This window comes from Scomber scombrus, chromosome 2 (assembly GCF_963691925.1).
Source record: "Scomber scombrus chromosome 2, fScoSco1.1, whole genome shotgun sequence".
Taxonomy (NCBI): Eukaryota; Metazoa; Chordata; class Actinopteri; order Scombriformes; family Scombridae; genus Scomber; species Scomber scombrus.
In genome coordinates, this window is record NC_084971.1 from 23,960,050 (window position 1) to 24,104,228 (window position 144,179).

A 144,179-nucleotide genomic window follows, 5' to 3' on the forward strand; every position below is an offset into this window, starting at 1 on the left:
GGATGTGACCAGCACACCCTGCTGGATTGAGATTCACCTGCATGGTCCCCTGCAGTGGTTGGATAAGGTGCTAACCCAGATGGGTTCCCCCCACAACCCTATATCCTCTGTGTCCTAGGCTTCACTGTCCTCAGCCCTGTGGCTGTCCATACCCCAGCATTTTGGTCTAAGTAGCAAGAATAGGGGCTAGTTGGTCCCAGACTGGTTTGTGTTTTAGCCAATCTGCTTTTTTTTCTTGTACCTGATGAGGTTTTGACTGAAACACAAACTGATCTCGGACCTGTAAGGCTGGGCGGGTTGTTAAACGGATTGACATGTTCTCTACTTGAAGGACGTCTGAATTGGGCACATTTACAGACTGGGAGAGGAGTAAGCAAAGTGAGCGTGATGCAACTGGAAGATACTTGATCTTTGTGACCAACTGTAATAATTAGACCATCACACTCATCATAACAGAAGTATCCTCCCTGATCTTGCTCCCACAACTTCTCTTTTTCATTGTTCTATTATTCTGACTCATGGTGACTAGTTTGCATCTAAATATTCCCTCAGAAATCCAGATATACATGTGTAGTTACAATAATTATGGGACATTCCAGGTCACCAAAATTGCAGTCGGCCTCTCTTTACTGTCTGACTGCAATGAAGTTGGCATGAAATGTACTTATGACATGTACAAAATTAGCAGGGACGTGAGGATGACCAGTATGACTGAAAATGTAATCATCCCCAGATACTTATATAAGTATGCTGTTTCCTCAAAGTGTTCTTTTTTTTAAGGTAGAGCTAAATGAATTAAAGCAGTGCAAAGTTACTATGACATCAAAATGAAATCCCATATTTACAGATCATGAGAAAATAATACGAGGGAAAAAATTAGGGGGAGTTTGAGAGTTGAGGGTGGGGTTTAGTGTGGGGCATGGCACTAAAAGGGCATTTCAGACAAAAAAAGACTAATGTTTAAATGTCGCTCATCTTGTTTTACACTCGTGTTTCAAATGAATTTTAAGAAAAAAAGACTAGTATTTAGATATATTCACTCCTAGAATATGTGCTGTGCAGTCTGGTTTTGCAAAGCATAGTTTGGTTAGTGTAGTGCTACACATTTAAGACTGGTATCTGAACACCAAGCAGAGGCAAGTACAAGTGCAGCTTTATTAGCCCCTTACTGTATCCACTACAGCAAAATCTAATGTGTCAAGTACAGAGTCACACTGAGGACATAAATATTTCAGTGACTGTGCTTCGTTCTCTTACTACATTGACTGAGCAAAACTTGTTAAATGACTGTTATGGGAAAATGTTGAGCATTCAAATTTTAATTGTCGACTGAGAAATCCGTTACTGATGTCCCAATATGATTTTTTTTTTTTTTTAATGCAGATTTTGCCATTCAGTTCTTTTATGCTTTGAGCAATCTTACTTGCTATTAAACTGTTATACTCTTTACATTCTTTTTGTATTTTTGAACTTGTTTTCTGTTTTGTTTGTCTGCACTTTCACACATTGCATCTTTGTTTTGTTTTGTTTTGGGTTTTTTTCTCCTTTTTTTCCTGTTTTTGCTCAGTAAAACTCCCAGAAAAGCAGTTTTATTCCATGAATATCAAGTCTCTACTGGAAGATTCAAATAAATTTGTTTCATTACTTGCAACATGTCCGTCTCTTTTATGAACAGTTAGAGCATGTTCGTGTGTGTGTGTGTGTGTGTGTGTGTGTGTGTGTGTGTGTGTGTGCATGTTAGTGTGTCATTGTGTGTCTGTTTAGTTACAGGCCACCCATGCTAAGGAAATATGCATCATGGTATTGTCAGGGATTTTCAAAAACATGAACCAAACTCTTTGTGTGTGTGTGTGTGTGTGTCTGGAGGTAGACCTTCAATTATAGAGGCACAATGATTAAAAGTGCATCTGAAAGCCAATTTCACTAATGTTAAGTGTAATTGCATTTTCCAGTAAATTGCATGAAAACGCACAAAATAATGTGTTTTCTCTTGTTTTATGGGACAAATTGTGACAGTCCTGGCAGTTAGAACCAGCTTCCAGGAAGCTCCCCTGGAAATTACTAATTTAAGTGTGTGTGTTTGTGCGTGCAGGGGTTTCATTTGACTGTACATGACTTGGGTGGCATGGTTGCATGGAGGTTAGTCCTGCGGCCTCCTAAGAGTTTGCATGTTTCTCCCAAATTACACACACAGGCACATCAGGTGGACTGGAAATTCAGGATGTCTTTGACTTAAAATGTCTCCAAGTGTACCTCGAGTGTCTGTCAAAGCTGCCTCACTGCCCTATGTCCTATATATTGTAGATGTGGTTTAATCTTTTTGTTCTGTATCTATTTAACTGAACAGCAGTAAGTGGATGGAGAACATGGATGATATACTTAAAATGAACACTGCCAGTCTAAGTGGTATATAATCAAAGGATCTCTTTCCAAATTTCCTCCAGCCTTAGTGGTGCCCTTTAAGGATGGGTTTATAATTTTTCAATTATGTCATAAAACAACAGCCAGGTGCCCAAATGAATACTGAAATAGGGTTAGCATTCTTCCTGTTCACAATGACCACAAACAGATATCTTCCTAATGTATTTACTATGTAAGTGATGAAGGGAAAAAATCCACAGACGACCTTCTGTGCAAAAATGCATTTAAAAGTTCATTTGAACTTTTTAATGTAGCTGTCCAATTTTAGTCAAACCAAGTGGACATTTTACGAAACCCCCCTCCGAGCTCAACAGGGAACCACAAAGAGGGAGTTGTATATTAAAAAGACTATAGCTTTTGATATCTGCTAGACTAACTCTGTGTAATTGTTAACATAGTTTTGACTATGACAGGCCTCTCTAAGAAAGGCTTCAGGTATTCAAAGAATATAACCAAACATTCATTAATGTTACAAGAATCAATTCTGGATTACCAACTGGGCAAAGCACACCAGATCCCCGAAAAGTCCCAAAAGGTAGAATTAATGTGTGGCAATTCCATTGTGGTAATTTGATCGACTGTAATTTTTTGAGAAAACAGAAATATGAACCACTAAAGCACAATGTCCACTGACACATTAATGACCTTGATAACTGGGTCTTATTTTATTACCCCATCTCTTGACCCTTTGTCAAAATATAGCTTTATGACCTTAATTATTTAAAATGGTTTTGCATGGTGCACATTCCTAAATTAATTTGTGTTTCACACAAACTCCCACACAGACAACCTGGGGCTTTTTAATATTACAACATCAGTATGTGGGGGTTAACAGGGGCCCAGCTGCTCATTTTTGGACAAAAAGTCAGTGAAAATGATCAGTGAGGTTTATGGGCATAAAACAAGCACACATTGGTTACCCGCAAATAGGCTACAATTTAACAATTTGAGAAACACAACAAAACATCATAAAAGTTATTTCAGATGTCATGCTAAAAATTGAGCTCTGCTGCCACCTGCTGACTGAAGCTGTCCATTGTCATCACTTTGTTTTCATTTTTCATTTTTTTTATAATAAGGAATACGATATAATATACATATAAAGATAATAAAAAAGATAACTGAAATAAACGTAAATAATAAATAAATAATAAAATAAAAACAGGTAGGGGATTTAGTCAGACGTTTCAGAGAACAGCGTTTCATAGGGGTTTATTAATTTATTGCTTTTAAAAATATATATATATATTTACAGGCTTGAGTGATTTTAATGAAGAGTCCAACTTTATGAGGAAAGGTGCAAATTTAGGTGATGTATATGAATTTTAAAATATGCATAAAGAATGACAAAATGAATCAAATATTCTGCAGTCATGGTAGCAGATGATATCTTTGAGGTTAAGGAAAAGAATATGCAGTTGTGAGTTGAGAGCTTCAGAAAGGTGAGACTCCAGATCAGTCCAATTCCTTTTTCTTTTTTTTCAAAGAACAGATGTGAGATCATTTCTGTATCATGTTTACAAAAGGTGAGAAACGTCAATGTTCATGAATTTACCGATCAGATAATTAGGTTGGGAAGGTCACCTTGTAAACTTAATAGGTTACAGATTACTAGTTAATTTTTGATTACTTTTCTAATTTTTAAAATGTTTTCAACTGTTGGGGTAAGTGTACCCATTAAACCTTCCAAAATCTAAGATCAGGTGTTTTTCATGGATACTGACATGATGTATAAGGGAAATCATTTCTTAATAAGGAAGATTTATCTCTCATTTGAAAATGTTTTCATTAGTAGCTACATAAAAAAATAAAAAGATATTTTATGATAAAAGTAAAAAGTCTAGCATGGGTTTATTGGTACTATGACACCATTTAAACCCATGTGTTCTCCAAATAAGCCCATGTCATGATATCTTTACTAAAAATGTTTTCAGAATTAAAAACAGCAATATATGTATTAAGTAACATGTTCAATATTAAACAATGAGAAACACTTTTGTAATCAACATTTTCATAAGTAACTGTAACGGATTACATTTACATGTATTCTGTAATTTTTGTAAAACGAGTTACTCCCCAGTACTGGATTATTAGTGGGGTACATTTTATTTTGGAGAAATACTTTTATTTTTATAAATCAAATGACGGAACTGTTAGTGGGGGGCGGTGCTGACGTCAGCGGAAACAGGAAGAGAATGAATGAGACGCCTCTGGATATGTAACCTGTAACCTGTAACTTCTCCGTGCAGCTGCTGAGAGGTCAGTTGTTGTTGTTTCAAACTATTATTAACATTTTTGTCTAAACTCTTTATTCGCTTTATTTATGACAACTGTATACAGTTGCAGTACGGACTAGCGTTGCGTTGACATAAGTTTTGTGACTGCTGTTAGTGTATGTTATAGCTTAAAAGACAGCTAAATTTAGGGTTCAGAAGAGGCTGTCTTCCTTTTTGTTCGTTACCTAAATCCTAAAACATTGTAGCTAGTGTTAATGACTCTTTTTTTAAAGAATCACAACTGCCTCACTGTTTTTCTCTGTTTCTCCTCCTAGATGCCCCATATGTACCACAAGATGGGGCGGTTTAGCTTCCCCCTCCTCCGCCACATCGCCTCCCTTTCCTCTTCACTCACTGTCCTATCAGCCACCAGGACATGCTGCCTCCATCGAGGGGTCTTCACCAGTTCCCACCCCTGTCACCAGACCACAGGCCGGGATCACAGCTCCCAGCACAGGAGGGGTGTGAGCACAGCCCTCAGCCATGAAATACAGGACCTGAGCGGGCCTGAGCAGAGGCTGCTGAATAAACTGTATGAGGGGCTGATCGGAGGACAGCGGGCGTCTCTGGCCGAGTCCATCACTCTGGTGGAAACCCAGCATCCCAGGAAGAAAGAACTGGCTCAGGTGCTGCTGCAGAGGGTGCTGGCCTACAGGAGGGAGCAGGAGAGTCGTAATGGGGGGAAGCCGATGGCCTTTAGAGTCGGTGCGTGGTCTGAGTTTCTGTATTCATCTGGGGATAAGAGAGAAGACAAGGCAATGGGAACTATACTGCATTATGTGTGTCTTTTATGTATTAAGACACACACAAATACTCTGCTTGTGTGATATTAAGTATAATTGCCACTTTAAAATCCTTAAAATGGCATTTATTCCTTCTCTCTCATTAAAAATTCAAGAATCTCTGAATACCCAAATATATTTCACTTCAAAGATTTAACTAATGGACACGAGATGTCTCCAACTTAACTGAAAAGTCAATTCTTGGTGTATATGAGGCTTCAAATTTCCACATCACACTTTGTAAGTGGAATTTCGGACCAGAATTGGCGTTAAAGGACTAGTGTGCAAGATTTAGTGGCATTTAGCAGTGAGGTTGCAGATCGTAACTAACTCTATACCCCCCACCAATGACTCTGTATGAATATTGACGTCACAACAGCTCCCCAAAGGTGAAACCAAAATATCTTGACCGCTCCCCAGTAGCTAGCTGCATTATAGTATAGTGTATAGATCATAAGACTCGACCCCTCCATTTTAGTGGATGGGACATGGGCCAATCTAAACAATCAAAAATGTTTTCTGTTATTTAGGTAGTTCTTTTCAGTTTGTTATAGTGCTCATTTTCCTGATAAGTTTGTTTTTAATTAGGTGTTTGGCAGTATAAAATGGATGTGTGATGTCATGATTGACGGCTGTGAGAGCCACACTCAAACCTCTTTCAGACAGTGTGACGACTGAGGCCCCACCTGACGTTACACAAGCAAGACTGAAGCTCCCAGAAAGGAGATATTTTGGCTTCACTTTTGCATAGTAGTAGGAAGTGAAGATGCGTCTTCCATACTTATTATATCAAGTGAGGAGAACGTGCGGTGGCTGTGAAAAACGTGAAAGGCCCTCTCTAGAGCCTGTGTGGAAGGTCCACTCCCTTTGTACATATATAGGGGCCATTCAAAGGTAACGAAAACACAATGATGACTAATTTCAGGGGATTATACACTAATTAAAACATACTTATTAATATTACATTTCTGCCAAGTCTGCTCCAGTAGCTGCCACTAAATTTTACACACTGCACCTTTAAGTGTTGGCAGAGATACTACAGAAACCCACCAAAAGCTTATATGTGGTCATGGTGCTGTTGGCACACATGGTATTTGATTTATTTGCCACGCAGGGCTGTCAGCTCAAGTCAGTTCTGATTTTAAATGGAGTAAAAATCCCCCCAAACCAACACAAGCTGGCACTTTGCTATTTGGATTTTGGATCATACCCACTAATAACCTTCATTATGAGCTGGCTTAGAGACATAGTAGCTTTACAGTATATTCTTTAAAAAAAAAATGTAATTCTCTTTTTATTATGATTTTACATGGTTCACATGTTCATTAACATTACAATTACACACAGCAGTATATTTGCGATTCCATAAATAATACAGGGATAAATGATTGGTCCTTCCACCATAATATAAGAGATGAATTCTATAAAATACAGAATAACAACTAAACTCCCTAGAACAGGAATGCTGGGGTGCACCTTTTTACAGTATATTATTTGATGATATCAGGAATATACTTTGGCCCCAGGTTGTAGGGTTATTTATAAAATGGAAACAATTCTGTACTTAACTATCAGTTTAATAACAGCTTGCTCTTAATATTTGTTGAATGATAACCTTATAAGATCATACTGTACGATCACAATTTGATTTTTGCTGAAAGTAAGTATGATAATGTTGAATTATTGTACAGCCCTATGTGAAAAAGCAAAACAAAAAAGTTGTTTTTTGCTGATTTGATTTTCTGTTTTCTCAGGTCTGTCCGGTCCTCCAGGAGCAGGGAAGTCATCCTTCATTGAGGTTGTGGGGAAGATGTTGACAGGACGAGGACATAAATTATCAGTGCTGGCTGTTGACCCGTCCTCCTGCACTACAGGAGGTAACATCTGTGATGCAGATCATCAACATATGATACTGATACTGACGGTTGTTATTGGGATAATGGTGTTTCACAACGTGCAATGGAACTATGTGGGAAATTCTGTTTATGTTCTGATTACAAATGTCATTTTATCTCTGCTACAAAGTGGAACATCCCTCTTGTTGCAGGGTCTCTGATGGGTGACAAGACTCGTATGACTGAACTCTCCAGGGACATGAATGCTTTCATCAGGCCATCGCCGGCCTCTGGGACACTTGGTGGAGTCACCAGAACAACCAACGAGGCCATTGTTCTCTGTGAAGGGGCAGGATATGACATTGTCCTTGTAGAGACTGTGGGTAAGACATGTTTGACTGATTTCCTTATGCATCTCAAAATTAACTTTCACTACTGTTACACTTACTCAGCAGGCTCAAATGTTACTTTTAATAGGCAGTTTTCTTTAGTTGCAATCAGTTTTGGCTATCAGCTGATTTTATTTAATGTAATATATATACAAAATATATGATACAAATGTTTTAACAGTGTAGTGGTTGACCGATTAACCAGATATCGTGTTGAAATCTGACATTTTGAGATAATGGGATAATGTTCAAGAGGTCAATAACCTGGTGAGCGATGGTGATCATAGTTGTGAATTTTTATAGTCGATAAAAAGGTCTTCATTTGACTGTGAGAACTCTCGCCAGTGCTGAGCAGTGTGCAGAGATGATTGCTGTGTTTGTTCACCAGGTTTTCATAATATAATCATACAAGCCACCACCTCGGGTCATACCGGACAACAAAGCAATCCTGTCCACCCAGAGAGCGGTTAGCCCAGCCAGCTGGATAGCCTAGACGGAGATACTTTCATGCAGCCATGTCTCGGTTAAGAGGGTGCAGCAGTTTGTCATTTTTCTGTGGAGGTCAGAAGCAGTCTTAGGTACTCTAGCTTATTGTCGATGGAGTGGATGTTGGCATGGAGAATTGACAGGAGGCCCAGGCATTGAGGATATGAAAGCAATACTTATTTGATGCCTTATCTTTTCCAAGTATAAATGTAAAAAAATGTTTTCTACAACCATCCAACTTTTTTGTATTAATCAAAATAAGCCAAAACGAAAATTCCTATCAGCGTTCTCCTAACACTGCCTTACAAGAAGAAAGAAAAACATTCACAAAATTGCGTTTTAAATGAGGAAATATTTGATCAAAGAATTAAGAAATTAAAAGTAAGAATCTCAGCAAGTATGTGTAGTAACTCTTGGTAGTCAGTTTTTGACACTTGATGCTACAGACACAATTAAGTGTTGAGTTTTGATACTCAGCCTCACTCAGACACTTTGATGAGTCCCAGAGGTTAGGTTCTTGCCTTCATTTTTTTGAGGAAGCTCATGATTATTCAAAACCATTTCTAAACAACTTTTATTTTTCTCCTGTTAAACTGATCAATCAGATGTGCCCTACACAGGGGAACCTGCACTGTAACTCTCCAAGATATGACATTTAAAGTAGTGATGGTGCATTTATCACAGTTTGAAGGTTTTTGGGTGGTCATTTAGTATAATTTGTCACATCACATGTTATCATATTGCTGGATAGCAGTAGTATTTAAATCTGTCATTTGTTTACAGGTGTGGGCCAGTCAGAGTTTGCAGTGGCTGACATGGTTGACATGTTTGTGTTGCTGATTCCACCAGCAGGGGGCGATGAACTGCAGGTCAGTGACAAACAGCAGCAGCACCAAGGAACCCATCCGCTCCAGATCTTGTTGCATCTGTTTGGAACTTGAAGGAAGAGATTATTAAACAAGCTTTATTTTAATATCTCATACTTATCTGGCAGGTTAGAATGGTTTTTGTCTTTAGTATATCCTGTAATTAGGTCTTGGCATATGAGAGCAGTACATTATGCAAACTTCAGGTTTGTTTATTCCTGCTCAATATAGTTGTTAGTTTGTGTTGATGAAGTAAAAACTAATTTTGCTTTTTGCTTCTACTTTCTTACACTACAGATTCACTGAGAGTAAATTAATGCCCTAATCTTCATATTTAACTGCATACATTTCTATTTACTTAGAAGAAACTGATTTCTAGAAATACAAGCAGTGTTCATGCATGAGAACATAAGTATGTTGGAAAAACATATGAGCTAATTGATGAATTAATTAGTTAAATGAATCACCTAATTAGCCTAACTCATTAAGATTAATATTATGATGATTTATTGTGGGACATTAGGCAGCTCAAGTGTTATTTGTTTCAATTATTTTGATTAAATCTTAAATGAAACACATTGCCATAGACACATTAAAATGAATCATACTAATAAACAAACAGTAAACCTTTTGTTATACAGATTGCAAATACAGTATTCCCAACAACACCCACAATTAAACTAGTTTAAACTATATCCTGCAAGTCAGAAAACTGTCTGACATACAGATGTCCAGTTGCACTGAGATATGACATATTGCATGACTCAAGTGTGCAAAAACAAAGCACAAACAGTATTGAGAGCCATAGATGTTCTGTATAGCTGTTTTACTGGATACAACAAAAAATGAACTGCGACTACATTTCAACAGGTGAAAGGAACTTTTTAGAGTAGTTTATTTACTTTGTTTTGCGTCAGACCAAAGCTGATGTCAATGAGGGATGGGTACAAAGTAACAATAAAATACTATATTGGTTTCTGGCTCATAGTAAACTGGCAGCAGCTGCCAACCATCACCCCATCCATCCATCCATCAGTCTCTCTGTATGCAGATCACTCAGCAGATTAGACGTCTAGACATCAGATTTATTTACAGCGTTTTGAGAAGTTAATGAGCCCCCCTCTCTAATGCCAAAATCTCTCTCCAGGGTATCAAGAGAGGCATCATCGAGAGGGCCGACTTGGTGGTGGTGACAAAATCAGATGGAGACCTGGTGGTGCCGGCCAGGAGGATCCAGACTGAATACACGAGCGCACTCAAGCTGCTCAGGAGAAGCTCCAAGTCCTGGAACCCAAAGGTGTGTGTATGTGTGTAAAATAATGACTCTGTGTGCGTGTGTGTGTAGATAGTTTGATGAGAGAAGAGGTCAGAAATAGAATGATTAGGACTTTTAAAAAAGGATAATTGACAAGTGTTCAACATTTGACCTACTGGGCAGCCGCAGCACAAGTATTACTGCTTCATAGACCCAACAAGACATCCTGCAGAGAGGTCAGCTAACCTGGGAGTGAGGAGGGGGGAGGAGGATGATAATGTTGATGATGTTGATGATGTCATAGTGTTATGGGTCCAGTACTGCAGTGTCTCACCCCTCCCAGCACATCCAAGCTCACCCGCCTGCCTGCCTGCCTGCCTGGCCTTGTCCCTTTGTTTTCGCAGCCCAATGCAGCATCTGCCCACTGGGCAATCTGCCAGGCAACACCCCCATCTCCACCTCCCCATCGCCACCTCCCCCCTCAATGCTGCTCTGAATACTCGGCTGCTGTGTCATGCATTTCGCTTATTAGAAGCCCGCACACTCACATTAAAGCTGATAGGCTGCTCTCGTAGTCTCGCTCTCTGTATTTATCCTTACCTTTGCTATCTTGCCCTTTTTTGTTGCTCTCTGTTTGGCATTCTGTAACATAATCTATGCATGAAAACTTAAACAACACTTTTACTAATAATCTGCTGATCATTTTCTCAATTAACAGATTGATCATTTGATGAAATGTCATAAATGTCTTGAAATATCTGTTAAAAGTTCCTCTTCAAATGCTGTTTTATTCAAGCAACAGCAGAAACCCCAAAGACATTAATTTTACAATGACTTAAAACATAAAAAAAAGCCTCATCATCACATTTGATGCACCGAATGCTTCTCATCCTAAATTCCCAATCCTCAGTGTCATTTGCCAGTCACCAATCATCAAAGTTAAGCTTGAGTATGAACAATATTCTCTCTTCATGTCTTGGTTTTAAAGTGGCAATCCATCAATTTTACATGTCAAAGTGTATTTACTAGTCAAGGGTAATCCTGCTGAGCTTTTGAAAACAGTTGAATAGTATCCATGATACTGAAGGTACTTTGTCAGTTCTGAGAAAATTACTCAGGTGATATCACTTCTACTCAATTAAAATCTCATATAAAGACTGATTTGATTTATTCTCAAAGGGATGTTATGATAATTTCTTGCCTGATTTATTATTACTCTAACAATTTAGCTCATCTTCAGTGTGCATTTTTATTCAGTTGTCTTGAACTTTGTAACTCTGTTACTGAACAGTGCCATACATCTGTATCTCAGTCTGAGTTTAAAGAAACCAAGTTTTAACAAAAACTCTGTGTGGAGAGACATCTGAAAGGCGTCTATGAGGCAGTGAGAGTCTAACAAAAACTATTGAATTAGATTGCAGAAAGTGTTTTTGGAGCTTAATCTGCCTCTTGTGAGTCCCCTAACTTTAAGGAAGTACAATACTGAATTGCTAGAGTTTCCCCCCTGTGGGGCAGTTAACCCAAATGACAAAAAAACATTGTCTTACCTATAGTGGCATTTATGTCCAAAGTTTTGATTGAGAAACTGTTCACACTGTTCCCTGGAAAACATTTTAAATGTCATTTTTAACACCACAACAAAATTCTGTTTACTTTTATCGTATTGGGGTGGAAGGAGAAATCTCGGAGACAGATATCTTAAAACATGGACATTAAACCAAAACTATATCTGTATGGTATCAGAGGGGACAAGTAATGCAGCACATTGTTTTTTTTGTTTTAAATTGCCCTTTAAAAGAAGATAATTAGTGAACATGCAGTTCAGTTAGTCTCACAAAGTTCTTTTCCTGTTTTTGCATCAGATTTGAATCCAGTCCTTGTAAAATGATTAACTTCATGATGTAATTAGAGGATTCATAATTGGCTGTTGATCACAGGCCTCCAATATTTACCAGGCTGTCAAATTCAACTTTGGCAGTTGCCAGTTGATGCAAATTATCTCCTAATGATACGTGTAATTTCATTACACTGCCTGGAGATTGTGAAGGATCTGTGAGATTTATTTTACATCAACACTGTTGTCTCTGTCCTATCCTTGTGATTCCTCTGATTTCCCATTTCTTCTCTTTATTCACAGTCTGTAATGAAGTGATACATAACAGAAGGTTAACTGTTGTATAAGCATTTTCATGAGTTCTAAATGCACATCTGACTGACCTGACTTTTTCATTTTCCTTTTAATCTGAGGCTCTTTCACTTTTGTGTCTGCCTTGAGTTTGATCGTTACCCTGAATTTCATCATGTGCTCTTGAATCTGTAGCAAGCTCAGAAAAGAGACATGAAGTCACTTATTGAAGTACTAAAGACATAAAATGACATTTAACCTCAGGATGACTGTGTGAACAAGGTGTTATACCAATGCTGTTTGTGCAGTGACATGACAGCTTCTTTCAGGACTGAGGTGCACTGCAAATAATTCTCAAATATATAAAAAATCCCATAGAAAGGAAAAGCAACTCCAGAATTAAGTGACACAGTTTACATTAAAATAAATGTTTTGTTTATAATTTTAAAAAGTAGTTTAAGTGGTCTCAATCAATCATTGAAGCATTTGGTCGATACAGTGCCACCAAATGGCAAAACATTCCCATCACGAGTCCAAAGTGATGTTGTCAAATGTGTAGGTTTGTCCAAACAACAGTTAGATATTAAATTTACTATCAAACTATCACATGAAGAAAATCAACAACAGTCACATTGCCATTTGCCAGGAATGAAAGAACAACAAGCACATTTTTGAGTGTAGGGGGCTTTCAAGGATAATTAAACCATTAATGAATTTACTGGCAATTAATTGTTTCAGGTCCAGTTTATTTGTTTATTTATAGAAGACAATGTGCATCAATTAACATAGACATTAAAAATATGATTGTGAGCGTGCCAGGTTTGCTCATCTGCTAATTTGTACCCGTGTTCCTTACACAATTAAAAACATTTAACATAGTGAAGTCAGAATGAAAATAAAAGAATACAAAATGTATTGCAGCACTTTGTTCTCGCTAGCTATAACAAAAAATACAGTTGAACAATTATAAAGCACCAGATCACTCATGAGTAAATCTTCATTTTTAAGATTTTTGTTGCATTTTTTCCTTGGACAACTGACAGTACAGACAGGAAAAAAGGAGAAGAAAAAAAAGATGAGATGACATGAAACAAAGGTCATCAGCTGGAATTGAGCAGTGACGCTGTGGTTATCTATTATGTGTTCAGTTACCAGGACAATTTTAACCACATCTTAAGATGAAGTGGCTCAAAGGAGAATTTCCCATTTCACACAAAAATACATCAACCATTTAAAACTCTCCATGATCCTAACCCTAAGTTCGGCAGAGAGAACGTCTCACTGTGTCTTTGGTGACATCCTCAAGTCAAATAGTTGTCTAGTCTAGAGCATACATACTCACGCATACATCCTGCACCCCTCCCCTCTAACTCCCTCCTCAGGTGGTGCGCGCCTCCTCTCACACAGGTGAGGGCATTCCAGAGGTCTGGGCCAAGATGGAGTCATACCGGGAAGCCATGTTGGCCAGTGGTGAACTGCAGGGCCGGCGGAAGGCCCAGCAGAAGGTTTGGATGTGGAGTCTGATCCAGGAGAACATCCTCTCCCATTTCCAGAATCACCCCAGTGTCAGAGGGGCTCTACCACACCTCGAGCAGAAGGTGACAAGTGGAGCCATCTCCCCTGGACTGGCCTCTGATCTGCTTCTCAAAGCCTTTGTATCATCATCATCATCATAGTTATCACTGGTACTGCTCTTTTAGAGGAGGATGGATAGTACCTCGTTGCTGATCAGGGCCACTCAGTGCCAAATAAGCAGGACAGAGTGAAAAACTGTGACCTTGATTCTGCGGTTTTTGCAAAAAGGAAGCAGCCCTGCTCTTTTTACACTGAATCTGAAATTTAAATTACCTGAGATAGAAGTCACCCCTCGACAGAAGCTCCAGCCTGCTTTTATCCACATCAGGGGAGGGCAATTGTCACTTCTCGCCCACAGCTTAAGGGCACATTCACATTTGGACTATAGATGTCAAAATTGAACATTTCACTTGTGAGGAAATGTTCAAACATTGCTGTGAGATTTGAAATGTTTTGCTGCCATTCTAAAACAGATATTGGGACTGTTTTGGTGGACAAGAACACCAAAGACAATCATGAACATTTTTAGGACGATAAGCTCAACACATCGGGAGGATTGTAAAGGCCACATTGATGCACTTGGGAAATAGTTTGCACAATACCCATCGCCTTTACTAACAGGGTCATTCGAGGGTGAAACTGTGACTTGTTCACGCCATAAATACTGACATGACACATACTGTAGTTGATCTATGATGAGCAGTTTTCGCAGGCACTTCTGCACATCCCTCACACAGGTAGATCATTAATACACACTACTTGTAACCAAAAGGAAAAGTGTTAATGGGAGGAATAAGTTCAGAGGAGTGGGATTTATATGGTCTCTTGTTCTTGTTTCTCTTGTTAAACTGCCACGGACATTGCTCTAATAACAAACACAAATTTTCCTTGGAAAAGCAAATGGACTTTGAAAGTGTGTTTTATCTGCTACTTTTGTGTGAGTGGAATAATTAAAATATAAAAGAATATAAATCATAAATGTAAGTAGATAAGTGAATAACATTAAATCTGTCAGTACAGTTGGCTGGGATTTTCTCTCGCTTTGTGTTTGCCCATGATATGAAAAAAGGGGAGTGATTAATGTAACCTCTACGAATATTAGTCTAGAGATTTGTCAAAGATCTAATGAAATTTTTTTTCTCATTCTGGAGCCAGAAATGTCAGTGCTACGAATCCTCAGACTGAGTCAGCAGCACAGTTGCTTCTAATTCAGGCAAAATATTAAAATAATATCTTCAGAATTTACTTCATAATGCACTGCACTCCCGGACACCACCAGAAATCAAAAGACAAAGAGAAGCCACACACTCATAACCGCTGTGCAGCTACTTTATTAATTTAAACGGAGAGGCCGCTGTCTTTGGGTTAAAGAGGGAGAGTCCACTGTCATTGACTGTGCTTGTATAATCTACAGGAGAGATGATCACAGAAGGTGTTTCCCAATCACAGACATCACATTTATTATGAGAATATCCTGCTTAAAATGTCAGCAATTAGGATTTAATGTGTCAAATAGTTTTTCAATAAATCAGCTTATCATTCAGTCTATAAAATGTCAAGAAATGCCCTACGTTGATATCTAAAAATTGTTTGTTTTTGTCAGAACAGTCCAAAACCCAGATATTCAGTTTACATTATTATAAAACTGAGAAAAGCAGCAAATCTTCATATTTGTGCAATATTTAGCAAGACCCACACATATTAATATATTATAATAAATATACTATGGAAAATTGTTGTTTTTCTGTAGATTGAGTAGACAACTCATCATCACCATTTGTGAATGTAGGCCTTTGTTTGTCATATTCAGTTGTTAATAATACAAGTTTGTGAATCACTCTTTGTAGATGTAGATTTACAATGATTAACAAATGAAAAAAATGCACAAAAACATTGAAACAATACAAAGCAGATAAAGAACAAGATCAAAAGGACAATACTTGTTAAAACAAGCACCGTATAGCAGTGTATGGACTGTAGAGCTATAACTGATTAAAAAGCCTTTTTATAAGAATGCATTTCATATATAAAAAAAGACTGATCTAAGCTCTTATGGCAGACTATTGCAGAGCTTTGGGGCTCTGATGACAAACATCCAATCTCCTGGGTCAGGAGCTCAGCAATCTAATCAGGTGCTAGTCCTTGGAGGGCCTTAAAAATTATTAGTAAAATCATATAAATTAATTCTGACAGAGTAGTTGAATAAAGATGAGAGTGAACAACCCTCTCAAATCAAACAAACCCTCTCTAATCAAAGAGTATAGTGCATATACACTAAATAGGTACAGTATATACTGAAGTATTAATGTCTACCCCCTGTAAGGTGTGATTTTGTGCTTACTTTAGCCACTAGAGGTCTCCCTTATTCCACTCAGCTGTGGTTTCATTATCCTAATGACTGGGACCTCAGTGCCAACCACCCTCCCCTTCATAACGCCCCCGCCTCCTGCCCTCCATCCATTCTTCATTGAGGTTGCCTAGGGTGCCAGGTCACTCAGAGGTGAGGACATCAGCAGCTGCCACTCTCCTGGAGCACAGGCTGTACTGTAGTCCTCACCCTCGGTGACAAACCCTCCTTGGCTATTCTCAGTCTTCGTTGAAAAACAGAAAGGAGCAGTGCTTCTTAGTATAGGTCAGGAGTGTTGAGTGTGCCACTGTACAGCTTTCAGCCTCAACCGTCTCTGAAAATTTTATGGGGTTAAAACATTTTTTGGTGTATTCTGCACTAATCCATGCTTGTCCTTGCTGGTTTGCTTTTGGAAATACCGATTCTGAGCCCCCCAACCGCTGGATGGGTTCCCAGGTCGCTGCTCGTTTGCTCCCGCCTGCGTACGAGAGGAAGAATGCCCCTTGAATGCAGATGGATTCATTAGGTCTGAATAAAACCCTTCTCCTCCATCATGCTGACACAAACACATACACACTGTAACTGCTCTGGCTATGCAAAAGGGAACAGTGAGTCCTGCAGCTCTGGACACTACACACACACACACACACACACACACACACACACATGCACACACAGTTGTCTCCAGTGTAAACAACACCATGCGGTTTCACTAAGGAAGATTAACTCAAATGCTGCCGGATCGTGTTCAGCCATTTTAGCCTAAACACAGGGCCCATCCACATGTGTTTAGCATTTCGCTGGATCTCTTGAATGTAAGCAGAGGACAGAGACTGGCTCTTTGATGAGGTTTTTTCATGTTTAATGGAGGGGGTTACATTGACAGCCTTTCTTTGTGTCAGCAGTCTGAAGTCAAAATGCTTTCCTGGCTCAGGACAAAACAAAACGATGCCCTCATACTGTTGTAATTGCAATCCAAAAACTCAGCTTTTCCCCTTCAAAACCTCAAAAGTCTGGAATGAACGCTGAACAATGGGCCGCTACAAATGTCAGTAAACAAGGCAAGCATATTGTAGCACGGATAAACGTTTGTTTTTTTCTTGTTGGTAGCGTCAGTATTATATTTTGGTTGTTTGCTGGCCAGATCAGTGCGTGAGGATAAGCTTGACACTGAGGGAAATGTCAGACTGGCCCTCCTACCAGGCTGATTTGGGAGCTCGTGTATGTGTGTGTGTGTGTAGTGTGACAACTGGTCATGGGCTGCTGATCCACAAAGCCTCAACCCGTCACTGCTATGTTTGCTCTGCTCCTCACACATAAGCACATACCACCACACTCACCCACCCTCCCCTTTCCTTTTTTTTTTTTACACACACATGAACACCGTTCTGCTCACCTCCTACACATCTTGTACATACATACAAGCCATCCATCCCCTTGTCACACACACACACACACACACACACACACACACACACACACACTGCCTGCCTTGTTGCCCACCCGGTCCGACTCGGCTGGCTGCACTGCTGTCTCTCTGTAGTGACAGATGAGTGTGTGAGAAGCATTTCCTCCAGGCTCGGGGCTCACTTTCATGACGGCTGCAAAACGATACAAGGAGCCACACGCTAATGGGGTTGGAGAGTTGCAGCAAAGCTCTGAGTCTGTATGTGTGCTTGTAGATGTAACACCCCACTCATTATGCTCCTCTGATGGGTCACTGTGCAGCCTCTTTATAAGGAGACCCTTATGGCAACATGTCTTATTATATCAACTGCTGAGATGGATGTTAATACCAGGCTGCGCTGTGTATGCTGTGTGCTCTCTAGCCTGTAGAGTGATGAGATGTGGTTGGTATTCGAAGAGCGTCTCATTGCATGGGCTAATTCTACTTAACCTGGTGAAGCCTGCTAGATGGTACGGTCAGAATGCCCCAGGGAGACCAGTATGTACCTCTGCTTTATTACCCACCTGAGGAGGCTGACTCTCCCACACATGCACACTCCAGTGTTTGCTATGTGTAATTTACTGGGCAGCCTGTGGGCCAGGCCTTCATCTGCAGGAAGGCGCGAATAGAGCCTTGGCGCCAGTAATTGGACTTTAGAACTGATTGGGGAACTTGATTGACCCCCGGTAATGGATTTGAGTGAATAATTATTTGTAGTTATGGTTGGAAGATGATATCAGGGAGAGAGAGACCAATCCCACCAGTGTGACTCACCCCTGCCGCCAGAGCAGAACGCTGCCAGCACTCAATTAATGAAATCCAGCTGCTCAGACTCCCCACGTGTAGTGGCTGATCAAAAAAACACACAGGGGTCTGGTCAGAAAAAGGGTTATCTTCATCCAACCTTTCCCTTTCACACAACTGGCAGCCTGTGGCCCATCACAATAGTGATTATAAAATCTTCTCCGCTCCAGGTACAAGACATTAAGGTTGATAATGTCTCCATTATTTTTTAACTGCCTGTGGCACTGCTCAGCACAGCCCACGGCAGCCATGTTAATGAGACCTCTCAAGATGGCAGGCAGCGCCTCCTCAGGACACAAAATGCAATCACTCTTAATCCAGCACTTTAATTGCTGGCCAAGCCTGCCTAAGTGAATTCAGCTGTTCCATCTCTGCAGGCTCTGCAGTGGTTACATCTCAAGAATTCTCCAACATCATACTCACAAGGATAAACTGTGCTTCAAAACAAATGTAAAGTGATGCGAGGTGGTCTGTCTTGTTAAAAATTAAGCTTATTTTTCTGGTTAGAGGGTGTCAGACAGAGACAGAGAACACAGACAGCACGAGTCAGATTTCCTCTTCTCTTTCCCTCACTGCCTTTAGCATAATTTTTAGCTCTCTTCAGAGGCTTGAGGAGGTAATATGCAGGTAGAACAGCAGCCACCTTCCTTACGTTCCCTCTCTTTTATCTTCTTTCTTTGCTTCTTGATTGACCCACTTGCTCCCACATCATTATCCTCACTGCTCTCCTCTCTACAATAAATTTCTCTTCCCTCTCTTCTTCTCACTCTCTTGCCTTCATCCTTCCACCAGTCCTCCTGTCATATGTCCCTGTCCCCTCCGCCCCTCCTATTTCTCCTCCTCTCTCCCTCCGTGTGACCCCTCATTGCCCTCTTGCCAGTCTCTATTATTTCTGGCTGCCCAGTGGCCTGGTCAGGCTGGTGCTCCGGGGCTCCAGACAGCCCGTGTTATGACAGGTAACACTGGGCCACACACTCTCTCTGGTAACATGTGGAGGTCAGCCTGTCATACCTGTCCACAGCTCCACTGTGTGCACACATGCACATTTGTGCACAGACTCAAACGCCATGATTTGCTGTGTATGGATAACTGCCAGACAGCCCCGGCCGTAACCTTAGATTCAGCATAAGTAAGCGATGAGGCGCAGTGGAGAAGACATATACCTTTCCCCATTCTGTTCTTTTGTGCTTGCAAAACAATGTCTTTTTTTCCCCAAAAGGTCTTACATGATGTATTGCTTTTACAGCCTGGGCAACCAGTGGGAATGCCATAGTTGTTCCTGTTTAGCCGAGAGGAGGAGGATTTAACTGGGTAGTGGCTGTTTAACTACCACTCTCTCTCCTGGCATGGCCTGCTCCCCGTGTTAATGACCACTCACAGTTGCTGCCCTAAGAGGGCTGCAGGAAAGAGTCAGCCAACATCAGCCCCTCACAGCACCTCCAAGACCATCCACTCAAACAGCAGAAAATATGTTCCGCATGTTATTCGTCTTCTGCGTCCATTGTCTTTGGCTTGTAAGAAGAGATGCCAAGTTACAATTTGTTTCATTCATAACAGTTTTAATGGGATAGGATTGCTTCTGTGTGGGGTCCAAGCATGTTCCCCTAATGCATTTCCTGCTGGTGATGTCTCATTTCTATCCAGCTGCCCTCTATCAACTAGTGAATAGCCAAGTTTTGTAAGGTTCAGGGCCAGTAATGAGAACAGTCATCCTCTACCCCACCGAACAAGCTCTGTCCGCCCAGGACAAGATGGTAGCGCCACGGTAGTCGATCAGTGATTGTTGTTACCATGGCATGTTCCTGGCTCCCCGTCTGATCCAGGGCAGCTCCCCACACTACCAGGCCTACGAGGGCCAAGGGGCCGGCATGGGTTTGTCACGCCAGGTTGACATTTCAGGGAGCTTTGCCAGGACACCATAGCACATTTCGTCCTCCTGGACAAGTGGTATGGGAGCAAACATGTCAACTCGGGCAGATGGGCAGGCGTCAGTGCCAACCGCACTGGACCATACCGGACCGCTGGCCTGGCAACTGTCGACCAGCCAGCCAGACATAGCACTTCCTGGCACGTAGTAGAGAGGCAGGTGTCTCCCTCTAGCAGCAAGCTCTTTGTGTATGCATACGGTTTACTGTATGTACTTCTGTATTTGTATCTGTTTTTTTGTATCTGTGAGTGTGAAAATACAGACAAATAGTTATTTACACACAAAATATCCATGTAGAACAAAATGTAATTCATTTTGATGGTATGGAAGTCTTGGGTTGCCAATACTAAAATACAATCAGGTGAAAAATAAGCAACTCTCGACAGAGAAAAAATCTCTCTGCACATCTGATTGTGTAACAGATGTGCCGAAGTGCAACTTTTACAATTTCATTACAATCAAAAATAGAGCACCGCAACAAAATCCATATAACAGCCCCCAGTTTTTTTCCTGTTTACTGCTGTTAGGGTTTGTGTATGTTACGGTCCACTTGGCCTTTATTTGGACAAGCAACACTTCCTAATATACATAGAGATCCTGTGTAAAGAGGACCACAAACATGGGTGTGATGTTTTATATATCCATACAGCACTACACTGTCAAAAGGTGAGAAAAAAGAAAAGGTGAATAAATGCAAGTGCCATCCTAAATCGTAATATTACAGTTTTTTCATACATAAATTAAGCACTACAACAATAATCATTTGACAATACCGACTAAAATTAATACACCAGACAGTGCAGCAACCCCAAATTTGATTATAGCAGGCAGAGCAACTGTGGCCAGAAACCAGAGTAGTGGAATTGTGTTTTGAATTTTGTGGATATTCTTCCCAGTGGTTTTGATAATTGCCTTTAGCCACATTTCACAAAAGAGATCATTAAGAATCCTGGCAATAGCAAAACATTTTCTTTTCATTTTGATTACAAATAACCTAATCTTAGGATATAATTCATACTAAATGGTAAAATGTGTAGCTTCCTTTTTAAAGTGTGTGTCTGAATAATGGTTGCTGTGTTATGCTTTTGAATACACTAAAAGGTATTTGTAAATGGAGTTTTAAATTTGATGGTCAAACAGGCAGTAGTTATAGCATTTTCAAAAGTGAAAATAATAATCTGAAAGTTTTGAGTTTTAATATTATTTTGTACATTTTGTGCACACAAATCAAAAATACATTTCAATTTGATTAGGTGCTTTTATTTTAATCTTGGCAACAATGGACCTCCAAAGATGGTGCCCATATTTACTAAATGTCCACTGTAATCTTCCTTAAAGCTAATGTATGTCTGGGGCAGTTGGAAGGAAAACAGGCTAAAGCTTTTGTTAGATCAAGCGCAGTCAAATATGATTTGTGAGTATATGTATATGTGTTTGGATGTGTGCATACATCTCATTCAATTTCATTATCTGTGTTAGCATACACCTGTGCTTCTGTAGCAGTAAGTCTGTGATCTGCTGCACATCTCAGCCAGGCCTGCTAGGAGGGAGGGCCATTAATCTTAGCTAAATCAAATAAATCAAGTGCACTTTAGAAAAGAACTGTCAGTGTAATTGTTGTGATAGCCATTCCCCAGCTACTCCAGGGGGAGCTCTATTGAAAATTGTGCCAGGGAATGCACACTCACCGCCAGTCCAAAAATGCAAGGGCTCTGAGAAAAGATCTAGCCGACGCTGCCCTCTGAATGAAGACATCTGAAACCACCCAGTAACATGATGAACACTGCTGAGTGATGAGATTGAAGTTTGCAGCCATGTGTTAACCACAGAGTCCATCATTGTGGGATGCTCAGACAAGGCCGCTGCAGTCCAGTAGGCCTGTCTTTGTGTTTGATTTTCCCCAATGTAAAATGTGACCAAAACACCCCTAATGCTCTGCGCTGCAGTTGGCATTGCCGTTAAACGATTTTGCTCAAGAGAAAGCCACTGCAGTGATAAAAACATCAAACCTAATCTTCAGCACCATCCTGTGCATCTGCGCAGAAAGAGCACAGTCTGGTATTTACATTTAAAAGAATGCTAAACCCTTTCAAGGAAGCCATACTGGTGGTTGCGGGGATGAGACAGAGGAGATAATGGGGATGGAAAGAGCAGCATGTGAAAAGGCTGCGCTGGCCTCAGCTTCCCTCTCAACCAATGACGGTTAAATGACTATCTGGGCACCTTGGCAACCATTTCTGTGCTTCTTCTTCTTTCTCTAATTTGGCTGTGAACTGGCTGAACAGGCTGCATTCATCAGTCAAACATGCCTTTGCTCTTCTGTCAAAAATAACAAATCTGCTATTAAGGAGAATTTGCTTGTGTTCATTTGATCTTGCTGGAGCAATTTGCGGATTTTGTTTCAGACTTTTCATTGGTCCGTGTTTACTTTATTACAAATATCCTCTCAAGCCTAATATTTCTCTTACATATTTCTCAAGGTTCCAGCAGATGGTGCCAAACTATGTGTGTGTGTGTGTGTGTGTGTGTGTGTGTGTGTGTGTGTGTGTGTGTGTGTGTGTGTGTGTGTGTGTGTGTGTGTGTGTGTGTGTGTGCGTGTGTGCGTGTGTTTGTGTGTGTGGTATGACTTAAGTCACTTTTGGGGACACACACACTAGACTTAAGACCAGCTGACAGGGGACGGCTTGAGCAATTGGGGACAAAACCAGCGTCTCCAGTAGATACGAACGCTGATTTTTGGATCAGTGGTTAAGGTTAGGGTTATAACAGGTTAATGTAAGTGTTAAGGTTTGGTTATGATAAGGGTAAGTCTGCAGTATATTAATGTAAATGCCCCCAAAGTGACTTAAGTAAACCTGTGTCTTTGTGTGTTGATGTGTAAAAGTGTGTGCCTCTGTGCAAGAGCATTCTTGAGAGATGAAGAGAGCCACTGTCACTCACCTTAACATTAGGTATCACAATAACCAACGGAGAGGAGCAGGACAAAAGAGGTTTTAGATACAAGTCTATACTGTATTTATTCAAGGTTTTCAACTGAATATATTTTAATGACAAGCGCAGCAGTCATCGGTGTGGATGAAAGGTCAGGGTCAGGCCCATGCTTTGCAGTAGACCCACATCGTGCTTATTCCTTTTGTTCCTCTCTGTAATAAATAGTAATAATGAAATATTTGACTCTAACTTTGACCTTCTTGGAAGAAAATAGTCAAAGCACAAAACCTGAGGACACATGAGCCGATGAATCCGGCCTCCACTCCAAACCCTCAAAACACTCAAGAGTTGCAAAGTAAAACTAACAGGAAAGGTTATAAAATGTGAAAAAATATGAAAAGACATGGATGGATGCGATCTCTGTTAATTTGTTTGACCCACTCTCTTCTCAAATGAGAATGGATGGAGGGATTCCCGATGTCTTGATTGGAAGATGGATGAGTATGCAGCTATGGCTTTAATTGATTGAAGACAGGAATTCAGTTAGGCATAATTGAATCATGGAAATCATTAAAAGCTCAAGTGCATGAGATAATTAGGAGAGCTAACCAGGTTGTAATCAACCCTCAGTCAAATCATCTTTAGGATGCAGACAAAAGGGAGCTTATTATCTCGGAAGATTTGAGGTTTTATGACAGTTGGTGTAAAACATCAAACTCTTCTTGTCACATAAAGGCACATTTAGCTGCTTTGAAGCTGCTTTTTTTGGGTGACCCAGATTATATTTATTAATAAATGACTGCTCTGTTTTACTGTTTCCGTTTACTTTTGTCTAATTGGTCTCTAGGCCAGTTTTCCCTGCTACAGATTCCCAGGGTCAGCTGGGGGTCAGCGTTCTACTTCATTACTCCATCCAGGGAAATGAGGAGCCTGATTAGTTTGGGCTTGACCTTGAGCTATTCTGTTAAGCTCTCTCTAACTAAATCTCCTCACTTCAGATCTCAGTGGACCTGAATCATTGAAATCACTGCGTCTCACAAGCAAAACGGTAAAAAAAAAAAAAAGCATCAAAGAGTGTGTGTGGATATTTCAAATCAAGCACCGCATTGTGTTTGAGCAGGGAGACTTTACTTATAAGCTGCGGAGAATTGGTGGGCGATATCTTTAGGTTCGGTGTCACAGGAGATGTGAATGAAGTGCAGCGCCAACTGTTACCCATAGAAACCAACTAACCTAATGCTGGTGACTGTCATAGAATGCCATGGTAACAGCAGAGCGTAACAACAGGGGAGTTGGCTGGCTTGTGCCCTATCTATTTCAAAGACATGATCATTGTTAAGTCCCGTTGCTGCTCTCCCTCTGCCCATTACCATCCTCCTCCTCCTCCTCCTCTTCCTCAATTCTATAATGTGTTTGTCATCCAGTTGGAGTGGCCAAGCAGTAGCTTTATATTTGAGGCAGCAACCAGCAGGGGGGTACGATCTGTCCCCCCCTGCTGATTCAGGCTGCCCTAAGTTTGGATATGCCAGGCACAGAGCCTTGTGGGTAATCCCCCCACCCCACCCCAAAACACCCCCTGCAGGGCTTCCTGAATCAGATTGCTGCTGACCCCCGCCGAGTGATGTCTCACCCCAGAGGATGGGGAACAGGCGCAGCAGGGGGTTGGGCAGGCAGTGATGCTATGCCCCTGGGCTTGGCACCAAACATGCATGTAAATACATGTCCCACCATGCGTGTCCAACCCAAGTCCGACTGCCGAGTGAGTGATACGCTGCACAAGCACGACGATCATCTCTCCCAGGTGCAGCTCAGGTGTGAATTGTCTATTTTACACACACACTTGAACGTGACATCTTTGTTTTCAGGCTTGCGCTTTGCATAAAATATGTATTTTTGAGCAGCCGACATAGACTTTCACGGCTTCTACACACTGAATAAATACGGAATTTTATTTTTAACATTTCATTTCAGTGCCTAATTTTTGAGTGGATTTGCGAATCAACAAGCAGGCCTCAGTGGAGCCTTATTCTGCACAGTTTTAGCTCTTGCTTCAACCCATGCCAAATCGATTCCAGAGGTCATTTTCTTCCTTCATTTTCTCTTTCCTGTGCACCAGTGGTCCTGCACTGAAGGCTGTCTATGGCAGGGCCTCTGTGTTAGGACTTTGTGTGTTTATTTTTTCTGGTGGAGCAAAAAAAAAAAAAGGAAAAGGAGATCTGTCTCCACTTAGAAAGCCTTTGCTCCTTCGCAGGGTAAAAATCCAGCGGTGAGGAGAAGTCTTGGAGGTATTGATCCTGAATGAAGCATGCATGGAGTTTACTATAGCCTAAAAGAGAGAGAAAATGAAAAAGGGGGAAATTGGGATGGTAAACAGGAGGAGGAGAGAAAGAGGGTATTGAGGGAGGGGCAAAAGGAGAGATTCCATGGGATAGAAAGATATATATGGAGACACAAACAGGGGGAAAAAAATACGAGTGAGGTAGAGGTAGTGAGCAAAACAGAGAGAAAAAGAGAGACAGAGAGCGAGGCCAGGCAGCTGGGAGCTCCCACAGACACGCACTTCTGTCTAAGCAGCTTTCCTCTCAGGGCAGGGTCACGGCGGGTCACAGCGGGATTACACTTTTGGCAAACAAGAGGGAGCTCCTCTCTCACAAAGCCGTGCACGACTCCCCCATGACTCTCAGCAGCTGTAATAAAGCCAAGGCAGCCTGAACCTACAAACAAAAAGCTAACACGCTATCGATCGACAGCGGCCAACTTTCGCGAGTTGGTGTCAAAAGGTCGACATTGTGCAGACAGCTCGGGCCGGGGTGAAGGGCTATTATTGGGATGAGGGAAAACTCCGGCGTTTGGTCTTATCACAGAAAATTCCTCACTTAGTTGACAATACCACCAAACTGTCAGCGCAGGAATGGAGTTATTGTTATTCGCCAAATGAAGAAAAACAGCCCCCTTGTACTGCGTGATATTCCAATCACAAAATCCAAATGAGCTTTTCTATCCTTTTAATCAATAGCCATCCCCTGCAGTGCCTGCATGTCTCTTCACTTCCTAATCAACACTTCCACTCATAGGGAGGTCAGTTGAGCAGGCGCACAGTGCCCCGAGCGCTGCTTTGAACTTAATTAAGCAGCTTTAAATACAGCCGAAAAGATTCATTAATACACAGGCGAGATGAGCAGCTAGATGAGAACATGGCCCCTCAACAGAAGAGATTCAGCTTCGGATGGCTGTTGAACTCATATGGGTCAACATCGAGGGCACGGTGATGGAGGTCCCACAAGGACTGCCAAATCCTCTACATTTGATAAAGGTTCCACTAAAACTAAAAAAAAAAAAATCTTTCTTTATTTCTCCTGTGAAAACTTCACTCTTAACTAGTATGAAAGACAAAGTGTATGGCGTTTTAGTGGCGACGTAAACAGTGGATTATCTGTGAACACAATGCAAAGAGTGAAAGAGAGAGAGAGAGAGAGAGAGAGAGGTGTAAAGATGGAGGTGTGTTCATGTGGCTGGAAGGCTGCAGCGAGCCACCAGGGTGCTGTGAGGCAGGGCCTGTTAAAGAAGCGCTCCAGACCAAGGTGTTCTATAGCTCGGGGGCTAACGGTGATAAATGAGTCCCTTAATGTCGGCAAACACTTTATCTCTGCTTCATCTGTTTTCATTAGGCAGGGCCAACCTTTGGCTGGGTGAGAACGTGCTGTAACTTTCATTACTACAACACAGAAAGGAGAGGGAGAGAGACCTCCCATCGGTCTAATAAAAACACCAGCTAGACACCATGACAGATCCTATTCCTTATTATTATGATGGCACGCCACCATTATAAATTAGGGAATGCTATGTCCCTCAAAGATGATCAGTGCTTTTCCTAACTCTCACTCGCTGTCTCCACTGAATTATATCTACTCTTTTCTGCTTTTTTATATTGGTCTAAAATACTTGCATCTCTCTCTGACAGAAATACTGAATGGGCACCAAGGCATTTGTGTTCCCTGTTAGGTTGTGATTTAGGAATTAATTAATTTCTTTATTGCTGTGGAGAGAAAACAATCTCACCACCAGGCCTATTCAGTATCTGTCCTGAAGCTTTTGAACATATCACGTGGCCTTCATCATCAGATTTAGTTATCCAATTTGTCACAAAATTGTAGATTTTTAAATTTAAATTTTTTTTCAGCAAAACATGAACTTCTCGTCCATGTTGGATTAGTAACTGAGGATCAAAGTTCATTGTTTGAGTTGATAAGAATGAAACACTGTCAACTTTCAGTGTGATTGTATCACATTGATACTGTATGGTTATTATTTTAATTTAATTACATTAAATTTAAAAAAAAAATTGTGTCACATAATACTTGTGTGTGATATAATAAATTAGGTTAATGAGCAGGTAATTGTATTGAACATCAAATTGATAATGTCATGCGATTTTGTATTTGGTGTATTGTGAGATAAATGTCAGTCATTTCTTTTATTTCAACAAAATAATAAATGTGAAGAAATTAGACATAAAACTGCATGATAATTCGATTTTTAGCAAAGGTTTGGAATATCTACGCGAATGAGATAAAATGCAACTGTTCCTTTGAGTTAAGGACATTATTCTGTATTATATAGTTATTGACTATTGACGTATCGTTGTGTATGAAATGTGAAAAGAAACAGTGAAGAAAGCCATGGTGACGTCTTCTGATATCTTGTTTTGTCAGAGAGAAGCAGCCATTTAAAAATAGCAGAAAAACAACATATTTGTGATTTTCGCTCAATTAAACAACTGTAGATAACTGAAAAGTGTTGCCAAGTAATTTTCTGTTGATTAAATAATCATTGTCTTTTTTCACCTTTACTCTGACTTTGTTTCGAATATATGCGGCTGAAGCAATGAGCATCTCAGTCAGTTCACTAAAGAAATGAACTGTTATACATTATATTTAGCAACGTGGAAGAGTGATGAGTGTTTGAAGTAGTGGAAAATCAAATAAAAAATTTGACAGAGAAAAGACAAACGACCAACATAATATCTGATGTAAGCTTTACTTTCAAATCCTGTTACATTTAGATCTGGCAAGTTGAACATAAAATAATGCCAAACAAAGAAAACAAATACAAAACCAAAAAAGTACAAATGATCTATTTACCAGTTATCGTCACAACCCTGTACAGCCTTAACAATGGTGTAATAAAAAAAAGCTTTGTACAGCACATACCAATCTTTACCGAGTGCCAAAAGATAAGATAGTTGAGCCTTTTCTAATCATAAAATACAGCCAAACTTAAAGCTAACTGATTGTAGACAGTGCAGTGTGATGCTAACTAAATGCAACCAAGGGAGTTAGTTTTAAACACAATTAAGTGCTAAGAACTAGAGAGGGCAATGTCATGCATACTCTGAAGTGCTGAAAAGGTAGTCAAGCTTTTTTTTCTTTTTTAAAAAGGTCACTGTGCTGCTTATAAATTGGGCAAAAAATAAAATAAAATAAAATAAACAGAATAAGTGCTTAACAATACTGGTTTTCAAAAGGATAGAGCCCTGTTGCCTTTTTAAATATTACACTCAAACTATGGGGACTTAAAGAAGTGCAGCCATTCATGATTACGCTGTATTCAAAGGCAGACAAAAAGGTGTGGACACATTCTTTTTTTTATTTATCTTTATCTTTTTTTTTTTCCTTTTGGACCCTGACAATTAGTTTGACTCATTCTCAGAAGTCTCAGGTGGTTTCCTTCCACCAAGTGGCACTAGAGTATAAAAGATAACGTAGATAGTACAGGGAGAGTGTGTGTGCATGTGTGTGTGTGTGTGCGTGCGTGTATGTATGTGTGTGTGTGTTGGAGGGATGCTCCTTTCACTCCAGAGACAGCATGCCAGATATTGACAGAGCAAAAAGGAACAAACAAACAGCAGTGTAGAGGGGGAGACAATCGAGGCTTCACTCCAGAACAGGACATGACGGATTTAATCCTAACATCACATCCTGCGGCGAGTTACATTTTGGTCTTGGCAATTTATGTTCTCTGTCCAATCAACATTTTCTGACATGAGTTAAGTAGAAAAAAAAAAGAAAAAGCAATGATTCACTGTAAGAAAATGCATGATCATAATAGACAAAAGGAAAATAAAAAAACAATCCCTTTACAAATAAGGGATTTTTGCTTGAAGACCACAAGCGCTAACAAATAATGGGTAAAGCTTTTTCAACAAAAAAAAAGAAAAAGTGTGTACTATTCTGCCCTATCTTTCAAATATACGTCCTTTTGAGCATGTTCAGATAAATACATATTCTCATAATCAAAAAGTGCAGCACTGTGCAAAATTGGCTATCACAATTTAGCCTGGGACCTTTAGTTCCCAGGGAGAGCTTGACCTCTACTGTCTAATTCATGCAATTTGTATTAATTTAACTTTCTCCGATTTCACAGTGGCAGACCCTTTGCACTGCCAGAAATGTCTACATGTAAAACTAAGGGGTGTTGATTGAGTCATTTCCAGCAAGCACTTTCAAGCTACTGTCTACTTCACATTATAGTAACTTGATGGATCCAAGTTTGCACTTTCAAAAAAAAAAGAAAAAAAGGAAATAAAGGTTTTAAGTGCTTTTGGCTTGAAGTGTAACTACATTAAGTGCAATTAAAACTCAAAAGGTTGACAGGAGGGGGTGGGGTGAGGGAGAGGGGGGGTACCATGTCTGCCGGCCTAACAGAAGCCAGTGCCATCGAACACAATGCTGTACAAGTGAATGGCTTTGCTTCATCATTGCACCTACAGGAGCTTTTTCCTCACAATGGGTTCTCTATGAATGTTAGTAGAAAAAGTTTTATTATGATGTAAAAGGCTCAGTAAAAAAAGTAAAAAAAAAAAAAAAAAAGAGACAAAAAAAACATAAACAAAACAAAACAAAAAAAGACACAGAAGGCCACCAAACACACTAACTTTCCCCGTCTTTACAAGCACAGAAGACGTTCTCTGTTCACACTTCTGTATCACTTCTTTTTCATGTACATAAACAAAAATACATTCATTCAAGTCATTTTGGAACAGTTTTTTTCTTTTTTTTTGTACACAAAAATTACAAAAAGCTCCAAAAAGCACCATTGAATCGGCCTGTGGTGACCCTTGCTTGTGGGTTAGCTCGCTAACCCAGAGCTGGTCACCTCCACAAAACAGTTATCTCATATATCTCTTCTAAGTATAGGTGCTTGATACATAGTTCTGCATACGATGCTGCACTGATACCCACCTGGTCTCAGAAATAATGAATGAATTTTTACGTCTTGTTATTCGTAGGATTTCGCTGCTTATTTGCCTGGGAGTGCAAAAACATTACGTAACATTTTACATCTATATTCAAATCAGGTAATTGATATTAATAAATGTATGTTTATTGTCATGGTTGGTCAGATTAAATACTGTCCATATTTACATGATGACAGCTTATTTTCTGTTTGCTTCTGTGAGTTTAAAAAAGAGAAAAAAAGATTCAAATTAGCTAGTAACCCATTAAAATAACATTTACAGTATTCTGAGACAGAAGTGGCATCAGGCAGCAGCTATGCATAATATGGTTTCACCATTATACAAAAAAAACAACAGAAATCAAAAAAGATGGGAAGGGGAAGGGCTAGAAAACTATGTACAAGATTGATAAATAAGTAAGTGCGTGGTTTGAGGCGTTGCTTTGGAAACGAGCCTTTATCAATGAAAAGCGTTCCGTTTCATTGGTTCTGTCCACGTCGCACCGCTAACACTTCAGGATATTTCGAATTTAGCTTCCTAATGACGTCAAAGCTAGTTGAAACACAGAAACAGGCATGCTATTTCGATGCATAATAGCAATAGACAAAAATGCACTAAAATATAGCACTTGCAAGTTTTGTTTCGTCTTTTTCAACTTTTTATCTTGTCAAACGACTAAAGAAAAATATCTATAAAACTGAGATACGTTAGTTTCCTCAGATAATGCAACTGGGTCCAGGTCATTCAGACGTTTACAAACAGAAAACAAAAAAGGTAATAGAGTAGTAGTTGAAGTAGTAATAATTCAATTGATAGAACTGATAAGAAAAGCAGCTTTTTGATATAAATGCAATTTTTAGCATGTACAGCCTTTTTCTCTTATAAATGTTTTTTTCTTTCTTTTCTGCAATATGTTTGTCTGGTCCAGCTTATTCTGCTGGTCTGATTGGAAAAGATGTTGCTCCAACTGCAGTGGTCAAGTGTCATTCACACCACTGTCCGAGGAGTGAGGGGAGGGGAGGGGAGGGGAGGGGAGGAGGTGGGCGAGGTCAAACAGTCTTGGCCCTCTCCATCAGTCCCAGGTAGGCCAGGAAGGAGTGTTTGTGGGAGGCGGGTGAGGGAGGAGAAAGGGAGGGGGACACCGGGTTGGAGGAGAAGAGGAGAGGAGATGTGGCGGGCCGCCATCTGGAGTGGAGGTGCGAGTGGAATGTGAAGCGGCTGTTGTGGGTGAACAGGGTGGTGAGGGGAATCAGGTGCGCCCGGTCGCAGTTCCTGTACTGCTCGAAGACGTGGCGGGAGGAGGGGAGGAAGAGGGAGGGGCTGCCGCTGCTCAGACCGCCGGGGTTTCTGGTGGTGACGTTGCCGTTAGTGCTGACCAAGCGGCGCAGAGCGCTGGTGGCGTCCAGCTGGTGGGACTTGCCCAGTTTGAGTGACAGAGCGACAGACTGCAGCGCCTGCGATGCTGTTAGACTCATGAGGGGGCTGTTGCTCCCGCTCCCTCCACTGCTCCCTCCTCCTCCTCCTCCGCTGAAGAGGAAGTTGTCCTGGCTCCTCCGCGCTGACAAGCCCTCTGGTGATGTTCCCTCAAGTTGCAGCTCCTCCTCTCCTGCCTCCTCATCTTCCTCCTCCTCTTCTCCTCCTCCACCTCTGTCCAGTCCCCCTGCTCCTCCACTCTGGTGTTTCTTGAGGTGGCGGCTGAAGACGAAGGGGTGTGTGGTGGTGAAAGGGCACTCTTGGCAGCCGAAAGTCTGGCGCGGCGCGTGCTTCAGCTTCTTGTGCAGGTTGAGGTTGTCCTTGCGCTTGCAGCTATAAGAGCAGCGGTCGCAATGGAAGGGCCGCTCGCCCGTGTGCACACGCACATGCTCGATCAGCTTATTGGCCGTCTTGGACAAGTAGCCACACTGCTCACACTTGTAGTGGTTTCCCAGGCGGTGCCCGCGCATGTGGGCCTCCAATGAGGCCTGGTCGGGCCACAGTCCCTGGCAGATGCGGCAGCGGTACTCCATCTTACAGTGCGTCTTAAGGTGGCACTCCATGGCCGCTGGACGATTGGTGGAGTAGATGCAGAAAGGGCACCTGGGTAGTGCAACAAAAGGGAAGCAGGGAGGGAGGAGAACACACGGAAGCAAAAGACAGTTGAAGGGGGAGTGTACGTAAAGAACCACGTAACACACCTTGAAATTTAACAACACAAAAGTGATGAAGAGGAGAAAGACAGGTAAAGGAAAGTGTGTGTCATGTATAATTCTGTGTGCTCATGGTGGTATGTGTGGCACTTTAATGGTGGGAGAATTGAGGTGATCAGGTATGTGTGTGTGTGTGTGTGGGAGGGAGGGGGTGTGACAGGTTGGAGAAAAGTTTGGAGCAGTAGGACATGAAGGGAAATGAAGGAATGGAGTGGCACTTACATTTAAATAGCACCTTTCATCTGCTCTGGGCCCCAAAGCGCTTCACAAACCCTGCAGAACAGAATCACCTCAGAAAAACCTCGAAATGGTCAAGGCCCTCTCTCCCTTTCTACACACTCCTACACATACAGAAAGACTTCACATTGCTCAAGTGTATACACGTGTACACACTGGTCTGGAGAAACAAAAAAACCTTGATCTGAACTTAGAGGGCAGAAATTGTAAGCCATCTGAGTTTATCGAAAACCTCAAATTATAAATGCGGTTTACAGGAATTAAGCGACTGTGTAAACCTGGAAGAATAAAAAATAAAACCCACATGTGCAGATAGAAACAGTACAGGCAAATATTTTAAAGTTCTGATAAATTTAAAATATCAGTTTAATATCAACTGCTTCCACATCTTTTTCCTCCCTTGAATATAAACTATCTAAAATATCCAGCACCTGTTTCTTTCCCTTTTTGAATGCTAGCTTGAGTAAACCAATCTGGCTTCAAAAACATTTACACCAGACAGAACATAACATTTAAAACTGTTGTAAAAAAATCCCCAAAAACTCCTTGTATTCATGAATTCACTCACACACTACAGCTAACAAGTCCTCGCGTTAGAAAAGATGCTGTGTGAAGATTTTTGGAGCTATGAATATCTACAGGATTTTTGTATATAATGCAGGCAAATGTGACTGTTGGCAGCTTACTAGTTTACATTTAGTGAAATGCTACTATTTCCAGACATTTAAAAGTGTTGAGCACATCCTAACTCCACTGATGGCTGCACACAAAGAAGAGTAGAAAAAAGATCTTTGTTTATGACAAGATGAGGCGATAATCATCATGATATTCAATGGTTCTGCGCATGCACAGACTGGAGTTATGAGAACAACTTAAAAACAACACAAAAAAAACATGGCGACTTGAGTTATTGGAAATGAAACTTCACACAATGTTTGCGATTCGTTTACTACTTGGCAATCATAGAAGCTTTTTTTTCTGCTTGATTTAAAATGCTACCCTGGAGCTGAGTATGTGTGAGATGTTTGTCTGAGTTTAATACATTATTGTGACTAGCCCAAAATCAAATATTAACATCATCATCAGTGTGCAGTGTGCATGTTTAAGTCAACAGATGGGCTTCATGTTAGCTAGACAGGCCTGAAATGGGACATAAATATGTCACAGTACAACAAAGGCTCCTGTGGGACTGGAGTATGGAGATGGAAAGGGAAGCATGTGAAGAGATTAGAGCTACATAAACAGTCAGTATTACAACAATTAGGCTGCCTTAATCAAGAAAAATAAGAACTATACGTTTGGAGTATTTGTTTGTATATTTGTGCATGTATAAGTGTGAAGTGTTCACGATGCAAATTAGCCCGTGAATTAGTTGTTTTCATTAGAATGAATCTTTCTACAAAATGCATGCATCAGATCTGCGAGCATATAAGCTTGACAGCATGCGTTAGTTCAGGTTGAGATATATTTAGATTGACTTGTGTCTGTGTCCAGTGTGACAGAGGTAAGTGATCTGACATTTGTGCCTATCCTATAGTGCACTTCCTTGTTAGTGATCATTCTAGGGGTGTGCCAAGAAATGTTACCTACCATACATAGAGTATAATGACTGTAGCGGCCTGTAAACTTTCTGGATTGCAGGTTTCATCTGATCGTTTCGTTCTTTGGCATGGCTGCTAGCTGTAGGCAGTGGAACAACAGACCCTGAGGGGACGCCCATTTCCACTCTCCCTTCTGTTCAGAGCAGCCACTGCAGACCCAGAGACCACTGTCTAATAACTTCTACTTGCCAAGAGAGTCTGTCAAGCAAAAACTACAGCTTGTATGATTTCATTTGCTGGCTACAGATAACGGGGGGTTAACAGATTACGGACATGTGGCTAGAATCATCTTTAAATAAGTCATTAATTTGTTTCTCAGACACGTCTCATTGGTTGAAACTTACAGTGTCGCTGTTACACAACAACCTCACATAACTTATTTAATAGCACCACAATTTGTGTCAGCCAGCTTCATGTATTTACTGATGCATATTTTTGTATGTATGCATTGTAAAATAAGTTAAATGATCCATGTAAAAAGGCACAATCTAGCTTTTCAATTCTCCAAGTTTATCGACATGAAACCTAAATATCTCCTAATTGGCACATCTCTATCGTTGATCTATGAATGTGTGTATGTGTGTGGCTTTTTTTTTGGGTGAGGGGTGAGTGAGGGAGGGGGGAGGACGGGCGGAGTTAGGAACCTCTGTCTGTACTTGCTTTCCTTACTTGAGCCCTCCGGAAGGGACGGTGTGGCACTTCTTGTGCTCCAGCAGCTGCTCGGGCGTCTTGAGGAACTTGTGGCAGACGTCGCACTCAAACATCCGTGTGATGAGGTGGATCTGGAGGTGCCTCTCATACATGCTACGCGTCTTGCACACAAAATTGCAGAAGACACACTCGAAGCCTGGAGAGAGCAGAAAGAGGAGGAGGAGGAGGAGGAGAGGGAGAGGGGGAGTTAGGACTACAGTGTTTCCCCAAGGCTGACTGCTTTGGGGGTTGCAGGGGGGGAGGTGCGCAAAACTTAGGAGAGACTCAGCAGCTAAAAAAAGCTGGTCCACCTTTAGTGAGCCTGGTCAGGTTAGGCTAACCCATTGTTGCCAACTTTGGTGCTAACCCTCTTCACTTTTCTAGCAGTTGGGAAACAACAGATGAGACTTTTCTTGGTCTTGAGAGACTGCAGCATTTAAGTGACACACTGTAGCCTGTACTGTACATTTACTGCCAGACTGATAACTTACTGCTAACCTTTTCCTCTGCTCCGCTCACATTCACCATCACTTTTCTGCTGCTCACTCTAGCTCGAGTTTCCCAGCCAACGACAGAGGTTGACTCACATTTTGGATCAGCACTGCACAGGAGCTCCCAAACACTATTGATGTCAGTATGAACAGATATTTGGCGTCATTTTTTGCTTTAAAAAAGCCTGGTAGGGGTTCTTGTTTGCCTGGTGGGTTGCCAGGCCTGTACAATAATGGAGGAAACACTGGACTGGATGATTTTGAAATTGATCCTAAACCTGACTCCACAACTGGGTCATCTTCAAATACTGTACTTCATTCTGTGAGGTCAAGTCTGGTCATGCTCCTGTGGTCTGACTGCACCGCTGTGGGCTGGGACGAACAGCATTTCTTTTTTAAATGTATGCAAGTACACAAGAAAATGACAATAAACTTAATCGTAAATCTTGAAGGAGAGCAAGAATGCAAACAACCAAGGCCAGATTACCAGTCGGGAAAAGACCAGAGCATTGCTAATCTAAACTGCCAAGTTTCTCTGTGATTAAAGGATCTGAATCTAACACACAGAAAAAAACAACTAGCTTTACAATATAATGCAAGAGCAGGGATGTAATGTGACCGTTATAATTCATAAGGCCAAATATAGTGCTGTGTAATCAGACAGAACAGTATGGAAGAGGAAGAGACCACCAGACCGGAGCGACATTACAGCCACAGCTTGACTTCAGCTGCTGAGTTTCTCCATGATCCTAACACTAACACAAACAAACAACTAGCTTTACAGTATATGTTGAAGCTGAGATGTGGCGCCACTGTTTACAACTTCTGAGGCCGCATATAGGCGCTGCAGCTGGGGAGGCTGCTGCAGTAATGAAGGTAGACAACAAAACATTCTTGTAAAGCTGTCACTTAAGAACTCATTTGCATTGTTCCTCAAGTATTCAGGATGAATGTGTAAAGAAATCCTGTCTTGTTTTTCTAATAATCTTTTATCTGTCACTCTCAGCGAACAGCTTCCTAACTAAAAGGCAGCAGCCGCACAAGACGTGGGTAATTATAGTGTAGGCCTACAAGATGGTTTTTAACTGATAAAGTGTGTGACATCAAGTGTGACGTTTCAAAACTCTACCACAGATCACAGGTAGAGTATCTGGTTGCAGTGGCTCCCACAAGTCCTTGCCTTTGTCAGACTTGTCCTCAGTTCCTGATCCCGAGTGGCTTCCGGAGCTGGACTGGCTGCCTGCGGAGGAGGGCAGGGCTAGCAGGCTCTTGAGTTCTTCGTTACCGTGGGTGAGGTCTCCGCCCTCAGAGCTGTTGAGTGAATCGCTGAGGGCCGAGAGGGACGAGGAGGTGCTCTTGGTCTCGCTGAGGGGACTCCTTGAGTTCAGACCTAAGTGCAAGAGGAGAGCAGGCAAGAAAGTAAGATTAAGTATCATAAAGACACACATTTCTAGAGATAAATCAGAGACAAAGACATTAACTAACTGAAAACCTGTAGGAAATGTGGGGTATGCTTGATGCAGAAAAATCACACACACACACACACAAGAACACACACACACACACACCCCAACACACACACATATTACAAACAGCTCCCTCTCCTGCATAGTCCTGTGTTCCAACTGAGGCCCTACTGCCAGTCCAATCAAGATGCAGTGTGCTTTTATTGATCCCCCTCTCTAAGTCTGCAATTCACTGGGAAGAGAGAGGGAATTAGAAGGGGAGGAGGCGAGAGGGAGGGGTGAGGAGCGCAGGTCATGGCCGAAGGAGCTAAGATGGCGAGAGCATCTCAGGGCACAGCTCAACAAAGGGCATTCACTCAGGAGGGAGTGAAAGGAGAGAGAAAAGGCTGCGCGGATCCTGAAATGGTTGACCTATCTTTTTAATACAGGCGCGCACACACGACTGAGTCTAAAACACACAAGCATGCAGAAACGCAGTACACACACACACAAGGATTCATAGAGTATCCGAAGAAGTGATTAAGTGCCTTCAATCAAATCTAAATACACCAGGGTCATTTACAGCAGTCTTAGCCACATTTTCAATGCAGTATTGAACAAGCTTGAGGACGCTTTTTCTTTTTTTTGCTGCAGTATTTAACATCTACTTGCCTTCTCAATATCCTAAAGGCTAATGCTACAGAATGTTTAAAAAAAAGAAGAGGAAAAAGACGCTTCTCTGGGCCGATGGGCCTCGACCTTGAAACACACCTTGACTGAGAAATAATTCATTTTTTCTCTTTTATGGAATAGTATCGTCTGTGAATGTCCAGCAATGTTTGTGATATGGAAACTGAAATAAAGAAGTAGAGTCTGCCTGCCAAAGTATTACAGGCCAGATATGAAGGAATACTGAGAGATAATTCACCACCTTTCCCCTTATTGAGAAAGGAACCCAACCAACCCTTTTCCTGTGCAGAGTCCAAGCTTCACAGGAGGTCAGCTTGACCTACGACACCTGCTGAGCTCAGCCAACTCTTTGCCTGGGTGTGTCCACACAGTTGACCAGATAACTACCTTTCACAGTCTCTCAGGATTCCCTCTAAGTGGTGCTCTATCCGCCTTAGCCTCTTAAATGCAGACACTTTACCAAACAGGGCAGGACCTCTGCAAATTATTAAAATCTCCACAAATAGAAGACAGGATGTGTGGTTTTTGTAAAGTGTGAGGTGACATAAGGCCTTTAAGCCACTCTCCTGTACATTTGTGTGTTTGGTTGTGATGTCCATCTTGTATGAGACTGAGATAAATGCCAAGCCAGGCTGAGAGACTTAAAAGATGGCCACAGTGGCATCGTAAACCCAGCTCGTCTCCAAAGGACCCAAGGCCTATTGATTTTTCCCCCTCAGGCACGATAAGGGCCAACCTTCTCAGATAAACAAGGCCACTGTGGCCTCTGAAAGACCCCCTCAGCTGTCTAGGCTGGACAATCCCACCCACCCACACATACACACACAAAAAGCGCACACACACACTTACAGGAACAGTGGAAGAGCAAAAACATCAGTAATAAACTGGACAAAGCTGTTTTCAACAAAAACACTAGTATTTACCACCAGAGGTTCTGACGAGCAGCTTTAAAAGTCCAAAGAAGGTCGACTGGAGGAGGCTGTCCGACTCTTGTTTGTGAAACATAATTCTACTGCTCATCTGTCCCTGTGTCCTCTGAACTGATGCAGAACTGTATGTGTCACGTTTAAATTACTATTACGTTACAATGTATTGTGTTAAAACGGTCTTTTACCTTTCATTTGAAGGTGCCCGACTACTCATACACTGTTACTGCAGTGGTACCGATCACTACCTGAGCACTTTTAAAAAATTGTGCTGCAGCTACAATATTGAACACTTGTGCAATAGTATTCCACCGATGTAGCATTACACTCCTACATAAGGCTGCCAACTAACTGCTGAGTATTTTCTCAATTAATCTATTGGTTGTTTTATAAAATGTCAGAAAATGGTGAAACATTTGAAGCCCAAGATGCAACCCAAAATGTCTTGTTTTGTCCTGACTAACTGTCCACAACCCAAAGATATTCCGTTTACTATCATAGAGGAATAAAGGAACCAGAAAATATTCATATTTAAGAGGCTGGCACCAAAAAATGTTGTCTTTTTTTCTTGAAAAATGACTCAAAACGAAAATGGTAAATCAGTTAATCAATTAATTGTTGCAGCTCTACCCCTATAAGATGAATAGTTAAATATTTTTTTGAATAAATACAGAGGGCTGAGAAATATCACATTTATGATTCATTACACTCTTCTTTGTTGTCAAAATCTGGCAAACCGTACACTACCCACAATGCAACTCAATCGTCGACAGCTCCACTGAAAATTCGCATGTGTTACGCTAGTAGCGGCTGATTGTCGTCTCCTGTTCTCGACCAGTGTTATCAGATTTTGCACGGTTCCATCTGGAACCACTAAATGATTTATACAAATTTTTCACATATGCAGTAGCACTCCTCAAGACCTGTAAACTGACTTTGATGTGTAAAAAAAAAAAGGAAATAGATGGAATTTCACTTTAAAGCTGTAAGTCATCTCCTTAACCACAGTTATCGTTTAAAATGAAACCCAATGTGCTGGATGGAACGCACAGCCAAAACAATAGAAAATGTGTCACTGTCCAAATACTGCATGGATTCCTATTCTGAGCTGTGAACAAGAGCCACAATGTGTAAGCTACCACCCACTCTAACATGTGAGAGTAATTTTGAAAATAACTCCATAAATCATTTTCCTAGGGTATCAGTCTTGTATTTTGCTACAGTTCAGTAGATGTTTGAAGTGGGCCACAAGAACAGCAAACAAAAGACACAGGGACATTTCACCACAGCTGAAAGGATGATAAAATGAATCAATTAGTTCATCTATTCTATTTTTAATCCATCTTAACGGTTTTGATGATCGATTCATTGCAAAATATTCAACAACAAAAACAAATAGTTCCATATCAATTGTGAATTTGCTCCTCTTCCTATGTTTTTTAACTGTAAATTAAATATCTTAAGGTTTTGGAATGTTGGGATGCACAAATAAACACAAATTAAACACTATTTCATTAAAGCCTCTTCTGGGATGTAACTCGTGTATCACCCCACATTATCATCAGAGACTCTGTACCTGCATGTCCAGTACTAATGTGGTTCTTCATGTCGTTCTCCTCCATGCAGACGTAGTCACAGACGTTGCAGCACAGTGAGAACATCCACTGCTCCTTGTCCACATGGAGCGACATGTGGCCGACAAACTGGGCATTCAGCTCCGTCTGGAAACCACACACATGGCAGCTGGACAGAGAACAGAGCGGGAAAAGGAAGGAAGACAGCGGAGGAAAAAAAGAGGAGACAGTCAGATTTAGTGTTATATTATGCCCACATAAATTGGTAAGTGGTACAGCGTCGCCACGCTTCTTGTACTCCAAAGTATTTGCACTCTTTCAGACATAGTGAGATTCAATTCTGCAAATTATTAACCATATAATAAAAATATTAAAGCATAATTTGACATTTTGTGAAATATGCTTTTTTAAATTTTCTTGGCTGGAGATAGATGAAAAGATCGATACCAGTCTTTAATCTGTCCATTAAATATGAAGCTGCTTAGCTTAACTTAACTTAGCTTAGTACAAAGACTGAAAAACTAGTAACAAGCTAGTCTGGCTCTGTTCTAAGGTAACAACATTTGCAAAAGAAGACTAAATAACTAAACTCAACAAAACGATTAAACTAACAAAATATAATATGTTAAATAGTGAGTGGTGCTAGTAGGTGGATTTTATTTTTAAACTTTGAAACTGAGCCAGGGGGGAAGCTGATATCTCCTGGCTGTAGTTTCACATGTAGCAAATCAGGATTTAATTGCGCATCAGGCAGCAGATTAGGATCAATAAAAAAATCTGGTGAAATTACAATTTCTGTTATTGGCTCGAGGCATGCTGAAGAGAAATGAATGTTATGTTGTGGTCTGTTCTTTCTACCTGTAGTAGTAGGGGCAGGTCTTGCGCTCGGCTGAGTCGGCTGTAACAGCGCTGACGATCTGGTCGGCGTCTGTGTTAACCAGCTTGACAGAGTGGATGGTCAGGTGCTGATTGAGGTTAGCCCTGCACTTGGCTGCGTAAGGACACAGGTGACACTTGTACTTCCTCTCTTCTGCAACGAAATACACACAAACACAAGATATCCAGGTTACAGTAAATATTACATCAGATAATATTTCATGAAGTTGCGCTCAGCCTCTGAGTCTTTAAAGCAAGCTTAAACCTAATTACTTAAAGCCCAACCCTGTCTCACCTTCGCCTGACCCCAACTGTAACTCTGATCCTGGGAAGAGGAGGGAAAAAAAACAACCTTGTGATGTCTGACAAAAATCAACTTTTCTGGGTAGAAGCCAGATCTGCTTCAAGATAATAATTTGAGAAACATGAGCACTATAAACTCTATGTAAATAACACATCCTTCCATTTTATCCCAAAACAAATCAACATAACAACACATCCTCTCCCCTCTAGCTCCCCCTCAAACACACACACACACACACTCTCTCACACACTCCCATTTGCCCCAAGGACATGAAGCCAGGCAACCTTTATGTCGCCGGGGAAACCAAAAAGACCATCACACTGACATATGCCCCTGCTTCTGTTCTCTGTGGTGTGGCCAAGCTGTTCACAGCCAGCACTCTCAGATGGTGTGTGCGTGTGTGTGTGTGTCGTGTGTGCACGCAAAAAATGTGAGAGCATGTCCAATTGTGTGGGGGGCATTTTGTACACGAGTCTCCATTTGTGCGCGCTGCGATTTTAGTCTGCCATCCCGAGTAGGTTACATCAATTTCTAATCCAGTGTTAATTTGCTTTGAATAAAATTGTATAAATGGGATATTCTTTCTTTTTTTTTCCTTATAATGAGCGGGGGGGGGGGGGGGGGGGGGGGGGGGGGGGGGGGGGGGGTTGTGGAAGACGGTGATGGAGTAGGATGGATCAATTGGTAGCAGAGTAGGGCCAAGTTTGAAAAAACAGTGTAATCAGGGCACAGGGGAGTGTATGTCTTCATCCTGAGGAAGTCTCCCGTGTCTGCGAGAGTGTGAGAGAGACAGTGAACGAATAGTAGCCACATCAGAATCACTGGTGTGTGTGTGTGTGTGTGTGTGTGTGTGTGTGTGTGTGTGTGTGTGTGTGTGTGTGTGTGCACCTACGCTGCGAGCCATCCTTCTAGCTGGGTAATTAGACGGGCAGTTTTCCCAGTGAGACTAATCATGGTAGTAATCTCTTTAAAGGAAGGGTAATCTAGTCTAGTCAACCTTATTTACTTACTGTGGACAGCACAAGCACGAGCACATGTGCACAAACAACAGCGCACATCTACAGTATACATTAACAAATAGATGCAAATGTACAATCTGCTGCGTGCCAACGATGTCCCTGTGTGAGTGCGTGCGTGTCTGTCACAGGTCACTTTCAGGGACAAATTTCAGACAGAAGACCAGTTTATTGGGAACGGCTTGTCCAATTGGAAACTAAAGCCATGTCCCTAATTTGGAAAAAGGTTAGTTTTGGGTCAGTGGTTAAAGTTAGTGTTAGGCAAGTGGTGGTAATGGGGAGGGTAAGTCTCCAGGAAATTAATGTAGGTCTATGTAATGTCTCTCAAAGTGACCCTGAGCTGATATATGTGTGTGTGTGTGTGTGTGTGTGTGTGTGTGTGTGTGTGTGTGTGTGTGTGTGTGTGTGTGTGCTTACCTGTGTGTAGAGACAGATGTCTAGAAAGGGTCTGCTGTCTACCAAACACTTTGCCACAGACAGGACAAGGGAAGAGCTGTTCACTTAGTCTCCACTGGGCAATTCCGTTTCCCAGCTCCGCGTCATCTTTTTCTGAGTCTGAAACACACAAACACAGAAAACCGTACCCGTCATTCACTGCTGACACAATCAGCCACAAAAACATCTGCAGGTGAACAAATGGCAGTGAAGTCATGATGCTACAGACCAAACAAAGTAACCTACATTGATGTCATATGTATTAATATTGAAACCATAACTAGAAAACCAAAACACAAAGATGTGTATGCTCATGTAATAACTAGCTCAAGTGAGTCATCTTTTTGGGGTATTTTGCATATATTTGAAAGTAGATAGTTGAGACAGGGATAACAGTACTGCAATCACTGTGTATGGTGCGCAACCAGGAGGCCAGCCAGGATGCCCCAATTTTTTCCATCTTTCATCAGACTTCACAAAAACAGCTGGAAAGACGTCGTACAGTACAAATCAGGTTTCTTCCACTAATATTTACTTCTAAAAATGAGGAAATTCATATCTAAATAAAAGAAGAAGGGTTACTTCCTACAGGTTTATTAATCAGCCTACATAAAGGAAAGTGACAACAGGACAAATGACACAAATGAGAATAAAAGATGACACAAAATATAGATGGATGACTGAAAGAGAAAAACTGTACATTTCAACAGAGTATAGTTTTTCTATATATATCAATATTTTGTATAGTTTTACTTTGAAGACTCTGGTGTGTCAGAAAAGATTGCACAGAGCTGCAACCATTAGCCAATAAATGAGTCAACACTAGTCTTTCATTCACTCATTTTGCTTTTTAAGTATAACACGGTAAAATTGAAAATTGAACTCTTAAGCTCCCTGACGTATGCAATCCAGAAAAGTTACACTCATTTCAGTTTCAGTGCAACAGCTGGACATTTGATACACTGAAGGCCTAATTTGCAAACCCACAAGAATGAAACCTGTCTGCTACCATTTGACAGATGCTCCTTGTTTAGCCTGCGGGTGGGATGCAGTGCGAATGCATTCTTAATGTCAACAGCAAGCACCAGTCCTTCGCTCTCAAGCCTGCAGCAGACCACTGTACAGTAGCTCAACACCCACCCCCTCCCTGTCAACACCCTGCCTTCATCCACCCCTTAATCAAAGAAATAAAAAGAAGTGAGTGAGAGCATTTTCAGAGGCTTTAGTCGAATATCAAGAATTGAAGTTGCTGCTTTAAATTTAACTCCCGGCACATGAATAGGGCACAGAGTGATTCAGGAGAGTAAAACATGCGCTGCCTTTCTAATTGTGCTATACAACTTCCTCAGATGAAAAAAGGGATTTTTATCTCGTCTATATTGTTCAGAGAACATGCTACACAGACTGACCTTGGCTAAAACTTTGGTATTTGCAAGGCGCTTAAAGAGGAAAAAAGATTAAAAGTTACCCAAAGAGCATTTTTTTAATGTTTATAAAGGGACGGAAAATCTCTGCTGCTCAGTTGCTCCGGCTCCTTCACAACTTTGGATTCTTTGTAAATGGAAATCAGTGTATATAAAACTTGACAGTTCTGCTTAACTTAACAAAAGAGGAAAAATGACAAAAAATAATCTGTAAAGCACATGATGTACAAGTAAATGTTCAAATTCTTGAAATCAACGTTTCTTACAACAAGGCATTTATGTAGAAGTTGCTCTAAGAAACACTACAGATGATATATATATGTGTGTGTGTGTGTGTGTGTGTGTGTGTGTGTGTGTGTGTGTGTGTGTGTGTGTGTGTGTGTGTGTGTGTGTGCGTGTGTGTGTGTGTGTGTGTTAGAATAGCACAATGACAGAAAGTAAAGATGTCTTTTGGCATTTGTGGGCAGGTTTTATGTTAACCAAATGTTAAAGAACAGACTGGCTTTAGATGTTAGTGTGAAAGGACATTTTATTGACGTTGCACTGACTCAAACACTGCAGAGCATTTTTTCAGTATCTCTCACATATTTAATTCTCTCTTTGCTCTCTACATGCAAACTAGTGACGTCTATGTTGTGTGTGTGTGTGTGTGTGTGTGTGTGTGTGTGTGTGTGTGTGTGTGTGTGTTGTGTGTTTTTGTTTCGTTTACTTGCTTTCACTCATCACATCAGCTGTCACAGATCATTTTTGGAATTTTCTGAACAAAATATAGCACAATCTGTTTGATCCAATCTCAAACTATTCATCAATTCATTTTCTAATTTTTCAAAAGGAGAGTGGCTGGTTTATACATGCAGACAACTGAAAGGTAGAGAGCGAGACAAAATAAGAGCTGCACGGTGGACTACCTAATAGGCATTCTTATTATTTTGTCCTTTAGATAATATTTTTGCCACAGAAAGATGGTTCTTAATCAAATTTCAATGCACTGTGTTTCTTATGTTATCTTATGTTATGCTATCTCTATCTACATATTTTCATTCATAGAAAAATACTGAATTTCTTCTGAGTGGAAAAATGCAGCTCTCATAACTAGAATACTAGAATAATATATTTTAATGAGCTCAGCTTCGAGTAAAAACACCCGACTTCTACTCACAGTAATGATTACACATTATTTTCAATGTTTGATTTCTTTCTAAGAAATGTAGTTTCCCCTGCTGACATAAGTAACAAACTGCACAATCTGCTTATTGTTACTTCAGTTTGATGCTTGAGCTTCACTGTGCAGAATGATGTATGTGCAGAGTTTGACACTTCAAGGCTGTTTTCACATTCATCTGCTGAAAGTGGAAACGTTTCTCTGTGCTCACCTTACATCTTTTCAGTGAAACAGGAGACATCTTTGTGCCTGCAAGTTCATCTTTAAAGACTAAAAACATTTGCATAAATTCATAAATTCAGGATATTTCAATGAGGAAGAATTTGTAACCCACTAATTGAATTTGTTGGTAAAGACATATCCATCAGGAATTAACATAGCCAGTAGAATATTCTTATTTGTCATAAAACATGTCTGGAGGGTGATCTTGAACTAAGATGAGCCTGCTGACATGTAGAATAATTTTAACCATTCTGTTGCTATTGAGTCAACCATCATGTGAGTCTTTTCTGCTGCAGGTCTGTGACTCACCGCTGTAACGAGGGTGAATGAGGGCATGTGTGTGATGATAAATGCATGTAAGTAGACAAGTGGAAAGCTACAATTGCCTGTAAACTAAGTAGGCAATCAGCAAAGGTGGTGTGCATGTTTGTGGCTCCTCACACCGGTTGCGAAGGTGTCACAACACATACACAACAGACATGTCAAGAAATGTGAATTACTGCAGGTCGTGGACCTCTTGACCGCCTGCATTAGTTGAAATCTGCCCCTCACTATGACTGTGATCCTGAAATCTGACTATGACCAGCTTTTCACACCACTTTTCTCCAAACTCATGGTCTGTATATGGCTTATTCTGAGAACCCTAGACCTTCTTATGGGACTTGCAGCTAAGCACATAACAGCATTAACTTGTCCTGACTCACACAAGTGAGAATAGGGGATGGCCTGGTCACACAAGGTGACGAGAAGCCGGCCGGCAGGGGCTTGGGGCCATGGCCTGGCAAGCACACTGATGATTAAGCCAATTAGGGTGTGGTGTGGGCCTTGAAGTGGGTAATGGTTTAATTAGTGCTATTAGAGCTGGAGAGAGAGAGGGACATAAACAAGAAATGAAAGATTGTGCTGAAACCCCCGTCTGAAGATAGAAGACGGCAAGCTCCCGATGTCCCGCTCATGTATTCTTTCTCGCTCGTTTAAAGGGAAAAGCTCACACTTTTCAGCTCTATCTCTACATAATTGTTGTTGCACTCACGCTCCATTAGCAGCCATAACAATGAGCAGTTTTCTGTGTCCCAGAAACACTGCTGATGATGTTACAGTACATCTCCAGTTAGGCTGCTGGCAGAGAAACAGCATTAGAGAGTAGTCACTGAGTGAGTGTAAAAAATTGCAGTTCTTACTTCCTGGTTTTTGGCAGAGCTCTGAATATTTTTTCTTCTACAAATACAGGTTCCTTGCCATAAATATCAGTTTCAAGATATTCATGATACATCAATTACTTACAAATTGTTTAAAATCCAGTACATTTTTTGTACTAATATGTGAATTCAAAATAAATTTAGCTAAAATTATGACTCTTGATGCTGGATCCAAAAAGGATGATAGCTAGTTTAGCAAATGTGTGATGAATTGACAGGAAAGTATCCTACAAGTTCAAGGATCACTTAACAGAAAATCTGTTTGACTGAATGTTTGCCTCCCTTCAGCTGCAGGTAAAATGTGTACTAATGTTAAGAGTGTCGGGGTGATAAAAAAAAAGGAGAAAAAAAAAACAGAAACACACTAAAGAAAAACTGTTGAGAGAAAAAGAGTAAAACAGAACTACAGTAAAAAAAAAAAAGTAAAAAAAAAAGAGAGCAGCAGAGGCTGGATCTGAAGCTTAAACACACAAGGGAAAAGGGGAGGTGGGCTGGGCGAATTAACTTTCAGGACACTCTTGACACCCAGAAGCCAATCAGATTTTCATTAACTGGCAGAGGGACAGGCAAAGCTGGCACAAGCTAATTAACCTCTGGATCTCTCACTGCCAAAGGAACATGAAGGGAAGTTCTGGGATGCCGGAGGAGAGGAGAGGAGAGGAGAGGAGAGGAGAGGGAGATGGGGGATGCCCTGGGCAGAGGCCTTTAGGTTGGGGAAATGCGAGAGTGCACATAAAGGCCTGTCGGAGCTCTAAGTATGACATGGGGAGGGGGAGGGGGAGAGGTGGGGAGGATACACCAGAAACGGGGGGCGAGACCATGTAAAGTTGGAGGTGGTTAATTGTGATGTGTCCTCATACGTGTAGGCAGATGTTGAGTAGCTCGCCAGGCTAAGCCTTTTCTGTGTGAGAGAGTTTATGTAAATGCATGAACATGTATGTGCACGCAGTTTATGTGTATTTATTACATATAAACTGCATAATCAATCACCTTTCCCAGCCACAGTGAGAATAACAAGACTTGGATACTTGTCTTTGTGGATCCTGAACTATGAATTTGACTGTTAGAAATTAATGACATGATTACTTTTCTGCCTTTTCTTTAGAGAAAATCTTTGCAGAAAATGTGCACAAATACAAAAACGCAGGATGAGCAAAAATACCACCCCCAGCTATCTATTACTTGCCTGAAACTGCTACTAATATGGCTATGTTCCTCTATTACTCCTCTAGTAATGTTCCTCTACTGTGCATGTGTTTTATATGTGTCTCTTACCATGGAATGCTGCCCTGGTAGAGGAGCTGGCCTCTGCGGGGGAACAGCTCTTGGAGCGCGAGTTAAAGGGTGATTGTCTGAAGCACTCGTCCAGGAACGGACTGAAACACAGAGACATGATGCCTCATACACTGATAACACTTACACTGCTGCTGAACTATACAAATATCTAAGCTATGTTCAAAAAATACACTTTATTACTAAATATGAAGATTAAAAACATTATAATGTGTAAAACTGGGAAGAAAGTATAAATCATTTAGACATTTCACTGCTAAAAAGCAAATAAAGTACATGAATTATTAGTGACTCACCTGTTTATTCCCACCATGTTACTGTCTTTGTGGTTGTTGGCTTTGCTGACTTTTTCTGAAAAAAACAAAAACCCCAAACGTTAACCAAGTCATTACAATTTCTATATTTGTATTTTATCTTCTTTGCTCCATTTTATTTTAACAGTTGTTGGCTGCTGTTTATTATTGGTTAAGCACTTTGAGTATTATGTGTATGAAAGCTGCTATATAAATAAGTTAAAATGTATTTTTATTCATATGTTTTTTGCCAAAGTACTGTTTCCGAGTACAAGAATACATTTTTACACTCAATTTACATTTATATCATTAAAAATTGACTGGCTGCCACTATGTCAAAAATGTAGTGAAACTTCTCCGCACACAGGGTACTGTAGAAAACAGATAAGAGCACTATATGAGCCAGACTGGTGCATTACTTTAAGTTTAGCTTGGCTGGTAAAGCACAGGTTTGCCATGCCAGCAGGGGTGCACTGGCCATCTGGAGTAGTGGGAGTCTCTCTGGTGGGCCCGCTGACCTGTGGGCTGAAAGTTGGCCCAGCAACACAAATATGAGAAGTTTTTAAAGAATAAAAATGGCTAGCCAGATCCGCATTAGACTGTTTGGATGGCATATGTGCCTGTTTGTGTACGGTCACACTCTTGTATGCTAATGGCGATTTTCGATATTTATCGAGTCCCATAAAACACCACACTCACTACAGCCTCGGAAACAGCCGTGGAGTTGAATCGGCAACTCTGACATAATGTCAAGAAAAATATTTCAAGCTTGAAAAAGTCTGGATTTATTGCGAGGCTGATTTAATGATATTTTATTAAATTATTTCTTGATGCCTTTGAGGCGGCCTCAACGTTAGATTTCTGACAATGCTCACACCCGCCTGCCTGGCACCTAAGATCACACCAGTTATAAAGGGTCAAGATCACACATTACGCTAATTCTCTGTGACCCTTTCAAAAAGCAAGTGTGAAAATGGTGTAGCATGAATCTGTGGTGACACATATGCAAATGTGGAGTGAAGGCCCTGCAGGCCACCTCTGTACATGTCAGAGATCCTGCTTTCTTATCCCAAGTCAATTATTTTAGCTCCAGTGTGGTTGAAGCTCATCAAGAACTGAGTAGTCTGGTTTCTCACAGAAAGGTTGAATCTGAAACACTAATGATTTTAAGAGGTTTCTAAGTGGTAAATAAAATGATCACTACTTGGCCGGCCAGTGTGAGTACACACGGCGTGTTCAGCAGTAAAGAGCATTATACTGAATGCCTGAGAATGGAGCCATATGTGTGAATTTCGAGGCGATGCACTGAAGTGAATTTCAAAGCTGCAACCATCTCAGTGTTCAGAGCGACCTTGCTACTGATGTGTCTCTGAGGTCTTACTGCTCTGGGTAATTCATATTGATTGCTCATTGTGTGACAGCAGCCCACTCTGTTCCAGTCCCCCTCACATTCAAACCCAGTTTTGAGGGGGCGGTTGCCGCAGTTGCCAGGCTAGCGATGCCCTGGCCTCCCTGGGTGGGCATACTGTGTACCCCCACTGCCCTCTCTACCCTCCTTATCCTCTGCCCACCCCCCCTTTTCCACTACAACCCCCCCCCCCCCCCACCCTAAACACCCCACTCCGTCACACTGCTCGCCAAGGACAGAGGTCTCTTTCCATGTTGCCATGGAGATGCCGCACGGGAGAAATGTAAAGGGAGGGAGGGAGGGAGGGGAAGTGCAGGGGGAGAGCGTGTGCAGCCAAGTGTGCTTGAGCCGGCATGTCTGAAAACGAGTCAAGGGAGAGAGAGAGAAAGAGAGAATGAGAGAAAGGAGGAGAGGGAGGAGGGAAGAGGGGGGCATTTGTGCAGACACCGCTCCCCATGGGGCCTTGTGTGAGGAGTGTGTAAAGGTGTGCATGGAAGACTGTGTGGGAAAGACAGACTGTCAATGTGTGAATTTGTGAATATGTGTTTGAGAGCAAGAGAAGAAAAGAGATTTTACACGCGCTCTATACAGCGTTTAAGCGAAGCAATCAGAGGCTGGATAGAGCTAGGGTCACAACCCGGGGAAGACAAGCCTGACCACGCACACACATCTGCACCTTTTTTCCTGTGTGTGCGTGGAAGGTGTGTGTGTCTGTCTTAATCCAGCTATACAAACAACTGTCTGCTACTTCAATGTCACTTTCATGGCCATACAGGTAAAAGGCAGGATGTCATTACATGGCGTATATCCTTGAGTTTACTATGTGGCCACCAGAGGATGGAAATGGAAACATGTAGGTTTTATAGTCATGTATTACAAACTGCCCAAGGTTTACAGCGGAAAAGGAGGGGGGGGCTGTCATGTTGTTGTGCACGTCTGTTGTGGGTCCACTGTTGCTCTCAGACTGACAGTTTCCTGAATGAACATACCTGACAGTTTGAACAGAAGTTCGGAGGCCATTTTGACCGATATGTCCTGGGAGAAGAGGTCTTTCTGGGGGCGGGACAACGTCTCGGGTAGGTTCGTCATCGGCTCACTCTTCTCACTCGCCCTTAAAGTGCTGAAGGCCAGCAGGTGAGAGGCAGGTGGGGTGAGTTCTGCAGGGGGTGGGTCCACTTCCATGGGCTCCACCTTTACTTTCACCTTCTGGTACTGGGCATCTTTGTTGCTCTCTGCGGAAGACGATAGAACCAGAGGATAAATGACAGCTTAGATTCAGCCATTATACATTATCATGGTAAAAGATTGTCTTTTTTATTCATAGAGTTCATACATTGACTAACAAGGAAAACAGAAACCTGCAAAATTTAACACAACGCAGCAGCCCTGAAAAAAGTACTTAAAAAATGATTAGTTATTTTTGACTTCTGATACAGTTTGTATTAACTGTGTGTCATATTTTAAAATAAGTTACAGTAAACCAAATGATCAGGTCATCTCTGAGTTCCACATAACCTTAACAGCAACATTTTATTATAACAAGAAAAGGATTAATTTGTCATGTACCTGTCAGATTTGTTTACCCTTTAAAAATAAATTCAGTTTTATTTATTACTATAGCTCAAATTCACAAATCACATATTTGTCTCAACGGGCTCTGCAATTTGTAAATTATTGCAGAGCCCGTTAATTATATCACCCTCTAAAATTTTTACTGAAAATGAAGAAAAAAACCCTCAGGAACACAAGAGAGGAGGAGTCTTTCTTCCAGAATGACCAAACATGCAATAGACATCATTAATATTAAGTTAATATTGAAGACAAACAATTTGAGTCCTAACAGCTCTGGACAGTTGAGAAAAAACATTTTCTGCTGCTCTACTCAGATGATTAATTTACTCTATTGGTCTGAATTATCAAAGCAAAAACACTCAAACATAAATTAAGCGCTCAGCATACATGTTTGAAGAAGTTGTATGAATGGAATCAAAGAGAAAATACGGAAATCCAAATAACTCCCAAAACATGAGCGTTGCCTCTAAAGCTGAGCTGAGCCGGTTAGCATCTAGCTGTGCGATTATTAGGGCAAGAGGGCACGGCGAGGTCACACAGTCGCTTGGGGAGGGCTCCAGCAGCTCCATGCAAGTTCACTGAAGCAAACAGAAAAGACACTCAGACATTTGAAATGTTAACTAAGCAGCCGTGAATCTTTGTGTAAGATAACCAGATGTGTTGGGTTGTAAGAGTCACAGATTGAAGGTTGTTTTAAAAAAAAAAATCTCCTAGCATCAAAAATGCTTCAACTGGTGAAACCACCACTGACTCACTTCTCATACAAGTTCAAAAGGTGAGACGACGAGAGTGGGCTAAAAATAGTCGAGGGGGAGATGGCATCTGTTAGGAATGTCCCGAGCTGAGCTGCAGAATCAAACGCAGTCCCTCCTCTCTCAAGTCTCAAGGGATTTTCTACAAAAGACTGAAGGCCATAAAACCATTAAAAGGACACTGTGATGCAGGTGATACTTTCTTAATGCAGAACCATTCCGCTGTCAGAAATTGGCTCTCTAATAGCTATATTTACTGAATTAAATGTGAGCCTACTTCAGGCTACAGTAACTGTGCAGCTGTATTATGTTGAGAAAAAAAAATTGGATTGACTGGGACATCCCTTAGAGTCCGCATTTCCAAGGTAGCTGATCTTTGACTGGAGTGATGGCAGGAGGCTGTGTCTCAGTGTGGTGACAAGCAGGAGCAAGACAAAGCAGTGGGGGTGATACAGTGCTGCTGACATGGCGACTCAGCACGATTATGGGATATATGAATTTGGCAGGGCATCGGGAGCAGTGGGAGGGGCAGGGGGAGGTTAGAGGAGTTGGAGAAAGAGGGAGGGAGGGAGGGAGGGAGGGAGATACAAGACAGTAACCCTGCGCTAACCCTACCACCCCTCCTCCCCTCAAATTCTCCACTTTTAGGCTGAACGAGGCCAGTGTTAGACACCAAGACTGGACCTACAGTGCACAGTGTATATGTGTGAACGTCTACTATGAGCTGAACCAGCGTGTGTGTGTGTGTGTGTGTGTGTGTGTGTGTGTGTGTGTGTGTGTATGTGTACTATACTGTTTATGTGGTAGAATTAAAGTGTAAGGTCCCCCCGGCCCCCTCCCCTAGGTCCAGGTGTCTGGATTATTGGTAGAAGCCAGCATGAGGGGGACACTGACAACCATCAGCCCCACTAATCCCTTAATCAGGTGGCCAGAGTTGGCCAAGAGTAACCTAGGAGAGGCTGATGGAGGGGCAGAGCAGAGGAGGAGAGCGGGGAGGGCGGAGGGGGTAGGGGGGCACTGCGTTGTAAGGGTCAACCAAGGGACACGCAGGCTTCCATCACTGGATCACCACCCTAAACGACAGGGGCTGAGTGGACCGCTGTGCCACAGAAACGCATTCACACGCACTAAATGTTACTATACTGTAAGTGCTTGAGCTCCCAATTCTGAGACAAACATGCTTATAAGCCAAAAAGAGACCCTGCAGAGAGATCACATGACGCAGAGAGAAAATGGTTCATTGTAAACACATGAGAAGCATCATCACAGCAGACCAGATCAAAAGTCTACCTGTCACAAAATAAAAAGATGAAAATATGGTTTCACTCCCACACTGATAATAGCTGTGGCTTATTGGTCGGGGTCATGACCTAATGTTCTGCAGCCATAAAAAGCAGCCCTCAGTCCATCTGAATCAAGCATGTGTGTGTGTTTGTGTGTGTGTGTGTTCTCTGTGATACACCAGCTGCCTTAAGGCCACAAAATCAGGTCTGGGAGAGTGTACGATGTGTTTGTGTGCGCAAAAGAGCTTTTAATAAACATCCCAGCTTTGTTGTGTCTGGGAAACGTACTTCTAAAGTTTTATTTCACTAAAAAATGCACAGTTTTCTGTTTAATCCATTATGTCTTTCTCATTTTGTCTTACATTTATCTGAACATTAGTCTTGCATTAATGTACAAAGTCCTCAGCAGAGTTTAGGTCGGTCTGCAAGTAGCATTCATTTTATTAAATTTAACAACAACAACATCTAGAGAGGAGAGCAAACGTACACAGAAATACTTCAGATTAATTTGTCATATTTTGTTTTTGTTTTTTAAGTCTACTTTTGCACAACTTTAACAACAATATTCCTGTGGGCAGTCTTGCTTTAATCCAAAGGTTTATACTGAGAGATATTTAAACTTTTTCCCCCAAAATTTAAAAGCAGGTTTGGCAATTAAATATGACGTATTTTAACAAACAATTACACTTTTAATTAAAACTGAACCAATTTGCATCTTTATTATATTGGTTGTTGCTTTTGGTTACTAAGAGGCTGGATTTAGTTTCAGTGCTAAAACGTCATATATTTGTTTAGATAAGTGAATACATAAATCCAGTTTGTGAAGCACTGCAGGGCTTCAACAATAATGACAGACTCTTACATGGTAAGTCTGTGTGGATTGTCAAAATGTCACCTGTAACAAAATAAACATTTCCAAATGAAAGCTCATATTAGCTGCGTTAGGTATGTAATGCAACAACTATGTCGCAGCTCTTCATCATGTGTGTGAATGTGAGCTGTATGCCAAGTTACTATAAATGCACTATACATACCTTGTTCCCTCTGACACAGCACTACTCAGGTTTTGAGTCAGAACGAAAGTGACTGGGGTTTGTGCGATGTTCTGTTTTTAGTGATCAACTATGACCTCAAGTGTCTACTTGAATCTATGTGGACGTGACAACCTAAACAAATTCACTTAGAGCATACTGTACAGTAAGCACAGACCCAGGACAGATTTGTAACTGCACTTAGATAAAAACTGTCACATACCATTAATGATTTAATGCATGCAAAGTCAATTTATTGCAGCGCTTTGATGCGTCAACAGTATCCAAACTAGAACCTGGACGGACGGGCAAGTGTGGGAGACAGACAGACGGAAGGGTAAAGAGAGGGAAAACATTGTCAAACAGTGCCAGAAAAAGAACACCTGAGGGTAAGAGAGGAAAGAAGAAAGTGGAATGAGAGAGAGAAGAGCTGGGGGAGGACAGAAAGATGAGGAATGGCTAGAGCATAAATGACAACCTCTCCACCTCTCCCCCTCCCGTTATCCTAGTCTACCCTTCTCCCCTGCTCTGTTATTCCACATCTCACCATCCCTGCCCCCATCCCTCTCTCTCTCAATCTCTCTATTCTCCTGCTCTCTTGCTGACCTGCTCAGACAGGGGTGAAGAGTTCAGGCGCTTCAAAGGCTGCAGTGTGGAGACTGCATGTCATGTGGGAGCCACAGCAGCCTTGCCTGCAGCCTTCACAGACAGCTGCTGCAACAATTGATCCTCGACCAGCTAGTTCTCAGTAGTTCAGCCTCCCAACGATCACAAACTGCAGCAATATCTGACTCTAGAACAGCTTGCTTGATAAACTGCCCATAAAGAGCCAGATATAGACCTTATAAAGTGGTCCTAAACAAAAACATTTGGCACAAATGGCAGCTCATACAAGGCTAGTAAGGCTTTATCAAATAAGGTCAAGACAAAAGAAGACAGTTGGGTGCCTCAGTGATTCTGTCAATCTCTTAAATATATATAACTAGCTATCCAGGAGACAAGCACAGACAGTACATCAAGGGGCAAAAGGATGCATTTCTTTGAATAGAACTATAGGCAGTGATGAGGAGCGAGTAAGACAGACAGACAAATATGTAGGTGGGGGGGTGAGAGTGGGAGAGGTCAGCGAGCGGCCACACTGAGGGAGCATGGTGAGGACACCAAGAGCAGATTACAGAAAGTAATACTGTACAGTAATGCCTGTGTTGCGAATTACAGTTGCTTATACAGTATGCTGTGATAAGCTTTATTGCATATATGGTGAATTCCTTTCATGTGAGAGTGAAGATAAATAATGAGCATTACACGGTTTCCCTACCTTATAGAGGAAATCAAGGCTTCCTATATTATTCAAACCATTATTAATTCATTTTCTTTGTCACAAACAAAGGCAAGTTGGTGTTTTCTTCACCTTCACCTGTGTTTTTCTGTCCATCATGCAAAGGCTGGAGTAGTGGTATGAGCTCATGTAATGAAGCAGTGTGAGGGGAAGGTGATGGCAGGTTTAGTGAAAATTGGCTCTTTAAAAATTACATTGAGAATTGGTGTCAGAGGACCAGGTTTGTTAGTGATGGTGAGTCAATCATCAAGCGCAACGCAAGTGAGTGGAAATGTGCATCAATTACATAATAATGCTGGATAATATAAATAAAAACAGTCTACACCCGGCAGACTCACGCTGTGGATAAAACACACATTTAATGTCAATGAGCCGGTCCCGCAGTGAGCTATGAATTAACAATAGGTGAGGCGATACTGACTAGTACGTCATCCACACCTGCCTTCATCTTCAGTTGACTAATTCCTTACAAATACCTAAACAGTAGTATGTGCTCTGCAACTTTATCTGTTGCATTTTAATAAATCTATTTTAATAGCAACATGGAGTAGCGCAGCAGAATTACAACAGTAACAGTCTCAGTTACATTTTAAAGTGGAAAGTCAGGAGTTGAAGGCAGGAGTCTTTGTTGGAGAATAAAAAAAAAATCTCTCTTCCTCTCTGAATCACAAACAGTGAGCTGTCAGTTTATCCAGTCGGCAGTGACAGTATTCAATATCCACTCTGCAGGCCTACAACATGTGGTAGGTCAGTCAGTTTGGCTCCAACAGGTGATGCAATTGTGCCAGGTTTATTTAAGGGAAAACAGCTGATATTGGCATCCTTTGATAAAAAAAAAAAAAAGGGGATTTCAGATTTGTCCATTGCTGCTCACGCTTCTGGTAATAAACACCCATTTTGTGACAATAACCAATTTTAAAACAAAAGGCATCCACTATCACTAGAGTCGTTCAACCAAATCAGACATAACCATCAGTGAATACTGAGCCTACCTTTGAATGGTAACCAGAAAAACACTCCACTGGGACGCCTGTGTTTCTCTTTTTTTCTCTCCAGTTTTTTCAGTTTTCTGCCCCATAATGGTCAAAATATCTTAATGCAACTTTTATTAGCGAGGTAACGAGCACTGCAGAGGGGAGAGGGCCTGTAAAATGTTCTCAGAGATGGAGGGCCTGTTCCTAAGGAATGAGTAAAGCGAGTACAAAGTGTGATTTCACACCTATAGCGGTGGTGGCTGCATGGTGAGTGGGTGGCACGGCTGTTACCCACACGATGCCAGTCTGCCAGGGCACCACCTAGGGCCCTGTACCCCTCCTTCCCCCTCCCTTCCTGTGACGCCATGTTCCCCTTGCCCTGCAACACCAGTGCCCATCTGCTGGTACACGTTAGCCGCTGGCGCCAGGGACTATTTAGCCCAACGTAATTAGCCCCCAGACACCAGCAGCCTGGTTTTAAACAGATGTGGGGGAGGTAGCGCTAGCAAGGCGACTCAACGCGACCAACCAATGTTTGATAAGAAAGAGAGGAGGGGGGATGGGGGTGGGGGGACAGGGGGGTGTTTTGGGGGGGGGGGGGGGGTGAAGGAGTGACCTAGTTAAAAGGATGATGCAACTCATGTTACAGCACAATGGACAGTAATGATGACAACCCCACTTGCTCCGACTGTCCAAAGCCATGGTAGAGGAAGGATGAGTACAAGAAATTTAATTAGGCTGTGTCCATTTGCTGCAGTGACACTACAGTAAGAATGAGGAAATAAGCATGCAATAACAGACAAATATGGATGTGAACAAAGAGAATGCTTAGTCCAAACTCCCTAATGTGATTTCCCTATTTGAGTATCCATACTGAGTTATTGTTTTCTGGGGCCGACCTTTATCAGGGGACAGAGAAAGGTTACAGTGTAGATGCCCTTGAACCTCATGACTGTAATCACACGTGACTGTAACGGCAATGACCTTTTCCCAGCTCTCTCCTTTCCTCCTCGCCATCTTCCCCCCCCCTCCCCAACGGGTCATTTGAGGGTCCAGACTCTTGTCAAGGCTGTCACTCTAGACAGCCCTCTCCATCTACCGCCCCCGCTGTTGCCATGGCAATGGACGGCACTGCGCTCTGAGGACTGTGTGAGGGGGCAGAGAGAGCCAGTGGACGGATGAACGCTGCAGCATCTTTCCCTAACCTAGGTCAACCTTGCAGAGCTAGTGTAAGTGATGGGAGGGGATAAATGCTGGCCGTGCTGCTTGTGGTCCAAATAAACTGGCAGGATAACGTCAGTGCAGGGATTGGAGACGGCAGAAATGACAGGAGAGAAAAGATAAACAGTGATAAAACAAAGAACATAGTGGAGGCAGTACAGTAGAGGAATTACATACTGCCCACATCATTCTCTGTTTCTCTCTCTCCGATTTACACACAAAAGGCCAATTATCTTAATTTTTTTTCAAAATTCTGTTGTATTTAGAGTAGTAATCATGTCATTTTTGTCTTCCTCAAATCTGCACACAAAAGCACATGCACACACACAGGGAAACGTGACCTGGGGGCAGGCAGCGGAGCAGCACACGTGTAGTACCACTGAGCTCCCAGCCAGCATGAGTCACTCTGAACACCAGTCGACCCAGAGAGAACAATGGCAACCGGTGTGTGAGGTGTCTGTCAAGCACGCACACACTGGCACAGGATGAAGAGCTGTGGATGGAGCAACGCCCCACTGCGCCACCATCAGACTGCCATTTGCTTTGTGTTTTTTTTTTTCCTACAGCATGTGTCACATTTGTAAATTTTGTGGCTGATCAATTCCAACATACAAACCATTCCAATGTTGTTCTTAAAAGGAGCCATTCTGGTGCTACGCAAAATCTAATCTATCTAATATAATAAATATTAATATATAATAATTTGTGTATTGCATTTAGTTGTTTAATCCGAAAAAGAAAAACAGTTTTTCTAAATATTGAGTAACTGTGGAAACTAGCTCTGTCGGTACATAGCGATACCTACTCCAGCAAATTTCATTCTTGATAGCCTGTGAGACGCTCTCCAGCAGCCCACAGTGGACAAACAACTGTCCAAAACACACTTGAACTAGACCTGACATCCAATAGTCATTTTGGATGGAGACTAAAATAAGCAGCAGCTTGAAACTCGATTTAGCAGCGACACAAAGTGTGTAATAATTGGGGAAAATTAACATTTACATAATGCTGAGTACAGTGGCACACGCAGAGTGTGGCAAAACAATGAACAAAGCTGGAGTCCCTGCCTGACTTCTTGTTACCAATTTATTTTGAGTGCTCAAACTAAAAATGTACAGTAAGAGCTGAATCATCACTGCAACTGTGCACTGACTTATGCCAGAGTTGTACACACATATTGAGATGGGGTGCATGTCAAAAATCTGACTGTTTTACTGTCTATCGCAGAACAAGGAGAAAGTTATAGTAGAGTTTTAAGTTCAATAAAGCAAACAGATCCAGCACATCATCTCCTAATTGTCTGGCAGGGAGAGCAACTTTAGAAGTGAAAACAATCAACTGCACAAAATAAAACGTGTTCACCAAAAGTTGGAATAACCCGATGCAGACAAGGGTAGGAAGAAAATAAAGGATCAAGACAAGTGACCTGAATATCGTCAGGGCGGATACAAAGGCTTTTCAACCACAATCCAGAGCAGAGGCCACAGAGAAACAGAGACCATTTCACATACGCTTCTCCCCCACCTTTGAGAAGCCCCCAATTTTAGCTCAGTTAGGTATACAATGGTAGAAAACAACAAAACCCTTTTATAGCGGTCAGTGGCATAACTTTTGGCCTACAGCTAACCTTCTGAGCTGCTATCGGCTGGTCTAAAAACTCAAACTGCCGACCAGCACAACAAATATTAATAACAAAGAACATGTCTCCAAAAATACTTTCTGTAAAGAAACGGGCAGTTGTCCTCAAATTTAATAAATGCAGTATCTGCATCCAATACAGACACATTTTCAAGATCACAGATTAACTCTTCTTCTCAGATTTAGAGGAATTACAGTGGACTGTTTTATGGGTCATTCTGAGAGCTATAAAGCTCGTTAGCATTTCCCCCTTATTGCAAGCATCCAAAGATCTGTAGACGTGTACTCATCCTACCTGAAAGCTTCATCAGCAGCTCAGAAGCCACCTTAATGTTGATATCCTGGCTCAGCAAGCTGTTCTTAGCCGGGGGGCTTCCTTCCCTTGGTTTCAGCGGCCCTGGGCGCTCTGCAGCAGCTGCGGCCCCCGTTGGCCCATCCTGGCAGAATGTCACCGGGTAGCTGGGCTGGACCTGGCTCTGTGACCGGGAGGCTGGTCTGGGGCTCAATGCTTCCTCCACTTTGGGTTCTTCCTTCAAGTGGAATGGAGATTTCAACGTCTCCCTCTGGTTGGCCGCTGCAGCCAGAAAGACAGAAGAGATTGAAGGAATGAGAAGAAATTGAGACAAATCATTTGAGGGGCGAAAACAAACCGACCAAATATTTGTTGTGACCAAACAAATGAGTAGTTGGAAAGGTGAACGTTAAGTTAAGAGGTGTATAATAATGTAATCCAACAATAACAAGAATAAAACAGAAAAGGTCTGAAACGTGGATGCGCCCAAGGGTCACACATCTATCAAATATTGCCTTACAAAGAATTAAATCATAGTGTAATATCCAACAAAGGCATTAATTCACACTTCTTTCAAGCAAACCTCAAAAGATACAATGTATAACACAAGAAAAGAAACTTCAACATGACACCAAGTGGTCAATTGTGGATTTTTATCACTCCAACAGGCACCACAGTTGGGAAGCAGTGGGATAAAACAGAGGTTGTAACCTCATGACTGTCCTCCTCTCTGGGTCTTCAGGGCATCCGCATCAAATTCCCAAACTCCTCTCCTTCATCTTTTCTCTTTCACACTTAATTTTTATAGACTTTATTCTCAGCTACTTTCCACTTAAAGTCTGGCTCCCTCATCCTTTCCCTTGCCTCTGACATCGTCTGAGTCCATCTCAGGCGTGAGGACATGAAATAATTCCTGTACTTCTGTAGGCTGCGATAACAATCAGCAGAAGCCTTATCTGCCATCTCTGTAGAATGTAGCCTAGGTTAGGGAATGAACTGTCACATGGATCCCTCTGCTCTAAAGTCATCTTCAAGAGAAACTGGGCCACATCTAATCCGCCTTAGATGAATAATTAATAATTAGACATGGAGCAACTTCCGATAGCCGCCAAGAAAAGAACAGCGGGGCAAGCGGCTCTCTTTGTGTCCCTCGTCAGATTCCACTACATTCTGTACTAAAATGAAGGTTTACCTAGGCTACAGCTTACAACATTGTTGAAATTTAAAATGGCCATAATCAGCCAGACAAGCTGTTTTAAAATATACAGCATGTCTGTGCACAGTCACTTCATACCTTAGTGTCATTCAGTGCACTAGAGGAACTATGAGGAATGTTTAAGTACAGAATTCACTATTGTGACCTGATATACTACAGGTGCACAATACCGTTTTAAAGAAACAATTAAGAGTATCAAGTTCTTCATGTAGTGGGTGTTGTTGGCAGAACCAATCCAAATATTTGAAACTTGACATCATTACATGAATGCGTTTCCAAGTTATGTTATAAAGGTTTTTTTTTTTTGCAAAATCAACTTATTGACAGAATATTAACATTTATTTTGTTGTATGAGTCAATAATTTTATTTTTGGACTTTTGGACTAGATAGTTGATGATGATGATCACCTGTTAAAGAAGGAAGTGGAGAAGCTGTGGTTGTTTTTAACAGACATGAAGCTTGTAGGGAATGTGTGTACAATGGGAACATTTAAGTCATAAACATAAAAATAACAAAGTTATTCTCTGTAATGTTGTTGTGTTTCTTTCTTTCTTTCTTTTTTTTTTGAAGTGATGGATGAGTGCAACGCTATGTTACTGTGGCAATGTGATTTTCACACGAGAGTCAGGATGCAGAACCCCGCTGCTGTGGCAAAGGGCAGAGCACCACATATGCTTCTTAGTAATCTCTGACACACTGAATGTGGTGAGTGTTGCTGTCCACATTTTTGTTGTCTTTGTTCATTTTGAAAATATCTCCATCTGAGAGATATTTTCCCCTCACATACTGTTTGTAATATGATGTCACTGTAATGCAGTGTTGGTAATGCATTCTGAAATGGGCATATTCATTTGCCGAGGCTGCAACAGACACTGCAGTTAGGGAGTTCCTAAGAAGCTACAAAGTACTGGTGCACCTTTATTATCGAACTATTCCTTTTGATTCCGAAAAATTAAACTCTTTAATTTCTAAAATGTATTCAAATCAATAAAAAAAAAACTTGGACAGAAGTGTGACACCGACAAACTTGTTCACACATTTAACAACACAACTCTTGACACCTATGCAGATTTCAAACAATGTGTACACCCCAACATGTGCAGTCACACTCTCTCCATCTCTCACATACATACATACACACACACACACACACACACACACACACACAGGGCATGGATACAAGAGAGGCTATCACTCTTGGGCAGACTGCTGTCCAGTCTCCTCTGGCCCCAGCAGAGATCTGCTCCTCTTCTCACCCTACCGTCTCACCTAACATCTCTAACCGCCACAGGCCCGCCGCCCCCTGCCCACATCATCAATCTGTGCCGGCTCTGGCCCCTCTGATTAATGATGATCTATGCCGGAGGGATAGAGGGCTCAGGGACAGGGGATACGGGGCAGGGAAAGGGGACAGGTGCTGGTGTTTTGACCACCCATGTGGTGCCATGATGCCACAGTGCCACACCATGGCAGGCCGGGGCTGTAGTTCAAGAGGGGGAGAAGGAGGAGGTTGAGCGGTGGGGAGAGAGGAGGGGTGGACGATGACCTTCAAGTTCAGGGGCAGTGGTGCAGGGTCACACGCGGCACCAGCTGGAAATGTCACACCGTCAGATGTCAGCGGGCAGGCTAAGTATAACCTGGTCAGCACCTGGAAGGACGTCCTCTAATTAGAAGCGTGTTGGGCCATGTCGGATCAGACAGGGACAGCACACTTGGTCACCGCTTTACAAACACACATAAAAAATACACTATCGCTTTGCCTTCGCAGACAATTACTTAACTATATATTCGGAGGAATCTTTATTTTGTGTTGTCGCAACAATACGCATGCTGTGTCATGCTGCATGCCGACCGTATGCGAAAGCTGTGCTGCACATGAGCCGCAGACAAATACAGACTCAACACAAACTTCAGATTCTCCTCTGTGGCCTCATGAGAACAAAAACAACCCCAGGACGTGCACTCACACACAAAGTCACACCACTCCAGTGACCTTTTGGATTGTCGCTATAAATAGAGTGTATTTCCACTCAGAATATATGTTACAGAACCCAATGAATTATTTAGTAGCCTAATCCAACGGGCAAGTTTTTTATTCCTTCGAGCTGATGGCTCAATAACAAAAAGCCGGAGCACAGTACCAACAGGAACAGATCATGCCAAGCTTACACTTCAGCCTTTTGTCTGTCAGAATTTCACAATCACAATACCATGATGAGCATCCAGACTCTGGCACATCATCTTTTGAAGTGAGCACAGATCTGAGGAAGAGATGGGCATCTCTGGGTGACTGGGCATCTCTTCTGTGAGCTTCCTGCCTGTGTGAGCACGTAACCCGGCCGATGTCAGCTCCCTGTGCATGATACTGTAAGGCTGGTTATAGCTCAGGGTTGACGATGCTATCAGTTTGTCTCCATGTTATCACACCCTTCTGACACCTGCCACCAACGGCACTTACATCGCCGTTCGGTTCCCTGTTTCTGCCCCCCTCGCCACGCTTCTCTCTCTCGCGCCTCATCCGTCTCGCTGCCAGGCGCTTGTCCACTCCGCCTCACCTCTCGCTCCGTGGCCAGGGCTTCCGTCAAATAACTTCATTAGCTTTCCACCTCTGTCACGCCGGCCTGCTCCCCCTCTGACAATTGGCTGCTGTTTTCTCCCGGAGAAAAAAAAAGAAGCACAGGGCTACATGGGGCAGGTTGAGAACCCAACAAAAGCTGACAGTGTGCTAGACACCGCACAGTGATACTGATGGCTGCAGTGGGGATGTATGGACCAGAGGTCACGCACAAAAGGCCTTCCTGTATCTGCCCATGCAGAGCTGGAAAGCAAGGGACATGCAGATTTAATCTAGATGTGCACAAAGAAAGTAAAGAGAAGACGACTCCAAATTCAAAATATTCTGAGACAACTTGGAATGACTGAAAGATGGTACATAAAGCCCAAGAATGTCTACAATTAACATACAAATGATGCCTTGATGGTGATTTCAAATGCAATGACACTAAAATAATGCCTGTGCGGATAGAAAAAAAAATGTGCTCAGTGTTCACTTCAATGCCTCCAGGTTTTTCATGTACAACGTTAAAATTCTGCCTGTGGCTCATCTCACTGTAGCAAAGCAGTGGATGCAAGATACTCTCCCAGGAAAAAGATAAATAAGACAACTGCAGAAGCATCATGACAGATGCAACACCTCCCACAACCCCCTGCATGCCAATTATTCACACCCAGCCAGGGTCAAGCTCGTTGTGCCTGTGTCACCGCAGCGGGGGGGAGGGTGGGGGTTGGTGTTTGGAGGGTGTGCAGTGCCCACTGTCATTATTAACTCAGGGTCCACTGGGCACAGGGTAGGGGCTGTGCATTTCAAAGTGCCTCGGTGGCTTTCATCTCTGAATCAAAATGTGGATCACACTGGATAGCTAACGGTTGTGTCAGCGTGCAAGGATAAAAATCAAAGGGTATCAGTATAACACTCAATGGAAAGCAGGGCAGCCCAAAAAATGATATGCTTATTATGTCAGAGGTCAGGAAGAGTTCACTGGCTTTTTATGCCTGGGGAACTCGATGCAACTCCCTCTTTGCCTAGTTCTCCCTCTCCCTCACTTGCTGTCACTTCATATGTCTCTTTTTTTATCTTTCCCTCTCCAGCTTTTTATATGCCCCCCCCCCCCCCCCCCCAACACACATACACACACACACACACACACACACACACACACACACACACACACACACACACACACACACACACACACACACACACACACACACACAAGCCTTGTGGGATTGAGGCACTGAGACAGCAGTGTAAAAGCAGGAGGGATGAGCTGCTCGTGTACACACTCAATCTGGGTTGTCAGGGAGGTCAAAAGAAATAGAGTCTAGAAGTCCCAGGAGGAACTTCCTCACCTCTGCCTCACTGGCTGATCCATGGCATGGGTATGTCTCACAAAGATCTGAGCCCAGTTCCTCTCAGTTTCATAGCCCTCTATCTTTAACTCCACCCACAACAAAGGGAGAACTTTGTGATCAAAGCACCGGTATTCATTAAAACTAATCATCATGCATTCAAGTTCAACATCCTCTTGTCCTGTCTTTTTATATCCTCCCTAATTCTCCTTGAATGATGCCCCGACTAAGATGTCCGCCACTTGACACTGGACTGACATTGCGAGGAGCCATCTTGGCTCCTCTGGGAGTTGCCTGGGCTTGATTGTGTAGTCTGAGAGTGAAGTGCAACTGGCACCCAGGGGACATCCATGTGGAGCCGGGGCATGCGAGATTGAGGGGGAGTTAACTAAACCGGGCCGGTCCCTGTGCATCCTGGCGGGGTCACAGGATTGCGCTGAGGGTGCTAATCATTTCAAATTATGAATTCCTTTTTAATTATGAATTATGCATACATTTTTAATTAATCTAATGTTCCCAGGGTTTTTTCCTCCCATCCTCGCTCAAGATCTCAATCTAATTACACAGCATTAAGTGGAAGAGTGGCAGCCGTAGCCTCGACCCCAACGCTGAACCTCGGTCAACCTTTTTCCATCAATCTTGCCATTGTCGCCAAGCTCATCCTTTGATATTTTGCAACATGGTGAAATGTATCTAAACACAGTCGGGACCTAGTATACCTTAGAGCAGCATGTTTGTCAAGTTTGTTTAAACAATGCTGTATCATTATGTTATAAAACTTCGTGTCACATTTCAACTTACCAATGGTAAAAAAAATATTACATGATAGGTTTAAGTCTGCTCCATGAATGGAAAATATCACCATCATTATAACCACTATTTGTCATGTTAGGGTGCAGAAAACCAGGTACACAGCATTTTTAGTTTACATTACAACAAAAAACTGCCAGGAATAGGGCGACTGTTTCATTTTTAGAAAAAGCTTTCCAACAAAGTAAAGTAGCTCTCTGTAAACAGTCATGCAAGACCTCATCGAGTCTTCCGTTTGTGTCTCTTACCATTTTTAGTTGATCTCATTAAGAGCTTTAGAATAGAATTTCTCACCATTGTCAGTCTTTATAATATACACACACACACACACACACACACACACACACACACACACACACACACACACACACACACACACACACACACACACACACACACACACACACACACACACACACACACACACACACACACACACACACACACACACACACACACACACACACACACACACACACACACACACACACAGAATTGTCAGCAGAAGGACGATGCCTAGAGGTTACAGATCTTCGACTCCCCTAACGACTTCAAGATGTGGGTCAGGAAAATTAATCCCTGAACAACTATTGTCGAGGTGCCCTTGAGTAAATCATTTAGTCCCCGACTGCTTCAGAGGAGCTAATCTGTGGCCAACAGCAGAGGACTGAGGGAGTGCTATTGGGCAATACTCAAGTGTGATTTTAAAACTCTGTATAAAAGAAGCAATAAAAAAAACGAGCATGCTTGATAAATATAACAAAATGTATAATGTGGGTTTTGTAATGAATATAAGTTAGCAAATTTAATTCAAAACACACATTTATCCATTAGGTTAGATTTGAGCATACTGTACATACTCTGATTTAGGTCATGACTTAAGTGCTGTGCAGTGTTACTTAAGTTGATTTTCATGTGCGTGGTCCACTTGGATGCTACTAATCATGAAGGTGCACACAAACTGCATGAAGTGCACTTTAACTGATGAAAACCAAACACAAACAAAGAAAAATCATGTCTGGCCAAGCAATGTTCGGAGCCACAGAAACCTTAGTTTAAAAATATCAGAACATTCTCAGTCTCAGCCTACTCCTTTATCATTGTACGCAGACGTAGCATGACACAAGGAGGGTGCCAGTAAATCAGTAAGATATGCTGAGTGCAACAGATGACTTGTGTATCCACCATTTGTACACAGATTGGGCCTAGATCACCAAGATGTGCCATCTTTTAAAATACAGATTTGCAAAATCAGATCTCATAGGTGACATTTCCTGTGTTTCTCCCAATTCTGCATCAGCTGGGCAGTTTTTTTTCCAGGGATGCTCTGGGAATATTTCAATCCTTAGGTTCTGTTTTCAAAAGAAATGCACTGCTACCCAAATAATATATACACCGTATATAAAGTATGTGCACCAGCATATACAAAGTGAGTAGGAGCCACTTGTGACCATACACTATGCTGATTGCACATACAAGTTTTACACACACAAAAAGGCAACATTCCGGTGTCTGTGCAAAGTTACAATGCTTATTAAACAGCTGATAAGGAAGCAGCTCATCTAATGATTTAAAATTGCATGGTTGCTATTTGCAGGCAAAATGAAAACAACCCAGTTCTATTTGGAAAATATACAGTATTTTGTCTTCCTCAAAAAAGGGCAAGTTTTGAATTCTTTGGATGTTGTCCTTACCAGTTTTAAGAAATATGGTGCTTTAAACACACAGAAGGTTGTGAAAAGGTTTAAATCCATGGCCCACATTTCTGCCATACTCATGGGAAAGACACAGAAACCAAGGTTGAGAATAAACATGTGTACCAGTGACGACATGTTTAACATCCTTGATATGCACAATAGTAGTTAAAAGTCTGAAACGCAACAGCTAAAACATATCTCTGAATCGACCCATATTGTGTAAACTATTCCTATACAAACTCACTTTTTAAAAAGATTAAAAAGGTATTTTACTTTTGCCTCCCTATGTTAATGCCCATGAAAAATCTAAATATATTCATGTATTTACTATTGTCAAAAGCCAATATTGTCTATTCATTGTGTCTTGTGTATTTGCACTACATTCCAGACATTTTAGGCTCTTATTGTTTTAAAATATATCAAAAACAGCTCACAGAGACACACTGCAGCCTTGACCTGAAACTATTAACATAAAACTGTTTACACTTCTGAAGAATGTTATTTCTGGTGATGGTGAAGAATCAAAACAAAACTTCAGGCAAAGGGGAGACAACATTGAGCTGGAGATTAGCACGGATGTCTTCATGTTCAAACTTTGGAAGAATTGAAATACTTTTGATAAAAGTCGAGCTGCAATGACTGCAATTACAAAGTCAAGTTGGGAAAACAATAAACAAAAAATGTTGTATTATCTGGAGTCAAGCTGGCAGTGTGTCTATGCAAGCCGTGAAGTTGGACAGTGTTAGCTTTTAACTGCAGCACATACTATAGATTGGTGCGTTTTCCTGATTTGTGGATAAAAATAGAAATAAAGAAAATTAATTTTACACTAGTGTAAGACTTAGAGCCTTCTGCACACTTCTAAAATAGCAAAAAAATAGATATATGGATTCATTAAATTGCATTGTTTGTGCTAACCTGATAGCTTCATAAGCAGGTCAGTGGCAGTTTTGGTAGTGATGTCAGGGCTAAAGAGGGAGGCTGTGGTTGGACCACTAGGACTGGACCGGACCCCGACTCCTACACCAACTCCAGGCAGGTCCAGGGAGTTGGCACTGCTGCTGGGACGTTCCCTGCAGATGCTGAAGGGGGAGAGCACAGACAGCTCTCTCTCGTGTGGCTCCTCCTTGATGTGGACATGATTGGAGGAAGCCTCGACTGGAGGCGACGTCTGCTGCTGGTTGTCTGAGTGCAGCGGGGACACCTCCGTCCCTCTCATGTCTGCGGAGCCGCTGTCACCCATCACGGAACCCTCGCCCTCCGTGTCGGTAGTGAGCTCCTCTTTCACCTTGACGTCTGTGCGGGGGAAGTGCTGGTGGCAGCGCATGTGAAGCTTCAGGCTGAAGTGACGGGAAGAGGTGAAGGGGCAAAGTTCGCACTGAAACGTCTCACCTCGGTCCTGGTGCTGATGTACCTGGAAAAGGAGGCCAGATTTAAGTGTCAGATCACTACTTCTCTCTGGGCACTACAGGACACAAAGATAAAAAGAGATGATTCTTTGATTCATTTCAGTAATATTTATCAGTGAGATGCTACAACAAACAGGCAGTGGTGTTTAATTATTACATGGAGAGGATATATTAGAAGTTTAACCAAAGCATGCATATCCTTTAATGTTGACAATTATATTCCAAGAGCCATAATAACCACTGATTAAGATGATGTGGGTGGGGGTGACAAAGGGAACAGGGTCACAAGTTGAAGATTATTTATCATCTTACCTTCATGTGGGACTTAAGATTGTCTTTGCGAGCACAGCGGAAGGGACACAGGGGACACTGGTGGCTTTTCAAGCCTGTGTGGATGACCATGTGTCTCTTCCAGTAGCTCTTGCGTTTGATGACCAGTCCACACACAGGACACTGGAATGGTTTGCCACCATCCTCAGGAGAGCCTTGAGGGGACAGCAGGTCATTGTTAGCATTTCACAAACAACATTCAAGGAGTTTCAAAAGCGAGCCTTCAGTCTTTTATGTTCAGTGTTGCTGAAATTCGCCTTTATTGCTGTGAAGAAATAAGAATGCAGTCTATCCAAATGCACACTAGAGTTTGCACAGATCTGCCAGAGACAATTTATGCACACCTAATGGTGAAAAATATCAAGGGAAATACCAGCTGGAAGCAATGGAACAATGGAAGTAAAAACTCAAGCATGTTTTAGTATCTCGATTATTGTTGTTGGCTTCATATCCGGCATCCATTACTGTTTAATTGGTCTTATTAGAAAGAGGCATGATTGCATTACAAATTCTACAAGGGCCTGTCAGGATGGCTTCATAAGTATTCCAGTGCCGTTCCTTGAAAAACATCTGGTAATCAGTGTTTGGTGAAATTACTGTGCTCAGCCATTCATTGACCTGAGGTGTAAAACCTCGAGACTGCCTATTTGCAACAATAAACCGCCATCTGCGGCCCAACCTCTCCAAGCACAGCAGACATCACAATGCAAAAATGACTTCTGCTTACTCTAAGTTGAAGCAAGTGAGGCAGAAATAAAACAGGAGAGTGGAAATGTGTGTGAGTTTAGTAAATTCATCTTGGTACTTAACATGTCTGTTTCCTGTGTAATCACAATTATGTTTTAGAAAAGAGGACTAAGCTGTCCATATATATATATATATATATATATATATATATATATATATATCTGAAAACATATATATATATATATATATATATATATATTCAGAGTGCAAAACATACCAGTGCAATACAGTTTTATAGTAGAACTGGCAAGGGACGATAATAAAACAAGACATGACAGTCAATAATCAAGGTCACATTTTTCAGTCTGGCGACCAAACAACTACCTGCATTTTTACAGCGCTGCTCGACCTTGACGGCTTGCAGGTTAGAGCAGACCCCCTTTTTAGCATGCAGATCACAGAATATTACATCGACTGCCTCATCTGTCTGAAGTCAATTTGATCCAGCCATTTTAGATTTGGCGGGGTTGCGACACCATCCCTCAAAAGTGCCCATCCATCTCTCTGAAAACATTCTGTTCTCCCTAAAGGCTACTTAGTTAGAGGCTGCACTTTGAAGCTTTCTCTCTCCCCGGCAAGAGTGAGATCTTTGTGTGCACCCTTGTTTTGGTTATATGTCTACATCTGAGTACACACTTACAGAATATACTACATGGCCATTTGTGAGTAACTGAGAGAGTGAGTACAAGAGGGAGAGAGGAAGAGAGAGAGAGAGCGAGTGTGCACGCATCTGTATCCAGTCAGTGGAAAGTATGATGTGTTTGGCCTTAAGTCTGCTGTGCTGATCAGTGCAGAGGGCTCTGGTTAGTGGGGGTTGAAGCCAGGAGGAGGCTGCCGAGATGGATATGGACTCCAGGGCTCCCCACTGTGCTGAGCACACTCTGACGGCCCCCCTTTTGGCAGCACGCACATCCGAGCACAAACGAGCTGGTCTGGGAAGGCAGTGAGGTCTCAGTCGGAACCCCCTGTTGAGCCCACAGACTATTTCCCAGACTAGAAGGCCAGCCAGGGCTGTTTTCTCTCGGCTATGCTCTCTGCTCGGCTGACAGTTAAACTGAGGCTACACTACTCGCTACTTCAGCACCAGTGAGGTGAGAACAGAACCATTACAAACCCAGAGAAAACATGTCATGGAAGTTCCTAATTGTGTTTTATCTGATGACAAGTAAACCTGCCACTCTACCACACTATCACAGCAAAAACATATTATCTATTTGGAATTGCATTTCCATTTCAATATTAGCTTTAATTTGTACAGTTTTAATTCACATTTGATAACAAAAGTGTGTGTTATTTCTTTGGTAAATGCTGAATGGAAAGAAGTCTAATGATGTGAAATATTTCTTTGAATACCTTGAACTTCAGGTTTTATTATTTTACAATGAAAAGGGCATGATAAAGGAGGATTAAAACATTTCCATAAATTAAGTCTAGTTGAAAGTATCTTGAACCTTTATATTACCTCTCTCCCCTGTGAGAATATAAGGTCATTTTATTTCTTTGTAACAACCAAAGTAGCCTGATTCTGTGTATAACCCAAAATAATTGAATGTATTTTAATATTCTGCAACTTTTTCACTGAAGAAAAATATCTTTTATCTGGCAATATGTCCAAAAATGCATGTTAGTTGATGCAACCATTATTTTCATTAATGCAGTATAACGACTACTATATACTTAGTTTTTCATTTAGATTACCTGCTTGGCTGTTGGGTTTGCCTCTACTTTTTGGAGTAGAGGGCAACAACAACTCTAGGCTCTGTGTGGGTGTAGATGGCGTGGGTGCCTTCTGGTTCTTGTCCAGCAGGGGTTTCACATCCTCTTGGAGGACTCCAGCGTTCACCAAGGGGGACCCTTCCTTCTTCTCTGCGAGCATGTTGCCAGCTGCTCTGGCTGCCACCTCTTTGAGCAAGGCAGCAGAGGAGGTCATTGACACGAGTGAGAGAAAGGAACTTGCTGAGGCTTGGTGGTCAGTAGCAGCACTGGCTGTTGACGAGGCTTGGCTCCGCTCACTGACTTTCTTGGAAAGTGCAGCTAGGGTGGAGCTGGCTGACTGTGGGCTAAACGGAGAGTTGAAGGCATCAAAGCGCACCACATCATCTCCTCGACCACCCCCTCCGAGGGTGGGCACTGCAGATGAGGCAGAGTTGGAGGAGGAGGAAGAAGTTGTTGAGGAGGAGGCCACAGCATTCTTGTCTTGAAGGACAGCATTCGCTGCTGCTTTTAACTTCTGGATTGCAGAATCCGGGGACAGGCTAGAGCCGCAGGGTGTGGAGCAGCTGGCCGGCGGCCACTTATCTGCAACACCTGCCCATACAAAGCCACTTCCATTGCTTGGGGTGACAGAGTTAAAAGGGTCAAGGGGCTCTTGCTTAATGTTAGTGACTGAGGGGGCCAAGGAGGCTGGTGAGGCTGAGCCGCTGTTGTTGTTGTTATTGGCCAGTTTACGGGCAAGAGCACTTAACTGCTGGGCATGGTGGGAAGACGGGGAGAGGGTCAAAGGTGGGGCTAGACCTATTGGAGGGGACTCCCCCCCTGCACCTCCCCTGGATGACCGACCCAGGAGCTCCCCTGTGTCAAGTTTCAGCGACCCAGCCTCTAGGAGGCGCCGTAGGTTGCTGCTGAGGGGTTTTCCAAGGGCACGAGATGCTGCCTCGCCGTACAGCGATGATACCACAGAGGAGAGTGTGTCCTGGGCCGAGAATGCACCTCCATCCAGTCCAAGAAGTTCCAAAGAGGCACGACGGACGGGTGTGGGGCAACCCAGTGAGCTCTCACCTCCACAGGTATCTTGATCCCCAGACCCAGTGCTGACGCCAGGCCGTTCATCAGGAGAGGAGCCCCTTGGCAGGAGGAGCTCATCCTGGGTGTCTCCATAGGATGACGACTCTGAGCGTGTGTCAGAAGCATTCCCAAACCAACCTTCCTCCTCCACAGGACCGCCGTCAGGCCCTCCTTCCTCGTTGCTGTCCAAATCTGGAAGAGGAGAGAAGACATACAATTTACTCCTGGGAAACGGAAACAAAAGCTGTGACAAAGATAGACGAGGCATTATTGTTCGGCTAAGCACTATGAGTATCCTGAGTAAGAACTGTGAAAGCCAGACACTTATTACTAAGAGTTAAGTAGAGGGCATAGTCCTAGCCTCTGTCTGACTGAAGACAGCTTTTAACATTGGAAATTACTATTTTCCATTCTCTTTTATCATTTCCCGTCCATGCTCATCTGATGCTGCAGAGCAATTAGTGATCTGTGCTATGTGAAAGCCTGACTAGGACAACAATTTTTTTTAACACAATTACTTGCCCAAACCCAAATCAAATGGCCATATTATGCTGCATAAATACACTTCAGTGGTCTGAAAGGACAGCATGAAAATGACTTCCAATACAAATTCACTTGTTCTTATATAATGGCAACTTTCCACAAGGCGCATCCCAGAAGATGTTTGAGTAATTTAGATTTTTCTCTCCTTTTTTAACCATATTTTTCCCACCCTTGGTCTGGAAGAGTCTAGTAAAGGGGTTACCATGACAACGGGTCCTTCTGGGAGGCTAGACAGCAAAGATTAGGGTAATGGAGGTTACAGAACTAGATTAATATTCATGAGCCTGCAGATACCACCGGGGAGCCAATAAGGATAGGGTTAAGGTCACCAAGGGTCATTAATATACACTTCATGTATCAATATTCATAAGCAAAACATTACAGCTTGCCAGACAAGGACGAACAAAGAAAAGTGAATATTCCTGATACATATTAACAAACCTCCATAAGAATATGTCAAAAGCACAGAGCCTGGGCAAAACAAAATGTCAAAACTGACTTTTTTTCCCCTTCTCTTTGGGTTACTGTACAGAACCTCATGAAACATCTGATAAAAAGAAGCTGGTCGAGATTTTTCCTAGAAAAACTAGGTGCTTGTACGGTTGCAAAAACATTAGGGAATGAAAGAATTACTTTAATTGTCTCGCACACCAACATACATATATCCACACACAGAAAAGCTGTCTTCACCCTTGCAACCCTGACAGAGGCCTGGTGGGTCTGCTCTCTGTTTACAGGCAGAGGCAAAACGGTTGCCAGGCAACCCAGACCAGCAACCTGTTAGGATCATTAGAGTTGGCTGACATCTGGCCAGCGTGACTCACTGTGGTCCACAAAGGTGACCACAATCACAACCCGCTATGACCGCTACTCTCCTGCTGCAACAGATATCAAACAGGGTTTACACACTTCGCAACATCTTCTCATCTCTAACTCGCACAAACACTGACAGAAAATGTCAGATGGCAAAAACAAAAGCAATGGATTAAGTTATAATACTGGCCTTAGGGCATTCCCAAAACTGTCTAAAACCCCTTGTCTAATTGAACTCGCCTGGATAAACAATGCAAGATATAACAGACGATTGAGCAAACACATCATCCATGAATCTCCTCATTGCTTAAGACTGTGAAAGAAAACGCCATAATGTGCCGATTGTGAACCCGATTTCCCATGCTCCTTGATTTTGCCACCTGAGTAGGGTTAACAGGAATGAAAGAAAGGGAGAGGGAGAAAGAGCCAGTGAGTCATGCAGGGCAGGGCTTGACCCATTTCCATGTGACATGTGAAAAGCAGCAAGAACCACTAATGGCTGTAATGTGGTTAGAGGGAAATCACTAGATTGCTGACCCAAGGTCTCAGCTTTGAGGATGAACTCTCTTGCTTCCTAGGTTCACTTTTAAACCTCAGGGTTAGGTGCAGCTGAACACAACACTACACCAGGCTTTTGCCACAATGCAACAGTGCACTGATGCACTCCACTACCATGGCTTTGTGTGTCACAGGCGAGCCACCCTGTGGGCGGAATGACATTTCCCAAGGTCATGGTCTCCAGCTCAAGCTCTAAGGGGGCTTCATATGAGCTCTTTGCTCGCGACTGCTGCTGTGTGCCCACCACACACATGGGGACAAACATATGCACGTGCATACACGTTTGAACTACAAAAACACAGCGGAGAGTGTGATTTAATACACAAGTCTTTCCCCACACTGCATTTTCCTGACACACATTCAACTACTTAGCCTCCGGTACGGTGGCTGGCTCGGCGACATTAACTGCAAACCCCCTCCAGTGATGGAGGCATGGAGATACAGGCCGAGGCGGCAAGCGTCTGCCACTGAAAGGGAACCATTTAGCGGTGTAATGGCGGGGATGACTTGCATGTTGAGACAAACAGCTGCGGGGTGCTCAGCAGTCTGGATCTGTTATCACACACACACTGGTGATTCAGTGGTGCAGCGGCCAGGGATTTTCTCTCTGGGCCACATGGATGTATAGCGCCACCACTTTATAGACAAGGGGGGAGCCATAACAAGTCAAAGTAGAGGCTGAAGCTTCATAAAGCCAAAAACCAAAAAGCTTCCAGGCAGGCCTTGAGCTTGACCGTAGAGAGACACAAAAGAGCTAAAAATATTTTGATGTAACTTGCAGTGTTTGGAAACCTGCATGTTGTGTTAAACTGTCACCAAAAAAAGAGACAGGGAGTCCATTGCCTGTAGCTGCCACTAAAAACAGTTTGACATTACAGGTAGTGTACTTGTTCATTGTTTTACCACGCAGTGCTGTCAACAATCTCCATTTGTGGACTTGGCAGGATTATTTTGGCCATGGCTTTCTAGGTCAGAAAGGGGGGCATGTATGTGTGTGTGAGTGTGCATGCACATACATACGAGTTCAACACAGGAGTCAGCCAGATTTGGGCTAACCTTGTCACTTGTTAGAAAAGGGAGAGAAGAGCAGGGGACTGGAGTAAAGGTAGGTCAGGAGGTCACCCACCACATGACTTCTGTGAGGCTGCTGCTGACTAACATATTCCTTCTCTTTTTCTCTCTCTCTCTCACACATACACACACACACACACAAAGCTATTCTGTGACTTAGCCAGGCATGAAAATTGGCCTCACTGACCCCAGGCCCGAACAGAGGAGGAAGAGGAGACGGGAAGGCGAAGGAAGGAAGGGACAGATATAAGGATGGTGGAGGGAGGGGTTGATTTGGCTGGGCAGGAAAGAAGAGGAGGCCATTAGCCGATTAAGGCTGGACGGGGGTGCATCAATACTGTGGCGATGTCAAAAGGAGAGCCATGCCCATGAGCTAATATAGCAATGAGAGAGAGAGGCAGAGAGAGAGGAAGCAAGCAATAGAGAGAGAGGTGGTGCGGGTCAGGGAATCACTAAAAATCGCAAAGAGTGCTGACCGCTAAGCCATAAACAGTGAGACAGAATAAAGGACTGCTACAACATACCAAGACTAAAGCCATCACATTCACATTGCCAAAATAATTAGCCTCACATTTTCCTTGTGTGACTGGAAGGGAGATAGTGGTGTGTGTGTGCGCATGTGTTTCTTTGGGGGTGAGTTAAGAAGCTAAGGACAGGGGGGGGAAGACATAGGAAGGAAGGCAGGGAGTATGGATGTAGTGAAGAAGAAGCCACAGCGTTAAGTGTCCGGCTGGGCTCTGGCGGGGGTTGCCACGGCCGCCGGCTATGCTAATGAGCACGCCCGGCGGTCAGGGCTGCCTTATTAGCGCTCACTGGACAATATGGTGGGAGAGACGCTCTACTGGCGGGCTCAAGTCTCCGCAAATGACTAACAGTCCTCCCGAGGAGGAAGGTAATTCCATTAATTGGGACACACTGGATCAGGATCGCTTCCCTTCCCTTTTCCATAATCTCTCACTTGCTTGATCTCTTTCACACCCACATGCTCCTTTTTTCCTTCTTGTAAATATCTCCCTTCATCCCTCTTCCTCTTTCTCCCGTCTCCAGTGACTGGGAATACAAATATTAAAAATAAATGAAATACAGATGCTCTAAATCCAGTTGGATGGGTGGGAGCTAGGAGATATATATCTACCCCCCCTTCACATGAACTTATGTACCATCAATATGTTAAATGCTGTTGTTCTTTTGCAGCTTCAACCTGGTAACTGCACCAAAGTTTATCCATCATGCTATTTCTGTTAGAAGTTGATGAAACATGACAACCACAGAGGGAAAATGTCACACAGTCTTTCTTGAACTTGGTATTAGTGTGATTCCCTGAGCCTTGAGTTAGTTAGTAACACAACTCTTATTTAGCCAATTAAATGAAGTGTCCTTCAGATAAATTGTTCTCTTATTTGCAGTGTTTATGTATGAAGTATGTAGTCAAGTAGTCAAGGCCTTCACCTTCAGTAACCTGAAAAATTATACCTATTTATCTTCAATGCTTTAGCGTTAGACTGTTAAACATCATTCTGGTAATTAATTATGCTGACACAATGTCTTAATGCACTTAAAAAAATTCTTATGTGTACTAATCAAAGTTCATGTTGAACATTTATGAAAAATCTGAATCAACTACTCCCTTTCAACTCCAACTATCTATTATCCTGTCCAACTGGTAGTCTGTAACAAAGATATGAAGGCCCTATCTTTTAGTTGTAATCTGAGGTGAGAGGATACTCTCAGTAAGGATCAGGGTTCAGGCAGCAGGGCTATATATAATGGCGGTTGAGTCGTATTGAAATGTAGTGCAAATTACCATCTGTGTATTTTCGGCCTTGGCCTCCGTGGTTTGTGGGTACTTTAGGCGGCATGCCAGAGGTGAAACAGGAAGGAGAAGTGTTCTTGGAAGAGAATGAGACGACTGAGAGCCCCAGACCTCTGAAATTCCTCATTGCAGATGAAGTGCACTTTACCCCCTGGTTTATTTTTCCCTTCCATTTTTAGCATCTCATGTTAAAAAAGAAAATACAAAAAAAAAAATTGCTCATAACCTCAGATGTGTCATCAAAGCTATGAAGCTGAAGGAGAGAAGTGGTATGTCTGTTGAATTTCTGCAGCATAAATTGACACAGGAGATAACAACAAAAATGTTACCAGACACTTTATTGTCCTGTCCTGAAATGATTCAAATGGCACTTAAATTAGTTTGCCACTCAAGTTTCTGAACATGCTGCGGAAAAACCATGTCATCATTAGAGTTGTACATGTGGTCCCTTTATGGCATTATGGTAATAGTTGTATCTCTAAAATATCTTTTACTGAGTGCTTGTGTGGGTGTTACATATACTGCATTTAATAAGTGTGTAAAAGTTAAACTTAAGGATTTTAACACATGTTAGCTATGCAGTTCATGTTGCTGTTTTAGAAATGTTGCCACATTCTTGAACAGACAGTCATTTTCCAGCGCACATGCAACCACATCTTTATGTGTGAATATAGTGCAAGACCATTAGAGTAGAGCAAAGCCTGCCTGATTGACCTAATCTAATTGACCAGATTATATAGGCCTACTGCAATTTAAACACATTTTCATCTCGCTCAAGAACACCTTCTGTGGTTAAAACACACACAGTGTCTCACTAAGTGTACAGAATTATTATACCGGCAATAATTTCCAACCCAAGCTTGATAGCAAACTGCATTACAAAAGAAAATGACACTAATTGGTGAGTAACAACAGGCCGACGTTCGCTGTCACCGTCCCAAAAACAGCTTCCGAATTTGAAATTGTTTTTAACACATGAGACTGTCACTGTCTCTGTTTACCAGTCACCATGTCAACAGAGTGGACAAAAGGCCAGTCGTTTCTTACTCATTGCTCTGAACTTTGAGAGACTTTTGAGGTTATGATAGTGTATACAGTCTTCCTCTTATTTAAAAATGTTTAATGTGATGCAATGGAAAAAGTAGAATGATGCAAAGTCTGCGAGAATGGTTCATTCGCTCGCCATTGCATGACTAGAAAAGTGACTTCTTAAATTAGTTTGTCTCAGTGTTGCAGTTTCAAGGCTAGTATAGGATGATAGAGCTCTACAGCTGCCAGTTCTCAACCGGTGTAAAACACCAAGTTCATAGATCTCTCTAAAGCAAACTATAGATAGTTAGCATTAAAATAGATTTTCTATGTGTTACCTGAGTGGTAAAAAAAACCAAACACACTGTAGCTGCTATGAGGAGGGAGAGCTGCAACACTTAACTATGAAAAACGAAGTAATATCTTGACAAACTAAAGGCCGTCAGCATAAGATATGACCTGTACACTCAGCGGTCTGTAAATGTTGCCCAGTATTGAAAGCCTGTCAGACATATAGAAGCCTGTCGGGATTTGTCAGCCTGATTAAATCAGAAGAAAAAGAAAAAGATACAGTTGTCTGGACAGATTTTTAAAAAGAAAAAGAAAAAATGTTTTGATTTTGTTCCATTCAGAAATTCGTGTTGTTTGCTAATTTTATACAGCCTTCACAAAGAAATCTTATCTATTCACCTTGCCTCTCCTCATTGTAGCTTTCAGCAGTTTATAACAGCATGAAAAGCCTGAATTCTTTCTCAACCCCTTTGATCAGCTGACTTCAGTTGTGAATGTAAAATATCAAGTGCTGAATGTCAACACAAGGAGTGGCATGAAGTACATCCCCTTTATAATCATATCCCCTTTGCCAACAATAGAAAAAATAACTAATAGCAATCAGGATCATCACTGGCAGCCAAACATGATAGAAATTATTCCCTCACTCATTATCTCAGAAAAAGATGACTTCTATCAAATCAAGAGGAAAGTGCACTAACATTAGATATGGCCTCAGTTAACCATTTTACCACCACACAGAGTTGGTGTTGCTTTCTCTGGTCATGACTCATGGTACCGAAAGTGTATGTGGTAAGTGAAAGTGAAGATGTTGAAGTGATACCTGCAACGTTCGCGCTTCAGCACCTTACGTCTCTTCAGTTTGACCTTTAGTTGTCTGTAATAATGTTCTTGAATTCTTTCTCAACTTGTCAGTGATGTTGGCTTCAGTTGTGAAAGAAACATGCAAATACTGACTGCCACCCGGAGGGTTCACATACCAATCCTGTACTGCCATTAAACAGTCCAGCTCATTGATTTACAAACACAACAATTTAACACACCCAGACGTTTATACCATTGTATAAACTGTATGACAAAATCTCACAATCCCAAACAGACTTTTATCAAACCAACATATGTAAGCAAAGTAGTTTTATTAGCAGTAGTACTGTAGTAGTAGTAGAGCAGTAGTGTTACAATCATGAATGAATTTCTCCTGCAAACCTTCTGGGACCAGGTAAGACTTGTCAGTCAGCCAGTTTGCAAGCATATAAACTGGGTGCTGCTAGTTGTGGTCGTGTAATGTGTGTATTTGAGCTAAGAGATGGTGCCGCTTAAAATTAGCCAGATTAAACTCACTAATTATCACTGACCAAGGTGTGATATGTAATATATATGCCATAAATGCACCGATGTGGTGACCCTGAGCCCCTCCAAATAGCTCAACAAGCTACTGGATCCCCGACTGACTCTGAGGTGACACTGATTCTCAACTGGGCACAAACAAGCACAACATATACCCCTTTTCCACTGAGCTGGAGCTAGAGCTTGCTGGGAGCTGGTGCTACAGCGAGTGCTCAGTTGGTGTTAACCCGAGCAACTCTTACGAACCTGTTGTGTTTCTACCGGCAAGGAGCTGGCAAGGAGCCACGCGATTACGTCACTGTATAACGTAGCCAGCGTGCGCCTTTGAAGCACTTCCATGATTCACCAGTGAGAGGCAGCAACATGCCGCAAGGCATCTAGCCCGCCGGAAACGAAGAAGAAGAAGAAAACAAAGAAGGAGAAGAAGAAAACAAAAGACAACAAAGAAGGAGGAGAAGACGACGAAGATGGAGGAAATTGCGGCCGCGATGCAAGTGCTGTTCATGTGTTTGCAAGCCTACATAGAAATACAGGAACGGTGTCGCGCCAAAAAGTGATCGTCTGCCAGAATCTGATTTCTGGCCGCGGGAGCACGCACAGCAGTCCGTTGAGCGGTAGCGCTAAAACGGTCATAATATGCATTTACATACAACTGTACGTCCGCAATTATAAATTAGACTATAATGAATGTGATTTATGGGTGTGTGTTCAGTAAAGAAATTATCACTTTTGCAATGATCCTCGTGACTCTGCGTTGTTTTTTATCTGATCTGGGCCCTACGTAGTATTTGATTCCCATGTTGGGATGTGTTTTATATCTAATATTATTGTTTATGCCTACTATTTGGAGACAAGACTATATTGATTTATGGGAGGGTTACGCCTATAAAATAACGAACAGTTTTCACCTGCCAAAAATTGATTAAAGGCCAAATACAGTTACTGAAAGCTGACTTCTGCCTAAATATGACTTGATCTCATTCATAAGCTTCATAATATAAACACTAGAGCTCACAGGACAGTTTGGAACTCTTTTAAAGGACCATTATAACACAAAATAAGGCATTTTCACCTGCCAAAAATTGATTGGAGGCCAAATACAGTTACTGAAATGTTATTTCTGCCTAAATATGACTTTATCTCATTCTTGAGTCCTGCTCACATAACCACGCCCCCAGTCCGCTGACGTAATCGGGTCTTGCTTTAGACCAGCAAAGACTTGGTGCTCGCTCTGGCTCCCGTTCTGAGGCTCGGGCCTGGAGCTTTGGCGGTAGAAAAGCAAAGAGCAGGTGCTTAGTCAAGCTCTAGCTCCCAGCAAGCTCTAGCTCCAGCTCAGTGGAAAAGGGGTAATAAAGGAGTGGCCAGTGCAGAGAGGAAAGGTTTAACTGGCTAATTACAAAGTGAGAAATACTAAAACCGACATACTGGTATTCCCAAGGCACTGGTTTGGCCAATCATCTGTCCCTGGCCAGCATTTTACTGGCCCTCGGCAACTGGAGGATTTTTACTGTCAGGATGACTGACAGAATTTATCATTTTTTATGAATGACTTATTCACTGCTTGCAGTGTTTTGGACAATGATGACTCATGCTTTTTTATTGAATCCGTTTTACAAGCACTGGGAAATAATCTAAGCAGCCATTTAAAAAGTAGATCTCTGGCCCAACAAGGTTGTACACACACACACCCTCTTATCTTTGAAAGCAATTGTATGTGCAACATCTCTATTTAATGAATAATGAATAAATAAAACTATAAAAAATTATTTTGACTGACATACCCAATACTACAGAGCTGATGGAAATGCCATTAGTACTAATTAAGAACTAATTAGTTTACTAATCTAAAAAGTTTTAAATGTCAAAAGGTCAAATGTACTTTGTAGTACCAAACCCTTAATCCTCCACTCATTTGACATCCTTTTTCTGTTTTGTTGGTAGAAATGTAGTTCATTTCCTAGTAATGTTTTTACAACTTAACAGCTGTTAACAGGGCACAACAGGTTTCTATCTACAGAGGAGTGAAGTAGTAGAAGTTATCCCAAAACGTGTATGTTGGTGTCTTAAACAGCAAAGTGCCAGTGACAGGTATTATTCCAAAACCATAAATCTAATCTCAGCATTTAAAACTGCTGAGCGGCCATTCTGCTCATAAGAACTGTCTCTTGATCACATGGGTATGGCAAGAGCCACATTTATTAAAATATGTTCATGTTGCATTGCACCATTTTATCTATCATAATCTTCATGACTTTGGTCTACTTTAGTTGCTTCTTTGGGTTAGCTCTTTTTAGTCCTGTATGCTCATTGTTTGCTTTATTGTACCAAATCGTAAAGGCTAAAGACACAATACAATATTACTTTAACTTAAATAAAAAAACATAGTCTGTGGTAAACTGGTTGGCATTTGTATTGCTATCACAAGTCGTGATATAACACTCCATTTATTGTGAATAAAGAACACCAAGACACCAAGTGTTTCACTGGCCCAAACACAATACTATCCTTTTTTTAAAGTGGTGGGCTGTTCACTCAAGTGTATTAAGAATATTTGACCTCATTTAAATCATTTAAATAAAGTAATTACTAATTGTACATTAGATATTGATATACATCATAGATTTAGTGGGTTGTTCTTTGTCTTCAGTTTATATCCATGGTAATAAAATAAACTCATTCTCTATGTGATTGCTGGAATAAGTAAAAAGGTTCCAGTATTCAAGTGTGATTCATAATTGTTTTTTGTGCATGTCCAGTAAATGTCCGAACAAGAAAAGGGGGAAATTCATTCACAAGTTCCATGATAAATGGGGCTCATTGCCAGTACAGTGTCAAAATACTATATATCACAATCCAGTCTCTTGATTCTGTGTGAAAGAGCTGTTCATATTCATAAAGACTTCAGCCGTGCTGTCTCATAGAAATAGGCATATGTGGGTGGCATCCTTCTTTGTGATACTGAATACAAACACATGCAGCACACTTTAAAAGACCACATATGGCAGAAAAAAAGACTTAGGTGTTGTTACATGCACATGTGAAAAATGCAAGAAATTGTGTGTCAGACATAATAGGCCTCACAACAGCGCACATTTTCTATTGTACTTCCCATTAATACTCTATGCTGTCTTGCTCACTTCACATGTACTTGTAGCATTACCTTTGATTGACATAACCAGATCAATTTGCTGTGCTGCAGTGGTTGTTTTACAGCATATCATGTGCACAGTGCATCCAACAGACTGGCGTAGTAACAAATCCAGACGACAACACAATGATAACCAGTTTATTACAGCTGCCATGGAGATATTAGTCATTTTTCTGCTTTCTTACTTTCCTCTTCTCAAACAGAGTAATTAGCATGTGCCGCCAACTGTACAGCTAACACAACTCCCTCACGTATTTGTTTTATTTGACGCAAAATGAATAAAGCTCAGATTATTATTTCATGCAGTTTTGAAAATCACTAATTATAAGCTACTGACATACTAGTCAGAATCCATCATTTTTTCTTGTCAAAGTAAACTCATTCAACCAAGACATGGATGTCACACTAGCATTCTCGAAAAGACGGGCTACATTCTTTGGAACAAGTGCGAAAAGAACAGGCCATCACCCTGCTGTGTCGTTTTCTGGCAAACTGAAGCTCCTCACAGAGGTGATTGTGTGTCTGTGGAAGAAAATTGAGAGTGTGAGAGAGTGTGAGAGAGAGAGAGAGAGAGAGAGAGAGAGAGAGAGAGAGAGAGAGAGAGAGAGAGAGAGAGAGAGAGAGAGAGAGAGAGAGAGAGAGAGAGAGAGAGAGAGAGAGAGAGAGAGAGAGAGAGAGAGAGAGAGAGAGAGAGAGAGGGTGGAAGGTGGGAGTGTGTACAGCGTCCAATGTATTGTTTGTAAATCACCCTACTGGCAAAAGGGACAGTCGGCTCTAAAGCAGCCGATCCACCCAGGGAGAAAAAGCAAGGTCCGACGGGAGGTGGGGATAGAGTGAGAGGTAATTCTATATGTGCATGTATGTATCTGAGGGGACAGTGTGTGAGAGCGATGGAGGCAGTGTCTATTAGACACTCAGAAAGGACAGCACGGGAGAATGAGCAGAAGAGGGAGGAAGACGAAAGGAGGAGGGAATCTTGAGAATTAAGGGGGGTGGGAGGAAAAAAGATGCCTTTTTTTATGGTGGTATTGGTTTGACGGCTATTTGGCAGAGGCGCCCAAGGCAGTGCCTGCTTGGATTTTAGCCTGTCACTTAGGACAGGGACACTAATCAGGATTGGTCCCGGTTCCTACCCAAGGAAAGGGGGAGCACTTTCAGGCCATTATCAAAAAAAAAAAGGAAAAGAGGGAGCAAGAGAGGGAGAAGAATTGCTGTGGCACAGCAGGAAATGCTAACCGCTAACCTCATTTACATGCAGGTCCAGGGAGAATGGGGGGAGAGCTTATTCCGTTTCCAATCTCCATGTTAAATGCTGGCCAGGGCAGCTGATGGGAATGAGAGGCATTGTTCGCCCCATGCTGCTCTTTCCCTTCTCTGTTACACCAATACCTGCCTCACTTTCTTCAAAGTATAAAAAGAAACATTGCCTCAGTAATTTCAATCTTGACTAAAATCCATATGAACCTGACATGAGATGTATGCGGCTGTTTACTTTGTGCAGACTGTGTACTGCAACCAACCCTCATAAGTCTATCTTTTCTGTCATAACCAGGTTGTGACCTGAGGCTGCCGCATTCAAAGCCATCCTTCACCCACTGAGTCTGTTCTGTGGTATAATGATTGCTATGACAACCATCACTTAAAGCCACGGGTAGGTGGAGGAGAGATGTCAGCTTCTCGTCTACTCTTCTGATGATCTCATTTCTGGCTGGCAGGTACAACAAGGTCAAACCACTGAAACTGGAAAAGTGGCTGCTTGCTACATGCAAATGACAGAACCAAGTTTCCAAACAATTACACTGCCCTGTCCAAATCGACATGGGGCTAAGCTCTGAGAACCACAAGGTAGGGGGTGTGTGTGTGTGTGGGGGGGGGGCAAAAAAAATCACGGCCGTCAGAGAGAATGAGATGTAGAGGGAGGGATGGCTCTCTTTGGCCAGTTATGAGCACAAAGTCTGCTTGTGCGTGCCAAATGAGGTTTTTAAACGTTTTTTCTGGGAGGATTTGTGCTAATCTAGAAAACCTTCTGGAGGAAGTGCAAATACATCTGCTGCTGACCACTCCCCTGTAGAGTACGAGGGATTAATGACATGGCAATCTGAACCAACATGGCCCCCATTCAAACCACTCGTGGGGAGTGAGAATATAAAGGCAATCATGAGCTGAACCATCTGATTCAGATGAATAGCTCACTACCGACATTCATTCATTCATTAGGTGACTTAGTTAATTTATCCAAGCTTAATCTGTTTCTACATATGGTAATTGTTCTTACAGGTACCAGAAGCTAAAAGGGCTCCTCACTTAGAATGTTGGTTGGGTATCAAAACCTGGTGGCAATATACAACCGACACCTACCAGACCAAATCACAAAGCAGACTTTGGTTCCTCATTTCAAGACCAGATTGTGTGTGTGACAGTGATGCTGGCAACTGGAGCAGAGCAGTGAACATGTCAGTAACTCAACACTGCAACTCGTCAAAATCCAAGCCAGGTTCCTGTGTCTTGCTGACCACCTGCTTATTGCAGTGAAGGAGTTAGCCATGAAGTTAGCAACAATGGGTTAACCTGAACAGGCTCAATTGAGAGCCTTGAGAGATCATATATTCAATTTCAAGTTCAAATTTTACTTTGCATTTTAAAAAAGCTTTTTCTTTTTTAAGAACTACCAACCATCATTTTGTGCTTTATTTTCTAAAAGTATCAGTGAAGGCACAGTTTATGAACCATTGCCTTTTTTAAAGTATAATTTTCACACCGGTATCAGAAAAAAACAGAACAATACCCGACCCTACTTAGAAGGAAATATCAAGTGATAAGCTAATCTTATTAGCATCACAAGGGCAAATTCAAGTGACCAAATGCCCTTAGTAAACAATCAAAGGATGCGACCTGCGTCACGTCATTCTTTTAATGTGCAAGGCTTAATGAGATGCAAAACTACAATGTGCAAATGGGGAAGTCTTCTCTATAACACCGAATGAGTCAAGACACTCAACTGCATTTCCAGCATCATAAATAACCTCACACTGCACTGACAATGGCTTTCTCAAAAATGACATCACATTGATGATTTTAACTTCTCTGGATTTTTGTCCCACAGCCAAACACTTCCACTCTCCTTTTAGAGGTGATATATTGTTTCCCTGGAGAGCTGTCACTGCCTTATGGTTCTACTATCCTGTGTCTGTAACAGCCCCCCCCCTCCTTCTCTGTAGTTTTAATCTCCCTATTAAACTGATCCTATGTCCCAAAAAGCTGCAGACGCACAGCTGTTAGCCCGGCTAGTTAAAGACATTAGCCCGTGCTTTGCTCTTGACTGCCTAAATGTGCAATGTGGAAACACTTCCACACCAAGCGGAGAGAGAGGGGTTAGCCTGGCTAGTGCACTAAAGGCTAACTAGAGCCAGGCAGCGCTTGAAAGAGAGAATGTCTCTGTACATGTGTGTGTGTAAGAGGCCTCCTGCCCTCTTCTACCCACACAGGAAGTGAGGTCATCTCATAGCACTGCGCCGTGCAGAGTGCATTCAGCGAGGGCGACAAAGATCAACGTGTTGGCCAGAAGCCATTTTAAGCCCCCTAGCAAACTATACATACACTGATGGCTTACACAGAATTACCATGATTCAAAAAGCAACTATATGGGCAGTTAATGTATAATATGCTAGAGCAGTAAGTTTGAAAGGACATCCAAAATCCAATAATCAATGCCGAATCCATGGCTAAAAAGCTAAAAAAATCCAGTGCCATCATAAGACAAAAACTTTCCTATTTCACGCACTAGTCAAACATGCTGCACATGCTCCAAATTTCTTCACAGCCCACAGGCGATGGTCTTCCTTCTAAGACGATTGAGGAAGTTCTTTTAGTCTCTACAATGTAATTTTAGTGTCTTTCTAGGAGTGAAACGTGAGACAGAGTCCAACAATAAATCACATCCCTGTTTAGAGCGGGCGTCTGGCACGACTGGCCGGCTTCAGCTCCCTAGACCACCACCTCCTCCACTGCCGCTGCCTCCTCCTCCTCCTCCTCCTCCTCTTCTCTCATGCTCTCCATCCCTCATGCCTGTTAAAGGCTTGTCCTGCAGGGCCTGGATGCACTTGTGTGGTACAACAACAGAGAAACCGCCCAAAGCTCTTAACAGCTCTTCCTCTCCACTTCCTCCCTCCCTCCATCTCCACTGCTACCACCACCAGCTCCTCTCTCCCTCTTCACTCTGCTCTGTCTTTCCCAGCTGCACCGGCGAGCTGTTCCGTATGAACTGCTGCCAGCTGAAAGCCTGCTACTCCTGTGAGATTGCTATTACTCAGTGCAAGCAGGGCTCTGCGTAGCCAAAGGGCTGCTCTCCGAGCTGTAGATCTCCATGTTGTGACTTGTCAACACGGGAAAAATCGTTACCAAGGCTGAAGCACTTCCATTCCACACAGAGGGGGTTCTGATTGAGACCAGGCAGACAGGCAGGTACTGTACCGGAGGTATTAGGACGATTACTGTTCTGTAAAGGATTCTCTGCTAAGAGAAGGCACTGTGAAATTATTAAGACATCTGAATAAAATGTTATATTTCCACTGTGAATTTCAACTTACATGCAATTATTGATACTGAATGAAGTCAGTTCAAATCGGATGCTGAACAAGTTGACTCAGTACTCAAATGTTTTCATGTGTGTTCAACATTTTAAAAAGGTGACAGTTTCAGGCTCTGTGGTGGCCTAATGGTTAAGGTGTACACCATACAGCCGCAACCTCCAGTTTGAGTCCTAACCGGGGGACCCTTGCTGCATGTCACACCCCTCTCTCTTCTCTTTTTTCCCTGTCTTACTATACTAACTCTCAAATAAAGGCAAAAATATAAATAAATAAAAAAAACCTTACAAAAAAAGTTGATAGTTTAAGTTTTAATATTATGATTACACCACCTAAATTGTGGTGCAGCGTGCAAGAGTTTGTTTTATCAATCTGCCACAGACTGGTAAAACCTAACCCTAACCATAACTGGGGGATAAAAAGTATTTTAACAGTTTAATAAGACACAAGTGTACCAAATGACCTTCTTAAACCTTTACTTTGCTGACTGTAAATATGTTTACCTCTTGATTATTCCTTAAAAATAACCAAAACGTATGTGCATCACTGTTTATGGTTAGCCTTCATTACAATGTACAAAATAAAGAACAAGAAAACTGAATCAAAAGACAAAAAACAAAAAACAACAAAAAAATCTGATCGAACATTCAGAGGCAACTTTTAGTCGACAGTCTTCTGAAGTATTCAAGTTAGATACCTAGATAAATTAAACCTTCTAAATGTCAAATTAAAAAAGTACTTATACAGTGTTATTATACATAATGATATATTACAATCACATAAATATAATAAAAATTGTTTATTTAACTTAAAGCAGAACATTAATTTTCTTTTAGTAAAGATTTTTCTTTGTCACTTTTTTTTGTTGTTTTGCAGTTTAGTAAGTAGCTTACAGACTTTAGGCCGCAACTTTAGACTTTTGGGATCTACACAACTAGGCTCTTACATGCACATAAGTGCACTTTATCAGCTGTTCTGCTGAAAAGGCGTTTGTGTTACTAAATTATTAACTAGTCAGGGATCCTTCAAATGACCTTAAACATTTTTTAATGAAAAAAATATGTAGTTCATGAGACTAAATAAGAGCAACAACTTAGTCAAAATCAGCCTTTAATTCATAAAATTGGGAGAAAAATTGGACTGGACAAACATTTACCTAGATACATAATAATACTGATAAAGAATTTAGATACCACCCAGCACAATTTGCTTGTGGAGTTTTCACTTCTGAATTGCAAGTGCTAAAACGTGCAGCAGCTCTTCACTTGTCAAGATGTACTGAGTCTAAAGTTCAATATGAAACAATAGGGTATGAAGACACGTCCAAACAGAAACTACCTACTGCATCAGTCACAGCTGCACATCTTCATCCTCATTTTTGTGCATTAATCTCACTCTGCTGATGTAACAACTTGTGAAAATAATCAATCAAAAATTAGAGGTGGTATTAAAATACAAGGTGGATATTAAAATACAAAGTGGATATGAGTATTTGTCAGTGAAGAGAATTTCCTACATTAATGCTATGTTACCCGTGCCGGTTTACAATGGCTTCTTTAAGTGGCCTTACTACAAGGTCCACAGTTAGATTTTCTAGATACGCAGAAGAAATCTGGATAGAGTGAGTCATCTTCTTCAACAACAACTGGCAATGCTGTACTGAACAAGGTACTTGACCCCCTGTTTTAAAATACAGACTCGTTTCTTTTGGTTGGGCTGTACTCAGTAGGTCCCAAATGATAAAGTTTGTCTTTAAAATATTTATAAATACAAAAGTGTAGGATGGGGAAGCAGGAAAATGTAGTGCTGATACTTTTCACTTGCTACCTGCATCAGTATTCAGTCAATCACCACAATTAACAATTCCAAGCATTAACCTAGTTTTATAGCGACACTATAATATACTGTGTGAAATGAAAAGGCACATTACATCAAAATAATGATTGAACAGCAACACTTGTTGTTTCATGTTATTCTTAGATACCTCATAGGCTCATTGAGAGCTTTGATTCCTGAGAGACATTTATTTTTTAAGTTGAATGAACCCTGAAAATGATTACTGAAATGATGATAAACCTCCCTCCCTGCTGTACATGTGCCTTCTCGGCGCTCTAAAGTGGTAAATGAGACTAACAATTATGTAAAAGTACTGATTCAAAGCTTGAGGCTTCACTACTTTATCAAACCATTCCCATTAAACCTTACAAAACTAGCTCTTAATTCACACTACCCGCAGTGTTTTTAGATACTATCATGTAAAACATAAAGCCGAGTCCGCTTCAACCAAGGAATATGAATATTCACTGAAAGCAGGTTTCTATGCGCTCTGTGACAGTGTATGGTGAGTGAGGCATTCGCCACCTTTCCACTGCCCTTAAATTCATTTCTAAGTTAAAGCCTGTGTATCATTATTCGCTTGAGCTCCACTTGGCCGACACCGGCTGAGCACCCAAGCCCCATCAACTTGAGGTGGGGGGGTATGTGGCGGTGGTGGTGAGGTGGGAGATTCTTGGCAGAAATTCCCCACAAATTTTATGCCAAGAGCGAAATGGAAACCTCCTCTCATTTTCCTTTCCCCTTAATCCAATGTTTTCAAGCCCCAGCCCCACCAAGGTCATTATAATCATAGCAAGTGGAAGGGAGCCAGTGACCCGCCATTACGGTAAGGTAGAGAGCCACCCAGTCAGTCAGCTATTGGCTGACGAAGGGGAGCAAGACTATGTGTAGAAATGTTCAACATCTCTCCATTTCAAATGTAGATAAGCAGCGGAAGAGGACGAAGCCTACAAGCGTTCCTCCCAATGCACTTAAGGTTGTGCCTTTTATAATATGGACTCTCACTCCAGTTTACATTTTCAGCATACTCACCCACTTACATGAAAAGACTTTTGGGACAGGAAGAATGACGCTGGGTTGGGAAATGTTAAGGGTACTTGTTTGAGCTAATGACACCATAGCCTATAATATGTCAATTTTGCCATACAGTATGACAGAAACAATACTGAGTGGGAAAGTCCATGTTGAATTTTGTTAAATCAGAAATTCAAAGACACATAATATAAGCGGTTATGAGCCTTTTGACAAACCATAACTTTTAATAGAGAGTAATGAGGAAACAAAATTACATAAACAATAACACACTGCAAGGTCATAAAGAATGTCAGTTTTCATTGTGGCACCAAAGGTCATGTTTACTTGTCAGAGTGAAGGCGCCATACTGTACTGTGACCTCCATGGCCGGCTTACGAACCCCCCCACCAACACCACTGCCACACACATGCACACACAAGGGTTGTGTGTTCACTTTTGCATGTGCATGCCGTGCACACACACTTAAAGAATAGTCTCCTCTCACAAGCTGTGCCACAGACAATGGAACAGTGCACACTGGGCTACACAACCCATATATCTGGGTCTGTGCAAAGATAAAGCACCTCCAGCATTAAAGCCAGTGTATTAGCTTGCCCTTTTTCACCACAGATGAAGAGATTTGAAGCTCGATATTGTGCTTGTTGGCTGGTACACCACCAGGGTGTTGTTGGCTGAATAATGAAAACACACAGACTGACAGCGAATGGCATGAGGTGACACTTCCATTCTGGAGTGGGAAGATCCAAAACAAAGCGCAAAAAAGCTTCTGACAAATTCATACTTTTCAGAGACAGTTTGTTGACTGAAGAGGGAAACAACTCCTAAATCAGAAAAGGCTTTCATTTAAACCCAGGAACACAGGCACAGCAGTGCTTCAGTACAGTGCCTACACAGGACTACATGATTTCAGATACGTGGGTGAAGAGTATTTTTGCTACAGGCCAATTACGAAGTGGCTTAATTGAAAGGTTGACATGGGCTTACTTTGGTCTTTGTGCCCAAAAGATGAGAAAAAGAAAATATTGGACTTCATGTGTGACTGATCCAGACTGCATAATGAAGATGCTCTGCCAAATACATCTTTCACCCTAAACTGGGCAGCTTTTGAAACGCAAGTTGACCAAAATCAGGAAGCTTTAGCGAACACAACCTCATGCATTTTCCCTGTCCGATCTTACATTTATTCAGTCCAATGTAGCCTAATCATTCCTTAACATCTGAAACGAACAAAGTGTAGTTAAATATTTGAATATTTGCTTGTTTAAAAAAAAAAAAATCCTAGTAGTGAAAATTCAACATCAGGGTACATTTGGCTGGTGAAATGGACAATCAATAGCTATTAACCTTGGTGGATAACTAGGTGCTAAAACATGTTCTTATGTCTGCTACACAAAAACATGCAATTTATTTCATTTTGTATTACATTTAGAGACTACTGACTCATATCACAAAAATATTAAAAAACTATTTATACACATGTGTCCCTGTTAACAAGGAGACATGTCATAAAATCCTACACAATGAGTCACTTCTTTTGACCAAACACTCTTTTTTTAACTTGGAAGAAAAATGCACAGCTTATCAAAGTATCGCTGGGCTATAGTGTTTAAGAAGGTCATTTAAAATTAAGTAGAAGAATGCCACAAACCATGAAGAGATATGTGATGGAAAAGCACCTTGTTTTAAGTACTTAAATAACCTACAACTGTGAGCAATTCATGATTTCACAGAACACTCAACACACAACAAAAGTCACAGATTTTGCTAAATGATGAGGGGAAAAAATGTGCAGTGGACAAGCACCCTAAAAAAGAAGCCTATCCTGACCCTGCTCTGTGCAGTCTAACCATGTGGCTTACATGCTCCTTATGCAGCGTATCAGCGAGGGCTGTCCAAATATCTCTCTGTCACTCAGTCACACACACACAGTGATACACTCACAGTAAGCCACTGCACCCACTGTCACCCAGTCTCCACCTCTATGCCTCCCAGCCAACCGCTGCAATTTCCCAAGTTCAACCCTAGGTCAAACACCTGAGCAGTAGATCAGTAGATATCAACAGTAATAAACAAAATACTGCGTGTAGCCACTGTGCAAAGAATCACTCTGCACATTTGTGTCAGGCGTGTTGAACTGTGTCAGGTACAGGAGCTCACTCCACTCTTTTGATCCTCAAAACACTCTGACTTTAAAAAGAAAAAATATATATGTCAGTAAAGTGAGGCAAAAGGAGCAACTTGAAGTGTCTTTTCATCATGGCTGGTTATGCTGAACAGCTGGCATGGTCTGACATTTAAGAAATAAAGAAGGTAGTGTCATAAGATAAATGTTTCAAGCCGGCAGTTGACTTAAAAAAGATGAATCACTCAATTATTCATTTCATTTGCATACCAATATGACTAATTGAGCTGTTTGCTTACGCATGTATTGAGCAGAAATGTCCGAGAGAGAGAAAGAGAGAGAGAGCGAGAGAGAGGGGGAAAATGTCACTCTCGGACAACTCCTTTAATAATCGTTTTCATTGCCCACTACCATCTGCAATCCTCTAGTGGCCAGAGTGGGTTACTGCAGCTTTTTCATTATCTGGACTGATAAAGGCACAATACGAACATCCAAGATACGGTGGGTCAAATGTACGAAAGTAAACCAACCTCCAACCAAAATCAACTAGCTACAGGGTGGGGGAGATTAAAATAGGAGGCTGCTGCAGCACAACATTAACGTGGTGGAGAGTTGGTGTCGTTTCCCCTTTTTTCTCACCGCGTTATTGATCGTAGTCTGTCTGCAATGAATGGCTGCAAAGGGAAGGGGGGAAAAACCCTGAACTTCAGGTGACCGACCATGGCTCTGACATAGCTTGCATGCAGACTGGGAGGGGTAGAGAAAAAATACATTGGCTTAAAGAGAAAGAGGGGGGTGGTGGGGGGTAAAGAGAGAAAAAAAAATCTCTCCATACTTTAAAAAAATAAAAAAAAGTCGACGACAAACAAGCGCGAACAAATTCGGATAGGCGATATGGACCAGCAGAAACTATGAGGCGAAAGTTACACGTTTATAGCAGAGGAAATGAAGTTTACTAGATAGCGCTATTGCTAACTAGGAACACCAGGGTACGGGTAGCCTGAGTCTGGCTTGTCTGATCCGACTGACCCTTCATTTTATTGCGGCCAGACTCCCAGATCCTCCCCCTTCTACCCGAAAAGCGACCAAGCAGAGGCGGACACATTACCCGAAAACGCTCGGCCGTCATTCCTCACACACACACACACATTACCGACACATATGCCACACTGACCACAACCTTTAGCGGAACCGGACCTTTATCGATTATACTCTTAATAATAAAATTTTAAAAAGCCACGTATCATTTATCCACTCACTGCCTTGGCTAACGTTACCCATCGCCAACAACATGGCTGCCTCGCTCGGACCTAAAAAGGGAGAAATAACCTACGCCGAGTCTTTTGTCTGTTTCACCTCTTTAACCCTAAACTACTGCGCAAAACACACGGAGACCCGATAAAATAGCACAAATCGAGCGAGCGACTTACGTGAAGGCAGGCGCTTGGGTTGCTCCTGCTTCCTCCTTGGCATTTTCCCCCGTTTTTAATCACATTCTCGTCCTTGTTTAGGGATAAGAAGAAAAAAGGTTTTTCCCATTGAGACTGGAGGCGCCAGTGATGGCAGGGACTTGGTCGTGCACCTGGCTTTGCTCGGTTTAAAGTGTATTGTTGGGGGGGGAATGGGAACACAGGCGGAGGAGGTGCCGCTGTTGTTGTTGCCGTGTCTTGACTATGGCTGCTCTCGGTGCAAGTGTGTCTCCGAGCCCCTAACTAACACTAATGCAGGGATCAAAGGGCAGCAACAGCAGAGCAGACACACGCACGCACACTCACACACGCAGTCACTCACACACACACACACATTCACACGCTCTCTCTCTCTCTCTCTCTCTCTCTCTCTCTCTCTCTCTCTCTCTCTCTCTCACACACACACACACATACACTCAAACACACACACTCACACACACGCTCTTCGCGCGCACGCACACACTCGAGGAGCTCGCCCCCGAGAGCAGCAGCGTACGGACAAGGTGCCCCCAAGCTTTCAGGGTGTATTGCTTTGGAGAAAAAAAAGAAAATGTACTAGGAAAAAAAAAGAGAAGAGGCTTAATTCAGCAGAGACACCATGTTGATGGAGTCAAATTACATTCGCGGGAATCTGCTTAATTTTTTCCCCTCAAGATAATATATATTAAAAGGTAACGATAATGACAAAATGCAAATGCATTATGAATGTACATCTCATTTATGACTGCCGTCAAATACATAAAACATTGACACGTTTTTAACGCTTGAATTTAGCGTTCATTAGCAAAATACTCTGCTGACAATTTACCACTAATCTTTATGTTAATTAGAAATTAGCATCCCTACAGCTGCATGGTAAAAAAAAAAAATGTGATATTGAAAAATGAATATTATTAAGCTATTATTGACTGGAGGACTGGAAGAATTATACAGTAAACCCATGCAGCTATGCACTGAGAGTTAATGTAATACTACAGAAGTAGTAATTTAGACTATTGAGTATGTTATTACAATTTAAGTGCATCCAGGGTGTTCTTCCACAATACAAAGAGGTACACATTTCTAGCTTATTATACACATATACACACTTTTTCACAAGCGAAGGTTTTACTAGACTACAAACTCATGATTTAAAAACTATATAAAAGTTTCATTTTGCTATAACTAAATCCTGCAACTTTAACTATAGATTAACTAGTTCTTTAAAAAATATTTTAAAAACCCTAATCATCATCATCATCATCACATAATTTAGTTTATTTTTGTCATCGCCTCCTCCTACCCCCTTTTCTCACATGCAGGCTTCATACATGTCAGGCTGCTAATTTAAAAACTGCCTGCTGAGTCGTACCTAGAATTTGTCTATTAAAAGAACTGTAACAAGGTACATTGTGTGGGAAGTGGGAACCAGTATTAAATCAGATGGGGGCAATAACAGGTGTCAGTGTCAGAAAAATGTCCAGAAATTATCCAACCCAATGTAGTCATCTCCTCATCAAAGTTGAGAGTCCAAAACTGGCCAGAGCTGAATCCTCCTCCCTCTCAGCTGGGTGTTGGGGCTTTTTCACAGCGCAGGCTGTCCCCCACTCCCTGCTGTTGGACTCCTCCAGGCTGCGTTCTGTTGGCCTGCCGCGTTCTTTCACACCTCGGCCGTGTGTGAGGAGAGCTGTGTCTTCATCCCTCCATCCTTCCATCCTCCAGTCCTCCTCCTGCCATGCCTTCCACCCACCCCCAGCGGAGGCGCAGGAGGCTCGTTACCGTGGCAATTAGCGAAAAGCCCAAATTAGCCCTCTTGGCTGTCCACAGGTGACAAAGACACTTTGCATTTCTGCTAATTAGGAAACAGAACAACATGATTAAATGGGGCCTATCAGGAGGAGAGTGGACAAACATGCTCCACAAATAGAAAAAGAGTTATATATTATTGCATCTCCTGCACGAAGTGATTAAGACATCCTATTAGGTTTTTCATTTGTGAAGAGGATAATGTTGGGTTGTGATACTGAATAATACAATGGTTTACATTACAATTTTAATAGGCTTGCATGAGTGTGTCTCTGTGTGTAGACAGCTGTGTGTCTCACCTGCACCTGCAGGTGGACAGTCTATGTGCAGGTGCTCTGACCAGAGAGCGATGAGCACAAGAAAAGGTCACATTATTTTTGGTTATTTGTTTCTTGCACATTGTATTTTTGTGGACAGTAAAAAAATATGCATATGGCAAGACCTCTACATAATTTCTTTAACTACCTCAGGGAAAAAGAACTCAATTTCTTCATTCCGATATCTACTTACAGTACATATACCCGGGGATATGCTATACTTCTGTTTTTGTAACATTCAACTCTGACAAAGAGTTATTAGAGATTCTGTCCTACTTATGTATAAATATATGTTTGTGATTTCATGCCAGACTACAGACAAACTGAGAATGAGTTTTAAAAGATGGAAAAGGGGACTTAAAGATCACACAAGTAATTTTGTGTGTATAAGGGCATTTTCTTGTTCACGTCAGTAACCATATCTAAATGTATTAACAATTATTTTCATAATTCCACTGAATCAGTCTCATGTGTCAGCTCTGACATCTTGACGAAATCACAGATAAATCTCTTTGTTCTGTGGGTTTCTAGATTTGTGAGAGTGATGTTTATGAATACAAATTTTCAGTGAACAATCTTTGGGCTGATGAAATTATTCTTTAAGCTTTGTCGACTGTGCTTAGTGTCATTGTGTGTGTGTGTGTGTGTGTGTGTGTGTGTGTGTGTGTGTGTGTGTGTGTGTGTGTGTGTGTGTGTGTGTGTGTGTGTGTGTGTGTGTGTGTGTGTGTGTGTGTGTGTGTCCATCCTTAGCTTGTTACACATTACTGGTAATTAATGATACCAAACTCAATTTACCAGGGTAACTTATTCTATTCATAAATAAACATAGACAATAAAACTTAACAATACAATGCCATGAACATGCTCATTAATAGCAAATAGGCTATAATAGACTAGTTGTGTTTGTCTTGGTGGTGTTTTTGTTCCCAGTTGAGTTTGGTCACCATGAGGAGGTCACAGCCTGTTCTCTGACCCCGACAATGCCAGGCAGCTGAGGTAATGCTGGCAACGGTACAGTCTGCTAGATAGTAGCCATGGCAACACTGACATGACCTCACTCAGGGTTGAACCTAAAGGTCATTCCTCATTGCTCAGGGGATGTGCGCACCAGCTTTATTACCAGTGACAGCTCTCAGATTTCCCTGCTGTAACACCCATACACTAATGGGAAAAGGCTTTCTCTGAAGGGCCCTTAAATAACACCACAATAAGTGCTGTGCATTTGTGAATACATTTCTAATGTACAATATATGCAAGGTCAATTAGAATTGTTTTGTTTCACTTCCCAATAACTGGTGCAGGTTCCCTGCTTTGAAAGCAGCTCATATTGTAAGTCGGCATTATTACTACTTATTAAAATGGTTCCCTATAGTGGCACAACAGTTAGTAGAGGCTAAATTAGTTTCAGGTGTTTCAGTGGAGGATGGAGCAGACTGGAGAGAAATGAGCTAACTTGCTTATGTGCCTTGGGGGCAAACTGAACATCCTCCAGTTTCTTCTCCTTTTCTCTGTCTCTTTCTCCTCCCTCTCCCTCTCTTTCTCTATCCTCCCAGTCCCTGTCCTGTGTGGGCTAGGCTGGTTGGACTAACGTTAGTCTCGGCCAGTCAGATGTTGCCCTGGGGTAAACAGAAACATCTGTCCCCTGCCCTGCCGTGACTGTCGCTGAGTGATAAATCCTGGGGTGGCTTGTGCCAGCGCTGTCCGGCATGCCACCTGTCCCCCTCCTACACAATATCCCCAACCCCTATGCATACACACACACACTTCACCCTATTTGCACTCATCCGCCTTCATCCTGACAGTGTGACAGAAGCAGGTGGTTCACTCCCTTTTTGCCCTCTGGCCTTCTATGCTCTCGTCCTCGGTTGGCACATTTATGCAGGGAGCGAGAAGGGTTGTCGCCTGTAGCAAATACCAATGGAGAGATCCCTGTACCAGGTTACTTGGTGGTGGTCCCGGAGTGCACAAAAGCCTATAGAAGTTTCTTCCTTTAATGAAGCATCATAAAGGTGAAGTGAGTTATGAAGTTTCATAAAGGTCAAAAAATTGCAAACCGAAGAAGAAAAAAAACATCAGAAAGCATGCTTCAAGATTTAAGAAGGACTTATGCTAAATAGAGTTTTAAAAAACATTTGTATGGATTTCTGTGACCACTTGAAAATCCAACAGTCAGAGAAAAGCATGCACACATACTTTCTTTCTTTCCTGCTACTGCTTCCTCTCTCTCTGCTCTACTACTTTTACTAGTGTGACAGAGGCAGGTGGCCAACTTCCTGCCCTTTGACCTTCAACAGTTTCCCCACAGTAAGGAGACAGTACAAACACACACATGCACACATTTGCGTATACACAAAGGAGGAGCCTAGGTTGCCCTGGGTGAATTGGGGCAGAGGTCTTGCAAAAGGCCCTGGAGGAAAGTGAAGGTCTTTCGACTCAGGGACAAGAGTTATTTTAGCTTGCAGTGCCAAACCTGACAGGCTGAATAATCATCCCTGCAGTGCCACAAGCTCAGTGAATGTGCCCATCAGAAAGCGAGAGATGCAAATCCTAGTCCCATCTAGTGCAAAAACTGAAAGGAATCAGTGAGCTGATCAATGACACACTCCCTGCAAACACAGTTCCTAAAACAATGTGCTCTTTTATCAATCCAAGCAGTTTACAGTACATTTTCCCCCCAGAAAGTCACAAAGCACTAGGACAGTAACACCGTCTGCCACCTGCCTCTAAATCACTTTTTTATTCCAAAAGCTGGGTGAGCAAAAACAATTACAAAATGTGTTATGAACAACTATTCATTTATCCACCTCTCTGCCCTTGGCTGCTTGACTATCTTTTTTTCCCCCTTTACAGTATGTCTGAATTTATTCTGCAACAGGCCAGTGATAAATTCATTTTACAGCTTAAAATAATATCAACTGAAAGAGCACTTCAACACTCATATGCATGTTCTTTTGTGCATGTCTGTGTGTATGATTTGCATGTTTGTTTTATGCCTCTATGTGTGTGTAAGAGGACCCCGACTGATTAATGTCACTTCATATTGTAATGGAGCGTGCTGCGCATGTTCTGATATCTGTAATGTGTTACCAGTCTCAGCTTGATTTTATTGCCATGGTCTAATAGGATATTGCCACTATCATAATTTGGATTAACTTCCATATCAGTGTGTGTGCACACAAATAAATGATAGAGAAGGAAGTGGGGATGTCTATCGGGGTGGGCTGCTCTGGTCGATTAATTTCACATTCAGCACCTCTTTCATAATGTGTCTCTTCTATTTGTCACCACAATAGTTTTCATTATGAACAGTTAGAGCTGCTGTTTTCCCCTCATTGATGCAGGGTTGTTGGGGTGGGGGGGGGCTTGTTTTGACCCTGTGTAAGATAAGGCACTGCTGTCTGATATGGCTAAGGGGGATATTGTATGAGCAAGTGCTTTCGTTTTTTTGACCAATCTGTTATGATTGGCTTGTCTCTGAAACACACACACACACACACACACACACACACACACACACACACACACACACACACACACACACACACACACACACACACACACACACACACACACACACACACACACACACACACAAACACACACATTCACATTCACACACAGGTATAATGAACCTTCAAAGAGGTCTGGCAACAACATTTTTTTGTCAGCAGGGAGCATGGAACTGTATGCAGAGGAGGCTGCCCTTGCTCTGTGAGTCCTTTGTCTCCCTACATCCCCAAGCTCCACCTCTCTCTCAGCCAGCCCTCCAATGGGAGAGCCTTCAGGTGTTGACCTTATCGGGTGGAGGTCAAAGCCAGGTCAGGGATCTGTTGCTAGGCTACCATCAGATAAGTGGCTAGGGTAGGCAGCAGTGGGTAGCTCTGTCATTCAGGGCTTGTCATGTAATCTTGTTCATTTGCAGACAATTGTCTGGACGTCAGAAAGGCTATCTGGCCCATACTGTTGTAATGAAACACATTAAAATATTAAAACCAGCCATGCTGAGCATTGGCAGCTCCACTTGGCACATGCCTTTTTTTACAGTCATGCCAACTGTCATGCAGTAACATGAACCCCTTAAATACGCTTGTGTGCTTGGCTGTGTTGAATATTCAGACTTGTAGCAGATAGGGTGGTATTGATTTTTTTTGGGGGGGTTTTTGTTTTTTTTAAAAAGAGGATTTTTCAGTATCAATTTGTAGTTTGTGTTTTACATATTATGAGTTACATAAAGATCTTTTATTGTGCTCAGATTACCACACTGTGATTCAACAGATATACTTGATCATTATCTAATTGTACTGCAATTTAGCTAGAAGATGTGTTTCTGTATACATTTTCTAAGTCATTTCTGAATTATATATAATATAAACTATTAAAAGTGCTACTGTAAGAAAATAGGGCAGCCTTAACAATAGTATGAATACAACTTTATTTAAGAGAAATAATATAATCAGCGATTAAAACTTGATATCTTAATAGGGAAATAACTCTATACTCCTATCTGTCTGTGTATGTATGTATGTATGTATGTATGTATGTATGTATGTATGTATGTATGTATGTATGTATGTATGTATGTATGTATGTATGTATGTATGTATGTATGTATGTATGTATGTATGTATGTATGTATGTATGTATGTATGTATGTATGTATGTATGTATGTATTTCTCTTGCAAATACTGTACATAAATAAATGGATGAATTCATTCATGGCTCATGACTCATTTTAGGGTACAGGTGGGAAGGCATCTTGTTGTTTGCTAACCTACAACCTTTAAATAGAGTACAAAGAGTGCTACAGAAGTCTGTTTGAGGATGGAGAGGGAGGGCGAGGGAGGGAGGGGATGGGAGAGAAAGAAAAAAAAGAGAGAGATAGTTGTTGCATCTTCACACAAACATGGTCTGTTCTCCCACTCTGCCATTCCACCACCTGGACCGAGCTATGTGGGAGATTGCGCCGCACAGTGATGAACGACACCAAACAGGACGATTTCTGTTCACACTGCAGGTCATATGGAGTAAGACGGGTTGACACAGCATCTGTGTGATATCACAGGTTCCTCTTGGGTGACATCTGCATTTTGTCAATGTCACCCACTCAGCCGTTCAGGTTAACTGCCAGGTCTGGGAGGAAGTGGCCTTCGGAGGCTGTGTGAGGAGCAAGACCTCAGACAGTTAGACATAAAGAGACCTAGATAAGGCACGTGGCAATTTATCCATGCCAGTCCTTGTGCTGTAGCTCCAACATGGGATCTCGTCTGTTAGATTGGCGCATTGTGAAAAGAGGTTCTCAGTGTCTGGGCGCTTGCCAGCTGACATTCCACGGAGACAAATTGAGAGAGAGGCTCCGGCAGATTTATCGGGCCATTGGCTCGCCTCAGGAATTCTCTTGTAACATGGCACTCCTGTGAAAGGGATAAAGAAATTAGTGTAAAACAGCCCCCCATGCCCCCCTCTCCCACAGCACCCGTTTATAATTTTGCTAGTACTAGCTTGTATCCCCTCTCAACACACACACATACACTTCCTTTTTTATATAAATGCAGATGGATACAAGATGGATGGGTCTGAGCTTCATTCCTCTTATTTCTATGAATATTCAATAGGGTGGGCAAGAGAACGTTGTTGTATTCTGGCTGTTGAGTCACAGGTCCTCAGTGGCAGGAAGCACTGCTGGTCAAATGACAGAGAGAGAGACATGGAGGAGAGAGAGATATGCGTGTGTGTGGGATTTGAAAGGAACTGCTCCTGGCTGTCTTGGATATTTATTCCTTTTCTAAAGCAATGAGGTGTTTGGAGAAAGAGGCCAGCTATGTTCTTAATGCTACAGTGAGAACAGGGAGCATTCTTCTGCACTCGCCTTAACAGACTAAAGTCTGTAAATGTGAGAGCATGTCTTCACCTCTGACTTCTTGTTAATCAATAGAGAAATTTGATTGACTTTTTCCAAACTGTCTGGAGAACAGGATCCCACAAAAACAGTGTAACCTTCTTGTTAAATATTCATATAACCATACATCATATACATCACAAAATAACAAGGATGAATTATTAATTACTTGTATAAGCAGCATCATGGTTGGAAATGCACTTCCTGATTTTTTATACAATAGAGTCCTAATGCCATCCCCCATATCATCTGTCAGCATCTAGAGGTTATCTGCCAAGTTGATGAACAGAGAGATTGGCTATGAAACACAAGGTGTGACAGTATGGCAATATGTTATAGTATGCAGGCAGAGCTCATCAGGAAAGAGAGGACGAGTGGCTTTGTTCCAAATGTCACGATGCATATTTATGGGCGCACTGGAGTGGCTCCTTGTATAAGCACCATTCACCATCTATCAAGCAAAACCACTACAGTGTCTCTTTGACAACTTGGTAGGATAGTGTCGAGTGACAAACTGATCAAACTGGGCGATATGCTTATGGCTTTAGCCAAATTTTCTTGTGAAATTGACCGTCATTTGGACAGTCTAGACAATATAGGATGCTGAGGTAACAAAATGTAATAATTAGGTTGTATGCACATAATTATTTTATGACATGATGCTTCAAGGCAAACACATTCACACAAGCTTGTCAGCTTCCTGGCAATCGTTTATTAAATGTTTTGTAGTTAAGTGTCTTTTTTTCTTCCCTAATGTGACCAAAAAAAGGGATCCTGGATGTGAAGCTTTAAAATCCATTTTGTCCTCAGCTCAGATTGAGATATTAAAGTGAAGTGGGAGAGGATAGGATGACATGGGAGGTTGTCAGACAGAAAGAAAGACAGATACAAGCAGAGCCCTCAGCATAAGCTCCACTGAGCTCTCTTTCCACTGAGGAGAATCTCAGGAGAGTTGTGTACTGGCTGGCTGTGCCTGGGCCATACAACACAGGATGGGCAGTCTGACTGTCTGCGGTGCCACTCCTTGGGGAAAGAACTCTAGGGCTGTAGCTGATTTGAGATAGTCCCAGGACTAACCCCTGGGGGACACCAACCAGCAAGAATCGGTTTTCTGAACCTCTCTTTTCAGATTTCTGCAAGCAGTGGAGCTCAGTGGTTGTGCAGAGACAGAACAAGAGGAGGGCTTTCATCTTGACTGTGAGCAGCTCAGTGGATTTTCTCAAAATTACAGGGAGTGATTGCATCCCGCCTCGTCTGCCTCTCGCCACCCCTTTCCCTCAGCATGAGGCCCCCAGGCCAGCCTACCGCTGTCAACTGTCAGTGCTCACAGCTGAGTCATTAAGTGGAAGTTGAGCGACGTGTCATTGGAACAGAAATAATAAGGAGCAAAACTGAAAGCACAGGGATGCATGTTGCATCTTGTGGGTAATTCACCACAGCTTGAAATTTCATTTCTTACTATACAGTTAGACCACTTGGTTTGAGGCACATTTACTGTTTTGTACAATTAAATTAACAGGGAGCAAGCACAGAAAGAGTCACAAAAGCTTTGAACAAGTCAGCCATTTAAAACAACCCTCAGTGCTACAAAGGCAATAGATGCATGCACCAAGCCATGCAGCAGAGGTTTCCTGGCCCCTTTCTGATGGAAGAAAGGTTTCCCACTTCACTTCCAAGCTATTACCTCCATACAGTTAGGGATTATATAGAAGCAAGAACAGGGACACTCTGTCTACACATCTGTTTTTTTATTTGAAAACTCCCCCAAGCTTTTCCATTATCTTCTCCATATCAAGCTTGACCTGAAGAGAAAACCTGGCTTCAGAAGGGTCAATGCAGTCTAGACTTTCTCCTCATCCTACACCGCCAACCCCCACCTCTGCCCCTATACTGCATATTGCTTTAGGATACAAGAGCAATGTGCCCCTGCCCCCATTCTCCCCTCTCGCCCTGATTCCCACTCACCTCAAGCTGCTGCCTGCTTTGGTCGTCCAGTCCCCCATTTCCCACCTACAATAGCATCTCTCGTCACCATAATCTTTCTATTGCACTAGCCCGCCCCTTAAGGTTAAGGGGTCTGGAGATGGAGCTGGGATTTTTCTTTCAATGGACAGCACTGCTTTTGTGTTTTCTGGCTGACCACTCTTATACTAGATGGTCAGAACATTTGTGATTAATGTTTGTCTAGAAGTTGACGTTTTAGATGTTCTTTTAACTTAAAATTCAAGCTGCGCTGTTGAATAGAAGAGCCAGACAGAAGATATTACCAATATATACTGATACTGATTATTATATTATTGATCATTATAATTAATATCATACATTAAAATAATATATATGTACAATAAATACTTGTTATTTATGTATATTTTTTGCCATATATGATAGTAAATGGAAAATCTTTGGGTTTGGACTGTCGTTTAAAAAAAAGCAATCTGAAATTGTGGTAAATTATTAACTATTTTCTGACATAATAAAATCAGACAAAATAATTACTCTGTCAATCAAGAAAATAATCAGCAGTTTAATTGATAATGAAAATAATCAATTAAAGTAATCATTAGCCCCATGTATAATGACACTGGAAATAATGCTAATGTTATATTACTACTCCTATTAATACTACTACAGCATCTTCTAGGAATGATATGTTGTTGGTTATTATGACCCTAAGATAACACAGTATCTCACAAACACTGAAAAGTGTTTTAGTCCACAGAATAAAATAAAAAATAAAATAAATGAAAAAAACACTGAAAGCAAAAGCAGAAAATCAGAATAAAACTACATTACAAACAATAAAAAAATGCAGATGTTCATTTTTGCTACAAATATATCATACACTAAGATGGACTGACACATAACACAGGAAAGTCATGTGCATAAAAACATCTGCAACAAAAGTGTTTCAAGTGAGACAACACATCCCCAAACCTGACTGCTTCACTAGCAGCATGATGATATTTAACTGAGTCTGAGGTTAACTAAATTAAAGAGTGAGGCTGCAAACAAATCTTCAGAGATTAATTTGTAAAAAAATAAATATGCATAAAATAAATTGCCTATAGTAAATTTCAAATACTGACTGGCGACCATCAGGCTGGTTAGAAACTAGAAGCAGAAACAATGCCTACTAATGCCGCTGTATTTAACTGCTATTTTAAGGGAATGTAAAAATGGCTTGCAATTTTATAGATGTACTCCTACACACTTTAATTCTAAGTAATGTATAGGCTACCGAATGTGTGCCCGTCATTGACATGTAATCTGTGGTAAAATGGGATGTGATGTTTACGATGATTTTAGACCACAGTGTCAGTGTTTACAATTAACCCCCATTTCAGCTGAATTATTATCTACCGTTCATGGATTTTCTGTAGGTTAGGAGCAAAACACACTTATCTCAGGGCACCTGGATACCATAATCTACCTATGAGAGATCAGTTTAAGCATACTGTCTCATCACCTGCCCATTTACTGAGCTGCATACTAAAGCATTTACATAAAAGCTAAAATATTACTTTAACCACAAACTTGATAACATGGGAAATAAATGTCACATAATTATTACATTATTGGTTCCATTGTATTAAGCAGTTAAATGATGGTGCATTCAGGGACAGAACTGCATAATGAGTGTGCCACATTTTCAATAGCAAAAAGCCACTTTATATTACGACTAACGCTGTGTATTATGATAACAAAGGACAAGTAAATGAAAGTGCACAGAGGTCATTTGTGAAGGCCAGAGAGATAAACTGTTGGGTTTTTTTGTTTTGTTTTGTTTCCAAATTTTCCTTCAAAGCAGACATCGACGAAGGGAACAGGGGACAAAAGGAAAAAAAATCTTCACTGAATATTCATTAACTGGTGCCTAGGTGTATACATGGCTCTTAACCACTCTTGTTTATGACTTAAGGACTTGTAGTACTGACCTTAGTTTAACACAGCAGCAGATACCAAATTAACCTCTAGCCTCCACAGGGCTAGCCATGCCCTGCTAACAAGCAACCTGTCTAGACACACAAGAAGTACTTTATGATCCCACCTCTCACAACCCCCCCACTTTTACTCTCTCTTTCTCTCTCTCTCTCTCTCTCTCTCTCTCTCTCTCTCTCTCTCTCTCTCTCTCTCTCTCTCTCTCTCTCTCTCTCTCTCTCTCTCTCTCTCTCTCTCTCTCTCTCTCTCTGTCTCTGTTAACACGTACTGGCACATCCTCCCACCCTCTATCCTCTTCTATCTTTCACCTCTCCATTTCTTCCCTATTTCCCCCCCATACACCATTTTTCATGTACCTCCCAAGCTGTGCAGTGTTTGGGTCATGCACCCAGCGACCACAGTTTTATCTGATGTTAGATTTCCTCTTATCGTTTACAACACAGCACAGACATAGCATTATAAAATAATGAAACGATATTAAAAACCACAATGGTGATTAAATTTAACTACCAATACATAAAGTTATAATAGTAAACCTATAAAATAGTTAAAAATTACACATCAATGCTGGGGTCCTGCGATATAACCATATCACACTACCAAGGAACACTATGATTACAGTAATAATTATACATGATAAAAAATATTGTGCAATAAGGTCACTAAACTCACTCTTGAGTATCACAGAGTATAGGTCCAATCAAGGATAGTGTATACGGAAAATTCTAATAATTTCTCTGATAGGAACTAGACTAAGCAAAAAAATTCTAAAATGAGAGGTAACGAGCATCAATTAATGATAGACTTATTAGTTGAAAGAAAATATGATGCACTCTTTATGTCAGGAAAAATAGACTGATACAATAGAGGACAAGTTACTGTACTTGCAGTCTGCACTACGACCCAGACATTTCTCTCCTTCCTTGTTGACAGATTGGACCACAACCCAGCACCATAAATCTGGTAAGCAGCTACAAGTTCAGCACCAGCCAAGAGTTTGCACTTTGAAAACCCTGCATTGTACAGAACCATGAGGTCAAAACCTACACTCAGATTTTGTTAAATATATGTCAGTGTGTGAGATTCAGTGTTTTCCAGCTTGTGGTACAGCAATTGTGCCCATAAAAATATTTGGTGCTGAAATAATCATGTTAACAAACTGTGGTTTGAATTTCTGTTCAAAATACTGATAACAAATTAAATGTTACAGTACTCTGCAACAGCATGATATCATAAATTGGGAAGATATTTTAGAAAAAAATACATTTGACTGAATAGGATGAGCACAAGTTTTGAATTTGAATGCTTAAATATCTAACACATGAAGATCAAGTGATGCTATCTATCTACAGGGATGTTGATAAAAACATAATAAACACATACACCAGGTATGTTTTTTCTTTTAAAGAAGAGTTGAAGTGGCCTTCCATTCAAAAATGTGTTTTCTTATTACTACATCGCTTCAATGTTTGACCTTAACAGTGCAGATGGTGTATGAGCAGAGACAAAGGCTGTTTTAACATTGATCAGGCTGCATCATAAGGCTGTTTTCACATTCAAGGAGAGAGAGAAAGTCTCTGCACTCATATTAAATATGAGTTTTAGGCAGGTACCTGTGAGCATGACTTGTGACATCACAACTTATTTGGAGGCCAATCATGGTCCAGTAAGCAATTTTACAATAATACTTTGGTTATTCCAGAGAGACAGAGAATAATGGGTAATTTCATGATTTTTTCAACAAGGTTGTTGAACTTTTTGCGGAAAAACTACATCAGACACAAATCAGTAGTTAAAGGAGAGTATTTTATAGCCTATGTCTTAAAACATGTCTGGAGAGGATTTTAAAAATCTGTTATGTTCGATTCTTTTTTCCAGTAAAATATGCCCCACTAAAGCTGGTATTATTAATTGCACAGGCTTAGGATCTGAATACTGTACTTCAAAATAATTCATAATCCAGTGATTAACTTAATATTATCTTTTCTTAACCAATTTTAGATAATAACTTATTTTCTGGCTGCTTGTTTTAGTGAAAAGATAAGTGGAGGAGTAATACAACAAAATGTGTCTTAAATCATCCATCGTTGTCAAATATATATTCAAGCAGGCTATACTGTACACAGACATGTACACATGCATATACTGTACATAATCCCTTACTACTACTACTATGTACATAAAGTAACTTATTACATAACCCATTCAATAATTATTTTAGCACTATTTGTACTGAAATATATGTTTACGTTTACACATCTCTATTGAACTTTGTTGTCCTTGTTTTGGCTGTATATCCATGTGTCTCTTCCTGAACATTGCTGTGTGTAAGCAGATTGAGAACCACTATAAACTAAAGTCAAATTCCTTGCATGCATAAACATACTTGGCCAATAAAGCTGGCAATAATTCTGATCTGATTTTTTTCCACTAAAGTAAATCTCACTAGGGATTGCTAGAGTTGGGTATATATTAGTATTACTTGCACAGCCTTAAGATCTGCATACTGTTCTTCAAAGTACTTTAGAAACTAGTGAGTAATTTAATATGATCTTTTCTGACCTAATTTGGGGTTAAAACTTAATTTCTAGTTGCTTGTTTAGTGCACAATGATAAAGTAATCTGTAGGCCTATAGATGCAATCTGTTGACTGAAAACATGTCTTCAATCAGTCATCCATCACTGTCAAATATATATTCGAGCAGGCTGTATATTGTACACAGATCTAACACGTGAATGTACTGTACATAATCCCTTACTACATGCAGCCTATATAGAGTAACCCATTCAACCCATTCAATGTTTATTTCAGTTCTCATTGCAGCCTCGCATACCTTTGCAGTACTTCTATCCCTGTTAAGAATCTATAGAAACAGTTTGACCTGTATATAACCACTGTATGTTGTTGTACTGTATAATTGACTTTTGAGTTTGTACTGTACATTTAATTTTTGTTCACCATCTTGATTGTACTGCACCAGTCATATATTTATATCTTTGCTCAGCTTTGTTGCGCTTGTTTTGGCTGTATATCCATCTGAATCTTCCTGAACATTGTTGTGTGTAAGCACATTGAGAAGTACTAGAAACAAGTCAAATTCCTAGGATGCATAAACATACTTGGCAAATAAAGCTGACTTTTTTTTTTACTGAATGTCCCACTAGAGCTGGGATATTAAGATAGGATAAGATAGGATATTCCTTTATTAGTCCCACGATGGGGAAATTGACATTATTGCAGCAGCAAAGTGGACAGTAAAAATAGAAGAGCATCAATAAAAAAGAATAAAGAACAATGAATAATAAGTAAGGACAAAAGCAATAAAAACACTAGTAGTAAAAGATATAAAAAAATAGTAATAGTAACATTATAAGAATAATATTGGTTTTGAGTGATAATATATCTGAGTTTAATAGTTATTGCACAGATTTAAAGTGAAACAAATATATATATATATATATACATATTACACACATATTAGTGTTATTAGTTGTGCAGCCTCAAGATATGTATACTGTACTTCAAAGTACTTATGAATCAAATAATTTTGTTAATATGATCTTTCTGAAGTAATTTGAGGTATTTACTTAATTTCTAGTGGTTTGTTTAGTCAAAGTCATCTGTAGGACTTCAGGTGCAATGCAGCTGTGTTGAAAATGAATCTGTTGACTGAAAATGTATCTTAAACAGTGTTTGAGTAACTAGTTTAGATGTAATGGCGTTATGTAATTTATTTACAGAATAAATGTAACTGTAATCCGTTACAGTTACTGAGGAAAAAAAATGCAATTAAATTACAGATACTTATGAAAATGTTGATGATTACAAATAATATTTAACATGTTACTGAATACATATGTTGCTGTTTTCAATTATTTGAAGTCAATATTTTTTAGTCATGTAAATCAATCATGACATGGGCTTATTTGGAGCACACATGGGCTTAAATTGTGTCATAGTACCAATCAAGCCCATGCTAGACTTTTGACATTTTTCATAAAATATCTTTACTTTATATTCCAAAATCTACATGAAGTAATGAATACATTTTTAAATGAGACACATCTTTACTTTATAAGAAATGATATCCCTTATAAATCATGTCAGTATCCATGAAAAACACCTGGTGGGCTTAATGGGTACGCTTACCCCAACAATTGAAAACACTGATTAGAAAATTAATCAAAAAACAATCAAATATAATAAGTTACATTACTTTGACTAAGTAATTGAAATAGTTACATTACTCATTATACTTTAAATAAGGTAACTAGTATTCTGTGACCTATTACATTTCCAAAGTAACCTTCCCAACCCTGGTCTTGAACACCACGAACACATAGAAACATGTGATACTCTCAAGCTACAACATACCTACAGTGTTTTCGCCTCTCTGCTGTCTCTCTTTCATGTTGACTGATGTCTCCTTTGGGGTGTCGCACCGCTGCTTTGTTGAGCTTTGTCCCCTCCGAGGCTCCGTATATTACGAGCCTCTGATTGGTCCACACTGAAAACGTTTTGAGGACGACCAGCAGGTACGTGAGCTGCTACTCATTTAGCTATTTCTATTAATTGTAAAATAAAAGCCAACTTTTCTGTGGGCGGTGCAGTCTGCTTTGACTCCAGTGGAAGTATTGAATGCACTCAAAAGAATAATGACCTCCTCTCACATCGTTTAAAGCAACAATATTTAATGGAGAGTTGGCGTGAACGGGCTAGCCACATTAGCAGCTAACGCTACCCGCACGGGTTTTATCACTTACTGCGTTAGTGTTGGGTCAAATCATTAACATTTCTCAAAACGCACTGCTACATGTAATACACATGAATAAAACCCAGCTGTTGTGTTGAACGAGTGACCGACACACATCACGAGTTAGTGAGTTAGCTCGTAGGAAGCTAATGTAGCTAATTGAAATAACATGCGACTCTGTTTTCAACTCCTCCAGATCACAGTCAAGATGAGTCTCAGGAAGCAAACCCCGAGTGACTTTCTCAAGCAGATAATTGGGAGACCTGTGGTGGTCAAACTGAACTCTGGTGTCGATTACAGAGGTAACGTATTAAATTACGGGTTCACAATTTTTCAAGGCCGACGCAAAACAACAGCCAGGTGCCCAAATTAACATTGAAATTGTTTTTCTTGCTGTAATCATTCCTACTGTTCATACTGGGCATTAGACGATCCCTTCATAATGCACTGACAGTGACTGGGGGCAAAATCCACAAGCCTTCTGTGCAAACTTAATGTTAAGAGTGTATCCAAATTAGTCAAATTAGATAGATATTGATACAAGTTTTAGTGCCAAAGTTCCTCTTTTTGGTACTATTTCCACCAAAGTGTAACAGTGAAACACAAGGAATGTGGAATTTGTTGCTAAAAAGACTGTAAATGTGGATATCCAGATATCCACTTGACTAATTCAGACTGCACTTTTAAATGCATTTTTGCACAAAAAGAGGACACACTGTGGATTTTGGCCCCAGTCACTTACATTGAAAGCACATTTGAAGGGGATCTTTTAATAGTCATTATGAACAGGGGGAATGATTACAGCAATTAAACCTCTTTCAGTGTTCGTATGGGCACCTGGCTGTTGTTTTAAGACAGACTCTCATTTTAATGTTGCTTCCATCGTGTCCATTAATTGTGACTAAGTGCACAAAATAACCAAAACTCTACATGTGTCTGTTTCTGCAGGTGTCCTTGCCTGCCTGGATGGCTACATGAACATTGCCATTGAGCAGACTGAGGAGTATGTCAATGGGCAGCTCAAGAACAAATATGGTGATGCTTTTCTAAGAGGAAACAATGGTAAGATTCTTCAATTTATACACAATTAAGTGTAATCGGGGACAGAAAAAGGGAATATACACAACTTATCTATTGCTGATGCTGAAAGCCATAAACCTCAAAATCAAGTGTTTAGGCCCAAGTGTGACAAGCCTAAATGAGGGACAGGGGTTGCAATAGTGTATTCAATAAAGTTGATCAATAAATTTCATATTATGATCACTTGAAATAGTCTGTATGTACAAACAATTTAACACTCAAGCAAGAGCAGTTTTCAGCTGTTTTGTGCTGTCGTGGTTTACACATCAACTTTCCATTATCCATTTATTGACAGTAATGTTATTTCATTGTAGAAAACAGCAGGTCAGATGGTCATTATATAATTGTAATAATTGGTTAATGAATTTCTAGCAAAAAGTTACATATATTTAAGAAAGCTAATGAAATCTAAATTTAAATGTCTTCTGTTGGGGTCTAATAACTTGTGGATGGAAATTTTCATTTGTATATTTTTATAAAGTCTGAACTGTCCCCTTAAACCCCTATGAGTCAGGCTTTGCCCTGGTGGTACTTTACAAAGCCTAAAGCAACAGACATGGGAAGCTCTCGTATCTTGCCTGCTATCCGCCCTTGACAAATAAAGGACTGTAATAGCACTAAAAACCGGTCAATAAGTCATTGTCCGTAATGATACTTAAAACCGTTTCATAAGTTCTGCATCCACCGTCAACCGCAGTCAGAACTTTTGTTAGAAGAGTCTGTTTTTTGAACTTTTGTCCGTATCCTCATCCCATCAGCTAAATTTTCCTGACATCAGCCATGTATCATATCTACTGTATGATTCCCTCTTGAATGTGAGTCATGCTGGCCAGTGGAGTGCTCGGTGAGATAAAAGAGCCAACAGCCATAGATGGGGCTATTTTGGTCAAAAATGACCAGGTTGATAAAGGTAGATTTGAGTAAAAGTAACAATTGCAACTGTATTAAATGCAACTCAGTGCACCCCTCAGCTTATCATCTCTATCCAGAATCCCATAATACTGACCAGTACCAAACAACACTATTATATTTGGGATGATAAATGATTGTTTTTCATAGTTACATCTGCTTCAATGGGACAGTATTTGTCACAGGTTAAGAATTTGTTTGTGGTCAGCCATGGGAAGTGGATGGTGGGGTGACTTCAAACCGCAGTGTCAACTTTCAATTGCAGCAGATTTTTCACAAAATCTTCACTTCTGAATGCTTTTATGTAAAAAAAAAAAAAAAAAAAAGCAAACCAAAAAACAAACAACTAAAGCTTTTTGGTGAGGATGGAATTGAATGGGCTTGTCATACGAATATGTATGTTAATCAGTGTTTATTTTCTGCGTTTTACACTTTCTGCTTTTTAATACACCAAAATTTGCTCAGTGTTAGGTAATTAACATTTTATATTTTAATGTCAATTATGGTAACTTTGCATGTAGGTTATTGTTCTTATAGAGTACCTTTATCTGAACATGAATATTTAATTTGATGCATGAGCACATCAAATGACCCTAAGATAGGACATTTAAATGTCAAGAAATGTTAGATTGTCAAAAATGTCTTTGCGTTGCTCAGTAAAACTATAGATGTAGAAGTCATGTTTATTTTTTTCCTCTCTCCACAGTTCTTTACATCAGCACCCAGAAGAGGAAAGTCTAGTGAAGACCATTCTGTATTTTTGTTTTTATTTTCAGAGGACAAGTGTTTTTTTTTGGTTGTGTAAAGGTTGAATACTGAAGAATGTTTGTTTTTTGTAAAAGTGGAATAAGTTAATAAATCCAGAGTTTTGATTTATGTCTGATCTGGTGAATATTTTCATATTTTGTTGCATATTTTGGTGTTAAGATCACAAGCGAAACGACTGAAACTGCATGTTGATTAGAAATATAAAATTCAGGTTAATAAGAATTTGCTCTCCATTAATCCCTTTTGTACTTCGTAAAATGTAAATGCAGGGTTTGAAGTAATATCATTTCAACAGAGAGATTGGGGGGGGGGGGGGGGGGGGGGGGTATGCAATTCTTGTCGTGAGTTGTAGTTTATATTTTAATATCTTTGCTTTTAATTCTTGAATAATGTCCATCAAGCTTCTCCACTGCCAGTGGGACTTAAGCTGTAAAATAATGATTGGTCCTTTTTTTTTTGTACTAAATCTTTCACTCAAAGTTTATCCCCAAAGCAAGCAATGCAGTCCAGATCTACCACTGTTTTACCACAAGGCTTCAAAAGGATTAGAACGTAATATTGTAATTTGTCAGTACTAATGTGCTAATTTTGTAATTGATCTTGATAGGACTGGCTTGCAGAAACCCATTACTGAATGGCCTGTGTACAAATGTACACATCATCCCTCATTTACTTTCCATCAGGTAATTTGATGATCGACTGTTTGTATTAGTCCAAATAGAACTATTCAAGTGTGCCTCAATAAAAAAGATAATTTCTAATTGAAAGCTCAACTTCTTTTAATCGCCATTTTAGCTTTTATCTCTGGCTAATTTTGTTTTCCAACGAAACATGAGTAATGTTACTGATAGTATCTGCACAGCGATGACTCCACTTCATTCCTTTTTACTGATGGAGCTTTCGCTTCAATCCAGTAATGTAGCTGCATTTAAATTTAGGCAGTATCTGGTAAAGTAAATGTCAGAGCATATGGCTGCATGATGGAGTACCCATGCATACAAAAGTCACATGTTGCTTGTTTTAATGCAGCATTGTGGACAGATTCAATACCTACCTCTGTAAGAAAATCTTCACTTACTGGCCATTCAAAGATCCATTACTGTATAACACAATGAGAGTGTGACTGCAGGACTAATCTATAAATGGTGCCACCTGCAGGCTATGTCAGGCTGCATTAACATGTAAACGGATCTGTCAGATCAACTCCCACTGCCCTCTGCTGCAGTCTTCCATGTTTTAGTGCTGTTGAATGTCTCTGAGCACACAGCTTACCTTTTTGTCATTTCTGACGGTACATAGATACTTTGTTCACAAATCGGGTTTGGATTGTCTCTGCTGTCCCCATCGATGTTGCCCTGTGAAAATGAATGCAGGAGCATATGCAAGAAATTGGAAGTTTATTCCATTTCAGTGTGGCCTGTGGTAATTTAGCAAATGAGTTCAAAAGTGGCATCACCTCATTACTCTAAGATAAGAATGCTATAAATATATGATTCATTAGGCTCTTAATGAGAATGCTGTGGTGTGGAGGCAGTGAGGGGAATTCTGTTCCTTCCAAGGGTGGATTTTTGAGAGCCTTGTTTTCCAACCTGTACATGCGCACTCTGGCCCCTGGAAGGAGACAAAAGGCTGCCAAGGTCAGGCCCGACTTGAGAATGAAGGACGCGTTATTGATCAAACTCTGCCGAGCTGCAGCTGTAGAGAGGGAATGTTGGGGGGGGATTGAGCTGCAACACAGACACATACAGGCAGACATAGGCACTGAGTGATGTGTACACAGAAACACATTGTACACAGTGCAACACACAAAGAATCATTATGGCACCTAGTGAGGGTTAGTACAGGCAAATATTTACCCACTGGAATCATAACCGAGCCGCTGGCTGTGTGGCCTCACCGGGAACCCAATTAATACCATTCACACAAATGACCTAGTGGTAGATATCATGCTATTGAACCATGCTCTTAAAAAAACACACACAAAAAAAACACTGAATGGATGCAGTCACTTTTCTATTTTGCATGTCCATGTGCGTGTCAACATTTGAGTATTGATTTTAGCCTCCCAATCCCTTTCGAAACCCACATTTTTTTCTTTTGACTCACTGAAATGAGGTGCATTATGAATGTGAAAAAAACCAACCCTCTTTATTTCACATGGTTTTATTTAAAGATGAATTTTACTCTCTAGTTGGTGTAGGGCACTGGTCCCCACTCAACCCAGCAAAGCAGACTGGCTCAGGGTCTCGGTGGAGGATGCTGCAGAGGCTCAACGTTGACGTATGGAGGTGAGTGATGGAGGGGAGAGGACAAAGGAGGATAGAATAGGTGACAGCCTTGTTATGTAGGAGAAAAGCGAGGGGAGACTCAAGTCTTACAGCACCACCAGCTGCCAGAGCTACAAAACTACAGTAGAGACACAGGAGGGAGGAGGGAGGAGGGAGGAGGGAGGGAAAGTGGAGTATGACTTTGACCCTGACTGATCACTGCAGCATGACTGTCTAGCCTTTTCACAAGGGATCAAAGGATGACAAGGACAAGCTGAAATCAGTGTGTTTTTTTTCATGTTTGGCTGTACCATATTCTCATTTGGACAAGGACACATTTCTGACTTCCTCTATGCAAATCTATTCAGTCTTTTCATATGAATGGTTTTGCCAGGGTTGACAGAGTCTGCTACACATAGGAAACATTCAAGTTACCTTTTCTCTCCTTTTTTTTTTTTCTTCTGCACATATTCAAAGGTATCAAGGTGAATCACTACATGGTAAATGAATGCATCGTATGTGTGTGAACACATGAAATAATGTGGTGAATGTACAGAGGTGGACAAAATTAAAAAAGCACCTTACTCTACTGCATAATGCAATCACAGCCTCAAACATTACTGTTAGGTTTGATCAAAACCTCTCTGACACAAGTTAAAAACAAAGATAAATGCACAGTAAGTTAAACAAAGGTCATATTATATAATTGTTTTTTAAGAGTAAAGAGACCTCTCTCATCTCAGTATATTAGGATCTGCACTGTCCTGTGTGAACTTGACCAGCTTTAACCTCTGCCTGACAGCCTGTCATGTGTTTAGGATGTAAATGATGGCGCTGACCTCCCACATTGCGTCTCTCCTCTCACATTCCACCGGCTGGGTCAGAGGTCCTTTTTGGTTAGCACTGAATAAACAAACACCTTAGGAACCGCATAACAATAGCAGACTAATGTTGAAAACAGCTGCTACTGATTAATAAACCGAACCCTCCGTGTTTGTCTATTAATACATCAATCAGCTATAGCTACTCCTCTCCAAATATATCAAGACTGAGTGTGTGTTTATGTGAATCAATGATGTTTTAATCCAAAACGCTTCCTGCTCCACTTCGTTGTCTTTCAGTTTGATGGTTGTTTTGATCTTAATTGAGTGTGAGAGCCTGCGCTGGCCTGTGCTGCTCTGCAACCCCTAGGCTCTTTATTTAGCCCCGAGGACAGTCAACCTTGGCCAGAAATGTGACCCTTGACCTTCTTATCTGGAATAAGCTATTCCCAGCGTGGACAGGGGCTTCTGTGATTTATCTTGGCTCCAGAATGGCAGCATGATGCAGATGGTAAGGTTAGTGGAGCATAACTAGGTACCCTTCAGGAGGCCAGAGAGCAGTCTTGTTGCTCTCGTAGAGAATTCACAAGTTATGTGTTGCACAACAACTAATGCTACAATAATAGAAAATCTAAGGCAGGAAAAGTCTTGTGTTGTAAAGCAACAGCGAGTCCTTAAAGCTTGACCCCAAAGGCACTCCAACTGTCCCCCAGACAGTAGGGTTGATTTTGGAAACACGCTTTCCCAAAACCTTACTTGATAGATGTCAACCATATTAAATTATTGACCACGACTTGACCCATTTACACCACAATAAGCTGCAACAACATGAACACAAAGCACATCATCTATATTCTTTGACGGTGCAAATGTTGTTTTTTTTGGTTGCATTATCCATGTTAGTCTTAAACAGCATGTCATACCTGTGTCAATAAGAGGAGGGGAGGTTAGGGGTTAGGGTGAAATGTGGCATACTTGATTAACTTGTATCCTAAAATGTAAAAAAACTGAGCTTTTGCTGTATGGTTATTGGGAATCATTTTTGAAAGAGCTTATTATATTAGATATGAGTGATGATTATGAGTTATGATTAAGGACTTTAACTACAGTCGGCCTTAAATCGCAAAAGTGAGAACTTGACACACGACCTGCACGTGACTAAAACTTTACTTGCTTGAGACTTGAAAGTGGAATCATTCAAGTTTCGTATTTCGACCTTGTACAAGACAAGAACAATCAAAAATATCAGCCGGAGACATGTCTTGTATAGGCATACAACTTGAATATTTAATTGATTGTTAAAAGGACCTTTTCAGCTTTATAAAAAAAGACAGCTTCAAAATGTACAAATGTGTAATTCACTGGTCAACCTTCAGATAACTTGCAGTTTGCTTAGGAAGAGAAATGTACACAAGAAAAAAATAGTCACATGTATAAAAGTCTTTATATTTTTCTCCTTCAACACATAATTTGTTTGTCCATGTTTATTCCAAAACCAAATTATCTATCACTTGGGCAAAAAAAAAGAAAAATACACGGTTGCATGAATCGTTGGACGCATGAAAATGAATAAGAAGTCACTGAATCGCACAAAATAGTAAATTTAAGAATGAGGTCATCAGTGCTTGTGAACAATAATTAGTGAATATGGGGTAAACAGACTGCGTCAGAGAGCCATTTTCAATCGCCTTTTTGCTTCAGAATGGCTACTGCCTGTCCTGTTTGTCAGCCAAGTCTCACTACTATACACATGAGATTTGCATGAAATACAAACTAACCCTGCACTCAGGCAATTAGCCTCCATTACACTGGCGTTCCGATTGCCAATTTGTCTGCCATGCAAGGTAATCCGGAGTGTTGCTGGCAAGCACCCAAAATGGTAATAACGGTACTGCAAGACTCTTTTGTTGTTGTTTCCTCTCAGACTAACGGCCACTGGCGGCTGTTGTGTCACTGGATGAAATGTTGAGGAAGTGGAAATGTCTGCACAGCGATCAGGAGTCAAGACATGAACCTTTGCCCTTAAATGCTACAGTGCAATGGCTTTTAGGCTGCTGTTGTTGTGGTTTTGGTCTTACTATTAAAACTGACCCTTATTTGTTATTCAGTTTTTAGTGTTATTCTGGCTACAGTACAACTAAGCAATTGGAGGTCTGCATTATTATTGAGAAAGCACAGATATAGCATCCCCTTTCATAGGTTTTGAATAAACTAACTTTTTTTAATAGTTGGGACCATTGTTTCTCTTGGTTATTATTATAATCACCAACTTTATTGCAAAAATCTGAGAATAAGGGCAGTTTGAAAAGGCAAGGAACAAGCAGTCAGATGAACGTACAGGTTTTAAATGAACCACACATTTAGAATTTAAAAAAAAAGAAAGAAAGATGTTAGTAAAGTTATTTAACAGCCCAAACTGTCCACAAGCATCTGTCACACTTTACAGACTGGCTGTCTGGTCAAACTATGACCAACTATAATTATATTCATTTCTATTTGTGCAACGAGGGATTATTACTGACATTTTGGGAAAACTTGCTTGTATGTTTTGTATAAAATAGTTAAGACAATTTGGCCAAATTGGTGGGTTGTTTGCAACCTGTTTGATTGCCAGATGTTGTCGTGTTCTCAGATCTCAGCAGTCAATTTGCTAAGTAGCCTACAACAATGATCATATTCAATACAAACAATTGCCAAAACTGTGAAAATAACACCCATGCTGTAATACACTTGAATGATCCTTTAATGATAGTTTTACAGCTTCACATAGAGCTTAAATAATTTGACATCATACAGTCTTCCCATGTAGTTGCATTTTGCTATCAGTTGGACTGAAGATTATAGGGATGTTCAACTGTCCATGCCACACTGAAATGCCTTTATGTGTGTGTGTGTTTCTTTCAGTTTGTGTGTCCACAGTTATGGAGAGAGAAGCTCAGCGGTTTGACTCGCTGCACTCAGAGAGCCTGTGATATTGCTCAAGGGTAAAGCCAGACAGGAGAGTTATGACTTCAGCCCATCTCTGGCCATCAGGGAGGTCATAAGGAGGCTACAGTCACACAGGCTCAACTACACACACACACACACACACACACACACACACACACACACACACACACACACACACACACACACACACACACACACACACACACACACACACACACACACACACAGTAAGCCACCTTATCCATCACAAACACACGCATGCATGAACACGTGCACACTTGCATACTGGACGAGAGCCAGTATTAGAATCAGGACACTGTCATAAACACAATTACAGCCTTTCAGTCTTGAGCCTCAGCTAGGTCTTTCTCTGTCCTGTGTGTGTGTGTGTGTGTGTGTGTGTGTGTGTGTGTGTGTGTGTGTGTGTGTGTGTGTGTGTGTGTGTGTGTGTGTGTGTGTGTGTGTGTGAGAGAGAGAGACAGATAGAGAGAGTGAGAGGATGTATGAGAACATGTGCGTCACAACATATTATGAGGCAGACGAAGGAGAGCACCTTTCACATCAAGATATGATTTCCCGTACAGCAAAGCTCAGGAACAAGAGGCCATTAAATTCAATGTGACACTCCCCAGGTTAGCCACTGATGCTTTTTACGTGGGCGTGTCACTTTGAGAGTTTTTAACGACCATCAGGGAAAGTGGAGAGGGGATGCTCTCGAGTGCACGCACACACACACACACACACACACACACACACACACACACACACACACACACACACACACACACACACACACCTCTGGCAGAAGGCGCCGGTAGGATCGGAGGAGCAGCTTTTATAGAGGAGACAGATATAAAGGTGATACCTGGGAGAGGAGACATCTGACAGACTTTTATGAAGTGCCACAAGTGCAGGGCCAGTGCTTTTAACAGTGCATACAAATTGCAACTTGAATCATATTCTTACATCATATTTTTTGTTGTTTATTATGACAAAAGATTTAATATCCCCATTAAGAGAAGTGTGTATAACCTTCAGGTAAATGTGAAGTGATGTTTTGGTTATCTGGGCCGTCACCAGTCTCTGTGTTTTCTACATTTCATTTTCTACATTTCCAAAACATATCTTAGCTCCTTATGCCCTCTTGTGGCAGATATTGGCGGTGATTTCACTCGCAGCCAGCCACTCACTCAGCCCCCTTGTTCCTTATTTTAATTGACCTGGATTTGTTCCTTTGCTTTGCTGTAATGAAAAAGCGAGAGGTGCCTCGAGACTGAAAATCCTGTCAGCTTCGCCCTGCAGCAATTCCCACACCCCAAAACTGGGTCCCCTTTACAAGATCTACTGTTTGAAGCTGAGCAGAAATAAAAAATTTAAAAGACCTGGGTGCTTCAATGCCTTGCAATGAATAATTAAGAAATATGCATTTCCAGATAATGGAGAAGGGAATTTTAATACATTTGGATGTAAATTCATTGAAGAAACACTTTGGCATATATTTGTGTGGGGCTTGTACATGAGTTTGTCTTGTATCCTTATTTCTCTGTGTCAAGAGACAGTAAAATATTCATCCAGCATTTCACACTGAGTTTGCTGCTATATTAAACATAGAGGATGACTTTTTAAAAAACAGAAACCTGTACAAATGGGACACATGCTCATTTGGGCCCAGAACTACAAGAATATGAACAGAGATCCTATCAAGTCTGATGCATATACATATTACAGTAATGCTGTCTGTGTCTGCTTGTCAGTGTGCTGCTGAGAGACTCATATTATCAATACAAGGCAATCAATATTCTACATCATGAACAAGGTCATTCAATCAAAACTTGTTGGATTAAAGATTAAAAGGAGATTAAATTTGTTTTAGAATGGGATAGAAAATCAAACATTGTAACTAATAGATTATAAAGTGATTTTTAGATACATGGTGCTTCTATGAATATAAAAACATACATAAATATACAAAATACTGCATGTATGAGTGATTAACCACAATCTCATCCTCACCATAAAATTGTACCTTTTGCTGACTAAAATCCAATTAAAATAAAGTCACAGTTTCTCTTTCTCTCCAGTTACCATGTAAAAACGATCTATTTAAAATGTATAAATCATAACAGTTTAGTTAGTGGTAACTGTCAGCACCTCCATCCAACAGTGTTATACCAGGCCACATAAAAAGAAGTATATTTGAGGATGAATTCTCCCTTGCTGCTCATTGGTGGGTTTTTTCTCTCTTGTCATTACAGAGCATAGCTTACAACTCCCTGTGTAGTTATAAATCATAGACCATAGGCCTGTTTGACTTTACACTTGATGACTCATCAGAGGTTTAACTCTTCACATTAAAGCCTGGTGACAATTTTATGGCCTCCATACTGAAAGAAGACTGAATATGTTGTGCCGTGTTACAACAGAAAAGGCCTCTGTCTTCATAACTCATCTCCTGCGAAGGCAGAGCTGGGTTTTTGCTCCGGGCTGCAAGCGGAAAGCCTGGCAAGGCTGGGGCTGAGGTGTGCATGCGTGTGTGTGTGTGTGTGTGTGTGTGTGTGTGTGTGTGTGTGTGCGCGCGCGCGCGCGTGTATGCGTGGTGTTTGTTGTGTGTTTGTGTGCGTGTGCTTGAATGAATGTTCGTCCTAATTAAGCATCGGCAGCTTCTTGGACCAGGGGAAGGCAAGACTTCACAGCCATTAAATCAGGACAATGCTTTTTGTGTCACTGGTGCTGGCGCAAGTTGCCCTGCTTCCCCTCCTTCTCCTTGCATCTCTCCTCTCTTCTTACCCTCCCACCTCCTCACCCTCCGTCAGTCTCACAGCTGCCATGTAGCCTAGGGCTCCAAAAATAAATGATGGTTTCCCAAGTGCATGGTCAAGGCCAGGCAAGTTGGCAGGGCTGGACCTCCTTCGAGAGCTACAGCAGTGACTTCACTAGTGTGCCCTCTGCTGGTGGATTGTGTTAACTACAACTACACTTCAGTGGGCACATTAATACACAGGAGGTGGATAAAATAACGGAAATACTGTTGAATATGATGTATATTACAACATCACAAACTACTGCTTCTAAAATTGCCATAATGTTGAATTATAGCCTCTCAAACACACTGCCAGCAATAACCAAACGTTTAAATCTCTTGTATTGGATTCAGTTTTACAGGTGTCCATGTTATCCTCTACTGGTTTGCAAATAGATCTTCAGCCTTTCTTTAACATGCCATTTGGACATAGAGTACTGATCAGTGAACAATATATGGCCTTTGATCTCCCATTTACACATTGTTTGCCAGACCCCACCTAATAAAAACACTAAGTTCAGATTCTTATTGTTAGGTTTGAAGGTTATTGTTTGCCACCCATATGATACCAATTCATACATCAATGAAAGTAAATTTTGTTGGACAAAGAATGCTCCTGTCTCCTCCCCTTGCAGTAGGTGACAGTGGAAGTGGAAGTGAGGACACTGTAAAGTCAAAGTGGATCAGCGTAGACTATTCCCAGAATAAAAATTCAGGTGTGACCACCTGCCTTAGGCTCTCTCAAAAAGAAATTAAGGTCAGCAAAGGACCCGTCTGTGTGTATGTATCTGAGAGTATTTAAATAATATGCAACCAGACACATTCTTAAAATAAGTAACTTTTTTAAAAAGGGCTGAAACGATTTCTAATAAATAGATTTATCAATTCACATAAAACTATTTGGATAATTACTTATTTTAGTAATTCTTCAGGCAAATGCCTTCAAAAATGCTGATTCTAGCTAGTATTCTAGCTAGTAGTTCAAGTATTTATTGGCTGTTTTTGTTGTAGTTTTTTATTGCTCTAAACTGTTGGTAGCACAAAACAATACAACACAAGACATTTGGACATATCAACTCAGATTCTTGGACATTTTGATAGGCATTTTCACTATTTTCTTACATTTAATAAACCAAATGATTAACTGATTCATTGAACGCAATCATGAGATTAAGTGAATGTAATCATTTTAGAATTGGTTGCAGTCTGATGGCAAACATTGTTTTATCACAGTTATAGCAAAACAAATGTTAAGCTTTAAGGTCATTTTATTGCATGTGTATTTTCTGGTATGTATGATACACTACAGGTGTTCATGTTATTCTACCCAGACACTGCATGGTTCTTCGTGTTCATAGGCATTAAACCCACCAGATACACAGCTGATACTGTACTTCAGCTCATGCAAGATGATACGCAGATGAATGCATGAGAATAAAATATACAAAAGAGAAATGTCATTCTTGTGTCAGAACAAGCACACACCTACACGAACACATTATGCATGTGAGCAGGTACATGAACACACTCATAAACTAAGCCTTGTCTGCCCTCCGCCGTCAAAAGTATGTGCACTGTGGCGGCTCAGTGCTGCAGAGTGGATGAAGTGGCTTAGAGGCAGGTCCTTTGGTCTGGTATTAATTTTACATACTCTAAGGAGGCCATATATATCTTTTATCCATTTAATTAGTTCTGCTGTCTCTAAGTTGGTCAGGTCCATTTTATCCCTGACAATGTGAGCTGGTCCAGTCAGTCATGGAATTCATCAAATATATGCATTGCATCTCTGAAGACTATTCAGGCTTTAATACATATTCAATGCCTGAGTTATTGTTGTCAAAGGCAGACGCGCTGAACTGCAGTTCAGAGAATTGAGAACAATTTAACTCACATTTCTGTACAGGCCGTTATTGACTTTGGCATCAAACATTATGAATAATGGCTTAGTCTACTCAAATACAAACAAATGTTCATAGACACAGACCAGTGCTGAGGGGCCTTAGGCGTTTTAGCTTGAATACTTTCTGCAAAACAATTTAGGACATGTGTTGCTTGTGAAATGCAATCAAAACATCTCAATAGATGATTTATTCATTTTAACAAAATTTTATAGATGTTTTCCTTTTCCTGTTTTTGTGTTATACAGTAGTTGCACAAATAGGAGAATTGTGTACTAGTGGGTGGACTGGGTGTCCACTAGGGGTCAGGCTGACACAAAACATTGAGTACCTGCTGTGCATAATGAAGTAACTCCACACATGTTTGAACACTGAAATAATGCAAAGAAAGATCATCACAGGAAAATAAAATGTCCACTTTGATGATCAGAAAATGGCTGATTTTGAACTCTTAAACATGATATAAGTATTTTTATGTAAAAACTGTTAACTATATTAATAAATATTTTGTAGCAATAAATGCAACATAAAAATGAATTCTTTAAGTCGAAACATAAATGGAGATATATTTTTGTTCAAAATGAATATACTTAGTTCCTGCTGGCTATTGTACAAATTAATTTTTATGTTATATTGATCTTTACCTATAAACAGATCAGATTTTAAATTAAGTGCATTCAAACAGTGCGTATCAGCACTCACTAAAAACTATATTTCATATCTTACATATACTTTCCATATAACACTGCTAACGGCTTTGAGAACATTAATTAATGCAGTAAGATAATGATATTTAACAGTACAATTTTAAATCAAAATATGTCACTCAGGCTTTCTCACAACAAGTTTTTTTATTCTTGTTTTTTTTCCTAAACTTAAATTCATGAATAAAATGTAAAATTGGCCCCTAACAACACTGTCACTCATATATCTTTTTCATATTAAATATCTAAAATATTTTCTATGAAGATGCTTCTTTCCTCACACCTAAATGTGCATGCTGAACAGACAATGCACTGTTACTGCAGCGTTCCTGTATCTTATCTCAATGAGCCTTCACTTCCTACCTCGTACCACTTTTCCTCATTGTACCATTTTTTAAAAAGTCAACCACTGTAGAAAAATGAGGCAATTTAAAGTCACTGAAAAGTCCAACATGTTTTAGTCAAATTTTATGTTTGCAGTTTTTATTTTTCAACGTTTGTGCATTTCCACAACAGACAATATTTAAACCGAGATACAGCGTGATATTCCTGTAAATGACACCAATTACTTAAGCTTTCAATCTGTTACTGGGCAGAAATGTACTGAATGTACTTGAAATTTTCAACAGTTGACGCAGTTTCTTATGGAGGTACAATATTTTTCGCATGAAGTTAAACTAATGTCTGCAGCTGTGGGTACACCATTTATAAAGCTGTCCTTGCCATTGTTTTATTCATCTCTTTTGGTAGCATGTGTTTGGCATATAAAGACTAAGACCCTTCATTTCCTGCCAGGATTCCTTCCATCACTGGACTCTAATATAATTCGTAATTCTCCTACAAGCACAACAGGATATTAAAGAAGTATACAAAATATCAAACATCGGTTTTGAAAAGATAGAAAAAGTATACAGCATTATGATGTATAAAGGAAAAAGAGCAAACAAACCAGAAGTCCATTACACGCAGAAAATAATTAGGGATTTGTTTATTTGGTAAGTGACAGCATCATGTTTTTTGTCATGACGATGATAAAGTTCACAGTCAAGAAATGTGCATGAATTTCTGCTGTGCTCCACTTACTACTTTACACTCTCACATGTTAACAAACAGGAATTGAGTGTTTCTGTGAGTTTGAAGTGTTTACTGTATGTGTATGTGTGTGTTGAAATATGTGTTGTGTATTGCAGGGTGTTAATACACAACACAGTGGGAGCAGTGCCAACATAGTGGAGTCTTTAACAAGCTGTCAGGGGCCATAACATTGTTCTCCTGCAACGGTTAACACAGCACACTGGGCAGCTCCAGGTAGTGACACCCTCAATGCACTACAGAGCACCTTTGTGGTCCACACACACAAACATATACACACAAAACTGTGTCTGTACAGACTGCTGCTTGCACTCTCACTCCTGGCCCCATACACACCAAAACAGCTAATAGGCGGCAGTGTTCTTGCTTAATGGAAGTGCAGAGAGAGTTCTGGTGTTGAGGTAGATAGGGCCCTCTGGGCAAAAACACATTAACCTATTTGGAGGGCGTGAATTCTAGATGGTGTTATTAGCAGAGCGTCTGAGCACCTGAGCTGAGCTGCTCTAATACTCAGTGTGAGTTTGTGTTTGTGTGCCAGAGAAAGAAAAGGAGGTGAAAGGAAGAGAAAAAAATCTTTTTTTAGTTGACTGTCTCAGTGAAGGTGTTTGCACAATCTATCTCCTCGGTGTGAATCAGCAGGTCCGAAGTAAAGCAGGACTTCCTTCACCGAGGGTTTTATTAGCCTTTTGGCAGCAGCACAAGAAGTTAATGCAGTGCTGGAGTTGTGTGCTGAAAATCTGGCATGAAACAAAACTGGCCAAAAGAACTGATCATTGAATTTTATAGAAAAAATTTCAGGGTCAGGTTATATTGTTATGCACTTTAAAAAGGCAATAAAAAAACTTCACTGTCATTGCCACTGCTACATACTCAATTTTGCACTAAATGCTTTGAAAAAAAGGGGGCAATTACGCTTATGCCATCCACCAATTCTATCCAATTAGCCAATTAAGGCTAATTACAGTTTTAGCTTTGGCACAAGGGTTTTCATAATTAACCATTTATCAAGTCACCACCCTCTTTTCTCTCCAGAAGACACCCAGGCAGCAGAGCAGAGGAGGCGTGCACTCCTGCCTCCTGCTCCGCCATACTCCCCTGTCCACCTCTCCTCAGGGGAGTGAAGCTGGAACTGGTCTGCCGCTCCCATAGTATTTCCCTGGTTACCTCCTTAGGGATGTAAATACATTTTTATTTGACCTTTTTTTACTCTGCGTTAATTAAAAAAACATTTAATAATTATTTTATGCACACTGGCAGCCTGCTGTAGAACGTAGTGTCTTAATCTGGCCATACATTGCCACCTAGACAGTATGAATTAATTAAAGTGACCATAGGGTCACCAATGCATCTAACCTGTCCTCTCTGCCACACACAACACTCTAACCCCTATTGTACTACTGCATTATCTACTTTTAGTTAGATTCTCCAGTTTCACTGTGTAAGTGAATTTCGTCGAGTTGTGCATTATTAAAGGGCAGAAATTATTTATCTAATATTCATTATTTATATTTATACAAGGAGCTTGTCCGCAGGGAGCAGGTCTCATTTTCAGCCTCATATTTTGTAAACAGGCAGTCACAGAAGCGACAGTTCCTCTGATTTAAAGAGACAGGCCTGCTTATGGGGAGTGATGCCTACCTTGAATTCAAATGGAAAGGTGATCAATTTTTTATATTTCTTCATGCAGCATTTGCATTGACTCACTCTCAGATTGTGCTGCTGCTTCCTCTTTCAAATGGACAATGGGAGCAGACAGGTGAGTCTGCAGTGGAAAAAGGAAAAGAAAAACACCACCTGAAAACTGGACCGACTCGGGCAGAAAGAAGATAAATTCAACCTTTACTTTGGAAAGTAAATGGAGATGACTAGAAGCAGAACATCCATTCCTCCAAACTGACATCTATCCAACTTGATTAGAATTACTGATGTGATTACATTAGTCCCTCCTGATGACAAACAGAATCAATTATCCAGTTTCTTTGCCTCATTTAAAAAAATGAATAAAGTTTGTGGAGAGCCACAGACTACTTCCAGGGCCTCAAAAATGTCTATATACCCCAAAACCAACACAGTTTCAACCACAAACTCAAAGAGGTAAGAATAAAGTTGTCTACACTGAAAACTCTATCGAGCGCTGGAGGTCCGTGCAAAAAAAAAAAGAAAAAGCAGTGTTCGGTTGGTTGGGATTGTAACATTCAGTATGCATCTTTCCATGTTAACACCACAGAGAAGAGAGACAGAAGGGATGGCAAGGCCAGACAACCAAGAGTGTGTTTGTTAGCCCCGAAAGTGTGCCCGCACCTCCACACCCGCCGCGTCTGAGTACCTTTAAGTACGAACAAAATCACTTTTCAAAGGGAATAATGTAGAACAACATCATGTCAACTTTGGGATATATTTATATATTTCTTTGGGCTGGCATTAAATTTAAAGCAGCATTTTGAAGTTGAGGAAAAGGGAATGTTACGCTCAAACCAAGACGAAACAAGAGACACGGGGTGCAGTTATGCAAATGAATGAAATAAATGTCAAAATGGCAGTGAAGAATTGATGAGGACAGAGAGCGCTTGTCTTGGTTGCGAGGGAAGTGGATGACTGAGAGGACAAGTGACGTTCATTTTCAAAGGAAAGTTTCACGCCGCTATCATGGCAGCCATTGTGACTCGCAGATAAATTTTAATGCCCCAGTCTGACGATTCTGTGTCATTCTCTCTTCCTTTTTCTTTCCTTCTTTTTTTATTTTTTTTTATGCAAGTACCCATCGCAAACTCCTCTCCTTATCTTGCTGCGATGACATCCGAACAGACACATGTGCATGTGGCGCGCCAGGACCCAGAAAGCCTGTGCACATGGAAAAGAAAGATGGGGAAAAAGTCTTTATAAAAGATTCATCACAAATGTCTCTAATCCACTACTGCATTGTCAAGGAGATGTTATAAAGCACACATTGTAAATGGATTCTTCCCTCACTGACTAAAGTCATTTCTGCAGAGGGATGGGGGATTGGAGCCGGGGCGACAGGGGGGCATCCTTGTGTGGCACCAGACAAGTACATAGTGTGAGCAGATGAGCAGCACTCTCTGGGACTGCATTACTACCTGTCCCCAGTGCTCTGCTGCCTGTGAGCCCGACTCTAATGTAGCCTACAAGCCGGCCACATTCCCCTTGTCAAGGCCTTGACGTGCACGTCAAAAATTACCCAACCTAAAGTGACAGCCCCCTTTCTTCCTGTCTCTCCCCTCTCTGCAGCCCAGCCCGCTCTCCAACCTGCTAGAAGAGTGCTTTGAAAGCCAAGACTGCCAATGCCACTCTTCAGCGGCAGGCACTTTATTTATTCCTCACCGCAGGCAACGGGAGGTAAAACAATATGGATGGCACTGTGGAAGCTCATAATATTAGCTTTGGCTGTGGGCACTGGGCCATAAATATCGCACTGCCTCGTGAAGAATATGATTGGAGCCACTTGAAGTATCAAGATTTTGAGCAAAGGTCTGAAAAAATGGGAGGGGGGCGGGGTGTCACTACCTTTCTTTCATCTCTTATCAAATCACCCTTCAGCTCCTCCATCCTCCCAGCGCAAAGTGACATAAGTCTCTCATGCTTTTAGTGGCACTTTGAAAAATAAGACCTCAGTGAAGCAAAAATAATCACTCTTTTCAACACTCCACTTCATCTGGTGATGCTCTTCACTCCTCCATTCCAGAGCCCCTTCAATCACATATGATGATATTAAGTATTATTTATTTATTTTCTGTTCGAGAGGAGCAGAGGTTGTAAAAAGGAGGAAGCGACAGGAAGGCGGAAAGGGAGCCCCGTCCCACCACAAACACACACACACACACACACACACACAAACAAGCATACACACACACACAAATACGCACGCACGCACACACACACACACAGAAAATCAAACACATTTTGTACAGCTTTGATCTCTTGCACTGTTTGATTTTTACATTAGTACAAACGTGACATTTTATGATCCGACGCTCTTTTTAACCTCATCATGGTAATTTGTGTGTGTGTGTGTCATGATGAGAAAAAGAGTGGGTGAGAGAGGGAAATATTTCAGTATGTCTCGTGTCTTTCATTACATGCTTCTCTTCAGGAAAGATGACTTTTTGATTTATAACATAGTTAAGATGCAGATGCTGAGAAGTGTTTTACACACACACACACACACACACACACACACACACACACACACACACACACACACACACACACACACACACACACACACACACACACACACACCACTCAGAGTACATCTTGTTGAACTTCTCCTTCCCTAAAGACATGCTCATTTAGATAAAGACAGGATCAAGGATCAAGGACACCTCAGCCTGATCCGGAGTAAAAACGATGTTTCACCGATCAATAATCTTTTGTGGCTTTGATCTCGCCTCTGTTCAGCTCAACACGTCCCCAGAGTGACACTATGCTTTCTGTGCTTTATGTATAAGTAAATAAAAAGGGAGGATTGTTGTTTTTGACTGTTTTTTGTATTTTCCAACATGATATTGAATGAAAACTTGACTAGTACACGAATGTGTCTACTGATGCCTATTACAAAAAATGATCATTATTTATTATGTGTTTATTTATTTAATTGGACAGTTTAAAACCTAGAGCTTGAATCCTTCAGAAAATGTCGTCTTATTCATTTGGGAATTACAAATCATATACCTAACACTTTTCTAATTGAAGATTACTCAAGATAGCTCCATCACCTCCCTCAACCTGAGATTTTACAATTCAGTAAAATGATAAATCATGTATTCAGCCGCTGTCAGTTATTTTCTCCTAAGATAAAGAATATTGCAATTAGTGGATCCAAATGCATTGGCTGTCCGAAAAAAGACAAGAGCAAAGAAAACACCAAAAGCTAGATCATTTTGTACAGTGCCAAGAGATTTTAAAGATTTAAAATTTAAAGAAGATTTTAACCGGGTACTCCAGTGATTTAGTTCTGTACTTTGGAAACTCACAGGAAACAGATTTTTTTTTAAATTGTCAAAATTGAAGCAGTAGAGACCAAGATATCTGTAGTATGGGTCAAGCTCCAAAAAAAAAGGCTGGATCCTACATTTCCCATAATGCAAATCAGCAGCATCCTTCAATAGAATCTTAAGTAACCACTTCTTATAAACACTTAATCTCGGATGAACCTAATATACCCTGCAAGAATACAATTCAACACATATGGAGAATGAAGTTTATGCTAAAAATAAAGAAAATTAATGGGTTTTTTGTTGTTGTGGTTTTTTTCTACATTGGTTAAAATGTATCTCTCTTTGGTTTTTCAGTCATAAAGATGCTTTCAAGGAAATTCCTCTGGAAATCAACAACCTCTTACAAACTCAACACTACTAACTAAAACTGTCAGACCTTTGTCTCTCTAATCACTAACACATTACAGTTATTTTCAAGAAGCTTCCAGCACCTTTAAAGTAAGGCCTAACTGATACATTTTGGGGCCGTTGCGGAAACTGAGAGTAGGGAGTAAAAACATTCCAATATCGTTATATTGGCTGATAACCTTTTATATAAAGAAACGTATACATAAATGCACACTTTTTGCGATCCCTCACATTGATCCCTCAAATATTGTTATCAAACACTTGTGACAAAGATATATATATTGGGGACCATGATATTTTACAGTTCAACAAAAAACCTGATTGACATAAGCGCACTAAAACTTGAATTAAAAAAAGGATCAAATGTACATAAAATGTTGCATATATAACTTTTTGGTATCAGCATATTGGACAACATATATACTGAAATTGGTATATCTTTGATTAGCCAATATCGGCCAATAATATCAGCTGATGTTATAATATATATATAATATTGGGTGTTTTTTCTGTTTGTCCTAAAAGTTGTAAATATAATCTGTATAAAGCCCTTATATATATCATACAAAATGAAGCATTATTTTGCATCAGTAGGTTTTGACACTGACAGAAAAACTGACAGAATCGTACACATAATTATACAAGTGTATGTCTTTTTAAAAGTTATATAAAATTAGTGAAGGAAAAATGGCACAACATCTTTTCTAGCAATGAACTGTTATTTTGATAAAATTAATTTCTGCATAATCCTGACTTTCTTTCACACAGATTTATTTTGTAGGAACTTTCAAAAAGTACATGTACCTTATTCATAAGCAGTAGTAGTTTGATTTGAATTTCACATACATACTGTAAAAGCGAGCCAGAGAATGAGTATCAAGCCTTTCTGTCTTCCTGTTCTCTTATATCTACATCAATGCACAGACAACACTCACTTCTGAGCCGGGTCACTTAGGACCTCTGCCTCATCACTTTAACTAAGTTACACAATCCTTTGCTCCGCTGTCTTTTCATCCCCACTTACCCTCCTCTCATCTCACCCTCCTGCACTCGCATCTGTGTGCATCTGCGTCCCCAACTGCTGCGCAATTAAAGAGAGATGAGCAGTGCTGTTAGTTTATAAAAAAAAGGAGTGAAAAAACATAATGTAGTTTGTGTGTCACCATCAATTTACTGCATACTGAAACTTTAAAAGAGCCGATGAATAATTCCAGAGGAGAGCAAAGGGGAAGAAGGGTGGCGGCGGGGTGGTAAAAGAAATAGATGGAACATGGAAAAGAAGACAACAGGAGGAAGGGGGGAGTGGTTAGGGGGGGTAGAGAAAATGACATTGTTATTCATCCGACTCTTTGTCACAAGTTGAGAGTGAAAGATGCAAAACTTCAAGCACACAGTCTCCCGTGGGTGAAATACTGCAGTTCAAACAAAGTAAACAACTGTTTTACTGTGATGCACACTTTAGTCTTGCTGGAGGCTAAGTTGCCTTCCTGCTGCAGCTGGTATTGTGGCACACTTTGCCGGCAGGGGAGAGCACGAAAATTGTTGCAAAGATCTCACAGTATTCTCACCAAGAGTGGCACGCAGGAGACTCAGAGCCTTGTTGTTATTTACATAAAATGAGCAGGTTGCCTTTCATGAATGGAGGCTGAATGGAGGATCATGAGCACTGGATGACACAGTAGAAACAATCTGCTCTCATATTATATAGAGATATAACTTACTGTTAGAGATTAAAAATGTACATTTGGGAAGTATCGAGGTGTTTGATAAGTTTTCCCAATAACTTTTAGGCAATTACATAAGCGACCACTGGAGCTCAACGCCACGCTGTTTCTGATACAAGTGTGGATTTCAATAAAGCCTTTTTTAATTAAAAAAAAAGGAGCTGATGTACTCAAACAGCTTAGACTGAAGGAAAATGTCACATTGCAATTTTGTTGTCAGTAAGGCTGCAACTAACAATGACTTTTGACTTAAACCAGGAACAATCTGATCAAAGATTAAGAAACAAGACTTCAAATATTACCAGACATTCACAGCTCTTGGTACTTGACATGTTTTGATATTCTGGTGCCAAAAGAGTATTGAGATCTGATACCCAGCCCCCCACTAAAAATCTATCTTGCAAAGGTGATTACCAAGATTTAAACTAGGTTATGTGTCTCATACCTGTTTAGAGAAAACAAAAACAAAAAAATATGATCAAAAACAAACAAAAATGAAAAATATTGGATAAAATGTGTGCAGGAAAAAGGGCCCTAGGTGAGCTACAGCTGTTTAGTGATAAGATAAGGCTTTAATGTTTTACCTGGTCCAGGAGAGAATCCCCCACAAGAACACGAATCAAAGCTCCTATTACAACAAGAAGATTACACAGAAAACATGTGAGAGTTTGTGCAGCATGCAGGTTGTTTGTCTGAATCATATCATAAATTCTAAAGTCTGGAGGCGTAACCACCATTTATCCCTCTCTCAAATGTGGGATTTGAGCTTCACCTTAAAAAAAAAGAAGATGAAAAAATAAAGAAAAGAAAAGAAAACAAGCCCTCAGCCCTTTTACTGTAGCAATTTAACTTCTAACAAAAAGACATAGGTTCTGTTTGTGATCCATGTAGAACAGCAAGATAAATAAACAAGGATTAAAGCTAGTTTATTTCACAGATGTACAGTGCTGTAGCTTCTGTAGAGTTGAGATGTCACAGAATAGAAAGAGAGAGGAATGATAAAAATCATGACATACAAATAGCTGCATGTTATTGTACCTTCAAGCTTCAGCTGTGGTACAACAAGATCTCTTATATAAAGGTTACCAGAAGTATATTATGGCCACATAATCTGAATAACACAACTAAAACTGCAGCAATTAAGATTAGAGCTGCCATGATTAGTCAGTTAATTCATTTGTTGCCAATTTTATATATTAATTTCAAACTATTTTGATGACTGATAAATTTTTCTTTTGCCATTTTTCAGAAAAACATCTAAATTCTTTAATTCTTCTCCAATGTGAATACTTTCTGCTTTCTTTAGTCTCCTGTGAAAGTAAACTGAATTTCTTTGTGTTGGTTGAGTCCACAGAAGACATTTGATCATAATTGTTGGTTGTAGGCCTAATTGACAATAATTTGGGTGATGGAAAACTCCTTTTTACCTATGATTATAACAGTGTTACAGTTGATTTGACAATGTTAAATTTATGCTTGAAAACCTCAGCACAGACATGAATACACTTTACAGACACACACGCACACACGCACACACACACACACACACACACACACACACACACACACACACACACACACACACACACACACACACACACACACACACACACACACACACACACACACACACACGGAGCACATGCATCAGCTGAATTTCTTCAGACATGTAATAACAGCATGTGTACAATACCCAATTAAAATAAAACTCCCCACAAACAGACAAATGTTACCACACACAACAAACCCGCGCATTGCTTTCCGTTGAAATGTACATACTAAATAAGATATGGGTGAAAATGAACCCATTTCCCCTCTTTTTACTTTTAAATGCAAATTGGGTCCTTCATTAAAATGTGTGGCTAAACTTCATTAGCAGCAGATATTGATTTTCAGGCTGCGACGATCTGATAGGCCCTATAGGCAAGTGAAGGTACAAAGGTTTGTCTAAATGCTAACTGGTAGTATGTGGCTGCGGGCTAGTTGGAGTTCTGGCTCTGAGAGCTATAGAACATCTGGAGAGGTAACATTTACATAAGCTTCTCTTTGTACATGGGAACCTTCATTAACATCACGCTGCTTTGAACTCAGGATGAGATGGTAATACAGATGAAACTGAAGTTAAGGAGAGCGACGCTGTGTTGGATTGTTGCAGCAATGTGCTGTTTTCTCTGATGGTGTTTCCTGTTTTTGCACAATATTTCAGGAAAGTAGTGGAGCTTCTGGGTTATCCCACAGGAAAAAAAACACAAGAACATTTCTACAAATTTGGTTTCAATTTCAGGATTTCACTTGAACTTCAACTTCAACTTATGAGGCTTTCCTGAATCTCAATGTTTGACTTTGCTGCCTGCAGTCTTTGAGGAGGACATACAGACATGTTATTATGAACTACTGATTGGTGGCTACAAGTGGCTGCTCGTCCAGTCACTTTGTGTAGGAGAGGTCTGCACAGGTTTGAAAGAACTAAAACTAATGTTACAGATGACTACAGTGTGTGTCAGTTTCTACACTGTTAAATAATCGGTCATAGTCGGGCTTAATGAAATAAACTGCTCTTTTATTATTAACTCAATAAATAAGTTAGTCAGTTTTATGTGGAGGGAAAAACCTGGCTCTTTAGCTGGTCAAATACTATGTTCACTAGTGAGTCACAAGCTTTCTGTCGGCTGTTTAGTGGCGGGTAGACCTGAGTTGATGAGAGCTGCGAGACTGAACCAAAACAGTAAAGCTGCAGGCTGTAAAACTAAAATGATAAACTGAAAGATACTAAAACTCCCTGTAGAGCTTAGGGGAACTGAAGTGTTGGGTGATAATTCTCTGTGGGTTCATCTTTATGAGTATCACTATTCACATAACATGTAGTACATCAATCCATTGTTAATACATTGAGTAGAGTAGCTTCAAATTCAAAGTTAAGTCAGTGTTTACCTGAAGTCATCTAAGGAGTGATGTAGTATCTTCATTTCAAGATGAATTAGGAATAACAACAACAATGTATCATACCACTGATTTGAATTGTCAGCTTTAATTGTATTAAATAATATATTTCAGTTAGAATGATAGGACGTCCACATTCACCTTTCCTGCTGTCACACAGCTGCTCCGACCAGTCTTTTCATTCTCCTTTCTCCTTCTGCTACCTACACTCTCTCTCTAATGTTTCCATCACCCCTCCCTCTCTCTAATACCTGGGTCTCCACCATAGACTCTCTGTTAATTCAATCTCATTATTTTTCCAAACATGGTCATACTGTGCGGCTCCCCCTCAATCACTGGCCGGCCTAACCCCCTGATCTCTGGCAAATGGGGGCCCAGTCGTGTGCCATTCATCTCACCGTACGGAGCACACAAAAAGCCATGACCCAAATTGCGGGGGATTTAGGCCCTAATCTGTCTTTACTCTGCAGAAAAATGGGTGGCTTGGATAGAGAGCAGAGGAAAAGGAGCAAGAGGAGGAGGAAGAGGAGAGGAAGGGGGAGGGTTATATAGAAATGGTAGGTATAGAAGCATTAGGAGCATACCCCCAGTTGGAAAAACATCTGCTCTTTATCATCAGAGCGCTCATCTGGTCCAAAGCCATGTTATGTTTGTGTGTGTTTGTGTGTGTGTGTGTGTGTGTGCTTGGAGGTTGTGGTCGGTGGGCAGGGACTAACATGGCCTGCTTTACATTTTTAAAAAGCAACACACATGAGGCGTCTCCTACAATCACATACAGTGTAAATTATTGAAATTATCCGGTGTGTCAGTGGTCTAAGACAGCACAACACGATACACAGAGACATGATGTAGCTCTACCTGCCAGGACCCCCGACACACTTGTAAACAACTGTAATTCTCTGCAAGGCAAGCACCAGCACTGTATGTCTGTGTGTAATTTATTTATCATTTATTTATCTGCCTCCCAACAGGCGGTTAGAGGTGAGAGATACTATCTGTTTACCCCTCTGTGAATGTACATACACAGGCCACAGGTGCACATAGACTCAAGATACACTCTCTCAAACCTAACTGTCCCAGTTATAACTACTTTCTATCTCAGATCACTCCAAATCTTTCTTGAATCAGATCTTGTTCCTAAAAAGTTAAATGTGAATGGAGGTAAGAGTTGTGCAAAGGTTAGACAGGCAGTGATTAAGGAGTTATTTACAAAGCGGTTTCTTACAGGATAATTCTGGTTTATTGTAACAAAGGTCTTATTTTCTTAGCTCTGGCCATCATTTATATGAGTTATCATAACACTGTATTCACCATAGTCATTTCTCAGATCTGGGAACACACAGACGTCACAACAAAGTCCGTTAGAGAAAGACATTTTGGATGCACTGCCCTCATTGTACAAGAAAAGTGTGTGTGTTTGTGTGTGTGTGTGTGTGAGTGCACTGCTATGGCAAGTAGGTCACTTCATCCAGGAGGTCGATCTGGAAACTGTGATGGATGTTTAAAATGTAACGTTTGGCCCGTAATTTGAACAATTCTCTTCCAAATAAGTTTATCCAAATGCCGAGTCACACTGGCATTTAAAACAGCAAAATATCACAGCTAAATCAATGAATTTCAATGGAACTGTTGTGATCAATAGATTTACTCAATGGGGTAAAAAAATTCAATCTGGGGGAACTTTATTTGAAATTCAAGCCCCTGACCAATAGCAAAACATCTTGGCAATAATGAACTTTGAGGGAACAGAGAACCGTAGAGTCAAAAATGAAGAAAGCTATTGTAGCTTATTTTTGTAGCTTTTGTTTAACCCATGAATGAAACCATGCTCAATCATGAGAAAAACAAATCAAGGAGACAACGTGGATGATTCTGCTGTACCACTTTCTAGTGCGGCTGAGCCTTAATCTGGGTTTTTTAAAAACCTGTAGAGCCCTCTGATATCTTCTGTTTTTCTCCCTCCATCGAATTTACTTTCAGTGATGTCATTGTGCTCCTATCTTAGCAATTCACTTTTGATTACAAAGTTATTATTAGAAGGGTGATAGCCAAAACTATGAAAATAAGACAGAGGTTGTAAAAAAATGTATTATCTTTTATTAGGAGATATTATCTTTATCCTGATCTACAATTACAGAGATATTCTACAGTTCAATTGATCTCAATCCGCAAGGCTGATCCTAGTGTAGCTCACAGAGGTGAACAGTGTGTGTGTCTGAATGTGAAGCCAAGTATTTCTGCGAAAAATTAAAGTGATATTTTAGATGAAGATGAGATACAGTTCATATGAGTGAACTCTTTTACTGTAAAGACTATACAATGGATGCTTCACCGTCCTGCCTGAGCAGGAGTGTCTTGCTTAACCAGCCCCAGGGAGCGGGATTATGAAGAACAACCATCTGATTTCTTCCTCCTCCTCCGACCCCCTGCCTTTCCCCAAAACCTCCCATCTCATCCCCTCACTCGCCCCAGCCTCCTCTCCGCTCGTGATTAAGGGTCAAGCGTGCCACCTCGTCTCCAGGCCATCATTAAAAGGGCGTCAGAAAAGAGAAAGAGAGAGAGGGAGAAAGACACCCTGGCACACGGGGCTAATGAAAGCCATGAATCACAGTGTGGTCTTTAAAGAACATATTAGTGGCATCATTAACTCTGCACAAAGGCCAGAGCCGGGGTGAACAGACAGGTCGCTCCACCAGCAAGCCTGCTGCCCCACCCCCTGCCACCCGCCCTTACCGCTCTGCCTTTCATATCCCCTAGAGCCGCCTCTCATTAGGGAGGCACCCATACCGCCACATACGGTACGGTTCTAAGTCCTTGACTATTTCCCCAGACGGATTTGAGAGACATCTAAAGGTGTAACAGGAATTAAGTGGGATAACTGAGGAGCAACACAAGGCTTAATATGTTTCATTATTGCAAAACATAACCATAACAAAAGATTGATACTTAAACCAAAGACAAACTGTGCTTTCTTCATATCTTAGAACAAACTCCAAAAACCTAAAGCTTCTATTTCTGTGCTAGCAAACAGTAGGCATATTTTTGATGGACACGCTCCTCTTAACCTGCCACTTCCTGTTTGAACAAAAACAACTCTCCCTCTAGACGCCCTACAGCGGGGGCCTGTGGGTACTCCTCACGGGCAGTGACCTTTTCACACAGCCTCGGGACAAAGTGGGTCTCCTAGCTCACCCTGGAGCAACACCCACCACCACCACCACCACCATCAGCACTCTCCTTCCACATGCCCACCCCTCCCTCCTCCTCACCCCTTCAGATATCCAGGACCTGGTGTTGCTGGTAGAGGCTGTAGCCCCTCAGTTCCCTCCATCAGAGGTGTGTCTGGGGGCCCCTGTGCTCAGGGGAGTTGGCGCAGGCCTCATTAGGAGCTCCATGATGAAATGAGCTGAAAGGCCCCAGCCTCAGCCAGCACCATCCAGCAATCACAGCAGTCTGAACTGGCAAGGCTCATCTCACGGCCCCATAGGCGTTAAATCATGGATAACCTTCTCGTTTTTCTCGCTATCTAACTATCCCGCACCCCCTAACTTGCTCTCTGTCTCACTCAGACTATGTATAGCTTGCTTCTTCTTTCTCTTACTTTTACAACGCCCCCTATCCCCCACTGCCAACCCACCCACTCCCCACCCACCACACCACCCAACCCCCACCCCATCTCTTCCCCTCTGTCTGCCTGGATAGGTCATCAGTCTATTACTGCTACTCACGGATCACACTGTACTTCACCGCATCACTCACTGGGGGCATCAAAGTTTAACACCTACAACTTACAGCTCTCAGTCACATCTCATCTCTCACTTTCTAGATTTCCATGTTTTTCTCTTGGATTGTTTCTCCAAGATTTTCATCATGCGTTGTAATTGTACATTTTTTTTTTACTTTTTACTCCACTTCTGTCCTTCTTTGACCTCTGTCTTTGACTCACTCCCAACCTCTCTTTCCTGTCTTTCGACTATCTTTTTCTTTTTTTTTTTTTCCTTTCTTTGCTGTGGAGGGTTAAGAGAACATGGTGAAAAAGTACCAACTTACTAATGCAGCAGACCAAAAAAATTAAAGTACTTATCATGCAGGCAGACCGCTTTGCATCATTATCTTCTAAATTATTTTATCAGCCTGTTACTATGGATGCATTAACATCTAAGCAGCATTTTAATGTTATAAAGTGGTCGATGTGTGGCTAATTTATACACTGTTGAGTAGTTCAATCAATGCATCATCATTTATATAACTCTATAGGTTTTGCATATAAAATCCTAATCCTCAAGTTAACTTGTAACTTGAGATGTAGTGGAGTAAAAGTAAAAAAAAAATGTTTCTGCCCTCCACACTGATGATTACATTCGGTTCCTGGTTTGAAATTAGAGTCATAATTTCCTGAACTGAGCTGCACTGGTGACATGCAGGTGTAAGTGCCTGCAGGTATGCAGGTTATGAAGCACTGTCTGCTCTGCATGCACCACCGAAAGAATCAAAGCACCGGCTCTCTGGGAATCAGTGTTTGAGTTCCTATCAGAACAAAGGGGAATGATTGTAGAGGACTAGAGAGGACACTGCATACACCAGTGACAGAGATATTAGTGCCTTATTCTCCACAGCTCTGTAAAAATCTAAACATTTCAGCAAGCTCTGATTCAGTTGTGAGCAGTGAGGCATCACTTGTAATCTAAAACAGCGTATCTCCAGAGAAGTTGAGTGCCAGAAGCAGGTGATAGCGAGCATTATACAGCCTTTTTCTTGAATATATGTTTGAATAATTAAAAGCCACTTAGTCCCATTTGAATGGCTGAGTGTTGTGGATCAACTACACCTATGGAGGGATGGGGTCAGCATGGCTAGCAGGGACAGGCATTTACACTACAGCTTCTAATATATTCATGAAATGCGAGCGTATGATTTCTTCTAAAGTCCTCACGTATGTCACAACACACAGAGCTATGGATAATTAAGGGACCGTCGCAATGCTTCATTTCTGCAGGCAAAACATCTCTCCCCCGCCTTCCATTGCACACCTTGTATTAAAAGTATAATTCTATGATAAAGCTAGTTTAGGGAAACCTAATGTTATATTAAAGCGGAGTTAATCAATGCAAGGGGAGCCTTCTTACCATACATTATTATGCACTACAGAATGCTTTAATGTGCAAAAAAAGACCTTTTTTTGTTGGCCAAAGAGTAGACATTATATTACTACAGGTTAATAAAACTTTGGGTTTCTTAATTTTTCATAGTGGTTAGTGCATATGTAAATATTTAATGAGGTCTTTATGCTCCAGATATTCCAACAAAAAGGTTAATAAGCTCTAAGATGGAGGATAGGGTATATAATCGCTGGCCTGTCCTACAAAAAAGGGAAGAAAAGAATGGTACAGCAGCAATAAAGGACCCACAGAAGGAGCTGAGAAGAGAGAAGAAAGACACTTAAAAAGCAATATGAAGAAAGAAATATAAATAAATATATGCAAATAATTGTTAGCTTTATTCTTATAATCTTTTATAAAGATATGTTGGTTGATATTTCAACAATTGTCTTGTTCATTTGATTCACGTTTTTTATCAAATCAAATAATCAAATCAAAAAAGTAAATAGAAATAATGATTATTTTAATTATCCTTTTTTTTAATGAATTGTATTTTATTTACATTGATATGAAACTGAGGAAATCAGCAGATCTTTACATTTGAAATAAATGAAACCAGCCAATGTTTGTCATGCCAATGCTTCATAAATAACTTCAGCAATTAATCCATAATCACAATTGTTATTTTTTCTATTGTTCAACCCATCAAATCATTTCAGCCCTTCAAAGATCAGACACTTATACATAACTTAAGTGGAAGCTTCGTTTTGTAGTAGCTATTCCATTAACAGTCAAATCAGTTGTAAAACAAATAAAATATGAAGCTACAAAATTGATTATAATAAAATAATAATAAATAGCAGCATAATAAAATAAAGTAATCAGTTAGTGCTTGCTTTGTAAGTTTGGCATTTAGTTTCCACTTCACTTTACTAACATATACGCACCTTATAAAATAAAATCTACATATTGACATTAGCCTGCAGCTGGGAAACTCAAATGTCACTTTCATTTAACTCATCTTCCGCCATTATGGTACGTTGAAAGCCCTGTCCCATCTGAAGCGTATAGCTCTTTCTTTAATTAACACACACACTGTGGTGTGTTTGCAATATGAAATTAATATTTCAGTGCCTGCTTCGTTTTATGGCCGCTACCATTTGAATAGGCCTTAATAGAGTGACAAGACATTCCCAGCGACCACTGTCCCATGAAAAATGCACAAGCCACTTAAAACCAATGGCCAGTCACAAGAAGACACTCGGCCCCTCAAGACAAACCATGACTTCTTTCCTGATGAGGGGAAAGCAGGCATATTTTCAGCGCCTGCTGTGGAAACTAATGCCCTCCCCTGCACACACATCTGTTATGAAGATTGGATGAAAATGGTTTGATAGTGAAACATTAGCTTCTTTTAAATCTCATGCCTGGTGAGCATTCTTCAAATGTAACGCAGAGTTAATAATTAAAGTGCCCCATTCGCCATAATATTAATCGTCAGGGCCATCTGATAGTCTTCCTGCCAAAAGACTCAGAGGTTGCTTTAACATATTTGAACTGAATCTTTGGCTGAAGATGAGCTCATTATGAATGGAAATAGTCTGACAATGGCTGTACTGAGAGCACTGAGGGACACTAAAGTAATCAATAGATGTGAAAGAATGCAAGGCTGAGGGGTCAAAAGGCTTCATCTTAGTTGGCTGAAGGTCAGTTTATTCACTTATTAATGTATGCTGAGCATTACGGTTGACCGGAGTATGACTTGAATCAGAGTTACACTGGAGTTTGAGTCTCAAAATGCTTGTTCATAAAGTTTAAACATTTATATATGCAATCAGCATTTAGAAAACTTTTTTTTTAGTTTACCTCTTTTTGACCTTTTCGCTCTCAGCCAGTGACATGTAATGACAGTAAATAAGTAAATAAAGCATCAATTTTTACTGTCCCCTTTTTCATCTCTATTTGATTAACCAGCATTAACGCGGTGTGATAATGAGGTGTTTGTAAATACAACAGTGTTTACAGGGATGTAATATTATTAAAGCATGCAGTGAATCCTGCCCTTCTAACTGTGGAAGCTCCTGAAATATTAAAGACAATAAGAGTCGAAAACTGTGGCAGAGAGAGAGAGAGAGAGAGGAGAGAGAGAGAGAGGAGAGAGAGAGAGAGAGAGAGAGAGAGAGAGAGAGAGAGAGAGAGAGAGAGAGAGAGAGAGAGAGAGAGAGAAAG

General features: G+C 41.0%; 4 protein-coding genes across 6 annotated transcripts in view; 3 read left to right on the forward strand and 1 right to left on the reverse strand.

Moving 5' to 3' along the window:
* smad1 (SMAD family member 1) overlaps positions 1-1,645 on the forward strand; it is an 8,766-nt gene extending 7,121 nt beyond the window's left edge. The window contains exon 6 of the mRNA XM_062432570.1: positions 1-1,645. This exon is cut by the window's left edge and continues 26 nt beyond it. Within this exon, the coding sequence (XP_062288554.1) occupies positions 1-118 (118 nt within the window). The 3' untranslated portion in view covers positions 119-1,645.
* A 2,994-nt stretch (positions 1,646-4,639) lies between these two features.
* On the forward strand, positions 4,640-15,017 carry mmaa (metabolism of cobalamin associated A). Its single transcript, XM_062434617.1, has 7 exons — positions 4,640-4,680; positions 4,973-5,402; positions 7,234-7,356; positions 7,527-7,697; positions 8,973-9,058; positions 10,203-10,352; positions 13,818-15,017. The coding sequence occupies exons 2-7, from the start codon at positions 4,973-4,975 to the stop codon at positions 14,109-14,111; spliced, it is 1,254 nt and encodes a 417-aa protein (XP_062290601.1). The 5' UTR covers positions 4,640-4,680; the 3' UTR covers positions 14,112-15,017.
* Positions 15,018-28,489: 13,472 nt separating this feature from the next.
* Positions 28,490-95,071, reverse strand: znf827 (zinc finger protein 827). 3 transcript variants are annotated; one of them, XM_062432623.1, is made up of 16 exons: positions 94,803-95,071; positions 72,095-73,372; positions 69,632-69,804; positions 68,829-69,324; positions 60,281-60,559; positions 51,165-51,407; positions 48,771-48,825; positions 48,457-48,557; positions 43,157-43,294; positions 41,715-41,744; positions 41,402-41,573; positions 40,546-40,712; positions 37,089-37,298; positions 35,397-35,574; positions 33,112-33,162; positions 32,642-32,779 (listed from the first exon to the last, which is right to left on the reverse strand). In XM_062432623.1, exons 1-15 carry the CDS (start codon positions 94,843-94,845, stop codon positions 33,114-33,116), a joined length of 3,612 nt encoding a protein of 1,203 aa, XP_062288607.1. In that variant the 5' UTR covers positions 94,846-95,071; the 3' UTR covers positions 32,642-32,779; positions 33,112-33,113. The 3 variants fall into 3 exon arrangements, with proteins under 3 accessions (XP_062288620.1, XP_062288607.1, XP_062288612.1); XM_062432628.1 differs by lacking the exon at positions 41,715-41,744; XM_062432636.1 differs by lacking the exons at positions 33,112-33,162; positions 41,715-41,744 and having other exon boundaries at positions 28,490-32,779.
* Positions 95,072-111,239: 16,168 nt separating this feature from the next.
* lsm6 (LSM6 homolog, U6 small nuclear RNA and mRNA degradation associated) lies at positions 111,240-114,394 on the forward strand. The gene is made up of 4 exons (XM_062432648.1): positions 111,240-111,315; positions 111,730-111,835; positions 112,482-112,595; positions 114,229-114,394. Exons 2-4 carry the CDS (start codon positions 111,742-111,744, stop codon positions 114,261-114,263), a joined length of 243 nt encoding a protein of 80 aa, XP_062288632.1. The 5' UTR covers positions 111,240-111,315; positions 111,730-111,741; the 3' UTR covers positions 114,264-114,394.
* The last annotated feature ends 29,785 nt before the right edge of the window (positions 114,395-144,179 follow it).

Excerpts from the sequence above, each read along its gene's own strand:
- mmaa (XM_062434617.1), top strand. The coding sequence starts at position 4,973 with ATGCCCCATATGTACCACAAGATGGGGCGGTTTAGCTTCCCCCTCCTC. Across the intron at positions 9,059-10,202 it reads CAGGGGGCGATGAACTGCAG|GGTATCAAGAGAGGCATCAT; the intron begins GTCAGTGACAAA and ends ATCTCTCTCCAG. Across the intron at positions 10,353-13,817 it reads CCAAGTCCTGGAACCCAAAG|GTGGTGCGCGCCTCCTCTCA; the intron begins GTGTGTGTATGT and ends CTCCCTCCTCAG.
- znf827 (XM_062432636.1), bottom strand. The coding sequence starts at position 94,845 with ATGCCAAGGAGGAAGCAGGAGCAACCCAAGCGCCTGCCTTCAC. Across the intron at positions 69,805-72,094 it reads CAAACCCAACAGCCAAGCAG|GCTCTCCTGAGGATGGTGGC; the intron begins GTAATCTAAATG and ends TGTCCCCTCAAG. Across the intron at positions 40,713-41,401 it reads ACCTGCCCCTACTACTACAG|CTGCCATGTGTGTGGTTTCC; the intron begins GTAGAAAGAACA and ends TTCTCTGTCCAG.
- lsm6 (XM_062432648.1), top strand. The coding sequence starts at position 111,742 with ATGAGTCTCAGGAAGCAAACCCCGAGTGACTTTCTCAAGCAGATAATT. Across the intron at positions 111,836-112,481 it reads CTCTGGTGTCGATTACAGAG|GTGTCCTTGCCTGCCTGGAT; the intron begins GTAACGTATTAA and ends CTGTTTCTGCAG. Across the intron at positions 112,596-114,228 it reads TTTTCTAAGAGGAAACAATG|TTCTTTACATCAGCACCCAG; the intron begins GTAAGATTCTTC and ends CTCTCTCCACAG.